Source organism: Oncorhynchus clarkii, chromosome 23, assembly GCF_045791955.1.
Source record: "Oncorhynchus clarkii lewisi isolate Uvic-CL-2024 chromosome 23, UVic_Ocla_1.0, whole genome shotgun sequence".
Taxonomy (NCBI): Eukaryota; Metazoa; Chordata; class Actinopteri; order Salmoniformes; family Salmonidae; genus Oncorhynchus; species Oncorhynchus clarkii.
The window spans coordinates 24435211-24579389 of record NC_092169.1 but is presented as its reverse complement, the minus strand read 5'-3'; the positions used below and the strand labels follow the sequence as shown (position 1 = coordinate 24579389).

Here is a 144179-nt window from a genome sequence, read left to right as displayed (position 1 = left end):
AAAACTGCAATCGGTCACATATCTAATTTATGTTACCACACGTTTCATGTATACAGTATGAATGTGAGCTATGCCCCCCTCTGTTAGATCCTCCTGTATAACCCTAATAGTCATCTGTATAACTGTGTCTGAGTTTGTCTTTGCAGGGCCCCTGTGGCTCTGTGCCGGTTAAAGTTCATGTGCTTGTGATCTTTGACTTGTCTTTATCCACTGTTTATCCACTTTATCCACTGCTGCACTGAGTCAGCGAGGAGGTATTTAATAACCCACCGTCCACGAGTAAGTAACCCCTCAGACCTGAAAAGAACGGGTGCATGTAAACACTGCATGTGTAACGGATTTCCTCCTCTTTGTCTGACGAGGAGTAAGGATGTAAATGTGTTATTACGTGGCGTTATTATAAAGTGCTACAAAGCCATATCTCCTTAGTGTCACAGTCCCACTTTAAACTCACAATCATTATCATCATTTAAACATCCCTAATCCATATAGTATGTGTCTAATTCACCAGAAGATAAATTCTGCTTTGGCAACTGTTCGAATTGATCTATTTTCAATTGCATTGCCATAACCTTCTTTAACATGTTATATGACACGTGGTCACCCCAGTGATCGATAGACGTTATCTTTCTACACAACCAGAAAGATATTGTCGGTGGTGAAAAACTTACCCTGCTGTATCAGTCAGTCATTAACCTTGGTTTTGTGGAGACTGGTTGCTGCTAAACCACATCTGTCAACTAACCACTGTCTGTCTTTAATGGTTTGTCCATGCACACACTTACACACACTCTGGCACGCAGCACACAACGCATATGGTATGCAGACACACACACACACACGCAGGCACGCACGCACGCACGCACACACACACACACACACACACACACACACACACACACACACACACACACACAAACAAAAAACGCAACTCTCCCTGATTTCTGTGGGACAGAGTGCACAATGTACTATACTGTAAATAATTTCATAGGAAATAACACACAGACATGTATTTGTGGCCAAACCAAACTGTGGTGTCCTCCCCCAGGGGTCAGTTGAGGTGTTGGGCAGGCACATTGTGTCACTGTGTGTCATTGAACTGGACCGGTTCTGGTTCTGAAGCTATTTGGTTTGGGCCGAGGATAGGTGTGTGTGTGTGTGAGTGAGTGTTTAAGAGTAGCAAGTTGCCTAGAACCCTGATCCGGGCTAAGAAGTGTTTAATGGTTACGTTAAGGACTGTGGGTGGGATAATCTGGACCTAGATCTGTAGGGTTCTCACTTCAATCACGTGTCAGCCGTTGATCCCTTCTTGTAACCAGAATTATGACAAAAGACAACCAAAAATTGTGCTTGCAACATTTATCCTTTACTATCAAATGAAGGTAAATGTGTTTATTTGCTGCTATAACATGCTATAAATGGTGCCATAGTCGATCCAGAGACAGGTTGGGCACAACAGGTTCGCAGTTACGGTCGAACACCTGTGGTGAAGTATTACAGTAAGGTAAGATTAGGAGGTGTTAGATAATCACAGCACTCATTACCCCCACAGCCTCTACTACACATTTAACCATTATCTCAGTTTCAGATACTCTACCACTATGATGACTGTCTGTCAGTGACAAAGGGAATATGTGAGTATTGCTTTTAAACAATCTGCTTCTGGTATCCTGACAGGAAAGAGACTATTAAGCTGTTCGCTGCTGTCTTGTTAAAATTCTCCTCTCATTTCTGAGTCAACATTAACTGTAACCAGATCCAGATGTGTGTGTGATTGTGTGTCTGCCTCTGCACCATACGATTTGTATAATTATATATATTCTTGGGTGTCTTGCAGTTGCAGCAGCTACTCTTCCTAGGATCCACATAAAATGTACGAATACATGGCGAAGTACAGAACAGTTATAGACAAGAACAACATAAGATATGACATTCAACTCAAAATTAAAATTAAAATAAGAGTTATATATTGGAAAGACACCAAGCGACAACAAAATACTATTTACACAAGTCATATATACGTATTCATATTCTTATATACAGTACAGTTAAAATAGATCTTTAGAAAGAGGAGAGGCGCTGTGATAAAATATTTTTGGGGTCTATTTTTTAAAGCTAAACTTGCTTTTTGCCTGAGTAACCTCTGGTGGCAGAGCATTCCACAATGATATGGCTCTATACATAACTGAGTGATGCATATATATCAATGATATCAATGATATACCAAAGATTTTCTATGGCGTTGAGATCTGGAGACTGGCTAGACCACTCCAGGACCTTGAAATGCTTCTTACGAAGCCACTCCTTCGTTGCCCGGGCGGTGTGTTTGGGATCATTGTCATGCTGAAAGACCCAGCCACGTTTCATCTTCAATGCCCTTGCTGATGGAAGGAGGTTTTCCCTCAAAATCTCACGATACATGGCCCCATTCATTCTTTCCTTTACACGGATCAGTCGTCCTGGTCCCTTTGCAGAAAAACAGCCCCAAAACATGATGTTTCCACCGCCATGCTTCACAGTAGGTATGGTGTTCTTTGGATGCAACTCAGCATTCTTTGTCCTCCAAACACGACGAGTTGAGTTTTTACCAAAAAGTTATATTTTGATTTCATCTGACCATATGACATTCTCCCAATCTTCTTCTGGATCATCCAAATGCTCTCTAGCAGACTTCAGACAGGCCTGGACATGTACTGGCTTAAACAGGGGGACACGTCTGGCACTGCAGGATTTGAGTCCCTGGCGGCGTAGTGTGTTACCGATGGTAGGCTTTGTTACTTTGGTCCCATCTCTCTGCCGGTCATTCACTAGGTTCCCCGTGTGGTTCTGGGATTTATGCTCACTCTTGTGATCATTTTGACCCCACGGGGTGAGATCTTGCGTGGAGCCCCAGATCGAGGGAGATTGTCAGTGGTCTTGTATGTCTTCCATTTCCTAATAATTGCTCCCACAGTTGATTTCTTCAAACCAAGCTGCTTACCTATTGCAGATTCAGTATTCCCAGCCTGGTGCAGGTCTACAATTTTGTTTCTGGTGTCCTTTGACAGCTCTTTGGTCTTGGCCATAGTGGAGTTTGGAGTGTGACTGTTTGAGGTTGTGGACAGATGTCTTTTATACTGATAACAAGTTCAAACAGGTGCCATTAATACAGGTGGAGGACAGAGGAGCCTCTTAAAGAAGAAGTTACAGGTCTGTGAGAGCCAGAAATCTTGCTTGTTTGTAGGTGACCAAATACTTATTTTCCACCATAATTTGCAAATAAATTCATTAAAATTCATTGTCTGTCATAGTTGAAGTGTACCTATGATGAAAATTACAGGTCTCTCTCATCTTTTTAAGTGGGAGAACTTGCACAATTGGTGGCAGACTAAATACTTTTTTGCCCCACTGTACTTCTGGCCCTTCTTTGGACACTAACCTCCAAACGAGCTTTGATGCCATACAACACTCCTTGCGTGGCCTCCAACTGCTCTTAAATGCTAGTAAAACCAAATGCATGCTTTTCAACTGTTCACTGCCCGCACCCGCCCGCCCAACTAGCATCACTACCCTGGACAGTTCTCACCTAGAATATGTGGACAACTACAAATACCTAGGTGTCTGGCTAGACTGTAAACTCTCCTACCAGACTCATGTTTAACGTCTCCAATTAAAAATAAAATCTAGAATCGGCTTTCTATTACACAAAAAAGCCTCCTTCACTCACTTCTATAATTCGATGCTAGGCAAAGCTCCACCTTATCTCAGCTCACTGGTCACGATAACAACACCCACCCGTAGCACGCGCTCCAGCAGGTATATCTCACTGGTCATCCCCAAAGCCAACACCTCCTTTGGCCGCCTTTCCTTTCAGTTCTCTGCTGCCAGTGACTGGAACGAATTGCAAAAATCGCTGAAGCTGGAGACTTATACTTCCCTCACTAACTTTAAACATCAGCTGTCTGAGCAGCTAACCAATCGCTGCAGCTGTCCATAGTCCATCTGTAAATAGCCCACCCAATCTACCTACCTCATCCCCGTATTGTTTTTTATTTACTTTTCTGCTCTTTTGCACACCAGTATCTCTACTTGCACATCATCATCTGCTCATTTATCACTCCAGTGTTAATCTGCTAAATTGTAATTACTTCGCTACTATGGCCTATTTATTTCCTTACCTCCTCACGCCATTTGCACTCACTGTATATAGACTTTCTTTTTTCCATTGTGTTATAGACTTTTTCTACTGTATTAGTGATTGTATGTTTGTTTATTCCATGTGTAACTCTGCGTTGTTGTTTGTGTCTCACTGCTTTGCTTTATCTTGGCCAGGTTGCAGTTGTAAATGAGAACTTGTTCTCAACTAGCTTACCTGGTTAACCAGAAATAGTCACAGCTTTAATCACTGCTCAAAGGCGTGCTGCTTTGTTTTGAGCCAGCTGCAGCTTTGCTAGGTCTTTCTTTGCTGCACCTGGTCATATTACCGGATAGTAATCCAGATGGGACAAGATCAGAGCCTGAACAACTAATACAGTTGATCTTTGTGACAAAAATGCAGAACATATTTTTATTAAAGACATGTCTCTCCCTATCTTCACAACAACGTTGTCAATATGACTTGACCATGATAACTGACCATCCAATGTTCCTCCTAGGAGTTCAACCTTTTAAAGTTATTTAATGGTCACATTTATGCACAACTCCAGTTGAGATTTAGGTGTAAGAGAATGCTTTGAACCAAACACAATGTTTTTTGGTTTTAGATGTATTTAAGACCAGTTTATTGTTAATTACCAATTCTGACTGTACCTCCTTGCTAAGAGTCTCAGTGAGCTCACTGGCTGTAGGTGCTGATCTGTAGAGTGTGTAATCATCAGCATACATAGTCATTTTACCTTCTTGAAAGACAAGTGGCAAATCATTTGTAAAAATAGAGAAGTAACGGCCCAAGTTAACTACCCTGAGGGACACCGCACTGTACTGTACACACAACATCTCCACTCCACTGATCCTCAACACTGGGGCCCCACAAGGGTGCGTTCTCAGCCCCCTCCTGTAGTCCCTGTTCACCCACGACTGCGTGGCCATGCACGCCTCCAACTCAATAATCAAGCTTGCAGACGACACAACAGTGGTAGGCTTGATTACCAACAAAGACGAGACAGCCAACAGCGAGAAGGTGAGAGCCCTCAATGTTAGCAAAACAAAAAAGATGATCATGGACTTCAGTAAACAACAAAGGGAGCACCCCCCTATCCACATCGATGGGACAGCAGTGAAGAAGCAGGAAACTTTTAAGTTCCTTGGTGTACATCTCACCGACAAACTGAAATGGTTTATGCACACAGACAGTGTAGTGAAGAAGGCACAACAGCATCTCTTCAACCTCAGGAGGCTGAAAAAATGAGGCTTGTCACCGAAAACTCTCACTAACTTTTACAGGTGCACAATCGAGAGCATCCTGTCGGGCAATATCACCGCCTGGTACGGCAACTGCACCACCCACAATCACAGGGCTCCCCAGAGGGTGGTGCGGTATGCACAACACATCACAGGGGGCAAACTACCTGCCCCCCAGGACACCTACAACACCCGATGTCACAGGATGGAAAAAAAAGATAATCAAGGACAACAACCACCCGAGCCACTACCTGTTAACCCCGCTTCCATCCAGAAGGCGAGATCAGTACAGGTGCATCAAAGCTGGGACAGAGAGATTGAAAAACAGCTTCTATCTCAAGGCCATCAGGTTGTTAAACAGCCATCACTAGCACAGAGAGGCGGCTGCCTACCTACAGACTTGATATCATTGGCCACTTTAATAAGAATGGAACACTAGTCACTTTAATAATGCCACTCTGCCCATATATATTTTAAGGCGCTCCAAAATATTTTTCCATTGTTGTTTTATGTAATTTATCTTGTTTTAGTAATATCATTTATTAATTTATGTTTAGTCACAAAATTTTACATTTGTTGTTAAATTTATTTTCACCATAAAATGTTTCAATTTATCATTGATGCGGGGGTCTCTAACGTTTCTCACAGTTACTTTCTTAATTAACAGGTGCATATTTGTAAACAATTGGCAAGAATACTTTTACAAATACTCCAAGTGCTGCATCTGGATTCTCCTCCTCATACACATCAGACCAACATGCATTTTTTACAGCTTCAACAAAATAATCCGTTCGTACTTTTGCTTTCCTTGTTATTGCCACAATGTTATGGTCGCTACAGCCAATGGGAACTGATACTGCTTGGAGCAAAGCTTTGCAGCATTAGTAAAGATACAATATGATCAATACAAGTGGATGTCACAGATCCAACACTATTGGTATACACTCTACTGTAGTTGGTTGAGAGACAACCTGGGTTGTGTTACAGGCATTAGTCACACTAAGATGCTTCCTCTTGAGAGGACAACTAGATGATAACTAGTCAATGTTCAGGTCACCAAGAAAACAAATGTCTCTATTAGCATCAGTGATCATCCTTGAGATGTTTCTGCAACTTGATTGGAGTCCACCTGTGGTAAATTCAATTGAGTGGACATGATTTGGAAAGGCACACACTTGACTATATAAGGTCCCACAGTTGACAGTGCATGTCAGAGCAAAAAACAAGCCATCAGGTCGAAGGAATTGTTCATTGAGCTCCGAGACAGGATTGCGTCGAGGCACAGATCTGGGGAAGGGTACCCAACAACTTCTGCAGCATTGAAGGTCCCCAAGAACACAGTGGCCTCCATCATTCTTAAATGGAAGAAGGTTGGAATCATCAAGACTCTTCGTAGAGCTTGAGCGAATTGAGCAATCGGGGGAGAAGGGCCTTGGTCAGGGAGGTGACCAAGAACCCGATGGTAACTCTTACAAAGCGTACCTCTGTGGAGATGGGAGAACCTTCCAGGACAACCATCTCTGCAACACTCCACCAATCAGGCCTTTATGGTAGAGTTGCCAGACGGAAGCCACTCCTCAATAAAAGGCACATGACAGCCCGCTTGGAGTTTTCCAAAAGGCACCTAAGACTCTCAGACCATGACAAACAAGATTCTCTGATGAAACCAAGATTGAACTTTTTGGCCTGAATGCCAAGCGTCACGTCTGGAGGAAACCTGGCACCATCCCTACGGTGAAGCGTGGTGGTGGCTGCATCATGCTGTGGGGATGTTTTTCAGCGGAAGGGACTGGGAGACTAGTCAGGATCGAGACAAACAGCAAAGTACAGAGAGATCCTTGATGAAAACCTGCTCCAGAGTGATCAGGACCTCAGACTGGAGTGTCGTGTCTTTGGCTATGCCGGATTAAGTGATATGACATGCTATTCTATAAAATAATTTCTCCGTAATTAATATTACCTGATTGAGCTAATCATGTAAATGTAATTAACTAGAGTCGGGCACCACAAAATAATATTTATAGAGCTGTTATCTTCCGAATAAACTCTTAAAGACCTAGTAATATTTTACATCAATAGCAGTCAATATTAATCGTCATCTTAATTCAGTCTCATCTGAAAGTTGTAAATTCTTGGGTATCTGCACGAACCCTGGCTCACAAGTTGAATCACCAATACAAAATTGGGTTTAATTATTTATTTACTAAATACCTAACTAATCACACAGAATTATACATACACATAATTAAATCATAACTTGATTACAAATTACGTCATAAAGGAAAATGTATGAACAGGTATGACAGCTTGTTACACAAAGGAAAAGGGCTGGGTTTGAGTGAAAGGGCGGGAAGACTGAGGGACACAGGGAGAAGCTGTGCTATCGTAAATACAGTATCTGATGCATTCTAAATTACCGCCCATTTGGAAAAGGAAAATGCAATAAATATTTACTCTGAGCTGTGCTTCGGTAGGTTGGTGGTAGATGAAAGGTCGTGTTGCCAAACCGAGTCCTTTGAAGAATGTCTCTGGTTGTCAATTGGATACGCTGTAGTAACGTCGTTGGGTGATAGACGGGATACTATATCTGTTCCTTCCTAACCCTCGTTGCATCTGCTGTTGCTAACTCAACGGCTAGGAGGTATCACTTATGTAGTGAATAAGAGTTCAAAGTTCATACCATTCGCAACCAAAGCTCACGCTGATGTTGGCTTCGTTCTGTAGTTATTATCTGAACCATTATGACATAGGACCGTCGTCCTACATCCTCGGAACAGGAAGTTATATTGTCGTCAAAGGCTTATATAAGAAGGGAGAGGAGGGCGTGTTTGAAGAGTTTTATAGCCCATGTCCCTTCACAGGGACGGGCCACTGATTGAGCAGAGCCATATCTTATGAAAACCCAAATCTCACATTTTAGAAACTAAAATCACATTCATCCCATCATGAATAATTTCATATTCAAACATTTAAATTGAACAACAATTCCATGTGAATCCGATAACTCTGATGTGTAGATTTTACATTGTAGAGTTTATGTCATCTTATCATTGATGAGAATGTCTCAGATGACAACCGAACTGTCATCATATTCATTAAGTACCACCGCATATGTTCAATTGTTCAGATTACCAGAATATAGTTCATTTCGCACAACCTACTGATGTTCCCAGAATCTCTATGTTAACCAAGGGTTTTGCAAATGTAACCTCAGTAGGGTAGAGAGAGGGAAAGGGGGGGAAGAGGTATTTATGACTGTCATAAACCTATCCCCCCAGGGAAACGTCATGACAGGAGCGAAGGTTCACCTTCCAACAGGACAATAACCCTAAGCACACATTCAAGACAATGCAGGAGTGGCTCTGGGACAAGTCTCTGAATGTCCTTGAGTGGCCCAACCAGAGCTCAGACTTGAACCCGATCAAACATCTCTGGAGAGTCCTGAAAATAGCTGTGCGGCAGCGCTCCCCATCCAACCTGACAGAGCTTGAGAGGATCTGCAGAGAAGAATGGGAGAAACTCCCCAAATACAGGTGTGCCAAGCTTGAAGCATCATACTCAAGACTCAAGGCTGTAATTGCTGCCAATGGCGCTTCAACAAAGTACTGAGTAAAGGATCTGTGAAATGTAATTTTTATTTATACAGTTGCAAAAATCCTGTGTATGTTTTGTCAGTATGGGGTCTTGTGTGTAGATTGATGAGGGGGAAAATAACAATTTAATAAAATTTAGAACAAGGCTGTGACCTAACAAATGTGTAAAAAGTCAAGGGGTCTGAACACTTTCCAAAGGAACTATGTTCTCCAGATACTGACAGTTTGCACTTGGTGGCCTATAGCAGAACCCTAAAAGAAGAGGCTTCAGATGAGGCAGGTGAACCTGCAACCACAGCACTTCTTCATTTGTCATGAGCTCCTCTCTGAGGTTTAAAGGAATTTGGCTCTGAATATACAGTATACAGCAACACATCCCCCGTAGACATTCCTGTCTTTTCTATAGATGTAGTATTCTTGTATTCCTACTGGGGTATCAAAGGTGCTGTCTAACTGAGTTTCAGAAATGGCTAATATATTAAGATTATCTAAGATTAGCACATGACTAATCTCATTTTATGAGGCTACATACAGTCGAAGTCGGAAGTTTACATACACCTTAGCCAAATACATTTAAACTCAGTTTTCCACAATTCCTGACATTTAATCCTAGTGTCACGCCCTGGTCTTAGTATTTTGTGTTTTATTTTTTATTTTGGTCAGGCCAGGGTGTGACATGGGTTATTTATGTGGTGTGTTTTGTCTTGAGGTTTTTGTAGGTTATGGGATTGTGGTATAGTAGAGTTGTCTAGGTAAGTCTATGGTCGCCTGGAGTGGTTCTCAATCAGAGGCAGGTGTTTATCGTTGTCTCTGATTGGGAACCATATTTAGGCAGCCATATTCTTTGAGTGTGTCGTGGGTGATTGTTCCTGTCTCTGTTTGCACCAGATAGGGCTGTTTTGGTTTTTCATGTTATGTTTTGTGTTTGTTATTATCTTTATTAAAGATGTATCGAGATAACCACGCTGCATTTTGGTCCTCCTCTCCTTCAACGGAAGAAAACCTTAACACCTAGTAAAAACTAGCTTAGGTCAGTTAGGATCACCACTTTATTTTAAGTATGAAATGTCAGAATAATAGTAGAGAGAATAATTTATTTCAGCTTTTATTTATTTTATCACATTCCCAGTGGGTCAGAAGTTTACATACACTCAAATAGTATTTGGTAGAATTGCCTTTAAATTGTTTAACTTGGGTCAAATGTTTTGAGTAGCCTTCCACAAGCTTCCCACAATACATTGGGTGAATTTTGGCCCATTCCTCCTGACAGAGCTGGTGTAACTGAGTCAGGTTTGTAGACCTCCTTGCTCACAAACGCTTTTTCAGTTCAGCCCACTAATTTTCTGTAGGATTGAGGTCAGGGCTTTGTGATGGCCACTCCAATACCTTGAATTTGTTATGCTTAAGCCATTTTGCCACAACTTTGGAAGTATGCTTGGGGTCATTGTCCATTTGGAAGACCCATTTGCGACCAAGCATTAACTTCCTGACTGATGTCTTGAGATGTTGCTTCAATATATCCTCGTTATTTTCCTCCTCATAATGCCATCTATTTTGTGAAGTGCACCAGTCCCTCCTGCAGCAGAGCACCCTCACAACATGATGCTGCCTTCCCCGTGCTTCTCGGTTGGGATGGTGTTCTTCGGCTTGCAAGCCTCCCCCTTTTCCCTCCAAACATAATGATGGTGATTATGGCCAGTTCTATTCATGTTTCATCAGACCAGAGGACATTTCTCCAAAAAGTACAATCTTTGTCCCCAGGTGCAGTTGCAAACCGTAGTCTGGCCTTTTTACGGTAGTTTTGAAGCAGTGGCTTCTTCCTTGCTGAGCGGCCGTTCAGGTTATGTCGATATAGGACTCGTTTTTCTGTGGATATAGATACTTTTGTACCTGTTTCCCCCAGCATCTTCACAATGTCCTTTGCTGTTGTTCTGGGATTGATTTACACTTTTTGCACCAAAGTAAGTTAATCTCTAGGAGACAGAATGCGTCTCCTTCCTGAGTGGTATGACGGCTGTGTGGTCCCATGGTGTTTATACTTGCGTATTATTGTTTGTACAGATGAACGTGGTACCTTCAGGCGTTTGGAAATTGCTCCCAAGGATGAACCAGACTTGTGGAGGTCTACAATTTTGGCTGATTTCTTTTGATTTTCCCATGATGTCCAGGAAAGAGGCACTGAGTTTGAAGGTAGGCCTTGAAATACATCCACAGGTACACCTCCAATTGACTCAAATGATGTCAATTAGCCTATCAGAAGCTTCTAAAGCCATGACATCTTATTCTGGATTTTTCCAAGTTGTTTACAGTCACAGTTAACTTAGTGTATGTAAACTTCTGACCCACTGAAATTGTGATAAATTGTGATATAAGTGAAATAATCGGTCTGTAAACAATTGTTGGAAAAATGACTTGTGTCAAGCACAAAGTAGATGTCCTAACCGACTTGCCAAAACTATTGTTTGTTAACAAGTCATTTGTGGAGTGGTTGAAAAAACTCCAACCTAAGTGTATGTAAACTTCTGACTTCAACTGTATATTTATATGAGTAATAATGACAAATAAGGAATTAATGGATTTTGGAGCAGATTATGTTTAGCAGATGCTAGTAGACTACAGTAGACAAGCTTTATTAATCCCAACGAGCAATTTCGCTTTGCAGCTGTCAAAATACAAGAGAGCAACAATTAGATATAAAGTACATTGAAAGAAGACTAAAATTACTTTAAAAATACTATGAATTTATGAGACTGCTTTTACCATCATCTAAAAGTATAATACATTCCTAACACTGATTGCATCATCTAAAATACAGCATAAGTGTGACTTACACCGAAATGTGTGTGTACAGTATCAGCTGTACTTTTATATTTAATCACTGTCAGATCAGTGGGACAGTGAGTGAATGTACTCATCATGCCACTCTGTGTCCTCCCACATCCCAGCCTCTGCAATGGATGCCATGTGTACATTGTATTTACAGCTTTTTTCAATCACTTTGGTGTTTTCACAACTCTTAGTACAAAACTCAAAACAGATCCTCAAAAAGGCAGTTGTTTCAAAACTTTAAGGACATTTTCAATTGACAACACACACAATCAAACAGTTACAGAAATGTTCAAATCTCCCTTAGAAATAATGAAAGTAATATGCTAAAGTACTGTATATTGTACTGTTTTCACATTGGGCAATATATACTCCAATGTGTAATCAAAGGTGTGATCAACGAAGACATCCTCTATAATCCTTCATGCAATCCTTTCAGATATACAGTAATTGTAACATAGGTGTAATGTCTATAATCGAATGTAAGAAATTAAATGAAACAAATTAAATTAATGAAAACAAAACCATGTTTAGCAGGCATTCATTTGCATCAAGTGTGGCTTTTGCCATAAATTCTAAATCACCTCGCAGTGTATGTCTTCATTGTTCATGCTGTCACTTTCGTTGGAATGAATATCGGACCAAGTTGCAGCGGATGTTGAGTTCCACATTATTTATTAAAGAAGTGAAACTTAGCAAAGACAAAAGGCAAATAAACAATAAACTAACAACGAACCGTGACTACAGACAATGCTACGTGCATTAACTCAAAACAATATCCCATTACAAACAAAAATTATACTTAAGTATGATCCCCAATTAGAGACAACGATAGCCAGCTGCCTCTAATTGGGAATTATACCAAAATACCAACATAGAAAAAACAAACTAGAACCCCACATAGAAAATATAAACTAGACTAAACCCCTAGTCACGCCCTGACCTACTCTACCATAGAAAATAAAGGTTTTCTATGGTCAGGACCACACAAAGCGGGAAAAAGCGGGAAAAACCTTTTGGCATGGCGAATCCAAACTTGACATGGGTCTGCATTGATGTTGTCGCATGCCTCATCCATGGACAGGAGGGTGGCAAGCTCATGGGGACTGTGATTGTACACCTTCCACCATGCTGAAAAGCATTCCTCAATAGGGTTGAGGAAAGGAGTGTACGGGGGCAGGTATAGGATCACTAATTGGGGGTGGGCCCAAAACCATGCCTGAACCACTCTGCATGGTGGAACCTGATATTGTCCCACACAATGACATAGGTGACCCCTTCACTTGACAAGCCTGCTCAATTTCATTGAGAAACACAATGAGGTGTGCAGTTTTGTAGTATGCAAGTAATGGCCTACATCCTACCACACCATCTTCAGAGATCGCTGCGCACATGGAGATCGCTTTCCCCCACGTTGTCCAGTCATTTGTACGGTTGCCCACTGTGTTGAGTTTTGGCCAGGTTGAAGCTTCATCAACGAAGATATACTTGTCATGGTTCACAGCAGTATCAAGCACTATCGCCCTCTAAAAATATATTTTGGTTAGTTATTTTTACCGTATAGCTCCTATATGATATTGTGAAGTTTCATGTGCATCCTATAGTAACAGTAATACTTTAAGGGCTGACGCTAGAGTAGAGAAGCAGGTACGTGGAGTCAACATTTAATAAGGAACAGACATGGAACAAGACAGGAACAGCGTCAGCACACGGGTAGCACAACGACATACGACAATTAATCCTGAAGCCAGGAACAGAGCATGGGAACAGACAGATATAGTGAAGGGTTAATGACACCGGTGATTGAGTCCAGGTGAGTCCAATAATTGCTGATGCGCGTGATGGGTGAAGGCAGGTGTGTGTAATGAGGGTGGCAGGAGTGCGTAATGCTTGGGAGCCTGGCGTCTGGGAGCGGGAGCAGGCGTGACAAATACATTATAATAGTAATGTACCTAAACATACTTGACCCGCAGTTGTTTGACCCGGTCACTGTTTCTCTCAAAAGGCACCAGGTAAATATGTTTCATAGATACCTGGTGTCTCTTCAAAAGGCGGGGCGATTATTTGTAGGCTGATGGATGCCACATTGGCAAAGGTGTCATCGTTCTCCTCAATGGCCTGCTATATTTCAGACAGCTGTATGTCATTCCTGGCCTCCACCACTACCCTCTCCTGCAGGCAGGTCAGCACATGGCAACTACAACCACCATGGGATCTTCTGTCAATTCTGAGGGTAGGCCAGAGAATACTGTCAATAGATCATGCTGTAAGAATTCATTAACATGCATTACTATATGTAATTTACTGTAAATGTAATGATAAAGGGTAGTGCATATCCTGCAGACTTACCGGTTCACTTGGCGAAATCTTCACATGATCGAAATGACTGTTCATTTTTTCAGATTGGTGTGAACTAATCTGTTAACCTCTGCCATGGTAAAGCCTCTGTTTACCACGTGGTCAACGACGATGTCCCAGACTTCATTAGACACAACAGTTCTCTGTCGTTTGCCTCCCTCTCTCTTTGATGTGGCCCACGCCCACCTCTTTGACAGGGCCCATGCCCACATCTTTGACCTCTTTGATGGGGCCGATCCCCACCTCTTTGACCTCCTTGATAGGGCCAATGCCCACCTCTCTGACAGGCCCTTTGTCTACGATCTCATTGATTTCTTCCTCACCCTTGCTTTCTATCCATGTTGAAAGAAATTACAAGTGTTCACACAAACCCTTTTATATGGTGAATTGTGGTGTCATGACGTTGCCCTCTTTGGGGCCTGTCACAGAACTTGAGGTCCAAACAACATTTATGTTCTGGAGAAGGTATAAAAGATCGGTGAAGAATCCAGCTACGAACTGGTTCATTTGGTACAATTTTGTGAATATTGATTGCAATTGTTCCCAAATGAGTGTGCGTTCATGTGCAAAGGATTAGCATTTCAATTGTTTTAATTATCAACTTTGTTGTCTCATCTCAGTTGACCCCCACTTTCCTTTTTGTACACCAAGCCGCGATGCCGGTTTAGCCCACTAGGACACATCTGCTCTCATTTCCTTGTAACTTTCTACTGTTTGTTTATGCATTTCTGGGAATTACTTAGTTAGTAAATAAATGATTTAAGACAATTAATGTATGGATGACTCATAGTGAAGACTGGGTTCGTGCAGATAACCAACAATTTACGATGTTTGGAATGAGACTAACTAGAATTAAAGTAGAAGTAGAATTCATTAATCGGAAGACTATTGATCAGATATGAAAATATCTGAAAAGTTATATTAGGAAAATTATAACTTTGTAATCTGAATATTTTCCTTGGTGCCCCAACTTCCTAGTTAATTACAGTTACATGATTAATCAGTCTATTTGCGTAATAATTACAGAGAGTCATTTGATAAAGATTAATCTTCAGTTTAATGATGTCAAAGACACAACAGTGGTTACCGCTATGTGAAATCAATTAGCAATAACGAGTAGTCATAATGTGTGGTTATCGTGTATCATACATGTCATTTAGATATTTATACTTTACAAACACACATTCTATTTCTGTAGTTCTCTAAATCCATATATAGTAGACAAACCAGTTCAAATCTATAGGTTTACCGAACGGTTAAGTGATTAACCATTAAAGGCAGTTGGATTAAGTGATGATCAAATGTATTCAAACAAATTAGAAGATAATCATATGAAGATTATTGTGAGCATTGCATTGTGAAAGGCAATTACTTTATATGAAAGGTATTTCTTGATCAGGTACTCCCAAACTGGGGTACGCAATGTAGTTGGGGATACCTCAAATAAGAATGTGTTTCACATTTAAAAACATATTTTAAAAAACATATATATATATATTATTATTGTTTTTTTTCTTCACATTTTCAAACAGTCCATTTATATTTTCCAACAGGGCTATACATTTGGGTGAGGTTTTTTTCTCGCCTGAGTAGCCTCGTTTCACTGCCAAAAATAAGATTAAACCATCTAGTGTTCAGTGAAATAACAACATAATGTCAAATACAGGTAGCCTAGTCAAATAATTAACATCCAATCACATGAACCGTTACTCTCTCTCGGAACGGACAGTATGTAGCCAAACGTAGCTGCTGCTCATTCCTTTTGCCCGAAAAATTGATAAATGGTTAAAAAAGTAAGGCCCGTGTCCATAGAGAGCACTGCTACTACCAGCAGTACTACACCTGCACCTGTCGACAACACAAGTTGTTCTGCTTCCATGAGCACATCCAATGCTAGCATCAGTAATTGTACATTTGTTGTTAGCCCAGCTAGCATGGACACTGACAGTTGTGAATCTGATGCAGCCGATGAGCTACTGCCCCCTTACCCTGGAAAGCACCGAAAAACAGACAGGGACGTTGGACCATTGAAGAGGCGCAAATATGATGAGAACTACATTGATTTGGGGTTCACTTATATTGGGAGTAGTGCCTTTCCTCAGCCACAGTGTGTTATATGTGCAAAAGTACCACCTCACAACTGGATGAAACCTTCACTCTTGCTCAGGCATTTAGAAACAAAACATGACAATTTGAAAAATAAGCCATGGGAGTTTTTTGAGTGAGAATTAAGGCGACTTTTGTGTAGTAAGACATGTATAAAAGCAACATATACCATTAATAAGAAGGGGCTAGAAGCGTCTTATATGGTGAGCTACCGAGTGTCTGGGACAGGCAAGCCCCTTACTATTGTGGAGGACTTAATTCTTCCTGTTGCCGCGGATATGGCTGGGACAATGCTGGGGGGAAAGGCCAAAAAATACTATACAATGTCTTCATCAAACAACACTGTTTCATGATGCATCAGTGAGATGTTGTGAAACAATTACTGCTTTGCATACAAGCCAGTGAATTCTATATGCTACTGCTGGGTGAGTCAACAGACGTTGCGCGGCCTGGCACAGCTCCTGGTATATGTCCGTTACGTTTATGGGAGCTTAATTAAGTAAGATATCCGCTTCTGTAAACCACTGGAAACAGGAGAGACGATTTTTAAAGTACTGGACTGTTAGGGGTGTGTATTAGAGGCGAAGTCAGGTGCAGGAGAGCAGAGTGTAGTGAACAGGCACACTTTTTATTCTGGTCAAAATGACAGCACAAAATAACATAAAATGTGCCCAAAACACAGAATAAAGTAATGCGCGTAACAATATTGAAATACACGTAACACAAACAATCGTACACAAAGACATGATGGGGAACAGAGGAATAAAGAGGAATGAAAACCAGGTGTGCAGGGAACAAGTCAAAAGAAATGGATACATGAAAAATGGAGCGGCGATGGCTAAAATGGACCGGCCTCAGGGACGACCCGGAGGGCGAGGCGCGGGGTGATCCGGCCGGCGACGGTGGTACTCACGCAGTAGTTTAGGGTCTAGTACCTCAGCCACCGGAAACAAGCACCTCTCCTCCGGACCGTACGCCTCCCACTTCAGAGGTACTGAAGGCTCCCCGCCCGACGCCTTGAATCCAGGATGGAATGGACGGAGTACGCCGGGGCCCCGAGGGGGGCGGAGGAACCTCCCGTACCTCAGACTCCTGGAGCGGACCAGCCACTACCGGCCTGAGGAGAGACAGATGGAACGAGGGGTTAATATGGTAATTGGGGGGAAGCTGTAACCTGTAACATACCTCGTTCACTCTCCTCAGGACTTTGGATGGCCCCACAAAACAAGGACCCAGCTTCCGACAGGGCAGGCGGAGGGGCAGGTCTCGGGTCGAGAGCCAGTCCCTGTCCCCAGGTGCGAACACCGGGGCCTCACTGCGGTGACGGTCCGCATTGGTCTTTTGGCGCAGCGCAGCCTGCTGGAGGTGACCATGGGCGACCCAGGTCTCCTCCGCATGTCTGAACCACTCGTCCACTGCAGGAGCCTCGGTCTGACTCCGATGTCACGGTGCCAGAACTGGCTGGTACCCCAATACACACTGAAAGGGGGAGAGGTTAGTGGAGGAGTGGCGGAGCAAGTTCTGCGCCATCTCTGCCCAGGGCACAAATGCCGCCCACTCCCCCAGCCGGTCCTGGCAATAGGATTGCAGAAACCTGCCCACATCCTGGTTCACTCTCCCCACCTGCCCATTACTCTCGGGGTGGAAATCCGAGGTAAGGCTGATCGAGACCCCCAAACGTTCCATGAACGCCCTCCAGACTCTCGAAGTGAACTGGGGACCGCGATCAGACACTATATCCTCAGGCACCCCATAGTGCCGGAAGACGTGTGTAAACAGGGCCTCCGCAGTTTGTAGGGCGTAGGGAGACCGGGCATAGGGAGGAGACAACAGGACTTAAAGAAACGATCCACCACGACCATGATTGTGGTGTTCCCATGTGAGGGAGGAAGATCCGTTAGAAAATCATCCGACAGGTGTGACCAAGGCCGTTGTGGAACGGGTAAGGGATGTAGTTTACCTCTGGGCAGGTGTCTAGGCGTCTTACACTGGGCGCACACTGAGCAGGAGGAAACATAAACCCTCACGTCCCGAGCCAAGGTGGGCCACCAGTACTTCCCGGACAGATAGCGCGCCGTCCGACCGATCCCCGGATGACCCTAGGAGGGTGATGTATATGCCCAATAGATCAACTGGTCACGGACAGCAGACGGAACATACTGAAGTCAGATGGGACACTAGAGTGGAGCGGATTCAGTACGCAACGCCCGCTCAATGTCCGCATCCAGCTCCCACACGACCCACACGACCGGCGCTACCAGGCAGGAGGCCGGGAGAATGGGAGTCTGATCCATGGGCCGCTCCTCTGTGTCATACAGCCGGAACAATGCGTCTGCCTTAACATTCTGGGAACCTGGTCTGTAGGACAAGGTAAACACAAAATGGGTAAAGAACATGGCCCATGGAGCATTCATCAACCTGTACGGCATGACAAGGTACTCATAATGCCCTGAGGTCGTACTAAATGCCGTCCTCCACTCGTCTCCCTCTCGGATACGCACAAGATTGTACGCACTCCTGAGATCCAGTTTAGTGAAAAAGCGTGCCCCGTGCATTGACTCAATCGCCGTGGCGATAAGAGGTAGCGGGTAACTGTACCTCAGCGTGATTTGTTTGAGACCTCTATAATCAATGCACGGGCGCAGACCTTCATCCTTCTTCTTCACAAAAAAGAAACTTGAGGGTGAAGTGGAGGACCGAATGTATCCCTAACGGGATTCGGAGACATAGGTCTCCATAGCCACCGTCTCCGCTTGTGTCAGGGGATACACTTTACTCCTGGGAAGTGCAGCGTCTACCAGGAGATTTATCGCACAATCCCCCCATCGATGGGGTGGTGATTGAGTCGCCTTCTTCTTACCGAAAGCGAGAGACAAATCAACATATTCTGGGGGAATGCGCACAGTGGAGACCTGGTCTGGACTTTCCACCATGGTTACACCAACGGAAACCTCTACACACCTCCCCGAGCACTCTCGCGACCACCCCGTGAGAACCCTCTGTTGCCAGGAAATGGTGGGGTTATGACGAGCCAACCAGGGAAGGCCTAGTACCACGGGAAATGCAGGAGAGTCAATGAGAAAGAGACTGATTCTCTCATCGTGACCCCCCTGCGTCTCCATGGCCAGGGAGATGGTGGCCTCCCTGATTAGCCTGGACCCTAATGGTAGACTATCCAGAGTGTGAATCGGAAAAGGTCTATCCACAGGAATAATGGGGATCCCTAAACTAAGTGCTAACAATCTGTCAATAAAATTCCCAGCTGCACCTGAATCGTAGAGCGCCTTATGTTGGGAATGCGGGGAGAACTCAGGGAAACAAACAGGTACAAACAGGTGGACAACAGAGGACTCTGGATGAGAGTGGTGCATACTCACCTGGGGTGACGTCAGAGTGCCCTGCCTGCTGCCTCGACTCTCAGAGGGACCAACCCGGCTCCGACTGGCAGTGTGCCCTCTGCGGCCACAGATGGTGCACGTGAAGGCCCCTCCTCCAGCCTCCCTATGTGCAGCCCCTCCCAACTCCATGTGCACCGGAATGGGAGTGCTGGAAGATGGAACCGACAGAGCCCCCTCAGGACGTCCACGGATGACTAGCAGGTTATCCAACCAGATGGACATATCCACCAGTTGGTCAAAGGTGGTGGTGGCATCCCTGCAGGCCAACTCCCGTCGGATGTCCCCACGTAAACTGCATCGATAGTGGTCGATGAGGGCCCTGTCGTTCCATCCTGCTTCAGCGGTCAAGGTCCGGAACTCCAGCGCGAAATTGTGTGTGCTCCTCGTCCCCTGCCTCAAATGGTAGAGTCGTTCACCCGCCGCTCTACCTTCGGGCGGATGGTCAAAGACGGCCCGGAAACAGCGGGTAAACTCCTCAAAGTGGTCCAACGCCGCATCTTCCTCTCCCCACATGGCGTTTGCCCACTCCAGAGCTCTCCCCGAGAGGCATGAGACGAGGGCGGATACTCTCTCCCTTCCTGAGGGAGCTGGGTGAACAGTGGCCAGGTATAGGTCCCATCATACTCCCTAGGAAGGGTGAGACGCATTAACCTGGAGCTGGATCCGGACATGACGGGTAGAGATAACCCCTGTTGAGCTGGTTGAGGTGCTGGCTTCCTGTCTCTCCCAGCGGTCCATGGTCTGGACAACGCGATCCATCATGGCACCGAGATGATGTAACATAACCAAGTGTTCCTGGACGCGTTCCTCGACTCCTCTGACCGGAGTACCTGCTCCTGCTGACTCCATGGTAGGTGTAGGATTATGTTAGGGTGTGTATTGGAGGTGAAGTCTGGTGCAGGAGAGCAGAGTGTAGTGAACAGGCGCACTTTTTATTCCGGTCAAAATGACAGCACAGAATAACATAAAATGTGCCCAAAACACGGAATATAGACAAAAAGTAATGCGCGTAACAATATCCACAATATCAAAATACACGTAACACAAACAATCCTACACAAAGACATGATGGGGAAAAGAGGAATAAATACATATGAATTGATTGAGGAATGAAAACCAAGACAAAACAAATGGATACATGACAAATGGAGCGGCGATGGCTAGAAAGCCGGTGACGTCGTCGCCGAACGCCGCCCGAACAAGGAGAGGAGCCGACTTCGGCGGAAGTCGTGAGATGGACAGCTTCGTGACATCAAATGGACTTTCGTGGTCAAAATGTGTTGGTATCTGTACTGATGGGGAGACAGGGAGTGGTAATGCGCGTGCAAGCAGTTGCTCCCGACGCCACTTGGTTACACTGCAACATCTACTGAGAGACTCTTGCTACCAAGAGAATGCCCGACAGCTTGAAAGACGTTTTGGACACTACAGTGAAAATTGTTAACTTTGTTAAAGCAAGGCCCCTGAACTCTCATGTATTTTCTACACACTGCAATGATATGGGCAGCGACCATGTAACGCTTTTACAACATACTGGTTATCAAGGGGCAAAATAATTACAGTTTTTTTTTATTGAGACGAGCTTAAAGTTTCCTTTACTGACCATAGTTTTCACTTGTCTGACCACTTGCGTGATGACAAGTTTCTCACATGACTGGCCTATCTGGGTGATGTTTTTCCCCGCCTGAATGATCTGAATCTAGGATTACAGGGACTCTCTGCAACTATATTCAATGTGCAAGACAAAATTGAGGCTATGATTAAGAATTTGGAGCTCTTCTCTGTCTGCATTCACAAGAACAATACACAGGTATTTCCATCATTGTATACATTTTTGTGTGCAAATGAACTCAAGCTTTTACGGACAATGTCAAATGTGATATAACGAAGCACCTGAGTGAATTGAGGGATCAATTACGCAGTTGCTTTCCCAAAACGGATGACCCAAACAACTGGATTCGTTCATGCCCTGCCTCCAGTCCACTTACTGATATCTGAACAAGAGAGCCTTATCGAAATTGCAACAAGCGGTTCTGTGAAAATTAAATTTAATCAGAAGCCTCTGCCAGATTTCTGGATTGGGCTCAGAGTATCGTGCCTTGGCAAATTGCTCTGTTAAGACACTGATGGACTTTGCAACCACGTACCTACTTGAGAGTGGATTCTCGGCCCTCACTAGCATGAAAACTAAATACAGGCACAGACTGTGTGTGGGAAATGATTTAAGACTGAGACTCTCTCCAATACAATCCAACATTGCAGAGTTATGTGCATCCTTTCAAACACACCCTTCTCATTAAACTGTGGTGAGTTATTCACAATTTTCGATGAAAAATAAGGTTTTATATGTTAGATGGTTAAATAAAGAGCAAGATTATTGATTATTATTATATTATTATTTGTGCCCTGGTCCTATAAGAGCTATTTGTCACTTCCCACGAGCCGGGTTGTGACAAAAACTCACACTCATTCGTATGTTTAATAAATGTATTGTGTACAGTGTGTGAGTGACACCCTTACAATGATGGCAAAAAACAACATTTGAAAGTGCGCTGCCCTGGTGCAAGAGGGGGTACGCAGCTGGAGGTTGAATGTTTGAAGGGTTACAGCACTATAAAAAGTGTGGGAACCAAGATAAAACACTGATTAGGTTTGGTGAAAAGGTTACTGTGTGATTTTGTGTGTTGTAGTTATTTGAAAATGCACTAAAATAGCCTTTTGATTATCTGCTTTGAGTTTTGTAATATAAGTTGTGAAATTTTACCACATACTTGTGAAAATATTACCAAAGGAATTTAAAAAACTGTAACTGGTTGTTCAAATAACTAAATTGAGAAGATATCATTATGTTGTGTTTTGGTGATCAAATCAATGCTCTTTCTATATTTCACATTAAACTTATATTTTGGATCAATGGTTGTGTGGTGAAAGATGTCTTCAAACTAAATAAATGCACAATCAAAATGTTTTGAATATGACGATTCCTAGTCATAAGTGTAACTATTTTGGCGTTTTGTACTAAGTTTTTTGAAAATTCACCACATACTTGTGAAAATAGCACCAAAGAGATTGAAAAAACCTGTATGTGTGTGTGTGTGTGTGAGAGTGTGTCACGCCCTGACCATAGAGAGACTTTTATTCTCTAGGTCGGGGTGTGACTAGGGTGGGTTATCTAGGTTATTGTAAGTCTATGTTGGCCTGTTATGGTTCCCAATCAGAGACAGCTGTTTATCATTGTCTCTGATTGGGGATCATATTTAGGCAGCCATTTCCCCCACTGTGTTTTGTGGGTTCTTGATTTTGTGTAGCTGCCTGGGAGCACTGCGTTTGCTGCACGTTTTGTTTGCTGTTTATTGTTTTGTGAGTTTCATTGAATAAACATGTGGAACTCTACGTATGCTGCGCCTTGGTCCGACATTCATTATAACGATTGTGACTGTGTGTTTGTACCTAGCCACTACTAGAAAATGCTCTGGAACAATTCACATGTATTGCACAATGTAGCCCAAACACTTGAAGCCTTGCATGAATGGTGAGATCCCGTGACCGAAATTTACCGGGATTTACCTCCCAAAAGCATTCCCTTTTCCTGGGATAAATAACTGCGAGAAACCGGTTAATTATAATAACTTATTTATATGAACAGCAATCACCATGAAATGGAATCGTTAAGTTATATGTGGTGTCTAAATCTGGTTTCTCTACAGCCTCTGCATGATGAATCAACACTCAGGGTAGGGACAGACAGCCCATCTCAGTATGGACCGCAATTCACAATGCATGTAGACCTATCATCTCATCATGGTAACTTTTTTCTTGTGACAGGTAGACCCATATTTGTTGCAGCATAGCCTATGCTACAGTAATATGAAGACCGAATGAGCCTCTAATTTACCCATCTCCATCTGGCTTTTGGGGGTCACCTTGTTAATTGTAAAGATTGTAATTTTTTAAATAGTTTTAAAACAGCCTGTCACAAGAATATCCTTGCTTTAAACCACTGCACGTGTGAGCGCTCTCTCACAGTCTTTCTCTCTCTCTCCATCAACTCCATTCAAATTGCATCCAAAATATATTACACTGTTCTAGATTGGTATATAGCCCTATGGATGTCCTAACCTACCACTTACAGTACATTCAATACAGTATTAGCCTTATATTTACCTAATTAATGATGGGTTATGCATAAAAAGCTTCTAACTTAAGGCCTCTGTCTCTTGCGCAACACGCAAGCACCTGTGCTCTGTTGGCCTCTCAGAAAAAAAACACTCCTTAGCTCTTGGAGTCCCATGCAGGAAAAGCTAGACTAGAATAGCTTGCTGGACATTATTTTTGGGGGCATTTCTTATACTAACAGACTATTCAAACAGGGACGCAAGCTCTTTTTTTGCTGGATGTTAAATACAGCAGCCAATAGAACTCACAGGTAGTTTGAAAGAAGAGTGAACATGTGATGGCGGTAGGCTATAGCAGTTATTTATTCAGACCCATACCCATTAAATCTTCATGAAGAGAAGTGAAAGTCTTCTGCATCTAATTCTAGTCCCATATTATTCAAGGATGTCATTAGAATGATGAAGATATGGACAACAAAACGTATTTCATGTAACTTTTTAAAATGAGGAAGGTGTGACGACCCTCCCACTCTGTCTGCCATATTCTCTCTTTGTTCTTGTTTCCTTATTAGGATGCCGGTGGGCGGAGTTTGGAGGGTCGTCAGCTACATGGGAAACACCTGGGCCCGGTATGTCCCAGGATAAATACACCACTTCCCCATTCATGGAGGAGACTCTCTCCATGCAGACACCTTTATAGATTTTGTTGTGTATCTTGGTGGTTTTTGGTTGTTTGTTTGGCACCTTTCAACACCCTGCATTATCACATTCATGCATGCAAAACACTCACTTACACTACTGATTACTGATTACACACACCATTGTATATTGTACTTAGTTTACTTTACTTAATAAATATATGTTTTGTTACTCCTTATCTCCACGTTGTCTCCCTTTTGTTACGGGCTTTGAGCCGGTTCGTGACAAAGGAATGAAGCAACAATAGAGAGAAAAAGAAGAGGTAGGCTAATAACATTAGGGGAAATATTATGAATGCGTCAGCTATACTAATTATACAAATAGGCACTATTATGTTTCAAAATTAAAATCAAATTCTGTAGCCTATACTGCACCAGAATCGTATGTTCTCTTCTGCTTTATCATTGAACGAGAATTCCAAGAGTGTGCAAAGCTGTCATCAAGGCAAAGGGCTACTTTGAAGAATCTAAAATCTAATATATTTTTTTATTTGTTTAACACTTTTTTGGTTACTACATGATTCCATATGGGTTATTTCATAGTTTTGATGTCTTGCCTATAATTCTACAATGTAGAAAACAGTAAAATGAAGAAAAACCCTTGAATGCGAAGGTGTGTCCAAGCTTCTGACTCGTACTGTACATTGGATAACAACACAATCATTTGGGCTTGGGCTCATTAAATGTCATTAATGTAGGGCTCATAAAATGTAGGCTATTTAATATATGGCTCAGGTAGCATCAGGTATGCATTTTCATGCTGATCAAATCGCTAATCAAATCCAGACACATTTATATGCTTTATAATGCTTTTGAATGACACATCCGGCATTGGTGGAAAATACTGGGTCATAAGTGATTTATTCCCAGGATGGAACATTTGTAAAATACTGGGAAAATATTCAACCCTAACATCAACTATAGAAATGTTTATATTGTTCAATTCTCTCCATCTATTTTCCTATAAATAAAATGTGTTTTTAAACACCAAGTTATATTGCCAAACCAAAGTAGCTGAGGAAAGGTAGTTAGCAAGGTAGATTGCGTCATATATAAAAGCCTCTCTCTTTCTCTATCTTCATACCTTTACACAGCCCCAGCTCAATCCTAATGGAGAGCTTACCAACCCGGAGAATAGAGGGGAGTGATAGTTTGCTTTCTACAGCCCAAAAAAAGTTATCTGGACTCCAGCAGCACCCCGTGGACGACAGAAGTTGTAGATTCCTTCCACCATTCAGGATTGTGGAAAGAACAAGGGTTTAATTGGGACTTGACTACATTTTAAATCCCCTCCATCAACAACTCCCCCATGGAATGGTCTGTCCCATGGGTTCACCACATGATGTGTGTGTGTTTTCTCTTAGCCATATATAGGACCATGTGTAGATAGTCCAGGAGTTCTGGATAGAGATCTGGATAGACAGACAGTCAATTGACCGCACGGCTGCAACCCTCACTCTTTCTACCTTCTCGAGCAGGAATATAAAGCTCTCACCAGATCTATTTGGCTGCTGTTGAAGGAAACAGAGGAACTTCTCTGTGTTTTTGAGTGGTTCTGAGCACCTGCCTGTGTCAAAATGAGTGACACTCTGCTGGATGATGAGTCCTTCATGTTCACTTCGGAGTCTGTCGGAGAGGGACATCCAGGTGAGTCTTCTCCTGGTTCCATTTTACTTGCTCTTTACATGCTCTTTACCAGTACTCACAATTTGTTCTAGCCATGGTCCCACAGCTATAGCAACATGCTCAATGAGAACCTACATCTGTGCCTGTCAGATGAAGTGTGAATAGTTACTCAATGTTGATAATGCACATGATATATTTGTTGCATGGCTACAGTTTGACACAATCATAGTTCAAGTATATATAGCCCTCAAATTCAAATCTGGATATCAAAGCCAGTTCCAGTACTTTTTTCATACTTCCCCTTTAATCAGGGACTGATTTAGACGGGTGCAATTAAATATCAGGAAGGACAGAAAAACCAGCAGTAGTTTGGACCTTGTGTCAAACTCATTCCATGGAGGGCTGAATGTCTGAGGGTTTTCGCTCCACCCTTGTACTTGATTAATGAATTAAAGTCACTAGTTAGTAAGGGACTCCCCTCACCTGGTTGTCTAGGTCTTAATTTAAACTAAAACCTAAGACACTCTGCGGAATGAGTTTGACACCCCTGTCGTAGCGTAGATCTGAATACCCCTGGTATATAGTATGAGATATAAAAGATGGAAAAACATTTTTTGGGAAAGAATTGAACTAAATGTCTATATTTGCTCAAAAACTGATTACCGTGCTGATGTAGAAACACAGCGTAATGGTGTTCTATGACACAAATCTAGCCACTATAAGACCCTGGAGGTAGTTAATCTGTCTGTGCTCCTGGCAGACACATTTACACATTTATTTTGAGAGCATATGGATGGTATTCCATTGATAGACTACCCCCATGGCTCTCTCTTTTTCTCACTCTGTCTCTCTCTCGCTGTCTCTCTCTCCCTGATGGGGGATATTGAGTAGAGGTCTGGTGTAGAGTTACATTGCTGAGAGAAAGGGAGAGAGAGAGTGACTTATGCTCCCACAGGACACTATTGCCAGCACGCAATACAAGCACAGCGGTGGGCCGATAGTGACAAACAGTACATTGCACACACTGTTCCACAGAAATCAGAAATCAATTAAGTTTGATAAGTTGTGGTGTGTGTGGGGTTTTTTTTTTTTGGGGGGGGGGGGGGGGGTACAATGTTGCAGTTTGATTGACTCTTATTTTAACATGTTCATTCTGCTAAAGCAATCAACGGTCTGGGGTCCCGTACACTCCGCCCCCTCCAACCATGTTAACTCCAACCACGTCCAATCAAAAGTGCTGAAACCTATACTTCCCCCTTTGGGTGAAGTGAAGAGAAAAAAAATGGGATGTGGTATTTACAATACTTTTTTATGCATGATAGTACTTTAAAAAAGTGTCAATATTTTGAGAATAATGTGGCAATAATTCAAGAATAAACAATGAAGCAGGGGTTTTACGCAAAGGTGTTTGTGGGAGGGTTAATATAGGTAACCACACAGACTTCAATGAAATACCTCACCTGAGTCTGTGTCGTTCCTCCTTCTGAAAATAATCTGTGGCACAACTTCTTCCAGGTCCAAATAGGCCTACTTATAATAATATGGTTATTATGTGCTAAAAGAGATAGGATTTCCTTGTTACTAAAGCCAATTCTAAAGTATAGTTTCACCAGGTCATCTAACATCATGCATTTCAATGGTGGCGCACACAGCAACAGGGAGCCAGGGCGGAAAAAAAGTATCCAAGTATCACCACCCATCGCCGTTGTTTTCTCTCTTCACTTGGCCCTTATACTCTTCTGTAGTTAACAGTATGTAACAGTACAGTGTATTGGCATTTCTATATTGCCTTTAAATGGTTTAACTTGGGTCAAACGTTTCGGGTAGCCTTCTTCAAGCTTCCCACAATAAGTTGGGTGAATTTTGGCCTCTTCCTCCTGACAGAGCTGGTGTAACTGAGTCAGGTTTGTAGGCCTCCTTGCTCACACACGCTTTTTCAGTTCTGACCACAAATGTTCTGTGGGATTGAGGTCAGGGCTTTGTGATGGCCACTCCAATACCTTGAATTTGTTGTCCTTAAGCCATTTTGCCACAACTTTGGAAGTATGCTTGGGGTCATTGTCCATTTGGAAGACCCATTTGCGACCAAGCGTTAACTACCTGACTGATGTCTTGAGATGTTGCTCCAATATATCCACACAATTTTCCCCCTCATGATGCCATCTATTTGTAAAGTGCACCAGTCCCTCCAGTCCCTGCAGCAAAGCACCCCCACAACATGATGCTGCCACCCAGGTGCTTCACGGTTGGGATGGTGTTCTTCGGCTTACAAGCCTCCCCATTTTTCTTCCTAACATAACGATGGTAATTATGGCCAAAAAGTTATATTTTTGTTTCATCAGACCAGAGGACATTTCTCCAAAATGTATGATCTTTGTCCCCTCAGAAAAAAAATTGTAGATGGTTTTGGAGCAGTGGCTTCTTCCTTTCTGAGCGGCCTTTCAGGTTATGTCGATATAGGACTCGTTTTACTGTGGATAAAGATAACTTTGTACCTGTTTCCTCCAGCATCTTCACGAGGTCCTTTGCAGTTGTTCTGGGATTGATTTGCACTTTTTGCACCAAAGTACGTTAGTCTCTAGGTGACAGAACGCGTCTCTTTCCTGAGCGGTATGACGGCTGCGTGGTCCCATGGTGTTTATACTTGCGTACTATTGTTTGTACAGATGAACGTGGCACCTTCAGGCATTTGGACATTTCTCCCAAGGATGAACCAGACTTGTGGAGGTCTACAATTTTCTTCTGAGGTCTTGGCTGATTTCTTTTGATTTTCCCATGATGTCAAGCAAAGAGGCACTGAGTTTGAAGGTAGGACTTGAAATACATCCACAGGTACACCTCCAATTCACTCAAATTATGTCAATTAGCCTATCAGAAGCTTCTAAAGCCTTGACATCATTTTCTGGAATTTCCCAATCTGTTTAAAGACACAGTCAACTTAGTGTATGTAAACTTCTGACCCACTGGAATTGTGATACAGTGAATTATAAGTGAAATAATATGTCTGTAAACAATTGTTGGAAAAATTACTTGTGTCATGCAGAAAGTAGATGTCCTAACCAACTTGCCAAAACTGTAGTTTGTTAAACAATACATTTGTGGAGTGGTTTAAAAACAAGTTTTAATGACTCCAACCTAAGTGTTTGTAAACTTCCGACTTCAACTGTAAGTATATTTTAAACCACATACCTTTAGACTTTTACTGAAGTAGTATTTTACTGGGTGACTTTCACTTTTACTTGATGCGATTTCTATTAAGGTATCTTTACTTTTACTCAAGTAAGACAATTGAGTACTTTTCACACCACTGCTCTTTTGTTGCTGAGAAAATGCAAACCTGTAGTGTAAAAAAAATACCCCCAAAAATGTGAGTTTAAAAGGGTTTCTAAAATTCTAATCCACATAATAATTCACATTTCCTGTTGCTGCAGGATTATTTTGCTGCTGTAGCAAACTGGCTCAAATTAAGATCCTACATCTATCTGTATGTACACCGGGGCTTGAAATACAGTGGTAAATTTAAACTCCAGATTAAGATTATTAATGTGAGATAATGATGACTTTGGGCATGTGCATCTGTATTGCATAGTTTTGCATGCCAGGCATAGGATACAGGGCCTTCAGAAAGTATTCCTACCCCTTGACTTATTCCACATTTTGTTGTTTTGCAGTCTGAATTTAAAACAAATTTCACCCATCTACAAACAATACCCCATAATGACAAAGTGACAAAGTTTTTAGAAATGTTTGCAAATGTATTGAAAATTAAATACATAAATATCTCATTTACATAAGTAATCACACCCCTGAGTCAAAACATGTAAGAATCACCTTTGGCAGCGGTTACTGCTGTGAGTCTTTCTGGGTGTCTCTAAGAGCTTTGCACACCTGGATTGTGCAAATATTTGCTAATTATTATTTTCAAAATGTTTTAAACTCTGTCAAATTGGTTGTTGATAAATGCTAGACAACCATTTTTAGGTCTTGCCAAATACTGCTCTTTTGTACTTTGGGATTATCCCCCAAAAAAGGAATGTGACACTTTTTAAAGATTTCCCGAGTTCAATGGGTACAATCCTGTTCATGAGGATATTATTAATTCGCATCACGCTCAAATACACTTTGTTTCGGTGTTTCTTGATTCAAGCCATGTGCCGGGTGGTTGGGCATAACTCCAACGACTCATGAATTTAGTTTTGTCTGCTTTGTATCCTTTGTTCTTTTCATTTATTATTGTCATCTTTCTGTCCTTTTCCAGACAAGATATGTGACCAGATCAGTGATGCTGTCCTGGATGCTCACCTGAAACAGGACCCAGATGCCAAGGTTGCCTGTGGTGAGTTAGAGGGGAACACATTTAAAGGAAACACATAGAATAACAGGGTCATGGTGAGTGAGGGGACACATTTAAGTGAATCACACAGACCAACAAAGGCAAATGTCCCAAAAGCATTTCACCATGCATTCCTTCTGTTCTGTCTAAAGCTAGCACTGCTTTCTGTTTTGTTTGAACTCAAACCCTTTGATTTAGTCTTACATAACTTCTTCATTTCCAAGAAAAAACTCAAGGAAATAAGCTCATTAGAATAGTTGGGACACACAACACATAAGAAACCCACTGACCCCATATTGGGATATTGACCTAATGTACATTCTACACTTATCTATGTCCACTATGAACTCAAAACTATTTGTTGTTGTTGTTGTTGATTTGTTTAACAAGATAGAGGTCTACAAGTTCAAAATACCTTACCAATCAATTACACAACACTTGAGACATACTTACATAGAATACCACTTATCTAAAGATAAGTGTCATTGGTTGTTATTACACAGTTATAAAGTGTTAATGGTTGTCTTCACCCTGTGTAGAGACGGTGTGTAAGACTGGCATGGTGCTGCTGTGTGGAGAGATCACTTCCCGGGCCAATGTAGACTACCAGAAGGTTGTCAGAGACACGATCAAACACATCGGCTACGACAACTCAGACAAAGGTGAGAAACAGGCTTCTGTTGTACTCAAACCAGTATGTTTCTACTGAACAAAAATATAAATACAGCATGTAAGTGTTGGTCCCATGTATCATGAACTGAAATAAAAGATCCCCGAAATGTTCCATACACACAAAAAGCTTATTTCTCTCATATGTTGTGCACAAATTTCTTTACATCCCTGTTAGTGAGAATTTCTTCTTTGCCAAAATAATCCATCCACCTGACAGGTGTGGCATATCAAGAAGCTCATTAAACAGCATGATCATTACTGTTCATTTCTCTACTCTTCACCTGAAACGGGACCCAGATGCCAAGGTTGCCAGTGGGAGTTAGAGGGGAACACATTTAAAGGAAACACACAGGGTCATGGTGAGTGAGGGGACACATTTAAGTGAAACACACAGACCAACAAAGGCAAATGTCCCAAAAGCATTTCACCATGCATTCCTTCTGTTCTGTCTAAAGCTAGCACTGCTTTCTGTTTTGTTTGAACTCAAACCCTTTGATTTAGTCTTACATAACTTCTTCTTTTCCAAGAAAAAACTCAAGGAAATAAGCTCATTAGAATAGTTGGGACACACAACACATAAGAAACCCACTGACCCCATATTGGGATATTGACCTAATGACACAAGTGTTCTCTTCTCTACCAACGTTGTTTTAGACAATTTGGCAGTACGTCCAACCGGACTCACAACCACAGACCATGTGTAACCATGCCAGCCCAGGACCTCCACATCCAGCTTCTTCACCTGAGACGATCGTCTGAGACAAGCCACCCGGACAGCTGAGGAAACTGTGGGTTTGCATACCCGAAGAATTTGGTTATGCAGAAACCGTCTCAGGTGCGTGCTCATCGTCCTCACCAGTTTCTTGACCTGACTGCAGTTCGGCGTCGTAACCGACTTAAGTGGGCAAATGCTCACCTTCGATGACCACTGGCATGCTGGAGAAATGTGCTCTACGTGGATTTCAACTGTACCAGGCAGATGGCGTTGTGTGGACGAGCGGTTTGCTGAAGTCAACGTTGTGAACAGAGTGCCCCATGGTGTTGGTGGGGTTATGGTAAGGGGCAGGCATAAGCTGTGGACAACGAACACAATTGCATTTTATCGATGGCAATTTGAATGCACAGACATACCGTGACGAGATCCTGAGGCCCATTGTCGTGCCATCACCTCAAGTTTCAGCATGATAATGCACGGCCCCATGTCGCAATGATCTGTGCACAATTCCTGGAAGCCGAAAATGTCCTAGTTCTTCCATGGCCTACATACTCACCATACATGTCACCCATTGAGCATGTTTAGGATGCTCTGGATCAATGTGTACGACAGTGTGTTCCAGTTCCCACCATTATCCAGCAACTTTGCACAGCCATTGAAGAGCAGTGGGACAACATTCTACAGGCCATAATCAACAGCCTGATCAACTCTATGGGAAGGAGATGTCGCGCTGCTTGAGGCAAATGGTGGTCACACCAGATACTGACTGGTTTTCTGATCCACAACTTTACCTTTTTTAAGGTATCTGTGACCAACAGATGCATATCTGTATTCCCAGTCATATGAAATCCATAGATTAGGGCCTAATTAATTTCTTTCAACTTACTGATTCCCTTATATGAACATTAACTCAGTAAAATCGTTGAAACTGTTGCATGCTGCGTTTATATTTTTTTGTGAGTGTTCTACTATACTATAGTGTAGCTTGCTTAATGTAGAAAATCAGAAACATACTAGAGGATGAATCATGACCCTCTGTCTCTCTTTTCCTCCCTCTTTCTCTTCCCCTCCCTCTCTCTCTCTTTCTGTCCCTACCTTTCTCCCTCCTCTCTCTCTCTCCCCAGGTTTTGACTATAAGACGTGCAATGTGTTGGTGGCTCTGGAGCAGCAGAGTCCAGACATTGCTCAGGGTGTCCACATCGACAGGAAAGAGGAGGATATGGGAGCTGGAGACCAGGGTCTGATGTTTGGCTATGCTACAGACGAGACAGAGGAGTGCATGCCTCTCACCATCGTCCTGGCTCACAAACTGAATTCCAAGATGGCCGAACTCAGACGCAACGGAACCATCCCCTGGCTCCGCCCCGACTCTAAAACACAGGTGAGACTGAGAGAATTACCAATGAACTCTCTCTCTCTCCCTCTTTCTCTCTCTGGGGGGGGGATATACAGTTGAAGTCGGAAGTTTACATATACCTTAGCCAAATACATTTAAACTCAGTTTTCCACAATTCCTGACATTTAATCCTAGTAAAAATTCCCTGTCTTAGGTCAGTTAGGATCACCACTTCATTTTAAGAATGTGAAATGTCAGAATAATAGTAGAGGGAATGATTTATTTCAGCATTTCTTTCTTTCGTCACATCAGAAGTTTACATACACTCAATTAGTATTTGGTAACATTGCCTTTAAATTGTTTAACTTGGGTCAAACGTTTCAGGTAGCCTTCCACAAGATTCCCACAATAAGTTGGGTGAAATTTGGCCCATTCCTCCTGACAGAGCTGGTGTAACTGAGTCAGGTTTGTAGGCCTCCTTGCTCGTACATGCTTTTTCAGTTCTGCCCACATATTTTGAGGTCAGGGCTTTGTGATGGGCACTCCAATACCTTGAATTTGTTTGCCACAAATTTGGAAGTATGCTTGGAGTCATTGTCCATTTGGAAGACCCATTTACAACCAAGCTTTAACTTCCTGGCTGAATTCTTGAGAAGTTGCTTCAATATATCCACATAATTTTCATCCTCATGATGTCATCTATTTTGTGAAGTGCACCAGTCCCTCCTGCAGCAAAGCACCCCCACAATACGATGCTGCCACCCCAGGGCTTCAAGGTTGGGATGGTGTTCTTCGACTTGCAAGCCTCCTCATTTTTCCTCCAAACATAACCATGGTCATTATGGCCAAACAGTTACATTTTTCTTTCATCAGACCAGAGGACATTTCTCCAAAAGGTACAATCTTTGTCCCCATGTACAGTTGCAAACCATAGTCTGGCTTTTTTATGGCGGTTTTGGAGCAGAGGCTTCTTCCTTGCTGAGCGGCCTTTCAGGTTATGTCGATATAGGACTCATTTTACTGTGGATATAGATACTTTTGTACCCGTTTCCGCCAGCATCTTCACAAGGTCCTTTGTTGTTGTTCTGGGAGTGATTTGCACTTTTCGCACCAAAGTACGTTAATATCTAGGAGACAGAACGCATCTCCTTCCTGAGTGGTATGGCGGCTGAGTGGTCCCATGGTGTTTATACTTGCGTACTATTGTTTGTACAGATGAACGTGGTACCTTCAGGCATTTGGAAATTGCTCCCAAGGATGAACCAGACTAATGGAGGTCTACACATTTTTTTCTGAGGTCTTGGCTGATTTCTTTTGATTTTCCCATGATGTCAAGCAAAGAGGCACTGAGTTTGAAGGTAGGACTTGAAATACATCCACAGGTACATCTCCAATTGACTCAAATGATGTCAATTAGCCTATCAGAAAACACTCTGAAGTTTCTAAAACTGTTTGAATCATGTCTGTGAGTATAACAGAACTTATGTAGCGGACTAACTAACCGTTCAGAATAGTTTTTTTAGGTCTCTGTCTGTTCATTGACTTCTCTTTGTTTTCAGTTCCTACCGCTTCCACTGGATGTCACAAGTCTTTGGAATTTGGTTGAGGTTATTCCTTTGTGCAATGAAGAAGTATGGCCATCTAGGAACTGCGTTGCACTATTGAGAGTTGCGCAAGACTTGAAAAGTAGCTTGGTTTGTTGTCTTCCTGTATTGAACACAGATAGACCCGTCTTCAATTTGATCGATTATTAACGTTTAAAAATACCTAAAGTTGTATTACAAAAATAGTTTGAAATGTTTTGGCAAAGTTTACAGGAAACTTTTGAAATATTTTGTAGTGACGTTGCGCAATTTGGAAGCTGTTATTTTCTGGATCAAATGCGCCAAATAAATGGACATTTTGGATATATATAGACGGAATTAATCGAACAAAAGGACCAATTGTGATGTTTATGGGACATATTGGAGTGCCAAAAAAAGAAGCTCGTCAAAGGTAAGGCATGTTTAATATTTTATTTCTGCGTTTTGTGTAGCGCCTGCAGGGTTGAAATATGCTACCCTCTTTGTTTACTGTTGTACTATCATCAGATAATAGCTTCTTATGCTTTCGCCGAAAAGCCTTTTTAAAATCTGACATGTTGGCTGGATTCACAACGAGTGTAGCTTTAATTTGGTATCTTACATGTGTGATTTAATGAAAGTTTGATTTTTATATCACTTTATTTGAATTTGCCGCGCTGCATTTTCCCTGGTTTTTGGCCAAGTGGGACGGAAGCATCCCCTATACCATCAGAAGTTAACAACAAATGTGTGGAGTGGTTGAAAAACACATTTTAATGACTCCAACCTAAGTGTATGTAAACTTCAATTGTATTAGAAGAGAGGTGGTGTAGGGTTGCATATAGAGAATAAGAGAAAGGGAGAGAAATTAATGAAGAGAGAGAAAGGGAGAGAAAGTAAGGAAAAGAGAGGGAGAACAATTGAGAGAGAGAATTGAATTGAAATATAATTGAGAGAGAGAGAGAAGCATGTGGTCCCCACTTGAAACCATGACTCCCCACTGAGAGTTTACTCAGGTCTTACCATGAGACTATGTGACTAGTCTGTTTTCACCCCTGAGTGGGAATGAGTTGACCCCTAACCCTGACCCGTCTGGAGCAAAGGAGACCAGCTGTGGTCTTGTCAATCATAGCAAACGGTCTGGTTCCATTTCAACTTCTAAACCCTTCTCTTAGCTCCTACCTCTTCTCCTAGCACCTACTCCCTTCAATGTTCACAGATCTAAAAGGATTGGAGAGGTGTCATTAATGTGGTGGAAGCTCCACTGAGGTTGCCCTAAACTACACGTCTAATATCCAAGTTGGGAGAAGGAGCAAGGAGCTGAAATGGAACAGACCAAAATCCAATGGATTCTTTCCTCAGGCAGCTGTAACCTTATGGGTAATTCTCAAGCAATTCTCTAATTCCTGAGTTATGAGCGGGAAGTGAAGAGGGAAGGGTCTTCAGTTTTAGGGGTATTTTTGAATGGGGCTGGAAAAGGAATGGCCCAAAATAGGATCTTGTGAGAGGGATTACATTCAGGCATTAGGGGGGGGGGGGGGGGTTCAGACATTCACATGAAGGGAAGTTCAGTTAGTTAACCAAGGCCCTCAGAAAATGTTATTGATATCTGATAACATTGACAGGCATGTGTCTTGGCTTCAGGACTGAACATAATAAAGACAAGCATGTAGCAGAACATATTAGTTAACAGTGCAAATTGTCCAAACTGATCCTCAAGGTAGATGGATGATTTTAAATATGTTATTGGACCATAAACAGATATAGCTTTTTAACCTATACGGTCCGAATAATGATGATCCACGCTTCTTTTAAAATATATTTTATAATTTATCAAACCTACAAGCAACACTAGACTCTATTATTATGGTGGGAGATTTTAATATGGTTTTAAATACCTCTATGGACCGTAATGGAAATCACACTGTAAACTATCCCCCTCAGGCACTTAAGGAAATCATGAATGTCATGGATATATTGGAATTAGTGGGTATATGGAGGCTTACTGTAAATACCCTGACCTAGTGAGATATACAGTGAGGGAAAAAAGTATTTGATCCCCTGCTGATTTGCCCAGTGACAAAGAAATTAGCATTCTATAATTTTAATGGTAGGTTTATTTGAACAGTGAGAGACAGAATAACAACAAAAAAATCCATTAAATTGATTTGCATTTTAATGAGGGAAATAAGTATTTGACCCCCTCTCAATCAGAAAGATTTCTGGCTCCCAGGTGTCTTTTATAGATTAGGAGCACACTCTTAAAGGGAGTGCTCCTAATCTCAGTTTGTTTCCTGTATAAAAGACACCTGTCCACAGAAGCAATCAATCAATCAGATTCCAAACTCTCCACCATGGCCAAGACCAAAGAGCTCTCCAAGAATGTCAGGGACAACATTGTAGACCTACACAAGGCTGGAATGGGCTACAAGACCATCGCCAAGCAGCTTGGTGAGAAGGTGACAACAGTTGATGCGATTATTCGCAAATGGAAGAAACACAAAATAACTGTCAATCTCCCTCAGCCTGGGGATCCATGCAAGATCTCACCTTGTGGAGTTGCAATGATCATGAGAACGGTGAGGAATCAGCCCAGAACTACACGGGAGGATCTTGTCAATGATCTCAAGGCAGCTGGGACCAACCGAGAAAACGATTGGTTACACACTATGCCATGAAGGACTGAAATCCTGCAGCGCCTGCAAGGTCCCCCTGCTCAAGAAAGCACATATACATGCCCATCTGAAGTTTGTCAATGAACATCTGAATGAAAACCATCCCCACCATCAAACATGGAGGTGGAAACATTATGCTTTGGGGGTGTTTTTCTGCAAAGGGGACAGGACAACTTCACCGCATCAAAGGGACGATGGACGGGGCCATGTACCGTCAAATCTTGGGTGAGAACCAATGCCAGGGCATTGAAAATGGGTTGTGGATGGGTATTCCAGCATGACAATGACCCAGAACACACGGCCAAGGCAACAAAGGAGTGGCTCAAGAAGAAGCACATTAAGGTCCTGGAGTGACCTAGCCAGACTCTAGACCTTAATCCCATAGAAAATCTGTGGAGGGAGCTGAAGGTTTGAGTTGCCAAATGTCAGCCTTAAAATCTTAATGACTTGGAGAAGATATGCAAAGAGGAGTGGGACAAAATCCCTCCTGAGATGTGTGCAAACCTGGTGGCCAACTACAAGAAACGTCTGACCTCTGTGATTGCCAACAAGGGTTTTGCCACCAAGTACTAAGTCATGTTTTGCAGAGGGGTCAAATACTTATTTCCCTCATTAAAATGCAAATCAATTTATAACATTTTTGACATGCCCTTTTCTGGATTTTTTTGTTGTTATTCTGTCTCTCACTGTTCAAATAAACCTACCATTAAAATTATAGATGGATAATTTCTTTGTCAGTGGGCAAACGAACAAAATCAGCAGGGGATCAAATACTTTTTTCCCTCACTGTACATGGCGGAGGCTTAATCAAGCTAGTCGTCTTGATTATTTTCTTATGTCATTCTCTCTGGCACCAAAAGTTTAAAAAGTGTTGATAGGGGACAGAATGCGGTCAGACCATCACATAATTGGCATATAAATTACTCTTACAGAATTACCATGTGGGCAAGGATATTGGAAATGTAATTAAAGCCTACTTGTTTTTAACTAGAACAGAATAATTTTTAACTGGCTTTTTCTGATATAACATATGTATAGCAGATCCCCTTATTGTATGGGACTCTTTTAAATGTGCCTTTAGAGGCCATGAAATTCAGTACTCATCTATAAAACAAAAGCAATTTAGGTCAAAAGACTCCATATTAACAAAAGAAATTGAAGGACTAACAGAACAGTTAGATAGCAATACAAACTGTCCCATAGAGGCACAGAATAAGTCAGAGGAAAAACAAAAAGAAATGGAGGAACTTATTCAAGAAAGATCCAGTGTAATATATTATAAAAATAAAGTGAAATGGATGGAATATGGGGAAAAATGCACCAAATGATTTTTAAATCATAAACATAGAAATGCTACCAAAAAATGTCTTGTTACAAATGACGGAGTCGCTCAGGATTCACCAAACGATATTTTGAAAGAGGAAGTAAAGTACTTTAAGAATATGTTTTCGTTTCAGTCTCCTCCATTTCCACTAACCGAACCTAATTGTATGGATTGTTTTCCTATTAAGAATGTAAAATTAACATCTGTACAGAAAGACTTATGTGAAGGCAAATTACAGAGGAGGAACTTCTTTATGCATTTAAAGCCTTTAAATCCGGGAAAACTCCAGGGCTGGATGGCACACCAGTGGAAGTATACACACCAGTGGAAGTATACACACCAGTGGAAGTATACACACCAGTGGAAGTATACACACCAGTGGAAGTATACACACCAGTGGAAGTATACACACCAGTGGAAGTATACACACCAGTGGAAGTATACACACCAGTGGAAGTATACACACCAGTGGAAGTATACCAAACTTTTTTTTATATACTAAGAGGACCATCATCAGCATGTTTTAACCACTCCTATATAAACGGTAGATTATCGGACACGCAACAAGAAGGTCTGATTTCATTATTACTGAAACAGGATCCAAGTGGTGTATATATATAAAGATCCAGTTCATTAAAAAAATTGGAGGCCTCTTACACTGTGATGCAAAAATTATAGCAAAATGCATAGCGCATAGAATTAAAAAGGTATTGTCGGATATTATTCATCCTAATCAGACAGGTTTTTTACATGGACAATATATTGGAGATAATACATGACAAGTACTGGAAACAATAGAACACTATGAAAAATCTGGGAAACCAGACCTGGTATTCATAGCTGACTTCGAAAAGGCATTTGATAAAGTACGACTGGAGTTTATATGTAAATACCTGGAATATTTCAATTTTGGAGAATCTCTTATAAAATGGGTTAAAGTTATATATATATAGTAACCCTAGGTGTAAAATAGCAAAATAATGGCTACTTCTCAGAAAGTTTTAAACTGTCCAGAGGAGTAAAACGAGGTTGTCCACTATTGGTATAGCTATTTATTATTGCCTTCGAAAGGTTAGCTGTTAAAATCAGATCCAACAATAATATCAAAGGGTTAGAAATTCAGCGCGTCATTCATTATACGCTGATGATTCATGTTTTCTTTTAAATCCACAATTTGGATCCCTTCACCGCCTCATAGAGAATCTAGATACTTATTTGACCTCTCTGGATTACAACCAAATTATGATTACGTGTTGGATCACAAAAAATAATGTAAAAATAACTTTTACATTACCGTGTAGTTTACCAATAAAATGTTCTTATGGTGATGTGGATATACTCGGTATACTTATCCCAAAATAAATAATGTAAAAATAACTTTTACATTACCGTGTAGTTTACCAATAACATTTTCTGATGGTGATGTGGATATACTCGGTATACTTATCCCAAAATAAATAAATGATCTCACTCCAATAAATGTTAATAGAAAGTTTCGAAATAGATAAGATCTCGCTACCATGGAAAGGAAAATATCTGTCACCCTGATTAACTCTTTAGTCATATCCCAGTTTACCTATTTGCCTATGGTCTTGCCTACACCTAGCAAGTAACCTGTTTTTTTATTATATGAGCAAAAAATATTCCATTTTATTTGGAATGGAAAAGGGTCTATTTATATGATGAATATGAATTCGGAGGGCAAAAAGTAAATATTAAAGCATTAGACCTCTCATTAAATGCGTCAGTTATACAAAAGTTATACATAAATCCGAACTGGTTCTCTAGCAAATTAGTAAGAATTTCTCACCCCTTGTTGAATAACTTTTTTCCTTTATTCAGATTACAACCTCTCACTTTTGGTTATTTGAAAATGAAATAATCTCCAAAATATCTCTATTTTTAAAACAAGCCATAGAAAGTTGGTTGCAATTTGAGTTTTATCCACCAGAAAAGACAGAACAAAGAATACAACAAATATTGTGGTTAAATTAAATATACTCATTGATTTAAAAAATAAAAACATTTCAATAAATAAATAAAGTAAAAAAGGTATCATCTTTGTAAATTATATCATAAACAGGACTGGTAGAGTTATGTCACACATGCAGCTAACAAAAATACATGGAAATGTCTGCACTACCCAAAATTAGAATCAACTAATTGTAGCATTACTGCAAAAATGGAAGAGACAAGTGGAAGGGGGTCAAAGTAAGCAATTTGTCAGTCAGCCCTGCATTAAAGACCTGGGGGTTTGGTCTACTAAAATAACATATGGAATTCTTCAGATAGCTAAATGATCCTTGGCGCGGCAGGGTAGCCTAGTGGTTAGAGCGTTGGACTAGTAACCGAAAGGTTGCAAGTTCAAATCCCCGAGCTGACAAGGCACTGTTCCTAGGCCGTCATTGAAAATAAGAATTTGTTCTTAACTGGTCAGATGAAACCAAAATATAACTTTTTGGTAAAAACTCAACTCGTCGTGTTTGGAGGACAAAGAATGCTGAGTTGCATCCAAAGAACACCATACCTATTGTGAAGCATGGGGGTGGAAACATCATGCTTTGGGGCTGTATTTCTGCAAAGGGACCAGGACGACTGATCCGTGTAAAGGAAAGAATGAATGGGGCCATGTATCGTGAGATTTTGAGTGAAAACCTCCTTCCATCAGCAAGGGCATTGAAGATGAAACGTGGCTGGGTCTTTCAGCATGACAATGATCCCAAACACACCGCCCGTGCAACGAAGGAGTGGCTTCGTAAGAAGCATTTCAAGGTCCTGGAGTGGCCTCGCCAGTCTCCAGATCTCAAACGCATAGAAAATCTTTGGAGAGAGTTGAAAGTCCGTGTTGCCCAGCAACAGCCCCAAAACATCATTGCTCTAGAGGAGATCTGCATGGAGGAATGGGCCAAAATACCAGCAACAGTGTGTGAAAACCTTGTGAAGACTTACAGAAAACGTTTGACCTCTGTCATTGCCAACAAAGGGTATATAACAAAGTATTGAGATAAACTTTTGTTATTGACCAAATACTTATTTTCAACCATAAGTTGCAAATAAATTCATTAAAAATCCTACAATGTGATTTTCTGGATTTTTTTTCTCATTTTGTCTGTCATAGTTGAAGTGTACCTATGATGAAATTACAGGCCTCTCATCTTTTTAGAACTTGCACAATTAGTGGCTGACTAAATACTTTTTTGCCCCACTGTATGTGTATTTATATGTATGTATATGTATACTGTATATATTGGAAAAGATGCAGACAATGGCATTGATGGAGGCTACAATCTCTCTGCAATATTAAAGCTGATCTACCCCATAAAAAAATATAAAAAACATGTAGCAGAACAAATATGATAACATATCTCATCTCCTACCCTCTTCTTCCCCCTCCATCCCTCCCTCTCATCACTATCTCCTCTTCTTCATCAGGTGACGGTACACTATGAGCAGGAGAATGGGGCAGTGATCCCTATAAGGGTCCACACCGTGGTCATCTCTGTTCAACATGATGACTTCATCGGCCTGGAGGAACAGAAGAAGGTGCTCAAGGAGACGGTACGTACTCAGGGCCTGCCCTCCCATTAGGCAAGATTAGGCGGTCGCCTATGGCAGCACTTGAATTTGGGGCGGCATTTTGGAAATTGGCTACTGCCTTCCGGCGCCCCTGATCGGCTACTACACTGCTGCCAGTGCCCCAGCCACCAGCTCATAGTCATTGCTGCATCTCATAGCCACCCACCCCATTCCCGCTTCTCCCGAAGTTCACTCCCCCTATCCTTGGTAGCTATGGTTATATGTGTGTGTTTTTAGGGGATTATCCAATTGTGAAACATTAATAAAAAATTATCTGCCAATTAAATTATCGTATTGCTTTTTATGTTTGTGTGTGATGAAGATGATTGGTGATTTAAGGCAGTAGCCTAACCTAGCCTGTTAATGTTAGCTAGCTACTAGTGGAAATAATTTCAGCTAAAGTAAGCTATAGAGATTTGCAACCAAATTTGCTACCATGTCTAAGAGACAAAAACCATCAGGAAGTGAATATATATTTTAAAAAACTGATAAGAAAAGAGGCACAATCTCTAAGCCAAATAGATTTGCTGCTGAAATTGATCAGCATGCAGCAATGTCCATCAGCCGGTGTGGAGAACGATAAGCCGCCAAGGACAGGCCGTTAATTTGCAGAGAAGGACGAGCCCCCGTTCACTGGTTCTAGCAGCCAAGAGGACGAACCGGAGGAGTCTGAGCCATCCACTTCCACCTATGATGACAGCTCTCTGGGTAGACAAGAACAGGTGGTCGCACCAGGCCTAGCCACATCTCCAAACAGGCAGAGACCTTGCTATCTGGGACCCGGACTCAGATTAGTACCTCTAGGTCCCTGATGACAGTGGTGCTGCTGCTGCTGCTGCTAAATCCAACTCCCAGACAAAAAACATAAAAGATCCCGGTGAGGGGCCCAAATATATGAATGGATCTTTACGGGATATGTTAGTGCGGGCTGGGCCACATCAGAATAAGGAGGGGAATTTCCCAAAAGATTGTTGGTGGCCCAATACAATAGGAGAATGGCAAACAGGGAGAGAGTGGAGAGACCATGGCTTGTTTATTCCAAGAAAAACGATGAAGCCTTCTGTTTTTGCTGCAAACTTCTTTCACACGAGTGCCAATCTGCGCTGGTCAGGAATGGAACCAGGGACTGGAAGAATCTGTGCCACCTCCTCATCTCACAGGAGAAGTCGCATGACCGCCTAGATAGTTTCCAGAGGTGGAAGGAGCTGGAGATCAGGCAGGTGTCCAAGCAAACTATCGATGCCCAAGCCCAACGGGCTATTGACAGAGAGACTCTCCATTGGCAGCAGGTGCTGCAGAGGCTCAGAGCCCTGATACGCGTAATGGCCACCCAGAACATTGCGCTTGGTGGGACCACTGACAGGCTGAATGAGCCAAATAATGGGAACTTTCTGAAGTTTGTGGAAATGCTGGGTATCTTAAACACAATTCGTTAAGGCTGGGTCATTGACAGAAAGCTTGTTTTACACTGCTCCAGCGAAACGAGGCCCACCATGCATTTATGAAAGCACTTGTTTCCAAAGCTCAAACGATCTCACTCTTTTTACAGTTCTACAGGAATATTAAATGATAGGTTAAATATGTTAAATAAAAGTGTTATTTTTATTGTAACAATTGTGGGGTCCTACAATGTGGGACAATAGGTGTCATATTATTAGTCAGAAACTATGGTTGATTGCAACATTGTAACTCTCTGATGTAGCAGTTGAAGTAAAATTCCTTTCTGCCCGGTAATGGACCTCCTATTTGTGCACGCACGCACCAACTATTTCTATGGGCCTAATTCTAGAATTACATATAGAATTGGAGCCTATTTCGTCCTATTCAAAAACATGGTAGGCTTACCTGTTTGACAAACACAATTATGCTATCCATAGAAGTCGGTATAGCCAAATCCTCCAATACTGTCGCGTGCACTCCTAAAATACCTCCATGTCTGGTAAGGGCTTGGTGTGTTTGGGTGTTAGGGCTCAAATTGAGTGAGGGTATACCTACTGGTACCGCAGGTATAAATACATAAGAAGAATCCAGATTCTATAAAGCATTCTATAACAATGAACTCCATGATTCCTCATGGTAGAAACAAGCTTTAAAATGGCCAAAAAAGACGTGACTCCAATGTATATGGGGATATATTGATTCCTCTCGGTGACATTCTGAAGTCGAGCTGCAGCCTATAGTATTCAAGGAGACAAACAAATTGACTTTGCTATTCTGTCCCTATTAATTGAGCTTTTCACTCTCTGAAAAGAGAATATGTCTGTTTAAATCCAGGCAGCTTTTAGGGAAACACTTCTGTTTTTTGGTTATTAAATTTTTTAACCTTTATTTAACTAGACAAGTCAGTTAAGAACAAATTCTTATTTTCAATGACAGCCTAGGAACAGTGGGTTAACTGCCTTGTTAAGGGGTAGAATGACAGATTTTTACCTTGTCAGCTCAGGGATTCAATCTTGCAACCTTTTGGTTACTAGTCCAACACTCTAACCACTAGGCTACCTGCCACTAGCTACCTACCTGCCGCAATGGAGGAGTGGAGGCTAAGTTGAACCTTACATTTTTCTGCGTTAGAGCGTCTGTCTGGGTGGAAAGGTAACTTTTGAAAGATTAAAATATTTGCAAACAGCATTGCATACAAGACAATCTGGTTTGACATTAGAGAAATATGGTGAGAATGCCTATTTCTCTCTCCATTCTTACCTGAAACTTCTATTTTCATCATCCTCCTTTCTTTTGAGACTTTTACAGCCCAACATTTTATTTTGATTGCAAGATGTTTTTCCCCAATCAACACACACAGAAATATATAAAACTAATGTAATAGACATTGGTGATTTTATCAATGTAATGACATTGAACTAATTATATAGCCTAATTGTTGTTTAATTTGTAGTGTAGGACTTTGAATTGGGCTGTTAACATGTTCCTCCAACTTTTAGCTGAGAAAAAAATTGGCCCAAGACCAAACCTATTGCCAACCCCTGCTGTACATAGTCTAGCGGGGGATGGGAGGTCGGCAGCAGGTTCTTGTCTCGCCTAGGGCGGCAGAATGTTCAGGGCCAGCCCTGTGCATGCTGGATGATATGGCTAGGAAGTTTATTGAAAATCCAAATCAAGTATTTTTTCTAAACTTGGCCAAAGTATCTGTATGTGTGGGTCTGGTGGTGGATGCAATGTAAAGCACTTTGATGCGTTTTGAAAGGCTTCATAAAAATGTACTATATTATTCCCTCCTGTCAGGTGATCAAGGCAGTGGTTCCAGCTAAGTATCTGGATGATAAGACCATCTACCATCTGCAGCCCAGTGGACGCTTCGTCATCGGAGGACCCCAGGTGAATGTCATAGCCAAAATGGGTGCAATCACTCATGTAAATAGACACAAGTTCACTCACCTCCCCTACACACACACACACACACACACACACACAAACACACAGCTCATTCTTTAAAGACCAAAGGATATAATGCAATATCAAACCTCAAAACAAACACAATATCAACTCCTGCTATCTTCTTCCTCTGCCAGGGTGATGCTGGGGTGACGGGTAGGAAGATCATCGTTGATACGTACGGAGGCTGGGGGGCCCACGGTGGTGGAGCTTTCTCTGGTAAAGACTTCTCCAAGGTGGACCGCTCGGCTGCCTATGCTGCCCGCTGGGTGGCCAAGTCCCTGGTCACGGCCAAACTGTGCAGGAGGGTGCTGGTTCAGGTGAGGTCTTATCATGGTTCTCCTGGTGGTTGTAGTTCTACTCCACAATAAAATAGCAACCAAATACATCAGTTCTCCTGACAGAGCTGACATCAGCTAATGACTTTTGACTTTATATTGTCACTACCGCTGTAGGTTTTATCAGTGGTTGTCTCAAAATGTTGACATGAGCATTGAGGGCATTATGTCTGTGTGACTGTAGGTATCCTACGCCATCGGAGTGGCCCACCCTCTGTCCATCTCCGTGTTCACCTACGGCTCGTCACAGAAGTCTGAGAGAGAGCTGCTACATATCGTCAACAAGAACTTTGACCTACGACCTGGTGTCATCGTCAGGTAAACACCTCACCTCTAAAGTCACACCATCAAAGGAAAACTGTTGTTTGTAATACATAGATAATCTCACACAACAATAAATTAACCATAGAGGTCTATATCAGGCTTAAGGTAAATTTTTTGTCCATATTATTAGCGCAATGAAAGAACCCATCTCGAGAGCTGCAAAGTTGTAAGTCATGCTTATCATGTCATTGAGAGATTTGTGTGGACATTTACGTCACACAAGCAGTGGTATTGTACATTTGTGTATCAAATGCTGTTACAGGTGTGTCTTTCCCACCTCTGATGTGTGTTTTATCGCTCGCTCCACAGGGAACTGAACCTGAAGAGGCCAATCTACCAGAACACAGCGTGCTATGGCCACTTTGGCCGGAGTGAATTCACCTGGGAAGTCCCTAAAGAGCTCACCTACTAAACATCCACTCCTGGTGGTCAAATATATAATGAGCTGATGTGGAGATCAAAAACAGGCCCCCTCTACAGGCTACAACTACAAATGGTTCTGCTTTTTCAATGGCTAGTGTTGAGGTTAAAGGGATACTTCGGGATTTTGGCAACGAGGCCCTTTATCTATGACTTCCAGTCATTGCACTAACACTAGTTAGCATTCGCTTGCAAAACTACCTCTAGCTTCCTTCATACTGGACACAGTTATGTAAAAATGGTAGAGGTAGTTTCACGAGCGAATGCTAACTAGCGTTAGCGCAATGCCTGGAAGTCTATGGGGATCTGCTAGCATAATCAAGTTCATCTGACTCTGGGGAAGTAGATGGATGGCCTCATTGCCAAAATCCCGAAGTATTCCTTTACGTTTTATGGCTTGGAGTTATGATTAGGGTAAAAGGTAAGGTTTGGACTTGTGCTGATCAATCATTAATGTTGTTGCAGCCCATAGAGTGGGATTTGTTTGTTTATTCTTCTTGTCATCTCTCTTCTCTCTCTCTTCTCTCTCAAACAAAACCAACCATATAATAATCAATAAAGTTAAATATTGAAAAAAATATAAACTGTGAATATACTGTATAGCAATACATCCCCTCCACTCTGTCCATATCACTTCAAGATGGTGCTATAAATCCTGTATTCATCCATAATCTAAGGGGAATATGTATCTGCAGGTTCAATCAACAACTTTCAATCAACCAAAGTATATTCATCTTTTATCAGTAGGTTCTTTCAATCCCATCTAATGTTCGGAGGGAGATCACCCTCTAACTTGGGTTTTGGCCGCGGTTACAACTATTCTTTGCCCTGTATCAAACTGGTTTATATTTTAAGTAGCTCTGTAAAGATCAAATCCACATGAAAGTCTTCATTTTATAATTCTCATCGATGCTGCAAGACTTAATTATTATTATTTTTTTTACAGTGCATTACTACTACAACAACGACACAACAGCAGCAACAATGACAGGTGTATAGTCAGATGACACAGGTTTCTTATACCAGGGATGTGTCGGGCGGTATACTGTACCTCTTACCAGTGTGTTACAGTTGACCAGATGTGGCAGTGGAAATAGACTTGCAAAATAAGGCTTCATAACCATTTATAAGGCATCATAATGATGCTTTATAACTGTTTATAAGGCCTTATAATGCTTTATGATGCATCTATTAACCCCTGCTCAGTCCTGTTTGATTATGCTATTTGTATCTTCATCTGTAAAGCTGCTGCTGGGATCTATCTCACTGGAAACAATATTAGCGGCCTTGAATGAATTAACTGTTCTCATCTCAACTCTGATGGCCGATAGTGGATAAGGTTTGATGTATTTCGTTTTTTGACTTGATTGCGAGTTAATTGTTGTCATTATTTGTCTATGAATAGATTATGAATAGATTGCCAAACTGCATGTTGCCAACAGTAGGCATATTATTTTGTGGACCAATGTTTCTACATTTGTACAATTTTACATGCCTGAGATGATGCTCTCTGAGAATAATAACGTTGAGCTTGCCAGACAAACATGACAGAAGTATTTTAAGTTGATGTCAGAATGTACCTCTTTCCTCAGAGTTTCAAACCACTTGTGTATTTTTCTTTTCATCCATTTTCCCAATTCTTTCAAACCATCTCTGGGACATTCACCTATTTGAAATCAGTGATAAGCTGTTTGTCTCTCTCTCTCATTATAAACGTATTTTGCATAGACTCTTGTCTGTTTACATTATATGTTTTACTCTGAGTTGCTGGGCCCTGTATTTTATTTAAGGACATATTAGGGGAATAGTGTATAAAACAAAGTCTTCCAAAACGTTTCAGGATGCTGGTTTTGTCAAACAATAATTAAAGAACCTGAGAAATACCTCCACATAGTTAGAAACCATCCTGAGGTGTTTCATTTTTAGAAACATGAATTAAATGAAACACTTTAGGGGTTCTAGTAACAGTGTGTGGGTGTTTCTGCCCTTGTTTCTCTTCACCTGCTGAGTCATTGATCATGATGACCCAGGGCTTTAGCCCTGTGATGTGTTCAGCAAACACTGTACTGATTTAGGTATTCTCTCTTCCTAACTGTGTCCCAAACCTTGTTGTCCTAAGGAAGTTCGTTCCCCCACCCTTGTACCTAGTAGATACTTTATGCTGTTCTACCCTCTGTACATAGTAGCTGGATAATTCCACAAAATGAGTGCCTTTTGCGTTTAAGTAGGAATTGTGCACAAATATATCATTTTAAAAGCCTGTTATATATCTATATATCACATGGAAAAATCAATAAATCCAATTGTTTTATATGGATAAAAACTTGATAAAATGCCAAAATGCAGCATTGTGACATGTCCCTCTGTGAGTCCTCTATGAGGAAGATTTGACCAACTCCAATGTCTTACCCGTAATTGGTGAAAGGGTTTTCACCTAGTTATTTGGTTGTTATGACGAATTGTTTTCTGAAGATTATTATTATTATTTTATGTGAATAGTGATTCGTTTTTAGGTAACAAAAAAAACAGTTAGGTGAACTGAACTCTCGTTTTAATATGGTGAAACTATTCCTTTTTCAATAACTATTTCAAAAGAAACATTGAATATAATAGTGAAATCATAGTGTAAAAGCAGGTGAGCTAGTTCTACTCTTTTTGGCCATTTTCTGGTGTTTTGTGGTGGAAAACTGAGCATAACACATCAACCATGTTACCCTACCCATTGCATAGCTAGACATTTTATCACAATTATTTTTTTAAATTGTGAAGCTTGCATTTAATTGCCCCTCCCTGTTGCACACAACAAGCTTCCATTCCCCCTATCACAACATGGCTGATTTAAGATTAAATCATCAACCCTGTTACTTTATTTGGCGCTTTATTGGCACCTACTATAGTATATTATTTATTTAACCTCTTGATATGATAAAACATGTTTTGTTAAGTTGAACAAGTGCTCTTCATGGAATAATGTTTCTCACCAAATTACACTACTCAAAATGCACCTAATTGGTGGAATGCTGTTCTACCCTCTGTACCTAGTAGATACTGTATGCTGTTCTTTCCTCCCCCCCCCCCACCACCTTCACCCAACTCTACACAAAGTCATAACAGTTGGCAGAGAAACCTGAAAATGTTAATAATTGTTGACAATAAAAATATTTCAAACAGAAATGTGTTTAAAGCATTTGTTTGGGTTGTTATGCATGGTGTTTTGGTTTTATCATATCCACAGTCCTCAGACACTTGGCATGCAAAGTGTATATGTACAGTATCACTATTAAAGTGTATATGTACAGTATCACTATTAAAGTGAATATATTCATGTTAAACATTGATCCCCAAGGACATTTGTAAGAGTTGGGGGGGGGGGGTCAAGAACACATTTACAGATTTATTGTAGAACAATTTAAGGCAAATATACAAACAATCTTCATTCTCTCATTATAAACACTTTTCACCTTAAAACATATCTTTCTTTGGTTTCATCAAAATAAAGGCACTTACAGGTCATCTTTTTGCATTTCAGTAGAGTATGGCACTCATTTACTTATCTGTCTGTAGGTAGGTAAGACCACAATTAAATACAAATGAGGACAACAGCTAGATAGAGGAATGTTCTCTACTGTGTGTGTGTGTGTGTGTGTGTGTGTGTGTGTGTGTGTGTGTGTGTGTGTGTGTGTGTATACAAATAAAGGTAACTAAACTGTATCGATAATGTCTGGATGAAGCACTTACATTACTGCAACTATTTATATGGTACAATGTGGACCTAGGAAAAAGCATATGTAAAGATATGGTTCTGCATAGAACATAGAACCAATAGAACCATGGCAAGTGACCAATCAGGTCAAATATGGACAGAGCGAATGGCACTTTAACATTGAAATGTAAAATCAACCCACTGGTCAAAACAAGTTCTAAAACACAATTGAATATATAAAAATATCCCAACATAAACACAATTTATTTTAAAACGTGAATATATAAAAATATCCCAACATAAACACAATTTATTTTAAAAAGTGAAGAAAAGACAAAGGTTTCGTTAAGTCACTGATTGTGGACAGCTGGTGATGCAACAGATTCCTGAGAGGTAAATGTTTGAAGGTAGATCAGTCAATAAGAGACAGAACATTGACAAGGGTCATATTCATTAAGGCATGCAACGGGAAACATCTGATGTTTCGTAGTTGACAGCAATTCAACATAGCATAGATGTAAGTTATTACTTCTAAACAAAATTACTTTTTGGGTTTCTCATATGCTTACAATTATGTTTTGATTCTAGCTTGAACAGTCGCTAAGATTATATTTGGTTGTGATCATCGCAAAATAACTATTTTGGATGCAGAAGTTGTTAGCTAGAATGCTAACGCTCATTGACATAGGCGGTAGCAAAAGCAAGCCAAAGAGCCATTTTACTGGTTGAAGTTGAAGTGTTTTTTAAGTATAATCCAGTTGATTTGCGATAATGACACAAGCATTATATTAAGCAGGACATTCATACAAGACTTAAATCCAATTATAATCCAAAGGTAGTGTGAAATGCACTCAAAAGCAACATGTCAATAGAGGCTTTTTTTGCTGGCGTTCTATAAGAACCAACTTGTGTGCATCTCCTTTGTGAGGTAATGTTTGCAAACACAGAAAGGGGTCTATAGAACAGCATAGAGCTCTGTGCAGTAGTCTGTGTCTCCACTAGGGGCTAATGGACCACTTTTCCCCTCTACAAACATCATTGTCTTCTACTGGGTTTCTATTAGATTAACTTCATTGGTCAGTGACTCCATTCAGTCCAATTTGCTCAGATTCACTTTCAAGCCGTTGTGATGACTGAGGTGAATGTGAAACACTTGTGAATGGAACTATATGCTCTACATGTCTTTCTGCAATCCACAGACACTGAAGCTAATAAGGCAGCATTGAAACAGTGGAGACGTATAATTGCATTTTAAGATCTCTTAGCACAGATCTGAAAGGCAGGTGGATGGTTTGACACAGTGCAGTTAGTCAGGAGAATGGATACGGATGGTTTATGTTTACATTCTTTGGAAGAAGACCAGCAGCAAGCAGCAGTTCCATCCTGTTCCCTTTAGGCCACTATGCCATGATAGGCTAAAGGGACAGGAGGCAAAAAACCAAGAAGATAACAGTACGCTACCCGGGTTATGTTTCAGCATTCAACACTACATTGTCGCCTTGCAAAACAAAAACTGTCGTTGACTGAAACAGAAACCGATTGAACCCCAGCCTGACAAAAAGAAAAGTTGTGAAATCGGGAGCAGAGAAGTTGTTTCTGTGATTACAAATAGATTCTCGATTCTGGACCTCTGTTTTTCACACTCTGAAACTTTTCTGATTCCTGGGATTTATCTTAGCTCTGGCTGGTATTAGCTGGTTTACAGTTGGGTTCTTCCAGTCCTCTTCTCCACTCCCAACATCCATACCTTTTGGGTGAACCGTACAGTCAACATGTAGAAAATAAAAGTGTTTGGGATATTATGTATAAAATACGATTGGAGGTTTGGCTTTTCATATACTCAAGTGTCTCGAATAATCATAAGGAAAAATATATATTTTTACAGTCTGAAAAAGTCTGCATTCCAATGTACAGCTTTATAAGGCACAATGTTTATGTAGCATCAGTAGAAAAATAAGGTAACTCTGGTATCCAGATATTCCCCGGTTAAAACCATGGTTCATTGACCAGTATACTGTTCATCAGTGAAGCATCCATGTCATCAACACATTCATGGTAGCGAGTCCTCAGTCTTTCGCTACATGTGAAGGGTGTCATTTTAACCATTCTAAATATTCTAAATATTCCATGTGGCGTATTGGGAGCTGTGCGATGAGGCCCGGCTCTCATGGTATTGTTGTGTTTTAAAGGACGAATGATGGCAGCAGGTTCATTGTCTCATTTGGACTCTAGCACTGAGGGAAACATCAATGTCTGCTCGCTAACAGCCTCTGAAAATAATTGTGTATTTGGCCAATTCAAGTGCTTTTGTTTATTGGATTATGCTCTACATTGCACAGGCCTAGCTCTCCCACGCAGCTCTCTCTTCTCTAATGCGTTCCTCTATTTTTCTCTCAGCCTCACTCCCATGACGTCTCACTCCCTCTCTCTTTCACTCTCTATATAGCCATCTGGTGGCCTGCCCTCCTCTCTTAATCTGCGTCGAGATGACAGTGATGTCATCAGATAGCAACAGGCTGAGACTCAGCGGCACCAGGATCACTTCCTGTAATGAGTGATGAGGCTTCTTTGGCCGGAAAGCAGGGGCTGAAGGAAAATAAGATTATGGTTCATTAGTGATGTGCAAACACAAGCAGGGTCTTTGGAGGCTGGGACAGGGCTGGGGACATGGGAACAGTACGAACCCACATCTCCCCCATGGTGTCCACACCGCCGGGCCTGGTGGAAATGGTAGAATCCATTCCACCAACGCTGAGCTTATATGTGGCATTGGCATAGTCCACTTCACACCCTGGAATGGGGGTGTTTTGGTGTATTAGCGATGGATACTCAAAAGTCCCTCCACCTACCCCAGATTGATAATGGCACAGGCCAGCTTTTTGGCCTCTCTCCCAGGGACTACAGCATTGACATGCTCTCAGGGGGGTGCGGAATGGGACCTCTTAGGGACTCTACTTTGTGATCTCTCCCATTCGGCCCCAGGGCTCCCCCTCTGGCGAGCACCATCACAGTTTCTCCTGTGACACCAGCGAACTCGAAGGCAAAGGTTCCATAGAAGAGCATGATGGTGACGCAGAACACCCACTCAAAGATGGCCGACGCGTGCTGCAGGACGAAGCTCTCCTGGACAAAGAACACGCCACCTAGAGGCAGGAAGGTCAAGGAGCACAACTACAGACTGACCAACTAACAGACTGGCATAAAGACTGACTGCCATGAGAAGAGGATGGCCATGTCCCAAATCAACCCCTAGCCCCTATGCACTACTGGAGATATTCTTCCCATTTCCCTGCTCTTCTCTCCCCCATTCCCCCTCGATTTCAACAACACCTCTCTTTCTCCATCTTCCCTTACTCCTCCCTCCCTCCTCTCTGAAAGAGGAGGTACAGATGTAGGATCTTAATTTGAGCCAGTTGCAACAGGAAATGTGAATTATTATATAATTAATGGACATTTTTGTAGGGGTTGATACATTTTTCATAAGTGAAAATTCAGTCTGAATCAAGTGGAAATGACAAACTTCAGAATAATTTTAAGCCTCAAATACACATTTTCTGCATTGCAGGAAAGGTCTCCTGCAACAGGGTGATCAAATTAAGATCCTACATCTGTAGTAGCCTTTGCTTGTGCGAGCCAGAGCGGCTCATAAGAGTGGGAGTCTATCTCCCCCTGGACAGGATGCTAGTCTATGCAGGGCATTGGTTGTGAAGATAACACAGATCTTATTGAGTACGGTTCAATATATTTTGCAGGATATTAAGCACCAACGTGATGAAGGCCAGTAGTGTCATGCCCAGTCGTAGGTGAGCCAGGCTGTATTCTCCCTGAGTCTTGGCCAGCCTGTAGGTTAGAGCCGACTGCAGACACACAAACAGCATACTGGTGGGGAACGCTACCCCTGCCCCCACATAGTGGAGGATCTTAGCATTATCCACCTGCGAAGAAAGAAAGATGCAGTTATTAGTATAGTATGGATTTTCATTGTCTCAATGAGCATTGAACATTGAAGTCACATACTGAAAACACTGAACTGGTCACATAGAAACACAATCACATATGATGCTAGATATCAGTTGAAAAGCCCTCTCTCTATTCTGGCCTCTAGTTTTGCTGTGTCTCAGTTTGGCCAGAAGGGGGCAGCAGTAGCCAGTCATTGAAATAGTAGTGAGTCAGGTTACACATTACTCCTTCTATCCTTTCTTTAAAGTGAAAGAGATACTGTAGAGAAAGGCTGAGAGAAAGAATGAAGGAAAGCAAGAGGAGAACCAGAGAGAGAGAGAAACAAAATAGGGCAACCAGTGGAGCACAAACATTGTAAACACAACAAACATCATGTATCTGTTTACTTATCTTCCCCTACTATTCATACTACAACTATCTGCACCTTGTTAAAAACACTATATCTGAAATGTCTTTATCCATTTCAAACCTTCATGAATGTTTACTGTTCCTGTTTTATTGTTTGTTGTTTTTTTGTTTCTTCTGACTTGTGGCTATTGTTTATTTTCGCTTGCTTTGGCAATGCAAACATAATGTTTCACATGCCAATAAAGCTCCTTTCAATTGAATTGAGAGCGAGAGTAGAGAGAGTAGAGAGAGAGAGACGGAGGTGAGAAAGTGATAGAGATGTGAAGAAAGAGGCCAGCGGTACAGTATAACACCTCCTTCTCACTCCTGATCACATGCGGCCAGCCGCAAACACACAATACACAAAGTAGCATGTGACCACACACACACACACACACGGTCTCATGGGACCTGATAACAGAAAAGCACATTCTCACAAAGTAGTAATGCAGGGTACTGACCAGACCAAGGGGACCAAAACTCAATGAATGAATGACATGTATTTACAGTGCCTTGCGAAAGTATTCGGCCCCCTTGAACTTTGCGACCTTTTGCCACATTTCAGGCTTCAAACATAAAGATATAAAACTGTATTTTTTTGTGAAGAATCAACAACAAGTGGGGCACAATCATGAAGTGGAACGACATTTATTGGATACTTCAAACTTTTTTAACAAATCAAAAACTGAAAAATTGGGCGTGCAAAATTATTCAGCCCCTTTACTTTCAGTGCAGCAAACTCTCTCCGGAAGTTCAGTGAGGATCTCTGAATGATCCAATGTTGACCTAAATGACTAATGATGATAAATACAATCCACCTGTGTGTAATCAAGTCTCCGTATAAATGCACCTGCACTGTGATAGTCTCAGAGGTCCGTTAAAAGCGCAGAGAGCATGAAAAACAAGGAACACACCAGGCAGGTCCGAGATACTGTTGTGAAGAAGTTTAAAGCCGGATTTGGATACAAAAAGATTTCCCAAGCTTTAAACATCCCAAGGAGCACTGTGCAAGCGATAATATTGAAATGGAAGGAGTATCAGACCACTGAAAATCTACCAAGACCTGGCCGTCCCTCTAAACTTTCAGCTCATACAAGGAGAAGACTGATCAGAGATGCAGCCAAGAGGCCCATGATCACTCTGGATGAACTGCAGAGATCTACAGCTGAGGTGGGAGACTCTGTCCATAGGACAACAATCAGTCGTATATTGCACAAATCTGGCCTTTATGGAAGAGTGGCAAGAAGAAAGCCATTTCTTAAAGATATCCATAAAAAGTGTTGTTTAAAGTTTGCCACAAGCCACCTGGGAGACACACCAAACATGTGGAAGAAGGTGCTCTGGTCAGATGAAACCAAAATTTAACTTTTTGGCAACAATGCAAAACGTTATGTTTGGCGTAAAAGCAACACAGCTGAACACACCATCCCCACTGTCAAACATGGTGGTGGCAGCATCATGGTTTGGGCCTGCTTTTCTTCAGCAGGGACAGGGAAGATGGTTAAAATGGATGGGAAGATGGATGGAGCCAAATACAGGACCATTCTGGAAGAAAACCTGATGGAGTCTGCAAAAGACCTGAGACTGGGACGGAGATTTGTCTTCCAACAAGACAATGATCCAAAACATAAAGCAAAATCTACAATGGAATGGTTCAAAAATAAACATATCCAGGTGTTAGAATGGCCAAGTCAAAGTCCAGACCTAAATCCAATCGAGAATCTGTGGAAAGAACTGAAAACTGCTGTTCACAAATGCTCTCCATCCAACCTCACTGAGCTCGAGCTGTTTTGCAAGGAGGAATGGGAAACAAATTCAGTCTCTCGATGTGCAAAACTGATAGAGACATACCCCAAGCGACTTACAGCTGTAATCGCAGCAAAAGGTGGCGCTACAAAGTATTAACTTAAGGGGGCTGAATAATTTTGCACGCCCAATTTTTCAGTTTTTGATTTGTTAAAAATGTTTGAAATATCCAATAAATGTCGTTCCACTTCATGATTGTGTCCCACTTGTTGTTGATTCTTCACAAAAAAATACAGTTTTATGTCTTTATGTTTGAAGCCTGAAATGTGGCAAAAGGTCGCAAAGTTCAAGGGGGCCGAATACTTTCGCAAGGCACTGTATGTATCAAGTTGCCTTTAGCAACTAATAGTTAGTTCTCCCAGAACTACTATATTCCATTGGGCTCCCGAGTGGTGCAGCGGTCTAATGCACTGCATCTCAGTACAAGAGGCATCACTACAGTCCCTGGTTTGAATCCAGGCTGTATCACATCCATTTGTGATTGGGAGTCCCATAGGGCGGCGCACAATTGGCCCAGTGTCAACAGGGTAGGCCGTCATTGTAAATTAAGAATTTGTTCTTATCTGACTTGCCAAGTTATGAAAATTACTATAATATCTATTTCTAAGTTAGCCTAGCTATTATGAACTAACACAGGGGACCAACCAGTTGATCAGACCAAGGGATTGAGCTACAACAACACCTTTTCTTCACCCTCACTAACTCCGTATAAAATTACTGTAGGTTTTCTAGGCTCTCCCTCAGATTTCATTCATCTCTAAGGCTCTTCCTATAAGCAGGGTTCATACACATTTTCACAGTTGGAATTACATGACTTTTCACCAAATTTCCATGAACAACAAATGGCGGCGTCTCTATGTACGTATAAATTCGACACTCTCATCCCATGTACACATCTCCTGTCGTTCTGCAAGGCACTTTAACCCCCACAAAGTACAAAGATGTTAGACATCTGTATAAAACACGTATGGTCAACCCTCAGCCTGGAGAGCTACAGTACATGGGTATGCCGGCTTTTGATCAAGCCCTGATGAAACTCAGAGTCAGTATATCAAGGTCCGATTGAGCAGCGCATTTCTAAAACGTGGTTTGTTAGAGGGGGACTGGAATAAAAGCCTGCATACACATGAGCTCCCCTTGAAGATGGTTGATCACTATTGATGTAAAACATTGTGACCTAATACATTTTATGCCTTTTGAAATCTTTCGCTCTTCAATATTTCAAAGATCAAATGGCTATGGTAGTCTCCAAATGTTTTTATTCTGTAGAAGCAAACCCACAAACATTATTCAGGAAATGTACCCTTTATAGTTGTCGTTTAAAAAAAAGTACTTAACTACCTTAGAAGTGTATACTTTGCAGGCTGACTAGTATCTATCGAGTTGCAATGTCCATTACGTTGGATGCCCAACTCAACTGAAAGTATCTACAAAACAAGTTTTGAAGCCACATAATGCAAAAGAAAGGCTACATCTAATCTTTTTTCCTAAAATTAGTGTTTGCGATTCATATGATTCGATTAATCACGATTGAACTGAATCCCAACTAATTCAATTGTGAAGTGAATCGTTCGTTTCGTCAAAAATAATTGTTTATATAAATCAGATGAATCGTTGAAAAAAGTAATTAAACTTTGTATGTCCTTATTTGTGAGTTTCGGGAGAAAGTTTTTGGGGACATGATGAAAACATGAATACATGCTAATAATAGCTAAACAGTTAACTAGAGGGTACAATATATGGAATTGGCTACCTAGTTATTAGTTTGTTCTCAATCATATTTTATAGGAGAGGCCTACCTGCTGCTGCAATGTCGACTGTATCTCATCTATCCTTGAGCAACGGCCCACTCGTCTCACACTTACAGGTGATGTGCACCGATACGCTAAAGTGTCATTCCGATCATGTCTGATATCTTGATTGACTCAAAATATTTTTAAACTTTGCCTAAATAAATTACATTAACTGAAATTATTAAATGCATTTCCATGACTTTTCCAAAACTTTGGGGATTTCATAATTTTCAAAAAAAATTCAAGGCCTGGAAAACACCATTTTAAAAGTCTGTGATCATATGAACCCTGTATAACTTAAAGACAAATGGTCAGAGATGACAGCTAAATAATTAGTGTGTTACTGTAACACAGATACCAGTGTTACAGATAAAGACAGCATGCAGTGCACTCTCCTCTCCTCTCCTCTCCAACAGCAGTGTCCATTAGTTAAATCCTATTGCTTCTGGTCCGACACCTTCCCATTTAGCTGTCACACTCCACTAGAGCTGAAGAAAGGAAAGTACATGAGAGCACACACACACACAAACACCAGTTGAGCGGAGGAGAGGAAAGTACATAAGCACACACACACACACACACACAAACACCAGTTGAGCGGAGGAGAGGAAAGTACATAAGCACACACACACACAAACACCAGTTGAGCGGAGGAGAGGAAAGTACAGCCTTTCTGAGAGTCTTTCTAATGTAAACACCATTAGCTAGCCATATGTGCTAATGCTGCCCGCCCCGTAGTCACTGTTCTCTCATGTCTCCCTCTCGTTCCCTGCCTGGGAACGATAATTAGCGAAATGTGTGTAGTATGTCTATCAGTGACAGTTGTGACATTTAAGATGAGGACAATAATTGATTTTATGAGCATAGCCTTATTTCTATTACAGCATATTGGATGACTGTCATTCATATTCCATTCACCCAGCTCAATGAAACATCGATAGGTTTAGGCTACTACATGATACTCAAACTTTCCCTATACCCATCATGAGGTTGCTACAACATAGCCTATGAATGAAAGTTTACAACGCAGGTTTACAGGTCGAGAGATATTTGAGTAATCAAGGTGAAAGATAGTGACACATTCAATACCACCTTGCACATTATTGCCTGCATCTAGCTGATCTAGGGTGTAATCATTAGTCCAAACAGTTGCAAACGTGTTTCTATCGGACAAATTCAAGTATGTTTATCACCATTTTGTTACGTTTGCTTCACTTTCATAGCAGCCACATACAACAGCATGATCCCTTTGTTGTATAATTACTTCTCGCATCTACGCGCTCTCCACCTCACTTTTTCCCTTCGTTTGTGGACTTCAGTGCACAACACATCAGCTGTCTGTGACGAGGCAAAAATAACTTTCCAAACCAAACCTTTATATCATAACTGCTACACACAGCCTACATCGCTGTCACCATATTAGCTAACCTCATAGTCAACATAGCTACTAGAACTAACACGTTAGTAAACCCGCTACAATCATGTAGTATAGTGTACAGTCAGCAGCAAGCAGTTTAGCAGTTACACCAGCGGGCCCCGGTGGCAATAATTATTAAAACCAAAAGCATACCTTGACTTGGAAGAATTCCAGTGTTGGATAGCCATAGTCAGCTAGCTAACATAGCATCCCTCTCTGTTTGAGTGTGCTAAACTAGCTAGCTATATTCGCTAGCTAAGTGAAAGTGAAAAAATGTATACAACTAAATAGCTCTCACTCTCTCTTTCTCCTTCTCTTGCTTCTCCTTAATTTTGAAGGAAATTCATTTGTTCAAAACTGTTAAACTATTGCCTTTCTCTCTCTTTGAGTCAACTACTCACCACATTGTATGTACTACAGTGCTAGCTAGCTGTAGCTTATGCTTTCAGTACTAGATTAATTCTCTGAGCCTTTGATTGGGTGGACAACATGTCAGTTCATGCTGCAAGAGCTCTGATAGGTTGGAGTATGTCCTCTGGAAGTAGTCATAATTACTGTGTAAGTCTATGGAAGGGGGTGAGAACCATGAGCCTCCTAGGTTTTGTATTGAAGTCAATGTACCCAGAGGAGGACGGAAGTTAGCTGTCCTCAGGCTACACCATGGTGCTACCCTACAGTGTGCTGTTGAGGCTGCTGTAGACCTTCATTGCGAAACAGTGTTTTAATAAATTATTTGGTGACATGTGAATATATTTTGTACAGTTTTATCTAAAAAGGATCACTTTAAATGTTTGACTATTTTTATGAAATTCACTGAGGATGGTCCTTCCCTTCCTCCTCTGAGGAGCATCCTATGTATGTGTGTGTGTGTGTGTGTGTGTGTGTGTGTGTGTGTGTGTGTGTGTGCACGTGTGTAACAGAGCCAGGAAGTTTGTTGATATACTGTAGACCACATATGTCAGAGTCAAGGCCCGCGGGCCACATCCGGCCCGCAAGAAGGTTTTTTACGGCCCCTGGGATGATCTTGATTTATTATTAGAACCGGCCCGCAGCAAGCCGGCAGCCCGCAGATCTTTTACACGCACCAATACTACATTTCCCACAATGCAAAGGTGACGCACCGAGCAGTAGGCTGCTTCATTTCAATATTTATTGGCACAGCAGTCGTCAGCATCACAGTAAAATTAACTTTCAGATACCCATCAAAAATGGCAAAACGGAAGGTGGATACTGAGAACCGGGGGTTTCAAACAAGGTGGGAGTCGGAGTATATGTTCACGAAGGTAGCTGGAAAACCTGTGTGTCTTCTGTGTGGAGAAAGTGTGGCGGTACTGAAAGAGTATAATCTGAGACGACATTATGAAACGAAACACGCGGACACACACGCGGACGCAACTGTCAAGGCCAGTTTTATTTTGGCAGAAGAGATCGCTAAATCAGCCCGGCCATTTACGGAGGGGGATTTCATCAAAAACTGCATGATTAAAGTTTGTGACGAAGTTTGCCCAGAAAAAAGGCAACTCTTTTTAAATGTGAGTCTGAGCAGAAACACCATTGCCGAGAGAGTAGACCAGTTGTCCATCAATCTAAAAGAGCAGCTTGTGAAAAAGGGAAAAGATTTTATTGCATATTCCTTGGCTGTGGATGAGAGCACCGACATTTCTGACATTGCCCAGTTGTCAATTTTCATCCGCGGAGTGGACTCCAACCTAAGCGTGACAGAGGAGTTTTTGGCTTTACGTCCTATGCATGGCACAACTACGGGGCATGATTTGTATGAAGAGGTGTCAAGATGTGTAAATGAGATGGAGCTGCCTTGGGAAAAACTCGTGGGTTTGACAACCGACGGAGCACCTGCGATGTGTGGACACAGGAGCGGACTGGTGGCGAAGATACGGGAAAAGATGCAAGAGGAAAACGCGACAGGTGAGCTGACAGCTTATCATTGTATCATACACCAGGAAGCGTTGTGCGGTAAAGCCTTGAAAATGGAGCATGTAATGAGCATCATCACGCGCACAGTTAACTTTATCAGAGCCAAAGGTTTGAATCACCGCCAGTTCAAGGCATTTCTGACGGAGTTAGAAACGGAGCATGGTGATTTGCCTTATCACACAGAGGTGCGATGGCTAAGCCAGGGAAAGGTGCTTCAAAGATGTTTCGAGCTTCGTGAGGAGATTTGTCTGTTCTTGGACAGCAAAGGGAAAGACACAACACAACTCCGAGACGAAATGTTTCTGTGTGAAATGGCTTTTCTGTGTGACATTACGAGTCATCTGAATGCAATAAACTTGCAGCTGCAGGGTCGGGATCGTGTCATCTCTGATATGTACAGTACAGTGAAGGCATTTAAAACCAAACTGACTCTGTGGGAGACGCAGATGCGGAAAGAAAATTTGAGCCACTATCCCAGCTGCCAGACCATGAAAGAGAAGCTCTCTACCAGTGCGTTCCCGAGCACACAGTTGGCTGATAAAATAGGTATGCTTGCCGCTGACTTTCGACGCCGATTTGCTGACTTTGAAGCACAAAAAAGCAGGTTGGAACTGCTCGGTAACCCATTTGCTGTTGACGTGGAAAGCTCACCACCAAACCTCCAAATGGAGTTGATTGACCTCCAATGCAATGATGCACTGAGGGCAAAATATGCGGCAGTGGGTGCTGCGGAGTTCGCCCGTTTCCTCCCCGGCACAATGCCCCAGCTGCGCATCCAGGCTGCTCAAACGTTGTCTATGTTTGGCAGCACATACCTGTGTGAACAACTGTTTTCTTTGATGAACCTGAACAAAACATCACACAGAAGTCGACTTACTGCTGAACACCTCCACTCAATTCTGAGGATTTCTTCAGCTCAGAGCCTTACCCCGAACATTGATGAACTTGTGGAAAAGATGGGACACCACCAAGTATCACCCTCAACCTCAAACAAGTGAACATTACTGTGCAATCACATATTTAGAGTTTTTACTCAGTTCAAGTTTAAAAGTTAAAATTTAATATTTGTTTTCACTGCATGTTACTTCTCCTTAAACAAAGTGTTGTTTTTGATTAATAGATTTTTGCACTTTATTTTTTTGTATTTCAATCCAATTATATTTTAAAAATATTTCAGTTGAGTGGATGATAGAAAATTGCTATTATTGTTTTTTCTTTGAAGTAAATTTAGCCCACTTTTGCTAAAATAGAAAATATAGTCTACTGATGGTGCCTTGAATACCGGTTTCTTTCATTTAATGTTCATGTTATGGGGATATTTATATAAAGGAAATTTGTCTTTTGTGTCTGTTGAAAATTAAAGATTACTGACAGAGCCATAAGAAAATATTGCTTTATTTATCTGATCATATTGTAATATATTTGTTAGGTTTTCAGTAGGTTCAATTAGGTTCACTAGACTATATGCGTCATTTAAAAAATTTTCAATGAACATTCGAACAGTCCGGCCCTCGTCTTGTAGCTGATTTTTTTATTTGGCCCTCCGTCCATTTGACTTTGACACCCCTGCTGTAGACGCTCTAAATCAACAAAGAAGAGAAGGCACATCTACTCTCAGAAATGAGTCGCTGAGTGTTCCCTCAGAAAGTTAAGAGATGGGGGGGAAAGAAGAGGAGGGGGATGTGGAGGAGAAGGTTAAGGGAGTAAGGAGAGAGTAAGGGAGAGAAGCGGGTGTTGACAGAGGGATGGAAGTGGAATGGAGAGAATAGATCGAGATGGGAGGACAGGGGTCTAGTATATGCAGAGGGATAGGTATGGAGAAAATTGAGGAAGAAAGGATTAGGGGAAGAAGGGAGAAGAGGGGTCTGGAGTGTTTACGGAGTGTTTACGGAGTGTTTACGGAGAAGCTAAAGGTGTCTGCATGCTTCCCAGCCGAAACAGTTCGGAAGAGTTTGTGCATATATTATGATGACATTTTGAGACGTTTTTGTTTCGGGCACACCCCAAAAGAGCCAAAGTTGATAGCCAAAGTCTACGCCACTTCGTCAGTGATTGGTCAACAGTAGGGCTTCTTCAAAAAAGTATTTGTCATTCAACGAGAGACAAGTCGTTTACGTGTATATTTCTTCATTGAGAAATACTGCACACAATCTTAGTTAGATATAAAATTGCGCGGCTAAGATCTCCTCTGCAAAAATGTAAACATTTATGACAGATTTCTTGAGTTACCTTAGATTAATTATGACTAATTGGAGGAAGTGTATACTGGCTAAGGCGTCTCATAATTAACAAAAATACTATTTTTCTATTTTTCAAAAAAGGTCTCTTAAGGCAGTACGCTAGCACACTCGTTCGCCTAGGACCCGCCCCAGAGAGAGAGCAAGTCTGGGGGGACAGGAGACAAAGGCCCTCTCTCCTCCACCTCTCCTCTCGTCCCCACATCTCTTCTCGTCCTACTCCTCCCCCTCTCGCCCCCCACTCCTCCCCCTGTCCTCTCCTCACCCTTCTCCTTTCCTCTCACCCCACCTCTCCTCTACTCCCTCTCTCCTCCCCTCTCCTCCCCCTCTCGCCCCCCACATCTCCTCTCGTCCCCCCCTCTCGACCCCACTCCTCCCCCTCCTCCTTTCCTCTCACCCCCCTCTCCTCAACTCCCACTCTCCTCCCCTTTAGCCCCCACTCTACTCCCCTCTCCTCCCCCTCTCGCCCCCCTCCTCTCCTCTCACCCGCCCCCCTCCCTCCCTCTCCTCTCCCTCCCACCCTCTCCTTCTCTCTCACCCCCCTTTTCCTCCCCTCTCACCCCATTTTCCTCCCCTCTCACCCCCTCTCCCCTCTACTCCCACTCTCCTCCCCTCTAGCCCCCCCTCTCCTCTCCTCCCTCTCTCCTCCCCTCTAGCTCCCCTCTCCTCCCCCTCTCGCCCCCCACATCTCCTCTCGTCCCCCCCTCTCGACCCCACTCCTCCCCCTTCTCCTTTCCTCTCACCCCCCTCACCTCAACTCCCACTCTCCTCCCCTTTAGCCCCCACTCTACTCCCCTCTCCTCCCCCTCTCGCCCCCCTCCTCTCCTCTCACCCGCCCCCCTCCCTCCCTCTCCTCTCCCTCTCACCCTCTCCTTCTCTCTCACCCCCCTTTTCCTCCCCTCTCACCCCATTTTCCTCCCCTCTCACCCCCTCTCCCCTCTCCCAATCATCTCCTTCCCTCATTCCCTTCTCTCCTCTCTTGCTCTCTCCCACTAGAGGACTCTGGAGTTGACCTTGGCAGGCAGCTAAAGCCAGGATGTCATCAATCTACCTGTCGGAGGCAGGGTGAAGAGTTTGTTTAGGGCACTGATACACACAAACATACACAAGCAAAACAACAACTCTTGGAAGTGTTTACTGGTGATATCCTGTATTTATTATGTTGCTAATGTGGCCTTACTGAATGAAACAGCTGCAGACTGTAGATAGATGGAGGAGAGATTGGGTGAGAGGGACAGGCATTTCAGAGGGAATGGCAATGTAGAAGATGGAATAGTGGATAAAGTGGAGGATGCAGAGCGTATAGAAAAGAGAGGGTTAATTGTGAAAGAGTGAATAATAAGTTACGAAAGAGGTAGGAAAGTCAGTGGAGGGAGGTGTAAAGGAAGTAGGGATGGGGTTAGAAAACCTATACTAGAGTCCTGTGTGTCTATGTGGCTGTGAGCGACGAGTGTGTGTGTCTGGTGTGGCTGTGTGAGAGCGACGAGTGTGTGTGTCTGGTGTGGCTGTGTGTGAGCGACGAGTGTGTGTGTCTGGTGTGGCTGTGTGTGAGCAACGAGTGTATGTGTCTGGTGTGGCTGTGTGTGAGCGACGAGTGTGTGTGTCTGGTGTGGCTGTGTGTGAGCGACGAGTGTGTGTGTCTGGTGTGGCTGTGTGTGAGCAACAAGTGTATGTGCTTGGTGTGGCTGTGTGGGAACATGTGTAGACAGGTCCAGAGAACCTTCAGTTGTCTCTAGGGGAGAGAAGGAGAGAGACAATCAAACTGACTGCCAGTCATGCCTTTCACACCTCTGCCTGCCTGTCTGTGCACATCCCCTCATCTTTCCTCTCTTTCCCTTTCCTTTCCTCTGCTCTCAGAGAAGAAATGTGTAGGTATCTTCTCTCTTTCCCTCTCCTGCTTTCCTGTGGCCAGAGTCCACAGAGGGAACACTCACAGTTGTGTACTATTTACATCCTCACCTTGTGTGTGTGTGTGTGTGTTTTGGTTTAACTATCCTTCCCAGAAGTGAAACAAGGAAAATTCCGATCAAGTGGGGACATTACACTAGTCCCCACAAGGAAAAAGTCTATTTTAGGCTTAGGGGTTAGGTATAGGGTCAGAATGAGGGCTAGGGGTTCGTTTTAGGGTTAGGAGTTAGGGTTGGGTTTATGGTTAGGGGTTTGGAGTTAAGGTTAGGTTGAGGGTTAGGGGTTAAAGGGAATTAGGATATGAATGGGAATGCAGTGTTTGGTCCCCACAAGGATAGTAAAACAAACATTGTGTGTGTGTGTGTCTGAGGCCATCTATTCAGGTCCTCTCCTGTCGGTCTAAAAAGGTCTGAGTGATTGACCCCTACCATACCCTACCCTGTCTTGTCTTACATAACACAACATAATATCCTAATGGTGTCATTATAGCCTAGTACTGATAGTTAATGTGTTGTTTTCGTGGTAACTGTGTTATTTCTGATGCTACCTCTCTCTGTGAGCAGTGGTGTAAAGTACTTAAGTAAAAATACTTTAAAGTACTAGTTAAGTTGCTTTTTGGGGTGTCTGTACTTTCCTTAACTATGTATATTTTTGACAACATTTATTCCACTACATTCCTAAATAAAATAATGTACTTTTTATTCCATACATTTTTCCTGACACCCATAAGTACTCGTTACATTTTGAATGCTTAGCAGGACAGAAAAATTGTCAAATTCACACACTTAACAAGAGAACATCCTTAGTCATCCCTACTGCCTCTGACCTGGTGGACTCAATAAACACAAATGCTTCGTTTGTAAAATTGTGCCGTCTGGTTTGCTTAAAAATTCATTTGAAATTATTTATACTTTTACTTTTGATACTTAAGTATATTTTAGCAATCACATGTACTTTTAAAATGTAAGTATATATAAAACGGAATAGATTTAGACTTTTACTCAAGTAGTATTTTACTAGGTGACTTTCACTTGTACCGGAGTCATTTTCTATTAAGGTATCTTAACTTCTTTTGTTGTTGACAATTGGGTACTTTTTCAACCACTGCCTGTGAGGCTTTCATCTTAGTACCGTTTGTGCTACTGTGCCATCTTACAGAACTGCCCATTATATTTTCACTGCTTCAAAATTGTCTACTAGTGTGTAGCCTATATGAATATTAAATATTGTATGTCTATATGTGCATCTAAACGTGTATTTATGTCCAGCACATTTGTTTGATGAAGAAAGTTTTATAGAATTGAACTGAGTACAGAAGGTTACAGACGGTCTCTGATTGGGTACAGATGGTGTCTGTGACACATGTGCACACAGTCTGCTCCTGGATGTTAGACACACACACACACATACAGGGTACGAGCCGTGATGACTCACTTCCCGCAAAAAATTCCCCCCTCGGTTTTCCACCGAATGCGCTGAGGGCAGAGAGGCCCCAGAGGGAAGGAGAAATAGAAAGATAGAGGGAGAAAGAAAAGGAGGGAGTCACAGATGCAACTCCATGTTCTTACTTTTGTTTTGGCACACAAACACACACACCACAAAGAGGCTAACGAGAATCAGGGGAGCAGGGAAGGTGGCAGCTTTGCTCCTCTCTTCCCCACACCAGTTTTTTTTATAAAGAGTCCCTGTCTGGCATTCAGGGTCCCTGTCTGGCATCCTGTACACACACACACCACTTCCTTCTACAAAAACACACCACAGCACATGGAGCCCAGAACACCAGGAGCCCAGAACACCAGGAGCCCAGAACACCAGGATCTCAGAACACCAGGATCTCAGAACACCAGGAGCTCAGAACACCAGGAGCTCAGAACACCAGGAGCTCAGAACACCAGGAGCTCAGAACACCAGGAGCTCAGAACACCAGGAGCTCAGAACACCAGGAGCTCAGAACACCAGGAGCCCAGAACACCAGGAGCTCAGAACACCAGGAGCTCAGAACACCAGGAGTCCAGAACAGCAGGAGCTCAGAACACCAGGAGCTCAGAACACCAGGAGCTCAGAACAGCAGGAGCTCAGAACAGCAGGAGCTCAGAACAGCAGGAGCTCAGAACACCAGGAGCTCAGAACACCAGGAGCTCAGAACACCAGGAGCTCAGAACACCAGGAGCTCAGAACACCAGGAGCTAGAGAACGACCAATATGTATTTTTTAAGGCCGATGCCGATATTGATTTTTAGGGGTCTAAGAGACCGATGGCCAATATTTTTGCAGATATTCAATATCATTAAATGAGAACATTTTTATGAATACATTTCCCAAAAACAGCCATGTATGCATTATAATGCAAACATTATAAAATCAAATATAACTGTTTTTAACAATGTAACTACATAACATAATGGTAATAATTGTATTTGAATGGTAAATGTCTTGATAATTTACCCAGTTTAAGATGGCATAGGCCTACTCACAATACAGGCAATAACAGGCGAACGCATAAATCAACAGGAGTGTGTGCGTGCATTGATTATTGAGCTTGTTTTGACTGATCAGTGAAGTCTGGTGCCACAGGCAGCAGGTAGCCTAGTGGTTAGAGCGTTGGAATAGTAACCGAAAGGTAAAAATCTGTCGTTCTGCCCCTGAACAAGGCAGTTAACCCACTGTTCATTCCTAGGCCATCATTGAAAATAAGAATTTGTTCTTAACTGACTTGCCTAGTTAAATAAAGGTAAAATAAATTAGCCTACTGATCAACAACATTTGCATATATAGTAAGCATCACTCCATCTACTCAATGCAAATGTGTCTAATGTAATGTCATGATTAGTGAGCATGGATGATTACGAGAGTAGTATTATTAGTCATTTCCTACGATCAGGAAAACATTATTTTTTTGATTTTGTGTCACCGGCCTACACACAATACCCCATAACGTCAAAGTGGAATTGTGTTTTTAGAAATGTTTACAAATTAATAAAAAATGTAAAGCTGAATTTTCTTGAGTCAATAAGTATTCAACCTATTTGTTATGGCACGCCTAAATAAGTTCAGGAGTTCAAATGTGTTTAACAAGTCACAAAAATAAGTTGCATGGACTCACTCTGTGTGCAATAATAGTGTTTAACATAATTTTTTTATGACTACTTGATCTCTGTACCCCACAAAGACCAGGGAGGTTTTCCAATGCCTCCCAAAGAAGAGCACCTATTGTAGATGGGTAAAAATATCATAAAAAATTGCAGACATTAAATAACTCTTTGAGCATGGTGAAATTATGAATTACACTTTGGATGCACCCAGTTACGACAAAGATACAGGTGTCCTTCCTAACTCAGTTGCAGGAGAGGAAGAAAACTGAAAAGTTCAATGGTGACTTTAAAACAGAGTTTATTGGGCCTTAACCTATGGACGTCACGACTGGGAATACAGATATAGAGTATCGGGCCGATATTGGCCTTTGCCGATAATCCCTCAACATAGCAAAACTGTTGCTATGACAGCCGCCAAGGCCTAATGTACTGAACAACAATGTTTTTAAGACCCCCATCCTAATCTCTATGGCAACCCTCCTATAGTACCAAAAATGGATGCCCCAGTACCATGCATTGTAAATAAGAATTTGTTCTTTACTGACTTGCCTAGTTAAATAAAGGTTAAATGAAATGTTAAAAAATACACAGAGATATGCACACAGCTTAAAGTCCAGGCACTGAGCCAAGGTTCTAAATATTTAAACTTGCAGAAACTCAGTCCTGAACAACCAAATACCACTGTGTGTGTGTGTGTGTGTGTGTGTGTGTGTGTGTGTGTGTGTGTGTGTGTGTGTGTGTTCCGGTATGTGAGAGGTCCATAACTACAACATGAAGCAGATCTGGAATGTACCAGTCAGAGGGAGGTGAGGTAGAGAAGGGGAGGAGAGGAGAGTGAAAGATTGGGAGCAGCGGACGAGGGCGGGGGGGGCACTGAACTACTGAAAAATACAAGATGGTGCCAAGCAATGTTCCCTCTAATTTTTGGGGGCACTGAGCAAATGTTAGGTCTTGTGAGTGGAAATTTGAACGTTGTGAGAATTTTGTGCAACTTCTGGCGCACGTTTACAGTGAACAATGAGGCTGTACCCTTACAGTTTTAGACAGTAGCCAATAGGCTATTGTGGCTATTTCAGCATAATGTAGCCCTACCAACAAAACCAGTAATACCTGTGGAAATACCTTTTGATTTCTATACCTTTTGATTTGCAATTAATTGAAAAGCCGACTGTGAGCCAGGCATCAGGCCTGCCCAACCTAACTAATGCTGAATGGAACCAAATCTCTGCAGCAATGTTCCAACATCTAGTGGAAAGCTTTCCCAGAAGAGTGGAGGATGTTATAGCAGCAAAGGGGGGGACTAACTCCATATTAATTAATGCCCATGATTTTGTAATGAGATGGTCGACGAGCAGATATCTACATACTTTTACATACTCATGTAGTGTATATAGTGCAAACAAATGGGGCGAACTCAGTGAAGTTCAATCTCTTGCGTCTCTGCGCGGCCTGGCATCAGCGAGGCAGTCCTGGAGGAGGTGTGTGGATGCGCAAGCACGCAGCTTAGAGGGAACATTGGTGCCAAGCCAGGTTGTTTCCACCACATATTTCTCCTGATGCATATTGAGACCTACACAACAGATGTGAAAAACTGGACTAAACTCAACTTGAGACCACCTTTGGAGGCGTGAATCGACTGTCAAACTATTTCTATTATGGATGACCTAGCCTAGATCCTCTCATGTGGTGCAATGAAACCATTGTGTTATGTGAAACCGTTGTAAAATGTTTGTGAAATACATTGCATTCGGAAAGTATTCAAACCCCTTGACTTTTCCACATTGTGTTACGTTACAGCCTTATTTTTAAATTGATGAAGTAAAAATCATTTCTCATCAATCTACACACAATACCCCATAATGATAAAGTGAAAACAGGTTTTTAGAAATGTTTGCAAAAACACAAAAACAAAACAGAAATACATTACTTATTAGACCCTTTGCTATGAGACCCGAAATAGAGCTCAGGCGCATCCTGTTTCCATTGATCGTCCTTGAGATGTTTCTACAACTTGATTGGAGTCTACCTGTGGTAAATTCAATTGCCTTGTAAAGGCAAACACCTGTCTATATAAGGTCGCACAGTTGACAGTACATGTCAAAGCAAAAACCAAGACATGAGGTCAAAGGCATTGTCCGTAGAGCTCCGAGACATGATTGTGTCAAGTTACAGATACGGGGAAGGGTACCATTGAAGGTCCCCAAGAACACAGTTGCCTCCATCATTCTTAAATGGAAGAAGTTTGGAACCACCAAGACTCTTCCTAGAGCTGGCCACCCGGCCAAACTGAGCAATCGGGGGAGAAGGGCCTTAGTCAGGGAGGTGACCAAGAACCTGATGGTCACTCTGACAGAGCTCCAGAGTTCCTCTGTGAAGATGGGAGACATTTCCAGAAGGACAACCTTCTCTGCAGCACTCCTCCAGTCAGGCCTTTATGGTAGAGTGGCCAGATGGAAGCCACTCCCCGCTTGGTGTTTGCCAAAAGGCACCTAAATACTCTCAGACCATGAGGAACAAGATTATCTGGTCAGATGAAACCAAGATTGAACTATTTGGCCTGAATGCCAAGTGTTACGTCTGGAGGAAACCTGGCATCATCCCTCCTGTGAAGTTTGGTGGTGGCAACATAATGCTGTCGAGATGTTTTTCAGCAGAAGGGACTGGGAGACTAGTCAGGTTTGAGGGAAAGATGAACGGAGCAAAGTACAGAGAGATCCTTCCTAAAAACCTACTCCATAGCACTCAGGACCTCAGATCAGCGAAGGTTCACCTTCCAACAGGACAACGACCACAAGCACACAGCCAAGACAATGCAGGAGTGGCATCGGGACAAGTCTCTGAATGTCCTTGAGTGGCCCAGCCAGAGCCCGGACTTGAACCCGATCTAACGTCTCTAGAGAGACCTGTAAATAGCTGTGCAGCGACGCTCCCCCTCCATCCTGACAGAGCTTGAGAGGATCTGCAGAGAAGAATGGGAGAAACTCCCCAAATACAGGTGTACCAAGCTTGTAGCGTCAAACCCAAGAAGACTTGAGCCTGTAATCGCTGCCAAAGGTGCTTCAAAAAAGTACTGAGTAAATCATCTGAATATGTAAGTAACTCTGACATTTTAAAAAATTGGTTTTGCTTTGTCATTATGGGGTATTGTTTGTAGATTGATGAGGGGTAAAAACAACTTAATACATTTTAGAATAAGGCTGTAACATAACTTAATACTTTCCAAATGTACTGTAGTTGTGGAACAGTGTTGCATTGCTGAACTACCTTGTGCTATGTCAAACAACCATGTACAGTTGTGAAACAATGTTGCGTTGCTGAACGTATGTACCTGGTGTAAAACTGTTGGAAAAAACGTTTGTGAATCACGGTTGTCGAACCGTGTTCTCTTGCCTTCAGAAAGTATTCATACCCCTTAACTTATTCCACATGCTGTTGTGTTACAGCCTGAATTCAAAATTGAATAAAATCGATTTTGCGTTACCCATCTACACACAGTACCCCATAATGACAAAGTGAAAACATGTTTTTAGACATTTTTGCACATTTATTGTAAATGAGATACAGAAATAACTGATTTACATAAGTATTGACACCGCTAAGTCAATAAGTTAGAATCCCCTTTGTCAGCGATTATAGCGGTGAGTCTTTCTGGGTAAGTCTCTAAGAGCATTGCACACCTGGATTCTTCAAGCTCTTTCAAATCTTGCCATACATTTTCAATCTGATGTAAGTCAAAGCTGTAACTAGGCCACTCAGGAACATTCCATGTCATCTTGGTAAGCAACTCAAGTGTATATTTGGCCTTGTGTTTTAGGTTATTGTCCTGCTGAAAGCTGAATTCATCTCCCAGTGTCTTTTGGAAAGCAGACTGAACCAGGTTTTCCTCTAGGAATTTGCCTGTGCTTAACTCTATTCCATTTCTTTTTATATATATAAAAAAAAACTCCCTAGTCCTTGCCGATGACAAGCATACTGATAACATGATACATCCAGGACATAAAGGTAATTCCTTTGCCACATTTTTTGCAGTTTTACTTTAGAGCATTATTGAAAACAGGATGCATGTTTTTGAATATTTGTATTCTGTACAAGGCTTCCTTCTATTCACTCTGTCATTTAGGTTAGTATTGTGGACTAAATACAATGTTGTCGATCCATCCTCAGTTTTCTCCTATCACATCCATTAAACTCTAACTGTTTTAAAGTCACCATTGGCCTCATGTTGAAATCCCTGAGCGGTTTCCTTCCTCTCCGGCAACTGAGTTGAAGGACGCCTGTATTGACTGGGTGTATTGATACACCATCCAAAGTGTAATTAATAACTTCGACATGCTCAAAGGGATATTCAATGTCTGCTTTTTTTTTTTACCTACTTACCAATAGGTGCCCTTCTTTGTGAGGCATTGGAAAACCTCCCTGGTCTTTGTGGTTGAATCTGTGTTTGAAATTCACTGCTCAACTGAGGGACCTTACAGGTATGTGTGGGGTACAGAGATGAGGTAGTCATTCATGTTAAACGCTATTATTGCACACAGAGTGAGTCAACACAACTTTTTATGTGACTTGTTAAGCACATTTTCACTCCTGAAATTATTTAGGCTTTGCCATAGCAAAGGGTTGACTACTTATTGACTCAAGACATTTCAGCTTTCAATTTTAAATATATATATTTTTTAATAAAAAATATAATTCCACTTTGACATTATGTGGTAAATGTGGAAAAAGGCAAGGAGTGTGAATTATTTCTGAAGGAACTGAACGTACCTGGAAGTTGCCGACCATGATGAGTCCTGCAGCACAGATCCAGCCAGTGGAAAGGCCCGCTGTGTTCAATACACAGTTCTGATGCTTCTCTATCACATGGGCATAACGCAGGAGGACTATCACAATCACTATGGAGAGAGAGAGAGAGATACATATAATTCTATTCATTGTGCAGACAAAATAAACACACACTATGGGACAGAAGGAGGGGGAGAAAAAGTTTAATTCTGATAGTAAACATGAGCCTAGGGGAAGAGTGACGTTATGAATGAACAGCAAAAGCAACAACAAAAGCAGCTAGCTAGAGTTCCCCTGCAGCGGGGCATTCAGCTGAAGAGACACAGACAGTGGTAAGAAGAAAATAAATGGTTTCATTGTGTGTGTGTGTGTGTGTGTGTGTTTAGCACACCCAAGTCATTTCGGAGAAGTGAGTTACAAGCATGGAAAACTCACTCCCTTGTCTCCAGGGTTAGTAGGAATAGGAAATGATCCCTCTTGTCTTGGTGTTCTGGTTTTGCTTTAACATAGTGAATCACTTTGAGAGGAGGAGGAAGAGAGCTAATTGGCGTTTACTGCATTGGATTATTGTGTCTCTTTATGTTGCATGTCAGAATGGCTGGCTGTCTAGCCAACTGTCCTGGTCAATAGGGTTCGGCTGATTCTGAATAAAAACAAGTTTCAGTATTGAAGCCTTCAATAGTAACAATATATTTAATTTGTATAGCGCTTTTCATTACAAAAAGAATCTCAAAGACACTCTTAAAACAACAAAACATTTTAGTTAGCCTATTGACAACTCTGGGTGGAAGATCTTCCACGGTCATCCAGAAGCAGGTGTAAGTCTAACAGGTCACATCCTGTGTCCAATCCTGTCTCATGCGCACCTTCCTAGGGCTGTTGCGGTGACAGTATTACCGCCATGAACGCAGTGTAAAATTCCATGTAACCGCTGAGTAACGTTATTCTCCTCTTACGCACTCTGGACAAGCTTTGGTAGTAGCCAAATTGTTAACTATCATCAGGTCCTAATGGCCTGGTACTCAGGGCTCTATTGTCCCTCTAACTACTCTGACATCAATGCAAATGCATAAAAAAAATCACATCAAACACTTATTATCAAAACAGTATGTGCTTTTAAAATGCACGTCACTGTGATGATCAATTTGAAGAAAGTTCAACAGCCGGTTGAAACTAAGTGTAAAACATGGTCGTTGTGGATGTTGTTTCAAAGACTAACACAATGAAATGGACAGCTTTCTAAGGTGATGATTAACTCAAAACAGCCATATGCATATTCGTTTATGCAATAAACGTAATTAAAATTATGATTGTGTCGTTACACAATATGATTCTCTGGTCTGATGAAACCAAGATTGAACTCTTTGGCCTGAACGCCAAGCGTCATGTGTGGAGGAAACCTGGCACCATCCTTACGGAGAAGCATGGTGGTGGCAGCATCATGCTGTGGGGGTGTTTTTCAGCGGCAGGGACTGAGAGACTAGTCAGGATCGAGGGAAAGATGAACAGAGCAACTTGAACCTGATCGAAAATCTCTGGAGACCTGAAAATATCTGTGCAGTGACGCTCCACATCCATCCTGAGAAATCTTGAGGATCTGCAGAGAAGAAACTTCACAAATACAGGTGTGCCAAGCTTGTAGCATCATACCCAAAAAGACTCAAGGTTTTAATCGCTGCCAAAGGTGCTTCAACAAAGTACTGAGTAAAGGGTCTGAATACGTATGTAAATGTAATATTACATTTATTTCGTAAATATATATATATATATATATATATATATATTTTTTTTTAAATCTAAAAACCTGTTTTTGCTTTGCCATTATGGGGAAGATTATGGTGTGTAGATTGATGAGGAAAATCCATTCATCCATTTAAGAATAAGGCCGTAACGTAACAAAATGTGGAAAAAGTCAAGGGGTCTGAATACTTTCCGAAGGCACTGTACAGTAGGCCAACTCCTATTCTGTTCCTCTGAAATAGATTTTCTTCATATCATGTTTCTTTAGACCAGACTAAAATAAATGGATTTATTGTGATGGTGTATTGATTTAAACTTTTATTTTTTATGTAGCGGCTTGTATTCAGCTTGTATGAGTGGAGGAGATGCTAAACATGTTTATGTTAATTAACAGTCAATTAACAGTTTATGTTAATTAACAGTCAACCGCTAAGCTTAGGCCACATGAAGTTGCAGTCAACAGGGATAGTCCACCTTGAAATAAAACATTGGGGAAAGAATTTACTGAGCATCTGCCATCTTCTACAGTCTGCAAGCCACTGCCATCTCGTTGTTTCAAATAAAAACTGTTAGCTAGCTAGCTAGCATTTTAGTGCTTGACCCTAATGTAGGCTTTTAATGAAGAAACATGTTGATGTTTGATAACAAAATACATTTCCCTCTAAAATGGCTGAACCTCTCTAATACTACATTTAGTGTTGTTTCCAATAGCAACAGTGTCCTTCTGAGAATACCTGTCATCCCATAATAGATTACAATGGAGATTCAGGATGTGTACGAACTAAAGCAATTGATGAGTTAGCACCTGCAATGACCTCCATGTTACCATGGAAGGACATAGAATCTCTGAACAAGGTTCACTAGCTGGAAGAAAAATTGGTCTGAAACGGGAAGGGTGTTATGTTTGCAATGGTGTGTCCTAATGAATATGACACTGGCCTTGCAATGGGACATGGCTATGGACATTTCCAACCGCTAATGCCAAATTAAAGTAAAATGTGCCCCCACCACAGAACAGCATGTGCCTGTTCCTCACACTGGTTCTCTCTGAACTCAGGAAAGAGAGGGGGAAACTGAGCCATGGCTTTGACCCAGACCCAGATATTTTGGCTCTGACAAAGCCTTATTTTCCACCGTAAGTCACACCACGCCTCACACTTCAAATAAACACATATAGATTTGACACAAACACACACACACACCAGGGCTGCACAATTAATCAAATCCCAATCTAAATTGTGATATTGACATGTGCAATACCCATATCACAAGAGAATGTGATTTTCTCCTTTCTTTGGCGGGAGAGGCTATACAAACAAATGTCACACCTTGATCTGTTTCACCTGTCCTTGTGATTGTCTCCACCGCCTCCAGGTGTCGCTTATGATCCCCGGTGCCAGTTAGTCTTGTTTGCCAAGTCAACCAGCGGTTTTCCTTGCTTCTATTTTTTCCCAGTCTCTTTTGGTTCTAGTCCTCCTGGTTTCGACCCTTGCCTGTCCTGACGCCAAACCCGCCTGCCTGACCACTCTGCCTGTCCTGTCTTCAAGCCTGCCTGTTGACTTGTACTGTTTGGACTCTGACCCGGTTTATGAACTCTCGCCTGTCCCCAACCTACCTTTTGCCTACCTCTTGGATTAATAAATATCGGAACTCAACCATCTGCTTCTTGTGTCTGCATTTGGGTCTCGCCTTGTGTCTTGCCTTGTGTCCTTATAAACAAGCCTGGTGCCAAAATTGATGAAGTATGCCGCGCAGCTGCGAGTTGAGTGGAGACGAACGGATTCAGTTCAGGCTAGCTAGTTTATGCTTGTGGTTGGAAACTTTAGCGAGAATTTGAATCTTGTCTGTCGAGGTTGGGACTTGGGAGATGGTTCAAAATATTCCGTTTTTGTCAGAGTAATTGTTTTTGTTAACAAAAATGTAGACATTAATGCCGTAGGCCTAGTTGTATATTTACAGTGAAAATCACTAGTTACAATAAATTTGCTTTAGCCGTCACCCTTGCCTGATATTGGCTACACTAGCTTTGCCTGGCTACCCAAACTCCTTGCTCTGGCGAAATGCTACACCACGCCCACAGACGTTAGTTTGATCTCCGCAATGTCTGGATCTGAGTACATCACAGACAATTTCTTGACAAAACCGCAACTCGTCAGTCCTGTCTGGTCCAGTGACGGTGGGTTTGTGCCCATAGGCAACGTTGTTGCCGGTGATGTCTGGTGAGGACCTTACAACAGGCCTACAAGTCCTCAGTCCATCCTCTCTTAGCCTATTGCGGACAGTCTGACCACTGATGGAGGGATTGTGCTTTCCTGGTGTAACTCAGGCAGTTGTTGTTGCCATCCTGTACCTGTCCCGCAGGTGTGATGTTCAGATGTACCGATCCTGTGCAGGTGTTGTTACACGTGGTCTGCGACTGCGAGGACAATCAGCTGTCCGTCCTGTCTCCATGTAGCGTTTCCTTAGGCGTCTCACAGTACGGACATTGCAATTTATTGCCCTGGCCACATCTGCAGTCCTCATGCCTCCTTGCAGCATGCCTAAATTCACGCAGATGAGCAGGGACCCTGGGCATCTTTCTTTGGGTGAGTCAGTAGAAAGGCCTCTTTTAGTGTCCTAAGTTTTCATAACTGTGACCTTAATTGCCTACCATCTGTAAGCTGTTAGTGTCTTCATGACCGTTCCACAGGTGCATGTTCATCAATTGTTTATGGTTCATTGAAGAAAAAATGGAAACAGTGTTAAAACCCTTTACAATGAAAATCTGTGAAGTTATTTGGATTTTATGAATTATCTTTGAAAGACAGGGTCCTGAAAAAAAAAAGTATATTTTTTTGCTGAGTTTAGTAATGCTGCACACTCAAAGAAAGGTTAAAATCTCACCTTTCTGGTAAATTGCAAAGGTATAGTCACTTTCGAAGTGCACAGTACAAATATGATACAAATATTTAAAGAATTATATGATGCATTACCTATTCAACAAAACTGTATGAATAAGGCTTGAAATGACATATACTTTCTAAATATAGCATAGTCAACTTATAAAACGACTAACTATAAGATTTCACCCTCCTTATAACTGTAAAATACATATTTGTATGTTTAGTGTTAGAAAAAATGTGCACAGGGCTTCCTGAACTCGTTAGGAACTTGCCTTTCATCTCATATTAATTTTGTCTGTCTATGACACTATGACAAACAAAGTTTTTTGTTTAAAATCTATGAATAATATTAGATTAATGGCTAGAAATCGATCTTTGACTGTGCTACCGTGATGAAACCACTCTTCTGCAGCACTACGATGTCAGCGGCTGTGATTTGTAATTTTAATGTTATTTATTTTACAGAATTTGCACAACCTTTCACAACTTTGTTACTGTTGTATTTCCAGCCCCAGTTTAAACATATCAAATCAAACTTTATTTGTCACATGCGCCGAATACAACAAGTTTAGACTTGACCATGAAGTGCTTACTTAACCAACAGTGCAGTTCAAGAATAGTTAACCCTAAATGAAGCAAATGTAAGTTTGGTTATTACTTAGTGACATCATTTCAGTTAAATTATTTGACTTTAGGGGCAGTCAATAAAATAATTAAACATGGTTGAATACCCAGAAGTTGGTAGACATTATTTTTATGTTAAAAAGTTAAATAAAACATGTTGGAAAATATTTGTTTCATTTGGTTTTGTATTCAGTTAGCACAGTATGAATTCATTCCTATGATCTCATTGTAGAATTTAAAAAAAAAAAATGCTATTAGATCTTTTCTATAAATCGTGCAGCCCTAACACACACGCACACACACAATATATTTAAATCAGTCCCAACACACCTCAGTTAAATGGGTCAGGAAATTCTCTGGGTTGTCAAATGCACATACAAACACGTGTTATTTGGCTTGACCGCATGCTGTGTATTTATGAGTAGTAACTGGCAGGAAACAATGCATTTACACCCAAACACTGCCAGTGTGTTTACTGCCTTGTTAAAACTACTGATATTACTGGAGTGTAGTAGCCTGCAGACAGGCGGTTGACATTTTGGGATAGGGTAGAGAATGTCATACCAGGGGTATCTAAGTTGTTGTAGCTCAATAGAATTAAGGCGGCAAGAAGAAACCTGCTCTGCAGTACCATATCCTAACTTGAGACTGCCTTCAAGATGGAATCCGCGCCACTGTCTTTCCAGCACCTTTGTTTTGTGGTCGAAATTGAGCTGAGGTGCATTGAACAGTGTAGTAAAAAATCTAAACAGATCATATTCTGCTGTTCTATCATATGTACAATTATTTCAAAGAGGGAATGTCAGACATTTCTCTTGGTTTGTACCGTTCCATGTTCATTATTATAGAACTCACTAACTGCACCTGCTTCCTGACTCCCTGCGTCTACGTTACAGTTTCATTTCATAACAATTGAACATTCTGTCATAAAGAGCACATTTTCGAATTCAGAAAAAACAAGTTCTCATCATAAAAAATACTAGCCTATAGTAGTGGCAATTAAGGTAACATGGTTGACAGCTTCATCTTAAAAGCGCCATACATGAAAGCGTGTTGTTTGCAACAGTGAATGGCAGTTGAAAGCAAGCGGCACAAAATAATTGTCATTGTTAAAACATTTCTAGCCTGTCCTATGGGTAACAGTGTTGACGTGTTAACCTCGACCCACTCAGTTTTCCACCACAAAATTTGCCAAAAGAGTAGGACCAGCACACATGCTTTTACACTGCTTTTACTATTAAATGTCCAATGTTTCTTTGGAAAAAAAATATTTAAAAAAGGAATAGTTTCACCACATTAAAACAAGAGTTCAGTTCACGTAACAGGCTTGACTTTAAAATGAGGGACAGACGTAAGTGAATCGCTAATCTCATGAAATAAATCATCTTCAGAAATGACTGTCAAAGCAACAACATAACTAGGACTTTACAATTATGGTGAAACTAGGAGAAATGTTGGGGTTAAGTAGGTTAAAATCTTCATAGATGTCACAGAGGTTGCACAGAGGGACATGTCAAAATTAAGAAGTCTTTATTCATAAAAAAAAAATCTGATTTATTGAATTCTCCATGTGGCCTATATTAATATAGCAGGCTTTTGAAATGCAATATTGGTGAACAATTTCAACTTAAAATATCAAAGGGACATAAAAGGCACTCTTTTCGTTGTTGTTGTAATATCCCAAATGGTTTACTAGTTGTCTAGTATGTGCTTCATAAATGTGCAAAGAGTATAACAATTGGAATTTATATCAGGAATGGGCAACTTGTTCTCATTCTGAGAAATATGTATGTTCTTAACCAGGTAGGCTACTTAATTTCAATATCTTAAAGTGAACAGGCTATGTTGTTCAAACAGTTGGAGACGGACATGAGGGTGTATTCATAAAAGTTTAACTTTTCTGCCTTGTTCGCAAGCAAATAGATCCAAGTTGGCTAGACTTTAAATATAAGGATTAGCTGGCTACTCACTAGCATGTGGGCTTGTGCTTGAGAGATTGTTTATGAGACTAGTGTTAATTTTCTACAACGCCTGCTATAAGAAGATGTTAATTATTAGTGAATGTGCATTGTGCATGGTTCTGGTACAATTTGTAACAAAAACTATTTTCATAAGCAGACTTGAAAGCCAGATCAGTGATTTTTGCAAAATAGCAGGTTAAACTATTTTGACAAAATAAAGAAATTATTATTGGGTCTTATGGTTGTGGAAGGCTTATATTTAGCCTAGGTATAATTTCACATGCAGTGTATTGACCTTAAATTGTGCAACAAAGCTTATTTAGAAAAATCTAGATAGATATCGTGAATAGCCTAAACGTTTGAAAAACATTGAGATATGATTTTTAGGACATATCGACCAGCCCTAGTTTGAGTTAGTTTGGGCAAAACACTAATTTGACCCTCTATGGAATGGTGAGTCTCCCACGAACACGTAAATGTTGATTGTCTTGCTCTAGGATGCCCACTAGCCTCACAAGGCTCGTCTGAAGAAAAATATGGAAGTATACAGTGCATTCGGAAAGTATTCAGACCCCTTGACTTTTTCCAAATTTTGTTCCGCAACTGCGTTATTCTAAAAATGATTACATTTATTTTTTCCCTCATCAACCTATACACAAATCAAATTGTATTTGTCACATGCGCCGAATACAACAGTGAAATGCTTACTTACACGCCCTTAACCAAAAATGCAGTTTTAAGAAAATACTTTTTTTTTTAAGTAAGAGAGTAACAAGAGCGGTGCTATATGCAAGGGTACCGGTTCAGGGTCAATGTGTCAATGTGCGGGGGTACCGATGTCAAGGTAGTTTAAGTAATTATGCAGGTAGGGTTATTAAAGTGGCTATGCATAGATGCATAGATGATAAGTGGCTATGCATAGATAAGAGAGTAGCAGCAGCGTTGGGGGGGGGGTTAAATAGTCTGGATAGCCATTTGATTAGATGTTCAGGAGTATTATGGCTTGGGGTAGAAGCTGTTTAGAAGCCTCTTGGACCTAGACTTGGCGCTCCAGTACCGCTTGCCGTACGGTAGCAGAGAGAACCGTCCATGGCTGGGGTGGCTGGAGTCTTTGACAATCTTTGGGGCCTTCCTCTGACAACGCCTGGTATAGAGGTCCTGCATGTCAGGAAGCTTGGCCCCGGTGATGTACTGGGCCATACGCACTACCCTCTGTCGTGCCTTGCGGTAGGAGGCCGAGCAGTTGCCATATCTGGCAGTGACGCAACCGCCAGGATGCTCTTGATGGTGCAGCTGTAAAACCTTTTGAGGATTTGAGGACGCATGCCAAATATTTTCAGTCTCCTGAGGGGGAAAATGTTTTGTTGTGCCCTCTTCACAACTGTCTTGGTGTGCTTGGACCATGTTAGTTTGTTGGTGATGTGGACGCCAAGGAACTCGAAGCTCTCAACCTGCTCCACTACAGCCCCGTCAATGAGAATGGGGGCGTGCTCGGTCCGCCTTTTTCTGTAATCCACAATCATCTCCTTTGTCTTGATCACGTTGAGGGAGAGGTTGTACCACACAGTCAGGTCTCTGACCTCCTCCATATAGGCTGTCTCATCGTCGGTGATCAGGCCTATCACTGTTGTGTCATCAGCAGACTTAATGATGGTGTTGGAGTTGTGCCGGGCCGGGCCGTGCAGTCATGAGTGAACAGGGAGTACAGAAGGGGACTGAGCACGCACCCCTGAGGGGCCCACGTGTTGAGGATCAGTTTGGCGGATGTGTTGTTACCTACCCTTACCACCAGGGGACGGCCTGTCAGGAAGTCTAGGATCCAGGATCCATCAGTTTCAACGTCAACAGTGAAGAGGCGACTCCGGGATGCTGGCCTTCTAGGCAGAGAAGCAAAGAAAAAGCCATATCTCAGACTGGCCAATCAAAATAAAAGATTAAGATGGGCAAAACAACAGACACTGGACAGAGGAACTCTGCCTAGAAGGCCAGCTTCCCAGAGTCGCCTCTTCACTGTTGACGTTGAAACTGATGTTTTGCGGGTACTATTAAATGAAGCTGCCAGTTGAGGACTTGTGAAGTGTCTGTTTCTCAAACTAGACACTAATGTACTTGTCCTCTTGCTCAGTTGTGCATCGGGGCCTCCCACTCCTCTTTCTATTCTGGTGAGATACAGTTTGCATTGTTCTGTGAAGGGAGTAGTTCACAGTGTTGTACCAGATCTTCAGCTTCTTGGAAATTTCTCGCATGGAACAGCCTAAATTTCAAGAACAAGAATAAAGATTCAGAAGAAAGTTCTTAGTTTCTGGCCAATTTGAGCCTGTAATCGAACCCACAAATGCTGATGCTCCAGATACTCAAATAGTCTAAAGAAGACCAGTTGTATTACTTCTTTAATCAGAACAACAGTTTTCAGCTGTGCTAACATAATTGCAAAATGGTTTTCTAATGATCAATTAGCCTTTTAAAAATGATAAACTTGGATTAGCTAACACAACGTGCCATTGGAACACAAGAGTGATGGTTGCTGATGTAGACATTGTAGACGCCTATGTAGACATTCCATTTTTTTTAAAGCAGCCGTTTCCAGCTACAATAGTCATTTGAATGTTTTTTCTTACTTTAATCAACATGTGAATTGTTTCAGGAAACTAGGCGTACTGGGTCACTACTTCACAGGAGAGCTTAACCTTTTTTTTAAATCAAAATACGTTTTTTGGCAGAAATGGAAACTGGAACATGTGAACTTTCATGTGCCTTAATAACAAACTTGTATGCCATCTGTAAATATTAATAAAATTGTTAAATTACGAGTCTAGTTGGTTTAGCCACAGAAAAAGACGCTAGTCATTCCCGCTAGCCATAATTGGCTGAGATAATGAGTGGGCTGGACATGCCGGGAGATTCATTCGGATTGGTCTGTCATATAGCACTCTTCTGTCTATTTGAGCTGGTCATTAATCCTGTCTAACGAGGCTTTTTTATTTTTTATTATATATTGCGTTGTAGATCTGCATAAGTGTTGCTCTCCACTTTCTGGAGGACCGAGTTATGAAATCAGTGGAATTCAAGTATGATAGCCAAGGAGATGGAGAAAACACCTATCTCTTGATTACATCTTCAAACTAAAGATAACCATGGCATCCAAGACAGAGGGAGAAGCGTTCATCCATGATCAGATATTATACATTTCAAATTTTGTCTGAAAGTCATTTTCATTGCAAGTTAAAGCTTACTGTTAGCTGGCTGGCTCACTAGATATTGTTACATGTATGATCTGTGTAGTAATATTATTCATATCTAAAAAAACATTTGCATGGATAATTATAGCCTAATGTTAGCCTGCTAGCTAACATTGAACCTAGTTGGTTAGCTTCAGCTACCTGCAGATTCATGCATGGTGTATGTTTACCAAATACGGTAATGTGAAGAACAACATGACCTGCACTAAAGTCAGATTAAGGATATGGGTCAAGGACTAGACACAGTGTATTTTTACTACTACATTTTGCTACTACTTTCACCACTTTTAGTCTTGAAATCTTTGGTTGTTTACTACATTAATGTATTCACTCTGTTTAGCACAAAGCCTCACATGTGAATCCTTAAAGAGATGAGTGGGGCTAACATGCTGACCAGACCGGACCTCGCGCTTGCCAACGAGCGTCTGTGTTGCCAAGGGCTAAATTAGAAGTCATTCCTATTTCTGATGCAGATCGCGCTGCAAGTCCTGCCTCTCCCATCTCCTCATTGGTTTATAGAAGCAGGTAACCACGTGCCATCTCCTCAATGGTTATACCCACGTGGTTGTTGAAAGACTAACTGTTTTGCCCGGTTGTCGTGGTAATACTATGAAAGTGTAGATGCCAATCACCATATTAGTTCAAAGATGAAAAAGCCTCGAAGGAGGAGAGATGACTAGAAACGATTTGGTTGACCGTTTTATGTGTGGATTAATTGTTGGAGTGGAGGACCTTGTGCAGTTCAGGTAAAATAACAATTCAATGTTTATATCCCAGGACAAGTTAGCTAGCAACAGCAAGCTAGCTAGCAACAGCAAGCTAGCTAAATGGGACAAATTAGCTAGCAAGTGCAAGCTAACTAGCTAAATTGACATACATGTTTAATACTTTTCGACCTGTCCCCAAATTAATGTCATTGGTTCAGTTTGTTTTGATATTTGAACCTGCGTGTCGTGATTGCGTTTGGTGTAGGGGGACAAAATATACTTATGCACGATGGCACACGCGCGCAGCCGGTTTAGGTTCCGTGTAAGGCTTAAGAGGGTGTGAACGATGTTGAATGGGTGTAGACAAAGAAGAGCTCTCCAGTAGGTGCACCAAAACATTCAGTGTACGATATACAATTTTCTATTATGCTGCATAGGTGGTGGGTCACAAATACCTTTTCAATAACCAAAAATCTTATATTTTCAGCTGTTTGAAGCTGGTGTACAAAACCCAAAAACGAAACTTAAGAACGGGAAGCATAGAAATAGTGCACATTGAACAGATCCACCGCTTCTTAGACTTGCTTTCAATGAGAATTACACATTTCTATGTGAATTTGGTTTGGTAGCCACAAAAGTTACATATTACACATTTAAGCTCCATTTCTCAATGTCAACCTCTTGCCCTTTATCCCTAGTTCCTACACCAGATATATCCAATCCTCAAGGGCCACAGTGCATGCTGGTTTTCATCCTGAACTTTTAACCAGCGAATGTTTTCGTCCAAAAAAATCCCCAATCAGTAACATTGGTGTATAAATAAGATCTAAGGTCCTGGGAGAACAGAAAAATGGCAGGACTGTGTGTAGCCTAACTCAAGGCCCTGAGGGGTGAGACAGACTCCTATGGACCAGAGTATGGTATGACTCTGATAGTGACTGCTGCGGAGTCAGTTTACTGACTGAACCAGAGGGTGTGATCCATCCCTGAGCCCTTGTTCTATGCACAGTCCTACACGTCTTCAGCTCACCACCAGCCAACTATAATAACATCCTATTGTTTCAGCCAGACCTCAGGGACCCAGTGGTGTGTGTGTGTGTGTGTGTGTGTGTGTGTGTGTGTGTGTGTGTGTGTGTTGGCTGGATTATGTAACTGATGACTTTAAGAATGTTAAGAATATGTTAACTGTTAACTGTTAAAAGGCTTAAAAGGCTACACTAAGCTAAGTCATCTATACTCAACGTTGTTTCAAAATGTCCAGGTGAATGTCCACATACACACAGAGTGTAGAGCTCAGACAGAATATGACCCTAGCTCAGGGGTCATGGTTGAGTAAGAGCTCCAGACCAACACAGAGACTTTCACTGCTGGGTGTCAGGTGGTTCACACTGGACTGCTATTGACAGAGAGCTGGCAGCTGTCCCACCTCCCCCCCACCACCACATATACACACACACCCACACAGTCAAATGTGTGTCTCCCTAGCAGAAACCAAGGCCATACAGAGACTCAGAGTGGTCATAACCACAACATGATGACCATCACAGTGCTGGTCAGATTGTAGTAACCCTGAAGATGACATGCCAAAAGTGTTTCTCAAATTTCATCAGAACCATAAACTAATTAGCTAAGGCATCTGCTTCTATATACTCTAAAGAAGCATTTCCCAGATGCTTTTATCTGAACAAAACCAACCATCTAAAGCTCCCTCTCCCTGTTTTCTATCCAATATGGCGTGATTGGCTATCTGTGTTCTCTGTGAGATCAAGTCAGAGCAAAGTCAAGGAGAGCTCTTATCGAGGCTCCGGGAATGAGAAATGTCCTGGGCTACATCCCAAATGGCTATTCCCAATATAGTATTAGTGTACTACTTTTGACCAGAGCCCTATGGGCCCTGGTCAAATGTAGAGCAATATGTAGGGAATAGGTTGTCATTTGGGTCACAGTCCTGCACTCAAAGATATAATGTTAAAGCTGCCACAGCCAGCCAGCAGACCTTAAATAGCAGCGCTCATCAGTTCTCCTCTCCCGTGATAGTAGGGTAGGGACACAGAAACACACACACACACACACACACACAATTAAGTGATAATGCCCAAGAAGCCAGTGTTTGGAGGAGATTGGCACAGGTGTTGTTATGCTCGAGATGAAGTCGATGCCCACCAAACCGTGCCAATATATCCTCCAAACACCGGCTTCGAGGATATTATCACTTTTATACAACGGGTTACCAACATACTTAAATAATGATTGACAGATTTTCGTAAAAACGCTATTGATATGAATTTATTCATACTATAGTCCCGAAACAAATCCAGGGTTGCTATTGGTTCGGTTGCCAGAGACGCAACCCAGTCATTCAGTCTATTTGTTCTGTATCTATGGACACGACCCAGTGTTCATTCTAAATGTCCCATTGCCATACTGGCTGTCAGCGTTCCTATCCCATGCTTGCCAGCTAGCCAACTACGGCGAATTTACAGTCACGTGGAACAGTGCAGACAGAATAACAACAGTAGCTGCATTTATTTAAGTTGTTTTGTAGTGACATTTATTTGGATACTTAATAACAATGAGCTAATGAAGCACAATTTCGCCTGGCATAGAAAATGTGCTCTCTCATTAGGGCACTGTTGTTCAGAGGAGCTAGCCAACAACATAGCTAACACAATCACTTCAAACTGAAGCTGGAAACTAGCTACACTTCATTTTGTTTTACCTTTTTTTTTCAATTGGCATTTCTTTGTATATACCAATAAAATGATGCCAGCTAATTCATGATTTCGATCTACACGTTCATTACTATGGAATAGTTGAAGATGGAATTTGAATATTGAAACAAAGTTGCAAATGTCAGAGAAACAGACAGTGAGGTTTATACAAATCTCCGCTGTTGAAAACTAAATGTTAGTCTAAAAGAAATGTGAGATAATGTCTAAATGCTTTTATAGTGGAGATCAAGTTCATAACTTCCCTGCCAGGGCTGATGAGACAGTGGACTGCGCAGTCAGATGGAACAGAGTAAATAGGCATTTTAACGTCATAGATTTAGCTGGTGGTAACTTGTGGAAAAGGCACCGGCTGGAATGCACTTTTAACCAATCAGCATTCAGGATTAGACCCGCCCGTTGTATAACTATGAACACACACACAAACAGCCATAGACATTCACAGGCACACACACACACACACACACACACACACACACACACACAATGCAGAGCTGGGATGGCTCTCTTATGCTTGGCATGTGTCCTGCTGCCCGCCCGGCCCACCCAGACATAGTGTATAACATACACACCCGCACACACACACACAGGCATGCCCAGCGCTGTGTATCTATGGGGTGGGCTCAGCCACAGCTGGGAATCATTGACTGGAGCTGTTACTCAAACTCCAACACACACAGGGCACGACACGTGCATATGATGTATGAGTGTATGTGAGTGAAGAGTATAGACTCACCCATGAAGGATCCAGTGCTGCAGATGAGGCTGAAGAAGCAGCTTTCTGGAGGAAGAGTGCCACATTTACTGTTGAAGACAGCAGAACAACCAAAAGACAAATCAGATCACCGCCAAACATCAACAGACAAAGAATGTCTCTCGCTCCGTGTGTGTGTCTAATCTGCCCTTTCTCAGTTGGATTAAAGTCTGTCCTCTCCTCGACTCCTCCGTTCTCCTTTCCTCCGATAAGTGGTCGCCATATGTAGGAGGGTGTAAATTTGTTAATAGGTGAACTCCTCTCCTCGATTGCCTCCTCAGGATTCTAAGGTGTATCCTACCACAGAAGAGTTTTGAAATCCTTTGAAACAACTGTGGTTTCCTCGGAGGAGAAAAGCAATTTTTATCAATTTGTCTAGAAAATGTCTAGCATAACTAGTTACATTTCTTTTGACCACTTTACACAAGATGGCGTAGCAGTCAGACGTCTTTTTCTTGTCTCGTCCCGCATTCTTTTTATTTATTTTTCTTTGAATTTTACCCCTTTTTCTCCAATTGTTGTAGTAGCTACTATCTTGTCTCATTGCTACAACTCCCGTACGGGCTCGGGAGAGACGAAGGTTGAAAGTCATGCGTCCTCCGATACACAACCCAACCAAGCCGCACTGCTTCTTAACACAGCGCACATCCAACCCGGAAGCCAGCCGCACCAATGCGCCGGAGGAAACACCGTGCACCTGGCCACCTTGGTTAGCGTACACTGCGCCCGGCCCGCCACAGGAGTCACTGGTGCGCGATGAGACAAGGACACCCCTACCGACCAAGCCCTCCCTAACCCGGGCGACGCTAGGCCAATTGTGCGTTGCCCCACGGACCTCCCGGTCGCGGCCGGTTACGACAGAGCCTGGGCGCGAACCCAGGGACTCTGATGGCACAGCTGGCGCTGCAGTACAGCGCCCTTAACCACTGCGCCACCCGGGAGGCCACTTTGCATTAATATTTTTCCCAAACCTCAACTTCAAAATACTCTCCTGCAACCCACCTCACCCAATGTGGTGTGGATCGGTTAGACTGTAAACACTCCTTCTAGACTCACATTAAGCATCTCCAATCCAAAATTAAATCTAGAATCGGCTTCCTTTATCGCAACAAAGCATCCTTCCCTCATGCTGCCAAACATACCCTCGTAAAACTGACCATCCAACCGATCCTCGTCATCTATAAAATAGCCTCCAACACTCTACTCAACAAACTGGATGCAGTCTATCACAGTGCCATCTGTTCTGTCACCAAAGCCCCATACACTACCCACCATTGCGACCTGTACGCTCTCGTTGGTTGGCCCTCGCTTCATACTCGTCGCCAAATCCACTGGCTACAGGTTATCTACAAGTCTCTGCTAAGTAAAGCCCCGCCTTATCTCAGCTCACTGGTCACCATAGCAGCACCCACCCGTAGCATGCGCTCCAGCAGGTATATTTCACTGGTCACCCCAAAGCCAATTCTTCCCTTGGCCGCCTCTCCTTCCAGTTCTCTGCTGCCAATTACTAGAACGAACTGCAAAAATCCCTGAAGCTGGAGACTCTTACCTCCCTTACTAGCTTTAAGCACCAGCTGTCAGAGCAGCTCACAGATCACTGCACATAGCTCACCTGTAAATAGTCCATCCAATCTAACTCATCCCCATACTGTATTTATTTATTTATTTATCTTGCTCCTTTGCACCCCAGTATCTCAACTTGCACATTTATCCTCTGCACATTCTACCATTCCAGTTTTTAATTGCTATATTGTAATTACTTTGCCACCATGGCCTATTTACTGCCTTACCTACCTTATCCTACCTCATTTGCACATACTGTATATAGATTTTCCTATTGTATTATTGATTGTATGTTTGCTTATTCCATGTGTAACTCTGTGTTGTTGTATGTGTCGAACTGCTTTGCTTTATCGTGGCCAGGTCGCAAATGAGAACTTGTTCTCAACTAGCCTACCTGGTTAAATAAAGATTCAATTAAAAAAATAAACATGTATTTTGGAATTCCATTTATGTAAACATAATTCGCCTGATGACACGCTAGCAGAGAAGGAGAGTCTTTTATACAAGTGCATTTGTTTCCACGTTTCCTCTCCTCCTCTCCTTGATTACGTTGAAACTTTTTCAAAAAGAGGTGAGGACGAAGAAAAGGACACAAGTATCGAGGAAATCCAATTCAGAAAAGGCCTGAGTGATCTCCTCTGCTATGCAACAGCATTTGACTTTTCACCTACTCTTCTAGCCTGTGTTCTAGGAAAATTAAGTGAAGGAACCAGCCATTATAGGGGGGAGGCAATCAGTCATAATACCGCCCTCCTGCCTGCCTGCTTTCGAGTGTTTTTGTGTGCTTATGTGTTCCTTTGTACGTGCGTGAGTGTGGCCTGTCTGCCTGGTCCTGTCTCCTGTTAACACTAATCCCTCTCAGCTGACTAGACCTCGCCACTCAGTCACACACACACACTAAAAAGCACGCACACAAACACTCGAAGACAGACACTAAAAAGCACACACACAAACAAACACATACAGACAGACACTAAAAAGCAAGCACTCAACCCTTTCTCTCATTTATAGCCAGATTGGAGAACCATTCAAGAGTAATTGCAACTTCTAGAGGCAGGATATCCTGTAAGCTTTTTCAATACCATATATTTACATTCCCCCTAGTCTTTCATAGAAACCATATATTTACATTCCCTAATGGTACTTTGATGTTCAAAGCTCTGGGAATGGGAGAGGCTAAAGAAAGCACAAGTCTCTTTATTCTCTCACTCCCCCATCTGAAAACAAACTCCTCTTTTCTGGGGAATTGACTGTGTGTGTTTCAAGTTTTAATGCCACGTGCACAATACAGTGAAATGCATTTCTTGCACGCTCCAAACCCAACAATGCAGTAATCAATATCAATGTAGCACAACAACAAAAAAAACATACGTTTAAACAAAAACACACAATAAATAAAAAGAAGAGAAACAACGTAGTAAGACAGTGTCAGTATTACCCAATACCATATTTAAAATATGCAGGGATACTGGAGTGAAAGAGGTAGATTTGTATATGGGTAAGGTGACTAGGCATCAGGATGTATGATAAACAGAGTAGCAGCAACATACATGATGATTGTATGCAAGTGTGTGTAGAGTCAGTATAAGTGTGTGTGTGTGTGTGTGTGTGTGTGTGTGTGTATATCAGGCATGTGCAGACCCGTGCCTTCCCACCCTTTCCTGCATCCATGGAGGAAGGCAGGAAATCTCAGCCGTCAGTTATTTTCAGAAACAGGAATCACACACAGATAGACACACACACACACATATGCAGTAGGGCTAGGAATTGCCAGGGACCTCACAATACGATATTAGCCCAAGACTTTGGTGCTGACACGATATGTATTGCGACTCTCACGATTCTATATGTATTGCGACTCTCACGATTCTATATGTATTGCCATTCGATACTGTGATTTTATTGCGATTCGATGTTCCAAACATATCGCTCACCATATGTCTGCTACAGAGGGACAAGAGAGAAATAAATAAAAGTGTTGCAAAGAAATTGGCTCCCTATTTAAAAATAAGATGGAGAACAAGTCATGAAGGGAAAATACTTTTGTAGTTTTGGTGCAGGTACAGCCAACTAGAGCAAAAAATACTATTGTCAAAACGATACGATATATCGTCAAAAATAATATCCCAATATGTAACTGTATACATTTTTCTCCATCACTAGTATGCAGACATGTACACGCGTGTACTTCAGACACGTAATTGTGCACACGCAAACAGTTGTGTGTGACTACACACACACACACAATCACAAGTGTGCACAGTCCCTTTGAGCTTCAGTCAATGAGTGCCAACTGGCTGGCGACTCAGGTCATGAGAAACAACAGCACCTTGTTCCTATTATATAGATAGATAGATAGATAGATAGATAGATAGATAGATAGATAGATAGATAGATAGATAGATAGAGAGATAGATAGAGAGAGAGAGAGGGAAAGAGAAAGGGGTGGTGAAGTGCAAGCGAGAGGGAGGGAGAAAAAATAAAAACAGAGAAAGGCAGCAGCTACTCTTCCTGGGGTCCAAACAGGAAACAAAACACAACAAATATAATACATAATACAATGCAAAATACATAAAAATGTCTCTTGACAGTGCACATCGTGTCGTAAGGTATTCTTTTATCAGTTTTTTTTAAATCTGGTTTTATTGCTAGCTTGAGTTACCTGAGGTGGCAGAGAGTTCCATGTAGTCATGGCTCTATTTAATACTGTGCATTTCCCAGCCTCTGTTCTGGACCTGGGGACTGTGACGAGACCTCTGGCTGCATGTCTTGTGTGGTACTGATGAGTGTTCGAACTGTGTGCCAACTGCTTGAACAGACAGTTCGGTACCTTTACCAAACAACATCAGGGCTGCCAACTTCTGAAGAATGCTTGGAGTGAGATTTGGTATGTGAATTTCATTGCCCCCTGAAAATTATACTGTTTTAAAGTGAATTTCCTGCCATTCTAAATATTTTGACATGGCTTATCCGTGGAGAAAAACAAGAAAAAAAAACAGAGGTCAGGTCTGTTCAGGATGCTTTGAACCTTAAATTAACATTTAAAAAAGTTGACTTTGTTACTCTGCGATTTTTGGTGGATGAAATTCAAAGTAAAACATTTATATTAATGGTTGATGGCAATGGGTAACCAAATCATAGATTGCAGTCTCCTTGTCCATAGACAACTTTCAAGGTAAGGACACAAACATTTTGTAATTTGGGTGAACTATCTCTTCAAAATAAAGATAGAAGAAAATCCTGCTTGCTCTCCAGGAGGGTTGCCCTCCCTGAAGTTCTGGGTGTTTGAAAATGTTCTTGTTAAAACAATTTCTCAAAATCACCCAAACTTTATGAAACATCTAATGAATATGAATATTCAGGTGGCTTATGCCTACTAGTTGAAGATCCTTGCCATCACCTTACTCTACAAAGACAAAATATGATGAGTTTATGAGTTGTGAGTACCCCTACCTTCTCTGCCTAGCATGTGCACTATACTAAAATGTAAAAAATTACATTTGATTCATGGAGCATTTAATATCCAATGCTTATTTGTATGACTTATTCAAAACGGTTAATAAATGGCTGCAAAAATACCTAGCCTCATATAACTCATTTTACTACACAAGTAGCCATATCGGATTTCAAATATGTGATTACACTGGCAAAATTGGGAAGAAGTGTAATAATAAAATACGTGTGGGGAATAACAGTGTTCAGTAATGAGCCTTTATTAAGCCCATTGTTAAGGAGAATTGTTCCACTGATCAGATTAAATTAAGTAAATAAATAAAATCTTCCGAAGACAAGATTACATAAATGTGCCCCGAAACACTAACCAAATAATTGTTATATTTATTGTCCCCTCTAGAATAAAACATATTTTTGGGTTCACAATCTGTTTGAAAAAATATTTTCACAGTTAGAAATCAGGTCACCCTACCAAATACTGTAGGTCTGTCTGCTGCCTTTTCGTTGTCACAGCCTAAACGCTAAACGAGGGGACAAATGCAAGTGTGGATTAAATCGACTTTAGCACATGCTGTTAAAAGGCTGCATTCTGCAATAAGGACTGAAGTAACAGCAACCTAATTTTGTTGACAACATAGTACATAAAACAGCGCTACAATGCTACTCTTTTCAGAGTTGTATAAACTCAGCAGAGAAGCTCCACTCGAATCTTGAGGGGCGTTTCTTTAAAACATTAATCCAATCCCCTTGATCCCTTACATAACTAGACCAATCACATGCTTCAATGTGCCGCTGTTCACAGTGCTGTGGCAAGACAGGACAATGATCGAGGTTCAGTTCCTGATGTTAAATTGCAGGTGCAGATGATCCAATTTCAAAACGATTTGGAGTTGAAAAGTTAATAAGCTGAATATGCAATGGACCAATTAAAAATAAAAGTAGTACTTTTCAATGAGTGAGATATAAGAGGTGTACCGTGAGAAGAGGGTCAAATGCCTGTGTCTCAAGGCCAATGCGTGAGAGTTGGCATCTCTGCAAAACCTTGCACAAAGACCAATAGTGATGCAGTCAATCTCTCCTCAACTTTGAGCCAGGAGAGATTGACATACATACTGACATTCGCCCTCTGTGTACATCTAAGTGCAATACGTGCTGCTCAGAGAGACATCAGAGATTGTAACGTTCTTTGTTTCACGGAAACGTGGCTCACTCGAGACACGCTATCAGAGTCGGTACAGCCACCTGGTTTCTTCACACATCGCGCCGACAGAAACAAACATCTCTCTGGTAAGAAGAAGGGCGGGGGGGGGGGTATGCCTTATGATTAACGAGACGTGGTGTGATCATAACAACATACAGGAACTCAATCCTTTTGCTCACCTGACCTAGAATTCCTTACAATCAAATGTCGACCGCATTTTCTACCAAGATAATTATCTTCGATTATAATCACAGCCGTATATATCCCCGCCAAGCAGACACATCGATGGCCCTGAATGAACTTCATTGGATTCTATGTAAACTGGAAACCACATATCCTGAGGCTGCATTCATTGTAGCTGGGAATTTTAACAAGGCTAATCTGAAAACAAGACTCCCTAAATTTTAACAGCATATCGAATGCCCTACCCGGGTGAAAAAAATCCTGGACCATTGTTACTCTAACTTCCGCGATGCATACAAAGCCCTGCCCCGCCCTCCTTTGGGAAAATTAGACCACGACTCCATTTTGTTGCTCCCAGCCTATAGACAGAAACTAAAACAGGAAACGCCAATGCTCAGGTCTGTTCAACGCTGGTCCGACCAATCTGATTCCACGCTTCAAGATTGCTTTGATCACGTGGAATGGGATATGTTCCGCATACCGTCGGACAACAACATTGATGAATACGCTGATCCGGTGAGCGAGTTTATTAGCAAGTGCATTGGTGGTGATGTACCCACAGCAACTATTAAAACTTTCCCCAATCAGAAAACGTGGATTGCAAAACTGAAAGCGCAAACCACTGCTTTTAATCAGGGCAAGGCGACCAGTAACATGACCAAATACAAACAGAGTAGCTATTCCCTCCGCGGGGCAATCAAACAAGCTAATGTCAGTTGTCAGCTACGATGTCAGCTACAATGTCAGTATAGAGACAAAGTAGAGTCACAATTCAACGGCTCAGACACAAGAAGTATGTGGCAGGGTCTACAGTCAATCACGGACTACAAAAAGAAAACCAGCCCTGTCGCGGACCACGATGTCCTGCTTCCAGAGGTCAATACAGTGCCAACGACACGGACCGCTACCAAAACCTACGGGCTCTCCTTCACCGCAGCCAACATGAGTAAAGCATTTAAACGTGTTAACCCTCGCAAGGCTGCCGGCCCAGATGGCATCCCTAGCCGCGTCCTCAGAGCATGCGCAGACCAGCTGGCTGGTGTGTTTACGGATATACTCAATCAATCCCTATCCCAGTCTGCTGTTCCCACATGCTTCAAGAGGGCCAACATTGTTCCAGTTCCTAAGAAAGCTAAGGTATCTGAGCTAAACGACTATCGCCCCATAGCACTCACCTCAGTCATCATGAAGTGCTTTGAGAGACTAGTCAAGAACCATATCACCTCCACCCTACCTGACACCCTAGACCCACTCCAATGTTCTTACCGCCCCAATAGGTCCACAGACGAAACAATCGCAATCACACTGCCCTATCCCACCTGGACAAGAGGAATACCTATGTAAGAATGCTGTCGACTACAGCTCAGCATTTAACACCATAGTACCCTCCAAACTCGTCATTAAGCTCAAGACCCTGGGTCTCGACCCCGCCCTGTGTAACTGGGTCCTGGACTTTCTGACGGGCCGCCCCCAGGTGGTGAGGGTAGGAAACAACATCTCCACCCCGCTGATCCTCAACACTGGGGCCCCACAAGGGTGCGTTCTCAGCCCTCTCCTGTACTCCCTGTTCACCCATGGCTGCGTGGCCATGCACGTCTCCAACTCAATCATCAAGTTTGCAGACGACACTACAGTGGTAGGCTTGATTACCAACAACGACGAGACAGCCTACAGGGAGGAGATGAGGGCCCTCGGAGTGTGGTGTCAGGAAAATAACCTCACACTCAACGTCAACAAAACAAAGGAGATGATCGTGGACTTCAGGAAACAGCAGAGGGTGCACCCCCCTATCCACATCGACGGGACAGTAGTGGAGAAGGTGGAAAGTTTTAAGTTCCTCGGCGTACACATCACGGACAAAGTGAAATGGTCCACCCACACAGACAGCGTGACAGCGCCTCTTCAAACTCAAGAGGCTGAAGAAATTTGGCTTGTCACCAAAAACACAAACTTCTACAGATGCACAATCGAGAGCATCCTGTCGGGCTGTATACGGCAACTGCTGTCGGGCCTGGTACGGCAACTGCTCCGCCCACAACCGTAAGGCTCTCCAGAGGGTAGTGAGGTCTGCACAACGCATCACCGGGGGCAAACTACCTGCTCTCCAGGACACCTACACCACCTGATGTCACAGGAAGGCCAAAAAGATAATCAAGGACAACAACCACCCGAGCCACTGCCTGTTCACCCTGCTATCATCCAGAAGGCGAGGTCAGTACAGGTGCATAAAAGCTGGGACCGAGAGACTGAAAAACAGCTTTTAACTCAAGCCATCAGACTGTTAAACAGCCATCACTAACATTGAGTGGCTGCTGCCAACATAGTGACTCCATCTCTAGCTACTTTAATAATAAAAAATTGGAGGTAATAAATGTATCACTAGTCACTTTAACCTCTTTGATCTCTAGGGGCGCTATTTCATTTTTGGATAAAAAACGTTCCCGTTTTAAGCGCGATATTTTGTCACGAAAAGATGCTCGACTATGCATATTCTTGACAGTTTTTGAAAGAAAACACTCTGAAGTTTCAGAATCTGCAAAGATATTGTCTGTAAGTGCCCCAGAACTCATTCTACAGGCGAAACCAAGATGATGCGTCAACCAGGAAATTAGCAGATTTCTGAAGCTCTGTTTTCCATTGTCTCCTTATATGGCTGTGATTGCGCAAGGAATGAGCCTACACTTTCTGTCGTTCTCCCAAGGCGTTAGCAGCATTGTGACGTATTTGTAGGCATATCATTGGAAGATTGACCATAAGAGACTACATTTTCCAAGTGTCCGCCTGGTGTCCCTGCGTCGAAATTGGAGCGTAAAGCCAGGTGCAAATATTTTTCCATTTGAGAGCAAGGAGAAACCAGGCTTCCAGGAAGGATATATCATTGAAGAGATATGTGGAAAAACACCTTGAGGATTGATTCTAAACCACGTTTGCCATGTTTCAGTCGATATTATGGAGTTAATTTGGAAAAAAGTTTGCGTTTTGAGGGCTGAATTTTCGTTTTTTTTTTTTTTTTTGGTAGCCAAATGTGATGTACAAAACGGAGCTATTTCTAATACACAAAGAATCTTTTTGGAAAAACTGAGCATCTGCTATCTAACTGAGAGTCTCCTCATTGAAAACATCAGAAGTTCTTCAAAGGTAAGTTATTTTATTTGAAGGCTTTACTTGTTTTTGTGATAGTTGCCTGCTAAATGCTAACGCTAATGCTAACGCTAAATGCTACGCTAGCTAGCTACTGTTACACAAATTATTGTTTTCCTATGGTTGAAAAGCATATTTTGAAAATCTGAGATGACAGTGTTGTTAACAAAAGGCTAAGCTTGAGAGATAGCATATTTATTTCATTTCATTTGCGATTTTCATGAATAGTTAACGTTGCGTTATGGTAATGAGCTTAGGTCTGTAAATAGAATCCCGGATCCGGGTTTGGTCGTCGCAACAGGTTAAACTATGCCACTTTATATAATGTTTACATACCCTACACATCTCAAATGTATATACTGTACTCTATACCATCTACTGCATCTTGCCTATGCCATTCGGCCATCGCTCATCCATATATATTTTTTATGTACATATTCTTATTCATTCCTTTACACTTGTAAAAGGTAAAGGTAGTTGTTGTGAAATTGTTAGATTACTTGTTAGATATTACTGCATGGTTGGAACTAGAAGCACAAGCATTTCGCTACACTTACATTAACATCTGCTAACCATGTGTATGTGACAAATAGAGTTTGATTTGATTTGTTCTGGACCAAATGCAATTTTCCAACTGGGCAGTAGTCTAGGTGTAACAAAACTAGGTCCCGTAGAACCTGACTGGTTGATTTAGAAAGAAAGCAGAGCAAAGCCTTATCATGGACAGACCTCTTTCTATTTTAGCAATTATTGTCTTGACCATGACAGCTTTCTATCTAGGGTGACACCCAGCAGTTTAGTCTCCTCAACTTGCACAATCGCCACATTATTCAGTAATAGATCTAGATGAGGTTTAGGGTTGAGTGAGTCTTTTGTAAAAAAAACAATAGTTTTTTTAGTTTCAGAGATATTTAACACCAGCCTATTACTAGTCAGCTATTCAAAACCTGACTGGAGCTCTATGTGAAGGGTGTCAGTTATTTATTTTACTGTCTTATCTGACATGTATAAGGTTGAGTCGTCAGCGTACATAGACACACAGGCTTTATTTAAGATCAGTGGAAGGTCATTAGTAAAAACAGAACACAATAATGGCCCAAGCCGGCTGCCACACTCAACCAAATTTGCATTAGAGAGGCTTCCATTAAAGGAAACCCTCTGTGTTCTATTAGATAGGTAACTCTCAATCCATGATAAGGCAGAGGATGTAAAACCATAACATATCGTTTTTCCAGCATTAGGTAATGATCAATGATATCAAAAGCTGCACTGAAATATAACAAAACAGCTCCCACAATCTTCTTACTATACATTTCTGTCAGCCAATCATCAGTCATTTGTGTCAGTGCCAAGCATGTTGAGTGCCCTTCCCTAAAAGCATGCTGGGAAAGTCTGTTAATTTGTTTTCTGTAAAATAACATTTTATTTAGTCAAACACGTTTCTTTCCAAACGTTTGCTAAGCACCGGTAACATGCTGATTGGTCGGCTGTTTGAACCATGAAAGGGTGCTTTGCTGTTCTTGGACAGTGGAACAACTTTTGCCTCCCTCCAGACCTGAGGGCACACGCCGTCTTCTAGGCTTAAATTGAAGATGTGGCAAGCAGGAGTCTCAGTGTTTTCCTCTAACAACTTCAGCAATTTACCATCCAGGTCATTGGTACAAGATGGCTGATATTTTGTTTTACTATCACCTCTTCCACACCAACTTTGCTGAACTCATAAGAGTGCTCGTCTTTCATTATTTGGTCCGTTATGCATGAATATGAAGGCTCAGCGGTTGTTGTTTGCATGTCATGCCTAAATTTGCTAATCTTGTTGACAAAAAGTTATTCAAGTGGTTGGCAATATCAAAGGGTTTTGTTGTGAACAAGCCATCTGCCTCAATGAAGGATGGAGCCGAGTTCACTTTATTGCCTAGAATTTAATTTAAGATACTTTTTAATCATTATTTATATCATTTTCTTTGTTCCATAGTATAGTTTCTTCTTTTTGTTTAGTTAAGTTACGTGATTCCTCAATTTACTGTATTTATGCCAATCTGCTGTGTTCCCTTTCCCTTTCCCTCATCCCTCTCAGCCATACAGTTTTTCAATTCATCATCTATCCATGAGGATTTGGAAGTTATTGGCAGGCCTATCTGTAACCGGAATAAGTCATTTAATAAGTGATTCAAGTGCGGTGTCAGGTTGTTCCTCATTACACCCATCAGACCAACAAGTATTTTTCACATCTTTGACATAGGAATCATTGCAAAACCTATTGTATGATTGTTTATACACAATTTTAGGTAAAGTCTATGGAACTTTGCTTTTTCTAGATATGGCTATTATATTATGATCACTACATCTGATGAGTGTGGATACTGCTTTAGAGCAGAGTTCTGCCGCATTAGTAAAGAGGTGGTCAATACACGTGGATGATTTAGTTCCTGTTCTGTTTTTAAATACCCAGTAAGATTGACTGATGACCTAAACCAGATTGCAGGCATCGGTTACAGTTTAAAGGTTGTTTTTTTGTGGACATCTTGATGTCAACCAGTCAATATTTAAATCACCCAGAAAACATGCTCCTCTGTTTTTTTCTCACATGCATTATCGAGCATTTCACACAGTCCAAATACTGACTTTTAGCACTGGGTGGTCTATAGAAACTTCCTACGATAATAGGCTTTAAGTGAAGCAAACTAATCTGTAGCCACATTACTTCCACGTCATCGGACATGAGATCCTCTCTCAGCCTAAATGGAACATGACTCTGGACATATATAGCAACACCTCTATTTGAATTTATATCTTTCCTGTAAATTCCATAACCATGTAGAGCTACTACTGCATCATCAAAGGAATCATCTCCGTGTGATTCAGAGCTGGCCAGAATATGATTTTTTTCTGATGTAAGTAAGATGTACATTTCATGAACCTTGTTTCTCAGGCTATTCTGAGAGGCTGATCTGAGGTAGACATTTCAGTGACATTTGAACCAATGGTAATGAGTGAGCTGACCACAGTGGGCTTCTTCCTAAGGCAGACAGTTTCAGCGCAAACAGCAGAATTCAACGTACATATTATCATTCACTGTTAGCTCTGATCAATACCATCAGAGCTAACAGTTAAAAGAACATAGATTAGGTTACTTACATTGACAGCACTTTCTCTGGGACATAATATATCCTAGCTGTGTCTGAGTCCTGGCTTAGAAAGACCATCAAAAACCCTAAAATTTCCATCCTTAACTATAACATTTTCATATAAGATAGAGCTGCCAAGGTGTTGCAATCTACTGCAGAGATAGCCTGCAGAGTTCTGTCTTACTATCCAGGTCTGTGTCCAAACAATTTGAGCTCCTACTTCTAAAAATCCACCTTTCCAGAAACAAGTCACTCACAGTTGCCGCTTGCTATAGACCACCTTCTGCCCCCAGCTGTGCCCTGGACACCATATGTGAATTTATTGCCCCCCATCTTTCCTCAGAGCTCACGCTGTTAGGTGATCTAAACTGGGACATGCTTAACACCCCGGCCATCCTACAATCTAAACTTGATGCCCTCAATCTCACACAAATTATCAATGAACCTACCAGGTACAACCCCAAATCTGTAAACACAGGCACCCTCATAGATATCATCCTAACCAACCTGCCCTCCAAATACACCTCTGCTGTCTTCAACCAGGATCTCAGCGATCACTGCCTCATTGCCTGCATCCGTAACGGGTCTGCGGTCAAACGACCACCCCTCATCACTGTCAAACGCTCCCTAAAACACTTCAGCGAGTAGGCCTTTCTAATCGACCTGGTCCGGGTATCCTGGAAGGAAATTGACCTCATTCCATCAGTAGAGGATGCCTGGTTATTCTTGAAAAGTGCCTTCCTCACCATCTTAAATAAGCATGCCCCATTCAAAAAAATGTAGAACCAGGAACAGATATAACCCCTGGTTCACTCCAGACCTGACTGCCCTTGACCAGCACAAAAACATCCTGTGGCATACTGCATTAGCATCGAAAAGCCCACGTGATATGCAACTTTTCAGGGAAGTTAGGAACCAATATATACAGGTAGTTAGGAAAGCAAAGGCTAGCTTTTTCAAATAGAAATTTGCATCCTGTAGCACAAACTCCAAAAATTTCTGGGACACTGTAAAGTCCATGGAGAATAAGAGCACCTCCTCCCAGCTGCCCTATGCTCTGAGGCTAGGAAACACTGTCACCACCGATAAATCTGCAATAATTGAGAATTTCAACAAGCATTTTTCTACGGCTGGCCATGCTTTCCACCTGGTTACCCCTACCCCGGTCAACAGCCCTGCACCCCCCACAGCAACTTGGGCATCCCCCACTTCTAATTCAGATAGCTTATATTCTGAAAGAGCTGCAAAATCTGGACCCCTACAAATCAGCTGGGCTAGACAATCTGGACCCTCTCTTTCTAAAATCAAGTCAACAAACAGATTACCGACCATTTCGAATCTCACCATACCTTCTCTGCTATGCAATCTGGTTTCAGAGCTGGTCATGGGTGCACCTCAGCCACGCTCAAGGTCCTAAACGATATCTTAACCGCCATCGATAAGAAACATTACTGTGCAGCCGTATTCATTGATCTGGCCAAGGCTTTTGACTCTGTCAATCACTACATCCTCATCGGCAGACTCGACAGCCTTGGTTTCTCAAATGATTGCCTCGCCTGGTTCACCAACTACTTCTCTGATATTCAGTGTGTCAAATCGGAGGGTCTGCTGTCCGCACCTCTGGCAGTCTCTATGGGGGTGCCACAGGGTTCAATTCTTGGACCGACTCTCTTCTCTGTATACATCAATGAGGTCGCTCTTGCTGCTGGTGAGTCTCTGATCCACCTCTACGCAGACGACACCATTCTGTATACTTCTGGCCCTTCTTTGGACACTGTTAACAACCCTCCAGGCAAGCTTCAATGCCATACAACTCTCCTTCCGTGGCCTCCAATTGCTCTTAAATACAAGTAAAACTAAATGCATGCTCTTCAACCGATCGCTACCTGCACCTACCCGCCTGTCCAACATCACTACTCTGGACGGCTCTGACTTAGAATACGTGGACAACTACAAATACTTAGGTGTCTGGTTAGACTGTAAACTCTCCTTCCAGACCCATATCAAACATCTCCAATCCAAAGTTAAATTTAGAATTGGCTTCCTATTTCGCAACAAAGCATCCTTCACTCATGCTGCCAATCATACCCTTGTAAAACTGACCATCCTACCAATCCTCGACTTTGGCGATGTCATTTACAAAATAGCCTCCAATACCCTACTCAACAAATTGGATGCAGTCTATCACAGTGCAATCCGTTTTGTCACCAAAGCCCTATATACTACCCACCATTGCGACCTGTACGCTCTCGTTGGCTGGCCCTCGCTTCATACTCATCGCCAAACCCACTGGCTCCATGTCATCTACAAGACCCTGCTAGGTAAAGTCCCCCCTTATCTCAGCTCGCTGGTCACCATAGCATCTCCCACCTGTAGCACACGCTCCAGCAGGTATATCTCTCTAGTCAACCCCAAAACCAATTCCTTCTTTGGCCGCCTCTCCTTCCAGTTCTCTGCTGCCAATGACTGGAACGAACTACAAAAATATCTGAAACTGGAAACACATCTCCCTCACTAGCTTTAAGCACCAACTGTCAGAGCAGCTCACAGATTACTGCACCTGTACATAGCCCACCTATAATTTAGCCCAAACAACTACCTCTTTCCCTACTGCATTTTTTTTATTTAGCTCCTTTGCACCCCATTATTTTTATTTCTACTTTGCACATTCTTCCATTGCAAAACTACCATTCCAGTGTTTTACTTGCTATATTGTATTTACTTCTCACCTCATTTGCTCACATCGTATATAGACTTGTTTATACTGTATTATTGACTGTATGTTTGTTTTACTCCATGTGTAACTCTGTGTCGTTGTATCTGTCAAACTGCTTTGCTTTATCTTGGCCAGGTCGCAATTGTAAATGAGAACTTGTTCTCAACTTGCCTACCCGGTTAAATAAAGGTGAAATAAATAAATAAATAAAATGATCCACCAAAATTGTTGCAACCCCTATTACTAGCCTGTTCAACCTCTTTCGTATCGTCTGAGATCCCCAAAGATTGGATAGCTGCCGCGGTCATCCCTCTCTTCAAGATTGAAGACCCAAACTGCTACATACCTATATCTATCCTACCCTGCCTTTCTAAGGTCTTCGAAAGCCAAATTAACAAACAGATTACCAACCATTTCGAATCCCACCGTACCTTCGCCGCTATGCAATCTGGTTTCCGAGCTGGTCATGAGTGCACCTCAGCCACGCTCAAGGTCCTAAACGATGTCATAACCACCATCGAAGAGACAATACTGTGCAGCTGCACATCTATCACTCCAGTGTTTAATTGCTATATTGTAACTATTTTGCCACTATGGCCTATTTATTGCCTTACCTCCGTTATCCTACCTCATTTGCACACACTGTATAGACTTTTTCTATTGTATTATTGACTGTATGTTTGTTTATTCCATGTGTAACTGTTGTTGGTGTTGCACTGCTTTGCTTTACCTTGGCCAGGTCGCAGTTGTAAATGAGAACTTGTCAACTAGCCTACTTGGTTAAAAAATATATATATTATTTCACCTTTAAATACAATTTCCATGTCCTCTGTTGCTTATTATGACAGGACTGGAGATGGAGGACTGGAGACTAGTCAGTCTCTTAAGCAGTTTGCTATGTTGATGGAGATAATCCGGGATCCTCCGCGGTTAGAGTGAATGCCTTCTCTTTTAAAGAGTGTTGGTTGCTCCCACAGCGAGTTAAAATTGTCACAAAAAGAGAAATTCCTGTCTTTGCAAAGTTTCTTCAGAAACTTGTTTAGGGCAGTGAGGCAGCTGTAACTTCTATAGCATGGCAGGAGGCCAGAGATGATTATTCTCTTTCCTGTGGCAACAAGGGTGTTCAAGAGAATGATGTAGTAGAGATAGAAGGGGAGTATTTTCCTGTGTGCATAGTCAGTCTGTCTGAATGGAGACAAATAGAGCTTAGAGTTTGTGTGCTGTGACCATCCCAAACGGCAACCTATTTACCATTTAGTGCACTACATTTGACCAAAGGTGGTGCATTATTTGGGGGCCCCCGAGTGGCGCAGAGGTCTGAGGCAATGCATCTCAGTTCTAGAGGCTTCACTACAGACCCTGGTTCGATCCCGGGCTCACAACCAGCCGTGATCGGGAGTCGGCGCACAATTGTCCAGGTTAGGGACTTGCCTAGTTAAATAAAGATTAAAATAAAATAAATATATAGGGAACAGGGTGCCATTTGATATGAGCACTTGTTTTACTTTTTCTAAATTCACTGAGCGATTTATTTTGTATTTTTTTTATTTAACTAGGCAAGTCAGTTAAGAACAAATTCTTATTTACAATGACCTGCCACAAAACCCACATCATGACAAGAGAGACAACACTACATAAAGAGAGACCTAAGACAACAACATAGAATGGCAGCAACACAACATGACAACAACATCGTATCAACACAACATGGTAGCAGCACAGCATGGCGGCAGCACAGCATGGAGGCAGCACAGCATGGAGGCAGCACAGCATGGAGGCAGCACAGCATGGAGGCAGCACAACATGGAGAAAGCACAACATGGAGAAAGCACAACATGGAGAAAGCACAACATGGAGAAAGCACAGCATGGAGGCAGCACAACATGGCAGCACAACATGGCGAGTGAGTAAGTGAGTGATTAGACTAACCTGATGAGAGGAACATTGTCCAGAGTACAGCACAAAGTTGGTCCACTCTGTAGATAAAGCTCCTCCTCACATGACTGGTTATACAGCCTAGACAAATAAAATGCACACACACACACACAGGAGGGGGAATGTTTTGATGAGTACATTGTTTTAAAAATCATGTCAGGCCTTGTAATTGTAACACTGTGGAACAGTCTAGTGTGTAATAGCAGACTGTTTCTCTACTGCAATAGTCCTGTTATGGAAATACTAGTCTGGAAGTGACGTTACATGGAAGACAGTTTTGACAACCCCACACACACCCAGTATGGTGGAAGACTTTGGGAGTGAGTCAAAGACAGTTAAACATCATCACTAAGGACAGTCTGTCACGGTGCACACACATTGTCACACACACACACACACATTACACACGTGTGGTTTTCACATCACCCAGAAATACTCTGGTGAACCACAGCTACTCCCACGCCATATAAACCCACACACACAGAGGAATGCACCTCCCTCTGTGTGGTACAGTTTGAATTCTCACAAGACCAGCAACATTATACTGGTGTGTTTGACCTGAGGTAAATATTAGCATCAATGTTGTATATTATTGGTTCTACCACCACAGAGTGAGACAATACAATGGTACTTGGAGTGTTATTCCACCTGCTCTCAATAAAGTTGTCATTCATGTTTTTCTAGCATTCCCTTTAGACATACTGTATGCTGTAGGTCAGTGTCTGCACCTACTAGCCCCAGAAACAGGTGTGGTGTCACATTATAGGGACAATGGCCGTGAGTGCTATAGAGTTTCTATTTGTAGCCTAAACAGGGTTTGCCCTGGATCAAAAAGGGGCTTAGGTGGTGTAGGGGCAGGGGGCGTATTATAAAAAACATATCCTGTAGCTCCATGATCTTTTCTGCATACTTTATATCTGGTTTTAATCGTTTGAGTTTACACTGAAAGTGTTTTTTCATCCCAAAAATGTGTTTCTAAAATTAAATAAAATTATCTATATCTGTTTTTTTTACATAGGCAGCCCGGGGGAAAAAATGCTTAGGCGGCCCATTCAAGGATTTCAATTTTAAGGGGAAAGGGGGATACCTAGTCAGTTGTACGACTGAATGCGTTCAACTGAAATGTGTGTTCTGCATTTAACCCCACCCCTCTGTGTCAGAGAGGTGCGTGCGGAGGGCTGCATTAATCCGCAGCCACGTCTCTGGCGCCCAGGGAACAGTGGGTTAACTGTTGCTAAAATGCTGTCAGTTCCAGTTTAATAACTGGTTATAACTTTAGCTGGTTAACATAGCCAATCAGAGCTACAGTAGGCCTTTATGCAAACAAGCCATTTGCCACAAGGGCTTGTCATCATTCACTTTGAACTTGACTGTGTGTTTACAGGCATTTGCAACAGCGCATATTTAGAACATTAGAAATGGATTACTGCAAATATGTAAATACCACAGGAGTCCTCTTACATTTGGGAACTTTTACTATGACTTTTTTTTTTTTGCCTATGTTTACTGACACCGGTCACATTCAGCGGGTGTTATGAGTTCTTAAATTGACCAGTTATTCTGAGCTCTGGCACACCAAATGACATCTTTAGCTGTGTAGCTAAGTCAGCCACTCACCCGATGACATGACATCCTCCTAGCTAGCTATATAGCTAACGTTAGGCTCTGTGTTTTTAGCTTGCTATATAAATAGATATGCTAGCCGATTAGCCACGTTATGACTGACTTGTGATCATTGCCCCTGGTAGTTTGATTGTATTTACATTCCCAGCCTTAGTTACATTCATCAGTTTTTGTCCAAAATATTGAGTCATTGAAACTGATTTACAACCTGATAGCAATCTTTTTTGGACTACCAAGAAATGTATTGGTGAATTATATTAATCATGCATTGAACTGCATCCGTCAATTCTTCCAACAATTCCTTACTGTAGGTCATGGAATGTTGAGTCAAATATAACCCATTTTTAAAACCTCTTATAATGTTGGTTTTATAACATCATTATATTTTTGACTGATATGATTGTCTGTTTGTTTCATATCTGCAAAGTAGTTCAAAGGCTGTCAGTTACACTTTAACACGAATAGGGTATGATTTAGCTTACGTACCAGTTATCCACAGGGCAGACATGCTGGTTGTACAAGGCCATTGCGTACCTGGGACGAAGAAAAGCGTTAGCCTATACATCAGATAGACAACATGGATCAGGTGAAGAGCACATGGTTAGGGTTAAACACATCAGGCAGGATGCAACACACCTGACTCAACTCATCAACTAACCATGGTCTTAAATCTGGACCACACAACTGGAACATTTGATTACTTGAAGCATTGCACTTATTAATACCCACTCATTCATATTCAAATATGCAATGTGATTTTGTAGGGGTGTAATCACACATGTAGGTATGGGTACCTCGGTTCGGTCCACACTGTGAACCTAAATGAATACATAAAAAATACAAAATAAAAACACTAGGCCTTTAGGCTATGCCTATGCTGCATTGTAGGCCTATACCTCTTGAGTAAATCTGAGCTGAAAACAACTTTTCAGGCTATTCCGTTAAAACAATTAGAGTCTATGTGCACGTTGCAATCAAAATTAAAATCGTAATTGGCGCAATTCAAACTGTCCTTTTGTGAGGCGCAGCCGGGAACTAGTTATGCAAGCAGTGGGGTCGATCAACCAGAATTTGAGGATCTTTCATCATTGTTTAAAATATCCAGTTTGGGAATGTTTTGGCTTCCCAGTCGAATACAACAGCGACGGACAGAGAGTTGTGGATAAAACGTTAACAGTATGTCGCCACACTCAAGGAGAAAAGCCTATGCAATTGCCAACGCCTCAAATATGTTGACAAATGTACGTGGACATCACCCCAGTATACGGGAGCAAGCGGAAACGCAAAGAAACAACAAAACAGCATCAGTAAGAGTCCCACACGAGTGATGACTGCTTACCTCAAACAGTTGGAAAATCACTTTGGGACCTAATTCCCAATCCATTTGACTGTATTCCTGGATTGACATGCCGGTAAATGAAATTAAACAGCTGTTAGAGCTGTCATGTGACCGAATGTATTCACGGTTCACTACGGTGGAGTTTTGATTCCTGACTCAAAGGGAATATCCTGCTGTCTCCCTCTGAGCATTAATGCCGCGTTCAAAACAACTACCAACACAGAACTGGGAAATCTACGACTTCCGACTTTGTGCGTTCAAGACAACTGGGAAATCAGAAAAAAAATTAGCTCCGACTGGGATTAAAAACAAATCTATAGCAGGACGGCGGGCAGGCCTCTCCACTCTAGTTATGAATGTGTCTCCCTCTGCCATACAGATGCATTGTATGATACAATGAGAGCAACTAGCAGCAAAAGAGCTGAGCGCAGAACTGCAGCAGGTAACAAACACCATTGTACACATCGACAGTGATTTCGCGCAAAATGGTATGCAACAAAAGTTCCACATTTACAATTTCTGTCAAGCCGTCTACGCATACAGTTCGATAAATCCAACGTATGCACCACACCAAGCGCACTGCAACTGGCTCTGAAACGCAATGCTGCAAGGCAACACAGTGTTTCATTGGAAATGAATGTAATTATGGTATACCAAAATGCAATCACGCTATCGGTGTGTTCGAAGCGTAAACTACATCAACTGCGCAAAACTAAGTGGAGATATTGGATCAGCGCAAGACAGTGTTCTATTTCATACCGAGGCTTGGTGGTTTCGAGGGGGGAGTGTTGGAAAGCTTTTTCCGCATTGAAAGCAAAACTGTTGTCATTTACAACGGATGTAAAAATACTTGGTTGACTTTTTTTGTAATGAAAAGAAAATGTGTCTCCTTGCCTATGTAACAGACATATTTGGGAAACTAAACACAAGCATGCAGGGGAAATACAAAAACATTCTATAGATGAGTGACCAAAACAGTGGATTCAGAGAAGTCATTCTTATTGGAGTCTTTCAAAAGGAAACCATGCCCCCTTCCCTCAGCTGTGAATGTTGCTAACAGAAAACAGCATCAGTAAGAGTCCCACACGAGTGATGACTGCTTACCTCAAACAGTTGGAAAATCACTTTGGGACCTACTTCCCAATCCATTTGACTGTGTTCCTGGATTGACATGCCGGTAAGTGAAATTAAACAGCTGTTCGAGCTGTCATGTGACCGAATGTATTCACGGTTCACTACGGTGAAGTTTTGATTCCTGACTCAAAGGGAATATCCTGCTGTCTCCCTCTGAGCATTAATGCCGCGTTCAAAACAACTTCCAACACAGAACTGGGAAATCTACGACTTCCGACTTTGTGCGTTCAAGACAACTGGGAAATCAGAAAAAAATTAGCTCCGACTGGGATTAAAAACAAATATCGATTCAGGTTGGATGTGACAGCAGAGATGAGGTGCGCACTGTCGACCACGCCCCTGACTTTGAGAAGTTCCAATCAGATTTAATTAACTACATTTTTTTAGAGAGAGAACTTGTAAATCGGTCCAATTCGACCAGAACACAGCAGGAGGGTTAACACAGGGAACAAAATTGTATTTGCCTACATGAGATGAATTTTCCTACATCTTTATGTGCACAAATATCATATCAATGCCAAGCATCGGTTGGAGTGATGTAAAGCTCACCGCCATTGAAGCAGTGGAAACGCATTCTCTGGAGTGATGAATCACGCTTCACCACCTGGCAGGTCGACGGATGAATCTGTGTTTCACAGGTGACAGGAAAACGCTACCTGCCCCAATGCATAGTGCCAACTGTAAAGTTAGGTGGAGGAGGAATAATGGTCTGGGGCTGTTTTTCATGGTTCGGCCTAGGCCCCATAGTTCCAGTGAAGGGAAATCTTAACGCTACAGAATACATTCTAGACAATTCTGTGCTTCCAACTTTGTGGCAACAGTTTGGGGAAGGCCCTTTCCTGTTTCAGTATGACAATGCCCCTACGCACAAAGCGAAGTTCATAAAATAAATGTTTTGTCGAGATCGGTGTGGAAGAACTTGACTGGCCTGCACAGAGCTCTGACAACCTCATCGAAAACCTTGGGGATGAATTGGAACGCCGACTGCGAGCCAGACCTAATCGGCCAACATCAGTGCCTGACCTCACTAATGCTCGTGGCTGAATGGATGCCAGTCCCGATAGCAATGTTCCATCATCTACTGCAGGTATTCCCAAACTTGGGTACTTGCAATTCGGTCGGTGGTACGCCAAATAAAAATGTAATTCACATTTTAAAATATATATATTATTATTATTATTATTATTATTCTTCACATTTTCAAACAGTCCATTTCTATTTTCCAACAGGGCTATACATTTTCGTGATGTTTTCTTCTCGCCTGAGTAGTCTCGTTTCACTGCCAAAAATAAAATTAAACCATCTAGTGTTCAGCGAAATAACAACACAATGTCAAATACAGGTAGCCCAGTCAAATAATTAACATCCAATCAAATTAACCGTTAATCTCTCGCGGGAATTCCACAAACTGTCAGTATGTAGCCAAATGTAGCTGCTGCTCATTCCAATTGCCCGAAAATAGATAAATGGTTTAAAAAATTAAGACCCGCATCCATAGAGACACCAGCTCTACTGTAGTACTGCTACTACCAGCAGTACTACACCTGCACCTGTCGACGACACAAGTTGTTCTGCTTCCACGAGCACATCCAATGCTAGCATCAGTAATTCGACATTTGTTGTTAGCCCAGCTAGCATCAGTAATTCTACATTTGTTGTTAGCCCAGCTAGCATGGACACTGACAGTTGTGAATCTGATGCAGCCGAAGAGCTACTGCCCCCTTACCTGGGAAAGCACTGAACAACAGACAAGGACGTTGGACCATCAAAGAGGCGCAAATATGATAACTACATTGATTTGGGGTTCACTTACAGTGCCTTGCGAAAGTATTCGGCCCCCTTGAACTTTGCGACCTTTTGCCACATTTCAGGCTTCAAACATAAAGATATAAAACTGTATTTTTTTGTGAAGAATCAACAGCAAGTGGGACACAATCATGAAGTGGAACGACATTTATTGGATATTTCAAACTTTTTTAACAAATCAAAAACTGAAAAATTAGGCGTGCAAAATTATTCAGCCCCTTTACTTTCAGTGCAGCAAGTTGTTGCCAATGTCCAGTCTCTTGACAACAAGGTTGATGAAATCCGAGCAAGGGTAGCATTCCAGAGGGACATCAGAGACTGTAACGTTCTTTGCTTCACGGAAACGTGGCTCACTGGAGAGACGCTATCCGAGGCGGTGCAGCCAACGGGTTTCTCCACGCATCGCGCAGACAGAAACAAACATCTTTCTGGTAAGAAGAGGGGCGGGGGCGTATGCCTTTTGGCTAACGTGACATGGTGTGATGAAAGAAACATACAGGAACTCAAATCCTTCTGTTCACCTGATTTAGAATTCCTCACAATCAAATGTAGACCGCATTATCTACCAAGAGAATTCTCTTCGATTATAATCACAGCCGTATATATCCCCCCCCAAGCAGACACATCGATGGCTCTGAATGAACTTTATTTGACTCTTTGCAAACTGGAAACCATTTATCTGGAGGCTGCATTCATTGTAGCTGGGGATTTTAACAAAGCTAATCTGAAAACAAGACTCCCTAAATTTTATCAGCATATCGATTGCGCAACCAGGGGTGGAAAGACCTTGGATCATTGTTACTCTAACTTCCGCAACGCATATAAGGCCCTGCCCCGCCCCCCTTTCGGAAAAGCTGACCACGACTCCATTTTGTTGATCCCTGCCTACAGACAGAAACTAAAACAAGAGGCTCCCACGCTGAGGTCTGTCCAACGCTGGTCCGACCAAGCTGACTCCACACTCCAAGACTGCTTCCATCACGTGGACTGGGACATGTTTCGTATTGCGTCAGACAACAACATTGACGAATACGCTGATTCGGTGTGCGAGTTCATTAGAACGTGCGTTGAAGATGTCGTTCCCATAGCAACGATTAAAACATTCCCTAACCAGAAACCGTGGATTGATGGCAGCATTCGCGTGAAACTGAAAGCGCGAACCACTGCTTTTAATCAGGGCAAGGTGTCTGGTAACATGACCGAATACAAACAGTGCAGCTATTCCCTCCGCAAGACTATCAAACAAGCTAAGCGTCAGTACAGAGACAAAGTAGAATCTCAATTCAACGGCTCAGACACAAGAGGCATGTGGCAGGGTCTACAGTCAATCACGGACTACAGGAAGAAATCCAGCCCAGTCATGGACCAGGATGTCCTGCTCCCAGGCAGACTAAATAACTTTTTTGCCCGCTTTGAGGACAATACAGTGCCACTGACACGGCCTGCAACGAAAACATGCGGTCTCTCCTTCACTGCAGCCGAGGTGAGTAAGACATTTAAACGTGTTAACCCTCGCAAGGCTGCAGGCCCAGACGGCATCCCCAGCCGCGCCCTCAGAGCATGCGCAGATCAGCTGGCCGGTGTGTTTACGGACATATTCAATCAATCCCTATACCAGTCTGCTGTTCCCACATGCTTCAAGAGGGACACCATTGTTCCTGTTCCCAAGAAAGCTAAGGCAACTGAGCTAAACGACTACCGCCCCGTAGCACTCACTTCCGTCATCATGAAGTGCTTTGAGAGACTAGTCAAGGACCATATCACCTCCACCCTACCTGACACCCTAGACCCACTCCAATTTGCTTACCGCCCAAATAGGTCCACAGACGATGCAATCTCAACCACACTGCACACTGCCCTAACCCATCTGGACAAGAGGAATACCTATGTGAGAATGCTGTTAATCGACTACAGCTCGGCATTCAACACCATAGTACCCTCCAAGCTCGTCATCAAGCTCGAGACCCTGGGTCTCGACCCCGCCCTGTGCAACTGGGTACTGGACTTCCTGACGGGCCGCCCCCAGGTGGTGAGGGTAGGCAACAACATCTCCCCCCCGCTGATCCTCAACACTGGGGCACCACAAGGGTGCGTTCTGAGCCCTCTCCTGTACTCCCTGTTCACCCACGACTGCGTGGTCACGCACGTCTCCAACTCAATCATCAAGTTTGCGGACGACACAACAGTGGTAGGCTTGATTACCAACGACGACGAGACGGCCTACAGGGAGGAGGTGAGGGCCCTCGGAGTGTGGTGTCAGGAAAATAACCTCAAACTCAACATCAACAAAACAAAGGAGATGATCGTGGACTTCAGGAAACAGCAGAGGGAGCACCCTCCTATCCACATCGACGGGACAGTAGTGGAGAGGGTAGAAAGTTTTAAGTTCCTCGGCGTACACATCACAGACAAACTGAATTGGTCCACTCACACAGACAGCATTGTGAAGAAGGCGCAGCAGCGCCTCTTCAACCTCAGGAGGCTGAAGAAATTTGGCTTGTCACCAAAAGCACTCACAAACTTCTACAGATGCACAATTGAGAGCATCCTGTCGGGCTGTATCACCGCCTGGTACGGCAACTGCTCCGCCCTCAACCGTAAGGCTCTCCAGAGGGTAGTGAGGTCTGCACAACGCATCACCGGGGGCAAACTACCTGCCCTCCAGGACACCTACACCACCCGATGTCACAGGAAGGCCATAAAGATTATCAAGGACATCAACCACCCGAGCCACTGCCTGTTCACCCCGCTATCATCCAGAAGGCGAGGTCAGTACAGGTGCATCAAAGCTGGGACCGAGAGACTGAAAAACAGCTTCTATCTCAAGGCCATCAGACTGTTAAACAGCCACCACTAACATTGAGTGGCTGCTGCCAACACACTGACACTGACTCAACTCCAGCCACTTTAATAATGGGAATTGATGGGAAATGATGTAAATATATCACTAGCCACTTTAAACAATGCTACCTTATATAATGTTACTTACCCTACATTATTCATCTCATATGCATACGTATATACTGTACTCTATATCATCGACTGTATTCTTATGTAATACATGTATCACTAGCCACTAACTATGCCACTTTGTTTACATACTCATCTCATATGTATATACTGTACTCGATACCATCTACTGTATCTTGCCTATGCTGCTCTGTACCATCACTCATTCATATATCCTTATGTACATATTATTTATCCCCTTACACTGTGTACAAGACAGTAGTTTTGGAATTGTTAGTTAGATTACTTGTTATTACTGCATTGTCGGAACTAGAAGCACAAGCATTTCGCTACACTCACATTAACATCTGCTAACCATGTGTATGTGACAAATAAAATTTGATTTGATTTGAGCAAACTCTCTCCAGAAGTTCAGTGAGGATCTCTGAATGATCCAATGTTGACCTAAATGACTAATGATGATAAATAAAATCCACCTGTGTGTAATCAAGTCTCCGTATAAATGCACCTGCACTGTGATAGTCTCAGAGGTCCATTAAAAGCGCAGAGAGCATCATGAAGAACAAGGAACACACCAGGCAGGTCCGAGATACTGTTGTGAAGAAGTTTAAAGCCGGATTTGGATACAAAAAGATTTCCCAAGCTTTAAACATCCCAAGGAGCACTGTGCAAGCGATAATATTGAAATGGAAGGAGTATCAGACCACTGCAAATCTACCAAGACCTGGCCGTCCCTCTAAACTTTCAGCTCATACAAGGAGAAGACTGATCAGAGATGCAGCCAAGAGGCCCATGATCACTCTGGACGAACTGCAGAGATCTACAGCTGAGGTGGGAGACTCTGTCCATAGGACAACAATCAGTCGTATATTGCACAAATCTGGCCTTTATGGAAAAGTGGCAAGAAGAAAGCCATTTCTTAAAGATATCCATAAAAAGTGTCGTTTAAAGTTTGCCACAAGCCACCTGGGAGACACACCAAACATGTGGAAGAAGGTGCTCTGGTCAGATGAAACCAAAATTGAACTTTTTGGCAACAATGCAAAACGTTATGTTTGGCGTAAAAACAACACAGCTGAACACACCATCCCCACTGTCAAACATGGTGGTGGCAGCATCATGGTTTGGGCCTGCTTTTCTTCAGCAGGGACAGGGAAGATGGTTAAAATTGATGGGAAGATGGATGGAGCCAAATACAGGACCATTCTGGAAGAAAGCCTGATGGAGTCTGCAAAAGACCTGAGAATGGGACGGAGATTTGTCTTCCAACAAGACAATGATCCAAAACATAAAGCAAAATCTACAATGGAATGGTTCAAAAATAAACATATCCGGTTGTTAGAATGGCCAAGTCAAAGTCCAGACCTGAATCCAATCGAGAATCTGTGAAAAGAACTGAAAACTGCTGTTCACAAATGCTCTCCATCCAACCTCACTGAGCTCGAGCTGTTTTGCAAGGAGGAATGGGAAAAAAATGTCAGTCTCTCGATGTGCAAAACTGATAGAGACATACCCCAAGCGACTTACAGCTGTAATCGCAGCAAAAGGTGGCGCTACAAAGTATTAACTTAAGGGGGCTGAATAATTTTGCACGCCCAATTTTTCAGTTTTTGATTTGTTAAAAAAGTTTGAAATATCCAATAAATGTCGTTCCACTTCATGATTGTGTCCCACTTGTTGTTGATTCTTCACAAAAAAATACAGTTTTATATATTTATGTTTGAAGCCTGAAATGTGGCAAAAGGTCGCAAAGTTCAAGGGGGCCGAATACTTTCGCAAGGCACTGTATATTAGGAGTAATGCCTTTCCTCAGCTAGTGTGTTATATGTGCAAAAGTACTACCTCATAACTCGATGAAACCTTCACTCTTGCGCAGACATTTGGAAACAAAACATGCCAATGTGAAAAATAAGCCACAAGGTTTTTTTTAGCAAGAATTAAGATGACTTTCGAATAGTAAGTAATGTATTAAAGCAACAGATACCATCAATAAGAAGGGGCTAGAAGAGTCTTATATGGTGAGCTACAGAGTGGTTAGGACAGGCAAGCCCCATACTGTTGTGGAGGACTTAATTCTTCCTGCTGCTGTGGATATGGCTGGGACAATGCTGGGGGAAAAGGCCCCAAAAAAACTGTACAGACAATGACTTCATCAAACAACTGTTTCATGATGCATCAGTGACATTGCAGATGTTTTGAAAAAATTACTGCTTCGCATACAAGCCAGTGAATTATATGCGTTACAGCTGGATGAGTCAACAGATGTGGCGGCCAGGCCCAGCTCCTGGTATATGTCCGTTACGTTTATAGGGGGAGTCAATTAAAGAAGACATCCTCTTCTGCAAACCACTGGAAACCAGGACAACAGGAGAGGATATTTTTAAAGTACTGGACAGCTTTGTGACATCAAATGGACTTGTGGTCAAGATGTGTTGGTATCTGTGCTGATGGCGCAAAAGCCATGACAGGGAGACATAGTGGAGTGGCAACGCACATGTAAGCAGTTGCTCCCGATGCCATGGTCTTTACTGACCGTAATTTGCACTTGTCTGACCGCTTGCATGATTACGAGTTTCTCCCACGACTGGCCTATCTGGGTGATGTTTTTTCTCGCCTGAATGATCTGAATCTAGGATTACAGGGACTCTCCAACTATATTCAATGTGTGGGACAAAATTGAGGCTATGATCAAGAAGTTGGAGCTCTTCTCTGTCTGCATTAACAAGGACAACACACAGGTATTTTCATCATTGTATGTTTTTTTGTGTGCAAATGAACTCAAGCTTACAGACCGTGTCAAATGTGATATAACGAAGCACCTGAGTGAATTGGGGGATCAATTACGCAGTTACTTTCCCAAAACAGATGACACAAACAACTGGATTCGTTATCCCTTTCATGCCCTGCCTCCAGTCCACTTAGATATATCTGAACAAGAGAGCCTCATCGAAATTGCAACAAGCGGTTCTGTGAAAATATAATTTCATCAGAAGCCACTGCCAGATTTCTGGATTGGGCTGCACTCAGAGTATCCTGCCTTGGCAAATCACGCTGTTAAGACACTGATTCCCTTTGCAACCCCGTTCCTATGCGAGAGTGGATTCTTGGCCCTCACTTGCATGATAACTAAATACAGGCACAGACTGACTGTGTGTGGAAAAAGACACTCTCCAATACAACATTGCAGAGTTATGTGCATCCTTTCAAGCACACCCTTCTCATTAATCAAAAATGGTGAATAACTCACCACAGGTTAACAAATAAGGCTTTATATGTAAGATGGCTAAATAAAAGAGCAACATTATTGATTATTATTATTATTTGTGCCCTGGTCCTATAAGAGCAATTTGTCACTTCCCCCGATCCGGGTTGTGACAAAAACTCACATTAATTAAACATAAGAATGAGTGTATCGTATAATGTGTGTGTGTGGCAGGCTTACAATGATGGCAAAAAAAAATACATTTGAGAGTGTGCTGACCCTGGTGCTAGAGGGGGACGCAGCTGGAGGTTGAATGTTTGAAGGGGTACGGGACTATAAAAAGTTTGGGAGCTACTGATCTAGTGGAAAGCCATCCCAAAAGAGTGGAGGCTGTTATAGCAGCAAAGGGGGGACCAACATCATATTAATACCCATGATTTTGGAATGAGATGTTCGACGAGCAGGTGTCCACATGTAGTAAGTAGTCTTGTAGTTTAAAAGGGGCATATAAGCAGAAAATGAAAGCTCTTACAATATTCGATAATGACATTTCTCTAAAAACAGGCTATAGGCTACATGTGCACCACCAAGTCAGAACAGTAGGCTAAGCTCTGAGGGGGATGAGGGACCAAATTCTCAGTGAGGCCCATGGGCTACTAACAGCTTACTACACAACATACTGTACACTTAGTAATAATTTCTTAGCTACATGTACAATATATCCTAGAACTTGAAAAAAGGTCAAATAATGACATCATTGACCTTCAGGTCAGAATGTCATAGCTCTAAAAATTGGCCCGAGTTCCCGACTTGGAATTCCGAGTTGGATGACCGTTCAAAATATACTTTCACAGTCTGAGCTTGTTTTTTCCCCCGAGTTCCCAGTTGTCTTGAACGCAGAAGAAGTCATGCTGGATTGACACCATGGCCAATGTATTCAACCTCTTCTGTCCCTTGGTGTTGCGTGTTAATGTTCATCTTTTTAAGTTTGGAGTTTTTTTCATTCTTAAACCCAGACTTGGACCACACACCCTCTCCACCGAATAGCAGGCAGGGGAAGCAAAATAATGATTGCTTTGCAACGCTTGCAGTTAGCCACTCATTCCTTCCAAACCACTCATTTTTGAATTTGCGATTTGTTATGTAATGTTTATGTCCAATGGCCGATGAGCACCGATACATTTTAGCTATAATTTCTCTTCATAAATACAATTTTATTGATCACATACTAGAGGTCGACCGATTAATCGGAATGGCCGATTAATTAGGGCCGATTTCAAGTTTTCATAACAATCGGAAATCTGTATTTTTGGACACCGATTTGGCCCCAAAAATGTTTTCTTTATTTAATCTTTATTTAACTAGGCAAGTCCATTAAGGACACATTCTTATTTTCAATGACGGCCTAGGAACGGTGGGTTAACTGCCTCGTTCAGGGGCAGAACAACAGATTTTCACCTTGTCAGCTCGGGGGAATCAATCTTGCAACCTTACAGTTAACTAGTCCAACGCTCTAACCACCTGCCTCTCATTGCACTCCACGAGGAGTGCAGTAAGCCAAGGTAAGTTGCTAGCTAGCATTAAACTTATCTTATAAAAAACAAATCAATCAATCATAATCACTAGTTAACTACACATGGTTGATGATATTACTAGTTTATCTAGCGTGTCCTGCGTTGCATATAATCGATGCGGTGCGTATCGTTGCTCCAATGTGTACCTAACCATAAATATCAATGCCTTTTTTAAAATCAATACACAGAAGTATATATTTTTAAACCTGCATATTTAGCTAAAATAAATCCAGGTTAGCAGGCAATATTAACCAGGTGAAATTGTGTCACTTCTCTTGCGTTCATTGCACGCAGAGTCATGCAACAGTTTGGGCCGCCTAATTTGCCAGAATTTTACGTAATTATGACATAACATTGAAGGTTGTGCAATGTAACAGGAATATTTAGACATATGGATGCCACCCGTTAGATAAAATACGTAACGGTTCCGTATTTCACTGAAAGAATAAACGTTTTGTTTTTGAGATGATAGTTTCCGGATTCGGCCATATTAAATTACCTAAGGCTCGTATTTCTGTGTGGTATTATGTTATAACTAAGTCTATGATTTGATAGAGCAGTCTGAATGAGCGATGGTAGGCACCAGCAGGCTCATAAGCATTCATTCAAACAGCACTTTTGTGCGTTTGCCAGCAGCTGTTTATGACTTCAAGCCTATCAACTCCCGAGATTAGGCTCGTGTAAACGATGTGAAATGGCTGGCTAGTTAGCGGGGTGCGCGCTAATAGCGTTTCAAACGTCACTCGCTCTGAGACTTGGAGTGGTAGTTCCCCTTGCTCTGCAAGGGCCACAGCGTTTGTGGAGCGATGGGTAACGCTGCTTCGAGGGTGGCTGTTGTCGTTGGCTGTCGGTGGCTGTTGTCGTATACTGTTACACTGGCAATACTTTTTTATTTTTATTTTACCTTTATTTAACCAGGCAAGTCAGTTAAGAACAAATTCTTATTTTCAATGACGGCCTGGGAACAGTGGGTTAACTGCCTGTTCAGGGGCAGAACGACAGATTTGTACCTTGTCAGCTCGGGGGTTTGAACTCGCAACCTTCCGGTTACTAGTCTAACGCTCTAACCACTAGGCTACCCTGAAAGTGCCTATAAGAACATCCAATAGTCAAAGGTTAATGAAATACAAATCGTATAGAGAGAAATAGTCCTATAATAACTACAACTGTTATATAAATATTCATACACATATAAACAAAGACATTCCGTCGCAAGAACACATACACCCAGCCACAAGACTGACCCCCTCTATTGGTCGGATGCTCAGGATAAGGCTCTGCTGTGCACCAATGGGGCTTCTGCTCTGACTAGAGCAAGGCCCGCCTCCAACCCTCCGACCAGTCAAGAAGACCGAAACGACAAGACTCCACCTACTTTATTCTATGTATAAAAATGAATGTAACCGTTGTATAAGGCCTCTTTTTCACCTGACTCCTCCTAGTTATGTGAACTAGGTCCGTGCACGTAAAACTGCGGGACAAGATATCTTTGACTCATTAAAACTGTCTTTTGTTACAACTGAAATCCACTCTGTCCAGCGTCCGTGATTTGGTCTCAACTCTCCAGTATTTAAACACTAACAGAACTTGGTAGCGTAGGATGGTTATTCTTGAATTCGATATATGATAAGTTAGTGTGAGAGGACGAGACTGATCACGGCTAAAAAAATCAGACGGAAGAGTGACTTCCCCAGCCATTCATCTTGCCTCAGGAAATCTGATCGGAGCGCTCTATATAAGGTGAGCAGAGCCTGTTAAATCGAAATCTGCATATTTTATTATAGCCTAAACCAAATTTTGATCAGAAAGTACTGGGCGTGAGTATGAATCGGTGCCCAAATTTTTTTTACATAAGAACCATATTAAAGATATCTTGTTTTGTAGAAAAAAAAAGGAAAAAAAATACTCTTATTAATTGGCCTATACTCAGTTATTTTAATAGGAATGTGTGAATTGTGATTGACCAATGTGTTAAATTCCTCCAGGGACCCTATTTGTTCTGAAATCTGCATAGAAAACTGTCCTAATTATATATGTATTGGGTTGTGTATAGAGGTGACGTTAAATAGTGGCTGTGTTTTAACACGTAAAGGACACAATTATGGATGTTGGAAATTCAATGAGAATTTCATACGAATGAATGAATGATAGATGAACCGAATCTGCAAGTAAAAATGTCCTATTTTGATACGTTCTGTACTATCGAATAAGGTCTTGTGGAGGTGTGGTTATAGTTGAATGATAGATGAACCGAATCTGCAAGTAAAAATGTCCTATTTTCATACGTTCTGTACTATCGAATAAGGTCTTGTGGAGGTGTGGTTATAGTTGAATGATAGATGAACCGAATCTGCAAGTAAAATCTCCTGTTGATACATATAATATCGAATAGGTCTTGTGGAGGTGTGGTTGGATTGAATGAATCTGCATGAAAAATGCCCTATTAAAAAAGCTGTGTATTATTTAATAGGTTATGTAAGAGGTGTGGTCGAGTAGATACAGGATATGTAAGTTTGGCGTTCCACAAGACAGAGATCGGGAATGAGGTGGCTATTGCACACGTGCTGATAGACAAAGCTACCTTAGTATCAAATGGCCGTGCAACTTTGATTGACAGCAGCAGGGCTGGAATACTGATTTTCGCATTTTTCATTCCTGTTGATATTGTCTAAAGTTTAAAATTATTCTGACAATTGCTATAGGATCGCTGGAATTTACTGATATAAGTTCATAAAGGAACTTACTGAATTGTTTCTAGAAAGTATTTAAATAAGCCGCCGATCTTAGTACAGACTTTGTTTGACAGATGCTAAAAGCTACACACTGATTTTGGGGTTTTTCTATTCTATCCATATTTCCTAAAGATATATAATTATTCTGACAATTGCTATAGAATCGCTCAAATTTACTGATATAAGTTCATAAAGGAAGTTACTGAATTGTTTACAGAAAGTATTTAAATAATTCACTGAACAACTCTTAGTTGTCTAGAAATTCTATCTATATTTCCTACAGAGCTAGAATTACTCTGAAAATTGTTATAGAACCGCATATATTCACTGATATATTGTTCCAAAAGGAAATCGCCGAATCATTTCTAGAAAATACCTAAACGAATCGCTGAACAAATTCAAATAAAATACCGGAGAAACACACACGTGGCGGGCGTCACATACTGATAACCCCCTTTGTATGCGAGGGTGGGGGTGGAAGAGATAAGCCATAGCCAGTACAGCAGTACATCCCTGGTCTCGACCAGGGACGGGCTAAGCATACAACGATAGAAATAAACACCACATAGTAAGGATTGAATATACCTAAATAACGCATTATACACATTATCAGACGAACTAGATAAAATGTCTGCAGCCACCACGCCCAAACTAAAATTCAATTAATATTTAGATCAGAGTATGATTGATAGAGCGGGAGGTAAAGAACAGTATGGGAAAGTGGAGAAAGTGTGGAAAGGATTACGGATAAAATGGACACAAGCAGGTTATTTTAGCGGAGGACCCCTTACAGGGGGGAAACTCCAAGATATGCAGACAGAATTAGAGGACGCAGTAGAGCATGCAAAAGCGAGTGAGGCGGAGAGAAACAAGATACACAGGTTCAAAAAAGTAGGTACGAGAGAGAGAGAGAGAGCGGAGGTGGAGCTCAAGATAGGGACATGGGCCATACAGGAGAGTAGGAGGGTGCTACCCAAAAACACACCAGACATGATGTGCGTGGCTATTGTGGCGTCGGGGGATGTTAAAGCTCCGCCTGAGAACTTGCCCACGGCTCCCCCTGTGGCCGTTTCTCCCTCACTATATCCACAATTGACAATGGAGGCAGTTCAGCCCCCGCCATACTCAAAGGGACAAAATCACCGGAGCCCGTCACACAACCCATTCCTGCCCAGGGCACCTCCCACAATACAGGCTCCAGTTCTGAGAATAGACCAAGGGGAGTTAAAAGGGGAAATGACACTGGGGATAACGGCTGGCCATATGGTATGTGAACAGTTCGAAACTGGGATTCCAGGAGCAGGAGACCTCCCCCAGGAACGGAGGCCGCAATGCTCCTCTGTGAACTCTCTCACCTCTGAAACCAGAGGACACCTACAAACAAGATTAGATTCAAACCACTTCTATCAGACGGATAGGGAGGACTGTCATCAGAACATGGATATCGAAAACAAAGAAGAAATTGACATGGTGCTCACCCCAGCTCCGATGGGAGCTCCAAACGTGACTAAGATGCAGGAGCTGCTGAAATCATCAATAGCTTGAGCTAAGGAACTCAGGGAGCTAATAGCTAACCAAGATAACAACAGAGAGGGAGCCTACCGTGTGGAAGGCATAATGAGAGGAACAGTAACCGAAGTTACCGAATCAATGGGGTCCGAAACACTCCATCGGTCCTCCAGAATTGCTGATAGAAGAGAGCGAGAGCAGGAGATGGCAGGACAGTACCCCCTGCGACCGACACCAGGTGATGCACACACTGTGGAGTACCAGCCCTGGAAAATGACTGATTTAACAACACTGATGGGACAGATGCCTAGCCTACATGGAGGAGCTTCAGCGTGGCTACTTCAACTGCAGACACTTACGTCAGGCCTGCAACTCTGCCTAGGAGACATGAAAGCACTTCTAGCAAGAGCCACCGACCACGGAACCATGGAGGCCCTCATGACAGCAGCTGACCTTGGATGGCGGGCCCCAACACTGCCCATAGACCACTTCCGTACCAGATTATGGGAAGTTCTACGGAGAGCATACCCTACAGAAAGAAACCATGCCACCTTATCTTCCTTTACAATCAACCCAGGTGAGCAACCTGCAGCATACCTGGACAGGGCTAAGACCACATGGAGATCGGTCCACGAAGAACAATTCGATCACACTGATACCACACTCAGCATGTGGAAGGAAATGGTGGTCAACGGGTGTCCTGGAGATCTTAAAACCAAACTCAGAGGAACGGTAGGGTTGATTGCACTTCCTCTGACCCAATTCAATACGCATGTGCACCACCATGTGACCCAGCACAACAAGGAAAGAGGGGGTGCTGAGAGCCAGGTGCAGTCCCTCCAGGTACAACTCCTGAAACTCCAATTGAAGGAAGCACAACAAGGAGAAAAACCTAAGAAACAGATGGTGGCGGAAGAAATGAAGGAGCCAGGAACCAAAACAGACATCTCCCAAATAGTGGCCCAGACTGTCTCTCAGATGATCCAACAGCAGGCAGCCTCACTCACAGCCACTAGGGGGGCCCAACCACCCCAATACCCTCCCCCACAGCAGTATATCATGCAACAACAACAGCCACAATGGGCTCGACGGGGTCCCTACACTGGACAACACAGAGGGGGAAACTACCAGTGTTTTAACTGCGAAATTCCCGGTCATTTTGCCAGAGACTGCATGAAACCACTCTCCCCGCAGCAACAGCAATGGAGAGCAAGAGGAAGTGGGGGAAACCCACCTCTACAACACCATCAACCAGGACCCAGTTCCCAGCAGCAGTCAGCACCTGCATACAACCACCCCGGACCTACTCACATGCAACAGCAGCAGGGAGGATACAAGCAACTGCAGTTCCTGGGAATGGCAGGGAACACCATGCCCTGGCCATGAAAATGCCCACCACCCACGGCAGAAGAAGGAAACAGCAACTCCCAGACGGTTCACATGTCACCCTTGAATCAGCCATCATCCCTTAACCAGCATCGGCCCAATTAGCTGAAATCATCGGATTGACGCAGGTCCTCATCAGAGGAAAAGGAAAGACTGAATATCTATACAGACTCAGCCCATGCCCATGAAGCAGTCCACACTGATGGGCCCAGAACTTTTATGAGAAACACATGGCCCCACACACGAAGGCAAACTAAGGACCCTCCAAAAAGGCCTCGCACATCTGGTGGCACCCTCACATAAAAAATATGACTGACTTATTTTATGACAATGATTTATTTTGTGACAAATGCAATGTTTGTGACAGACACAACCCAAAGAAACCACATCGAACACCAATGGGCTCATACTTAGTACCTAATGCATGTTTTCAGGACATTAGTATAGACTACACCGACATGGGCCCCGACAATTTATCTAAAGGCAAACGCTATCTCCTAGTTATAGTAGATAGGTTCTCCAAATGGGTAGAGGCAATACTAACAAAAGGGGAGGATGCTAGGTCAGTCTTTGAGTGGCTACAAACCAAACTAATACCCAGGTATGGCATCCCAAGACAAATCAAATTTGACAAATGGCTCACATTTAACAAACACCTGAGACAGGTGGAAGAAAGATTTGGCATAACCCACAGATTTGGATCTGTGTACAGGCCCCAATCCCAAAATCTGGTGGAACGTCAAACCAAAAACAAAAGCTAAGATAGCTAAAGTATGTGCCTCATGGGATAATGACTGGTAGAGTCATGCATGGTCCACCAAGGGAGGGAGGTCATATGCCCGCCCTTGATGTACAACAAATTGTAATGTCTAATTATGTGAAAAAACTGACGGTTCTCTCTGCAGCACTCTCTACCCAGGTTCACAAGGTCCAGGAGGGGGAGCTGCCGGGGGACACGCCACTACTGAAGGTAAAGGTTGGTGACTGGGTGAGGGTTAAAGTCCACAAGAGAAAGTGGCTGGAACCCAGGTGGACTGGACCGTACGAAGTGAAGGAGGTTACTTCACACTCAGTCCAGGTCAAAGGTAAATCAGGCGCACCTTGGCACCACCTTACACATTGCACCCCAGCCCCAATTCCTTCTAGAACACTGACTGAAGTCAGAGCTGATTTGAGCGGCCTAAATTCGATTCCAAATGAAGACACTCCTTCCTCAGGTGATGCGGCATCAAACTCCGCCTCCCCTGAGAAGGGAACCTCGCCCAGTTAGAGGGAAATTTCTCCCTCTCTGGGTGAGGCTGGGGATATCTGGTCCCTTATTTGTGATATTCCTACTGATATTTGGAGTAACCCTAGGACTTTCACATGGTTAATTGAACAACTATTTCACCCTGCCACATCACGTACACCAACCCCTACACATGTCCCTAACTCCTTTCCTGATATCACTCCCTCCAATCACTCCCGTCCCAAACGTAGCACTACACCTACAGACCCACCATGCAAACCAGACAAGGTTAGAAGCACCACCTTATGTATACCCACGATTGCAACCGCCACCTTTCTGCTATAGTTTTCACGTCTAATAGACGTGAAGAGGGGGATTTGTTATATAAATATTCATACACATAGCTCATATAAACAAAGACATTCCGTCGCAAGAACACATACACCCAGCCACAAGACTGACCCCCTCTATTGGTCGGATGCTCAGGATAAGGCTCTGCTGTGCACCAATGGGGCTTCTGCTCTGACTAGAGCAAGGCCCGCCTCCAACCCTCCGACCAGTCAAGAAGACCGAAACGACAAGACTCCACCTACTTTATTCTATGTATAAAAATGAATGTAACCGTTGTATAAGGCCTCTTTTTCACCTGACTCCTTGCCGAGTTATGTGAACTAGGTCCGTGCACGTAAAACTGCGGGACAAGATATCTTTGACTCATTAAAACTGTCTTTTGTTACAACTGAAATCCACTCTGTCCAGCGTCCGTGATTTGGTCTCAACTCTCCAGTATTTAAACACTAACACAACCTAAAACTTCTTACCTGGGAATATTTAAGACTCATGTTAAAAGGAACCACCAGCTTTCATATGTTCTCAAGTTCTGAGCAAGGAACTGAAACGTTAGCTTTCTTACATGGCACATATTGCACTTTTACGTTCTTCTCCAACACTTTGTTTTTGCATTATTTAAACCAAATTGAACATGTTTATTTATTTGATTTTATTGATGTATTATATTAAGTGTTTATTCAGTATTGTTGTAATTGTCATTATTACAAATAAATAAAAAAAAGTTGGCCGATTAATCGCTATCAGCTTTTTTTTGGTCCTCCAATAAATCGGTATCGGCGTTGAAAAATCATAAATCGGTCGACCTCTATCACATACACATGGTTAGCAGATGTTATTGCGAGTGTAGCAAAATGCTTGTGCTTCTAGTTCTGACAGTGCAGCAATATCTAACCATAATCAAACAATTCTACAACATCTACCTGTCACCGATACCTCCGGAACTTTCATTACGCACACCTGTCCCCTATTCCCACTGATTAGTACTTGTATAAGTGTGTCCTTTGGTTTCCATTGGGTTGTCGACTAATGTCAGTTGGTGCATGTGAGTACCTGTGCTGTGTGTTTTGGGCTTTCGTGTCCTTATGGAGTGCGCAGATGATTACGGGTCTCCGTGTGAAAATCATTGTGCGCTAGTGTTATTTATTTGAGGTACTCCTCACTCATCTGGGTTTCAACCCTGTGTTTTTGTTACGTGTTTGTTTGGTCTTCATCCCGTGCCTTTATGCGGCACGCCTTAATTTGGGGCTTAATAAAAAAAACTATTACGCATTCCTGCGCCTGCCTCCCGAATCTCTTCATTCCAACGTAACACTACCTAATAAACACAAATCTAAGTAAAGGGATGGAATAAGAATATATACATAAATATATGGATGAGGCCTCCCGGGTGGAGCAGTGCTCTAAGGCACTGCTGTGCCACCAGAGATTCTGGGTTCGAGCCCAGGCTCTGTCGCAGCCGGCCGCGACCGGGAGGCTCATGGGGCGACACACAATTGGCCCAGCGTTGTCCGGGTTAGGGAGGGTTTGGCCTGGCAGGGATATCCTTGTCTCATCGCGCACTAGCGACTCCTGTGGCGGGCCGGGCGCAGTGCACGCTGACCAGGTCACTAGGTGTTCCCTCCGACACATTGGCGTGGCTGGCTTCCGGGATGGATGTGCATTGTGTCAAGAAGCAGTGCGGCTTGGTTGGGTTGTGTTTCGGGGGGACGCATGGCTCTCAACCTTCGCCTCTCCCGAGTCCGTACGGGAGTTGAAGCGATGAGACAAGACACTAACTACTACTAATTGCATCCCATTATGAAATTGGGGAGAAAAAGGGGGTAAAATATATATACAGTGGGGCAAAAAAGTATTTAGTCAGCCACCAATTGTGCAAGTTCTCCCACTTAAAGATGAGAGGCCTGTAATTTATCATCATAGGTACACTTCAACTATGAGACAGAATGAGAAACAAAATCCAGAAAATCACATTGTAGGATTTTTAATGAATTTATTATCGCATCACGAGCCTGAGACACTCTGCCAGACACCTGACTCATTCAGCTCCCATTCCTCCCTCCTTTATAGCAGAAGCCTGAAACAAGTGTCTAAAGACAGTTGACATCTAGTGGAAGCATTAGGAAGTGCAACTTGACCCCATAGACACTGTGTATTCGGTAGGCCAAGCATCTGGGACTGAGTAGGACGCAGTTTACTCTGGGCACGCATTTCATCCAAAAGTGAAAATGCTGCCCCCTATCCCAAACAGGTTCCCAGATGCTAATATATGCAATGTGCGGCTGGCTTCCGGGTTGGATGCGCGCTGTGTTAAGAAGCAGTGCGGCTAGGTTGGGTTGTGTATCGGAGGACGCATGACTTTCAACCTTCGTCTCTCCCGAGCCCGTACGGGAGTTGTAGCGATGAGACAAGATAGTAGCTACTACAACAATTGGATACCACGAAAAAAAAAGTTTAAAAAAAAGATCAAAGTGAATATTTATAATGCTATTTATGACTAATGTTGACTGCGCAACATGGCGGATATTTATTTTGGCTGTTTTGGGCTCTGAGTGCCGTACTCAGATTACGCTTTTTCCGTAAAGTTTTTTTTTATTTTTTTATCTGGCACAGCGGTTGCAGTAAGGAGAAGTGTATCTATAATTCCATGTATAACATGTATTTTCATCAACATTTATAATGAGTATTTCTGTAAATTCATGTGGCTCTCTGCAATATCACTGCATGTTTTGAAACTACTGAACATAACACGCCAATGTAAAATAATATTTTGGGATATAAATATGAACTTTACCGAACAAAACATACATGTATTGTGTAACATGAAGTCCTATGAGTGTCATCTGATGAAGATCAAAGGTTAGTGATTCATTTTATGAATCTATTTGTGATTTTTGTGACTCCTCTCTTTGGTTGGAAAAATGGCTGGGTTTTTCTGTGAGTTGGTGGTGACCTAACATTATCGTTTGTGGAGCTTTCGCTGTAAAGCATTTTTTAAATCAGACACTGTGGCTGAATTAACGAGAATTTTATCTTTAAAATTGTGCCTAATACTTGTGTTTGAGAAATTTGATTTGAGATTTCTGTTGATTTGTATTTGGCGCCCTGCAATTTCATTGGGTGTTGGCGAGGGGTTCCGCCAGTCCTAGATAGGTTAAGTAAAAAAATAGAAAATAAAATAAAAAAAATATTAAACAGCAGCAGTAAAATAACAATAGCGAGGCTATATGCAGGGGGTACCGATATATAGTCAATCTTTTCAGTCTCCTGTGGGGGAATAGGTTTTGTCTTGCCCTCCACGACTGTCTTAGTGTGTTTAGACCACGATAGTTTGTTGGTGATAAGGACACCAAGGAACTTGAAGCTCTCAACCTGCTTCACTACAGCCCCGTCGATGAGAATGGGGGTGTGCTCTGTCCTCCTTTTCTTGTAGTCCATAATAATTTCCTTTGTCTTGATCACGATGAGGGAGAGGTTGTTGTCCTGGCACCACAAAGCCAGGTTTCGGACCTCCTCCCTATAGGCTGTCTCATCGTTGTCGGTGATCAGGCCTGGCCATGCAGTCATGAGTGAACAGGGAGTACAGGAGGGGACTGAGCACGCACACCGACACCAACATAACATTAAAAACGAGAAAAATATTGTGATTTTATATTTTTGGCCAGCTCTACTAGGATCATCATGACACACAGTCTCAGACACACAGATCACCTGAGACCAAAAACTAAATTACATTTGGTAAACAAACACTCCACCATTTGCCCCTGAAACCACAGCAACCATGAATAATCATCAGAGAGAGAGAGAGATATAAAAGGGAGATAGCGAGAGAGAGCGAGATGGGAGCGAGAGAAAGAGTGGGAGATAAGAGAAGGGGATAGATGAGAGAGGGGGAGATTAAAGTGAGAGAGAGGGTTAAAAGTGAAAGAGGGGGATAAAAGGAGAGGGAGAGAGAGAAAAAGAGAGACACTAGCTAGTCTACGAGCCTCAAAACACCAAGTAACTGCTCCCAAAATACAAATCAGCTTGTGTATGCTGCCACACACACAAAGTGAAAATAGGACAGGTAGGTGTGAATGACAGACAGGACACAGGTAGTAATAGATTATTGAAAGTGTCCTCACCCTGCATGGGCCTCTCAGGGTTTCAAAAACATTGAGAGGACAGAGTTCAAAAAAAAAAGAGCAAGAGAGTTCTCCTGCAGAAACACAATCACCACATTCACTCAACCTGAACAGTTACGCCTCACTGTTTTCAACCAGTTTTTCCCTTTTCCTCAAACCCGTTTTTGTGAACTCATGGAGTTCTTGAAGTTAAAATAACACCAAGTGTGGTTTGGTTATAGACAATTTCTCGAAATAAAGTGCTCTTTCTTTGCCTTGATACTAGCTATATGGGCTGTATATGGTGGCATGATAATAATAGATGTGCTTACATCCGTGGGCTGAGTTGTGGTGGTGTGTATGTGTGTGGTTTGGATATAATTGCATGACTGGGAGGCAGCAGAAGGGAAAGCCATGTTTTCCTATGGAAACTTTTAGAATCTGTACATTCTGGAACACTATAAAATAACACAATGTCATCCGAGACTGCAGCTTAGGTTTTGGGCACATGCATAAGCTAGTACTCTAGTCCAAGTCACATGTGGATTTTGGTAACCGTTTTTGGACAATAATATCAAAGTATGGACAACTATAAACTGAACAGAAATGTAGAGAGACTGTTGAATCTAAAAAGGTCTTACTGCAGAAATGTCTCCTGACAATTGAAACAGAGATGAAATGTCAGAGAGAGTGCTGCTATCATTTGTTGTTCTGTAATCAAATCAACATCTAAGATTTCATTCACTGAAACAAAACAGAGAAGAGTTGAATGTCTGACTATCAGTACACATTAACTTACCTCAGGGTATCTCTAGGCTACATGTGAATTGTCAATATAATATTAGCATTTTTGGACACCTGTTTTCAGCATTTTGAAGAGCATGAAAAAAGGACACTGTACTGAATAGACACAGCTCTTCAATAAAACCATTTTTATTTAAACATTAGTGAACTGAAAGGTCAATGGAAGAATCAATGTAAGAAGCTGGCTAGCTATGGGTGGACCATAAAGTCAAGTCATCGTCTAGCTCTGAGTAGCTCTTTCATGGTGCAGGGTTGAGAAGGGCTTACCGTGTGTGTGTGTGTGTGTGTGTGTGTGTGTTCCCATGTGAAAGCCCTGAATAAGCACTCTGACTACCCCGGCAGCCCAGTATTTACCCTACTTCCACCCAGCCACGGCAGTGGGAGGAGGGCCTTTACGTAACAAAGCGTGCCTTTTCAATTCTGCTGCCCAGGGAGAGGGACCATTGACTGCTCTGGAAGACAGGGCAGCCTTGTGAGGCCCACTGGACAAGAAGGAAATAGGTAGGGTTGGGCGGTATCCAGATGTTCATATGGTCCTTCTCTCATCCCGGGATTTACGGTATTACCGGCTTAGTATACAAGGGGGCGCCATGCACTGTCAGCTGTGGGACCTTATACTGTATAGACAGACAGGTGTGTGCCTTTCCAAATCATGTTCAATCAATTGAATTTACCACAGGTGGACTCCAATCAAGTTGTAGAAACATCTCAAGGATGATCAATGGAAACAGGATGCATCTGAGGTCAATTTCAAGTCAAGGTATTTCTGTTTTGTTTTTTTTATATAAATTTGCTAACATTTCTAAAAACCTGTTTTTTCTTTGTCATTATGGGGTATTGTGTGTAGATAGATGAGGGACAAAATAATTTAAGGTATTTTTTTTGTTAAATTTTACACATTTGCAATAAAAAAAGTAAAACGTTTTTGTTTTGTTATTATGGGGTATTGTGTGTAGATTGATGAAGGAAAAAAATAACTTCATCAATTTTAAAATAAGCCTGTAACGTAACAAAATGTTGAAAAAGTCAAGGGGTCTGAATACTTCCCGAAGGTACTGTAGGTAGGAACTACCGAATGTCATTTCTGGTGAGTTTGGACATTTACAAGCAAATGTGAAGGAGAGACATTGTGCAAATGAACAAAGTTTTGGATGCATGTTTGTCTACAGGAACAACATTACTGGCTCTGGAGCAGCATGTGTACACGCTGTAGCTGTGTGGAGTCAGGAGTCGCTAGGGCAACAGGCCAGCTCGGAGAAGACAGGGAAGGAGATGATGGAAAGGAAATGAACCGAGAACAGAGGAAAAGAAAGAAACGCAAGGAAATCAAGATAGCAGTGGCAGCTGTACATATAACTAATCCAAAGGGCTTGACTTCTCAAACATGGCAGAAAGCTAACACAATATGATGCCCCGTCAACGTATTAATTCAGCCACTTACTTAGATAACTAGCAAGTTACATTTACAGGTCGTGTTCATGCAGAATTCTGCATTTTCCCACACATGAAAACAGATAAAACAGAAAGAAATAACTTATTGCGTTTCATAAACGCAGATCTAAAACACTTCTTATTGTATTGCTGCTCAGCATCAGACTAATTTTGTGCTTCAGTTGGACTTCTCCACTATGATGAGAATTCCCAAACGGGCATTCTATCAGCAGACAGCGCTCTGACTGATGGGTAGATACTTTTCTCCGGTACTTTTATTTTCTCTTTGTAGCCAGCCTACTTTTCTTGCTAAAATGCTTTAAGCAAAACATTAGGAAATGTAGCTGGCTATATTTTTTCTATGATAAACAGTATAAATATGATGGTCGTGCAAAAAATACCTTGCTTCTTCATTGTAAGCTTATTTACTCTGCCAGCCAAATAGCGTTGCACTTCTGTTGTCATCTGATGAAAATTAAGCTATTTTCTGCCGAATGTGTTGCACCAATTTATTTTCTGTGAAGGATAACTATAGTTGCACGTCCCTGATCACTCTACTGAAATAAATAAAAAGCACTTGACTTTCAATATAAAACATGACCCCTCTCAATACACAGCTGGACTCACCTGCTCCCCCTTTCTCCCGTTGTGCTATTTACAAACAAATAGGTGGCTGGCTCAACTGTTCTGGTGAACTATGGTAACATGCTGATCAGACCGCAGGCTCGCGTGGACGCACGTTCGCGCAAGTTGATTTTGTCCCCCCACATCAGACGCGATCAGGACACGCAGGTTGAAATATCAAAACAAACTCTGAACCAATTATATTAATTTGGGGACAGGTCGAAAAGCATTAAAAATGTATGGCAATTTATCTCGCTAACTTGCTGTTGCTAGCTAATTTGTCCTGGGATATAAACATTGGGTTATTATTTTACCTGAAACGCACAAGATCCTCTGACAATTAATCTACAGATCAAACAGTCAACCGAGTTCAATTCTAGGAATCTCTCCTCCTTCAGGCTTCTTCTTCTTTGGACTTTATATGGAGGTTTGCAACCAACTTTAAGGTGCATTACCACAACCGACTGGACTAGTGTGGACCTCAGATCATCTTTCAATCACTCATGTGATGAGATGGGGAGGCAGGACTTGCAGGGAGTCGAGCGTCACAAATAGAACCAAGTTCTATTTTAGCGCCTAGCTACACAGCCGTTCATTGACACGCGCGAGCAGTGTGGGTGAAATGATTGAATAACATGTATGTTAAAATTTATTTTGCAACACTCGCTCACGAGACACGAGCGGTGTGGTCAGCATGTAAGCTTCATAATGCTAAATAATGTGTGTGACAGGTGAAATGAAGAACATAATCTGCTTTATCTACTAAGGTATTGCACAAGTTGACTGCAGATATTTACTTAAAAAGTAGCTACACATACTAAAATGAATTGAAAAACATTTGTTTCAAAAATAGTTTCAACGGTATTGAGAGTATTGAAAAACCATCCAGTGGCTATGTCCAAATATCCCAGCATACGGTATACCGCCCAAGCCTAGAAATAGGTGAGATGAAACTGGCAGCAACACAGCAGCCAACACCCCTTCCTCCCTATCCATCTTTCCTTCTCTCACTCTCCTTATTTGGGGAGGACAGGCTCACAGTAATGGCTGGAACAGAATAAATGGAATGTTAATCTAACTCATCAAACACATGTGTTTCATGTGTTTGATACCAATCCATTGACTCCATTCAGCCATTATTATGAGCCATCGTCCTCTCAGCAGCCTCCTGTGATACACTCGTATCCTGTGGACCGGTTCGTACATAAAACATTCTTCATTCAGGCTGCAAAGGCGTTGATTTTCTGGGGAAAAAAGGCTGGACATTTTTGGGGAAAATATGCCTACTTTCTTTATGAAACACCATTTTACGCCACCATGCTAGGGTGACTAATGCTGATTCCTGACCTTGTGTACAGCGTTCAGACCAAGGGTAAACAGACTGCTGCAACCTGATTGTCTGAACGCAATACGCAACATCCGGGACTAGCATTTAGCCACTCTTAAATGGTGATGGAAAAATGGTGTTTCATAAAGAAAGTATGCATATATTTTTATATCCACCATCTATCTCCTCAGGCTAAAATGTGAATGTTTTATGTAGTACCTGTCCACGGGGGATAGGAGTGTATAATGATGAAACTGCTCAATATCACCACCTGCCTGCCTTTGGGTTCAAGCCTAGATTAAAACAAAAACAGAGGCACTCACACAACCCAAATTCCAGTGATGGTCAAGGCAGGCAGACTGACAGGTAGTATCGCCCAAAAAGACATGTCCACTCCCCGTCCTGTCCCTCCGCTTCGGGAATCGGTCTTCTTCTTTCTCCTCGTCCTTGGCCAAACTTGCACTCTCCTCTCATGAACTACCATTTAACTCAAGGTGACTGGCAGCTGCATCTCAGCCGATTTGTTCGTGATTTGGGCCCCAAGTTGGGTGCGAGGAAAGGGAGAGAGTAAAGCGGCGACGTGTCCCGTCTAGAAAGAGGAAAAATTGATAAATACTCAACATCATCGTGTTGTTACTATTGGCTATCATGATCAGGTCAGATCAGTTAGCTATTTTAGCCGCCTGGTTTATAGTGTAAACACACCAGATGATCAGCTTTTTGACACTTTCGCAGCAAAATGGCAGAATTTGATGTGCAACATTTGCATAACTTCAGTTAGAGGTTTGATGCTGAATTCCCTAGATATCAACTCTAGCAAATTCTTACAGGAAATAAAGATAAGATACATTGTCAGTATATCACCATTTCCCTTTTGGATAAGAATCAAGTTTTTCGCTCTCACCTTTTGTTTCTTCTTGCTCGTCTGAGCGCCTTCAGCTAGCTGCAACACCTCTGTCAAAAGACAATCCAATGATGGTCACCATTTAACGAGGCAAATCTCCGGTGTTTCTCACGAAAAACTAAGTTCAGTTAATTCAACGATGCAGTTGCAATAGTCCATCAAATCTTTCGGTAGTTTTAAGTCCTCCTTGTCCGTTTTTCTTCTTTGAATGGGACAATGTGTGTTTTTTTCAAAGGGCACAGACAGTGTCTCGCGGTGTGGCAGGGTCAAAAAGCATCAAAGCGAGCCAGCCAGCTGTTGAGCTGGACTCCTCCCACAGACGCGAGATTGAGTGGATTCAATTTAACTCACCAATGTGCGCCGGTTGGAGTAGATGTGCAGAAAATGACTGGAAATCCAACGGCCATAAAGGACGAACTCCGGTCACGTGAACTAAATCAAGTGCAACTTTGGGTTTTCTCGCGCCTCCAATGCGTTTTCTCTCTTGGGGAAAGTAATTAGGCATATTTGCTTTGTTTGTTTGTTGTTCCCGATTTTTTGTTTGTTTGTTGTTCCTAATATTTTACTCAATCATATTATTGTCATTACCCTTGGAATGACATTGTTGTTACTCAGTGTATTAACTAGGCCTAAATCCCAATTACCCTGTTGGGCATGCATGCCTTGGGACAAATATTCTTGATACCATGGTGTGTCTCAATAGTCTGACCTCCTCTCATCATCTCCTTTCAGTCCAATATTTTGAAAGAAAGGAGACCTTCAGGTCAAACCAAATAGGTAGCAGGAAATAAGCATAGCATACTAGAAGTTGCACAGCTGTATCATGTACATTACATCTACATCTGTAGGGAATCCATTTTAACACATTCATCCATCATCAATATGACTGGGTTGAAAACTAGCTCTCAGGAATCCAAGAGGCCATACCCATTCGAACCATTGACCACAGCATGGCCAATGTTTGCCTGGGGACCATATGGGTGAAGATTTTCTGGAACCCAACTTGCTGTTGCTAAAAATATGGAGATTTCTGTGCATGCGAGATCCACTAGCCTACCTCCTTTCAGCTGCTCCACTTGTACACAATACAATTTGAACAAACATAGTTATTTGTCTGTTGAAACAGTAGGCTATTGCAAACATAAGCATGACACAAACAAGTTGTCCAGCAATTTCATGTTATTTTTTCAGGAGGGGAGTTACATGCAGTTATTTAGGCAAGCTACTGTATATCAAACAAGCAAGACACACATAGAAAAAATGCTTATTGTTTTTTCTGCAATGCAATTTGTAGACTGTGTCTTGCTTGTGCTACGGCAATATCCATTACGACAGACTTAGAAGGTTGTAGCCTTCATGTACACTGAGTGTACAAAACATTATGAACACCTGCTCTTTCCATGACATAGACTGACCAGGTGAAAGCTATGATCCCTTAATGATCAGTGTCAATGAAGGAGAGGAGACAGGTTAAGGAATGTTTTTTAAGCCTTGAGACAATTGAGACATGGATTGTGTATGTGTGCCATTCAGAGGGTCAATGGGAAAGACAAAATATTTAAGTGCCTGGGTTTTTCATGCTCAACGCTGCTGGGTTTTTCATGCTCAACAGTTTCCTATGTGTATTAAGAATGGTCCACCACCCTCCAAACAACATCCAGCCAACTTCACACAGCTTTGGGAAGCATTGGAGTCAACATTGGCCAGCATCCCTTTGGAATGCTTTCGACACCTTGTAGAGTCCATGCCCCAATGAATTGAGGTTGTTCTTGGGGGGATACTTAGATTTGAGAAATATGTTTCCAGAGGGCGGGGTTGAAAATGCTGTATTCATAACTGGTTGTCTGCGTGGATGGTCCTATTAGAGTTCGCCAACTTAGGGAAAGAAAGAATAGGTTAACACAGGCCTAGGAGATCTTATATGTTTTGTTCTGAGATAATATCAATTAGTTAACATGACTTTTATGAGTTATGAAGCATTTACTGTATGTGCTATATGTGATTTGTTTGTTACATAAATGCTTCAAAATTCACAAAAAGTAACATTAGCTGATGAAGATTATATCATAGAACGAAACGTATAAGATCTCGTAAACCTGTGTTTACCATAGACCTTATTTTCGGCGTTTATCCAAAAACCCTAGTTTGTTAGTGCCTACAAAAAGAGCGGAGTTAGTGGCTACTATTGCTCTCTATGTAGGCAGGAATTTCAGACAATATATCCACAGGAAACATAGCTGCAGGAAGTAGGAGTGCTGAGGGTGCTGCAGCACCCCCTGAAAAATTTGAATAAAAAAATATATTATACACATTTTTAACACATTTTTGCTTCATGTGATAGTTGGTTTAATTAATAATACTTTCCTGTGGATATATTGTCTCAAATTCCTGTCTATATAAGGACCAACCATGCAGACAACTGGTAGAGTAAGTTCAAATGTCATTTTATTCAACATTCTGGCTTGTAGAGGACCTGAGAGGACCATTTCAAGAATCAAATTTAGAAATGTACCTGTCTGGTCCCCACTCCCCAAGCAAGGCCAATGTGTACAACAGTCCTGACCAATGTTCCTTCTGCGCTGCACACGTGCGTCACGCACCTCATCTAGGTCTGCTGCACAGAATAAATGCATGGTATGCAGAAACACAAGGGATTGAATGTCACTAAGTTCGCCCCATTAGTTTGCACTATATAATCAACTTTTTTCTGTGATCGAATCAACATTATATCAGTCCCTTTTCAATGCTACAAAACAAAACAAATCTAACTTTGCAAGACTGAGTCTATTATTTTGTTATAGGCAAAGCCAGAGCACAATGGAGTAGAATTCTATTGGCGGGGGTAGCCCACCAGCAGTCTTTCAATCATCTGTGAGTGAATGAGCTTTTAAGATCAGAGCACAGAAGTGTGCACATTTGTTGATATTCTTTGTTAGTTAGCCAGTTATTATCCCCCTTACAAATAAGTATAGGCCAGTAATGGAGAGTTACTTCTTCCTACAATAGCACAAAACATGCAGGCTACATTTCAACCTGTCTTTGAAAAGCCAGTCAGGTAAAACGTTTGTCTTAATTAAAGGGGCAGTATTGTATTTTTAGACAGGCTTGAATATGCAAATAAGCCAATAGGCAGAGTACGGTATGGTACAGTAATAATAATTAATTGTATTTTGTAAAGTGTTTTCTTGCATCATACAATACAATGTAATTTACAGTTACCTATTTGGCCCATGGTGTTGTAGACCAATTAAAATTGTATGTCAAACCCTTCATAATGTTAAGTCTCATGCAATATAGGCCTACATTGAGCAACACATATAGGCTACTGAAACCTATATCATAGAAATCAAAAGCTATTTCCATGTGAAAATGTTTGGGATTTGCTCCATTGGTTTTGTTGGTCTACACTACTTACTGCTCAAATAGCCACTAATGTCAGTGCTTAATTTGACAGGATCCGGCACCTCTCAGATTTGACTTTATGTCACGTTCTGGCCTTAGTTTATTTTTATGTCTTTGTGTTAGGTTGGTCAGAGCGTGAGTTGGGGTGGGTTGTCTATGTTCTTTTTTCTAGGTTATATTTTCTATGTGTTTGGCCTAGTATGGTTCTCAATCAGAGGCAGGTGTAGTTCTTTGTCTCTGATTGAGAATCATACTTAGGTAGCCTTTTCCCACCTGTGTTTTGTGGGTGATTATTTTCTGTTTAGTGTTTCTTCATCACCTTACAGGACTGTTTTGGTTTTTCGTTTATTCACGTTGTTGTTTTGTTCGGTGTTCAGTTGTTTCATTAAAATAATGGACACTTACCACTCTGCGCTTTGGTCCACCTACAAGACCTACCTTCTTCCACCTACAACAGCCATTACACTTTATTTGTTCCGGCACCTATTTGCCTACATCCGGTACCTCTTGCGGCATGATTTATTCATTGTTTCCCTGTTCGAACTGTAGACATTCTAATAAAAGCTATGAGCGTTAAATCAAGTTGCCTTCTCGTTATTTCTCCCGCCCCCCAGAAAGACCATCATGTAAAAGCACAGTGATCCTTCTATGTAATCATCCTATCCTGCCACACTGATTCCAGACCTGCTTTCTTCTTTGTACATAGAGGTTATGGGGAGGGTCAGTGGGGTAAGTAACTGATCTTAACAAAGGTCTTGGTAGTCGTGGTCAGCTAGTGAAGAGGTTCCTACGTAATCATGTTAGTCATCATAGTCTAGGCTAGTCATCTCCCTACTGAATTTGAATTGTGGAAAAGCCGAATAAAAAATGGATAAGAAAAGGCAATAGAGTTGGATTACAATTTCAAGTCCAAAAATCCAGAGAGAGATGGTGAATCAAACCCAGAATGATTCAGATAGCTGTCAGTGCCGGAGGAGTTGTTCCTGATGGCGATGCCTTACCTAGCAGCACTGCTAGAAACGACTGGAGGGATTAAACTAGCAAAAGAGAGGGTATAGTAAATTACCATCCTATGCCTCAGATGTTAAAAAATAAATAAATAAATCAATAAATAAAGAGCCCTCAAAAAAATGTTTTCTGAACATGCCCGCCCAAACCAAGGCACATTTGGTGGGAGCAAGTCTTATAGACAAGGTTAAAGAGGACACCTAGGTTATAGTTAACACTCAAAATGAGAAAAAAAAATAGACACTACAGCCAGTCTTCAGAACAGCCTTAGAAGGAGACGAAACGACACAGACACAGGTCCGCTCATGGCTTTTAGCAAGAAATTGGCTCTCAGGAGTTAAATGGACTTGACATGGGGAGAGTCATTGTGGGAGGTTTTGAAAACTAAGGTAGGACATTTTTTTTATTTTACAAACTTGTTCAGTACTGTGAAGATAATCTAAATATGTGCTTTATATTATCACATAGGTAGGCCTATATATTCTCATATGTGTGTTCTGCTGTAGCCTTCATTGATTTATTTTATTTGGAGTTATATTCCAATATTGTGATATTTGTTCTACTGCTACATTGATGTCTTGAAAATTATATGAAATTCAGGTCTTGTAAGCCCCACAGCTGAGTATGTGTGCATTAGTGGAGGCTCCTCCTCAGAGGAAGGGGAGGACCATCCTCCTCAGTGAATTTCATCAAGAAATTAAATTGTAAAACATTTGAAAAGTTATCCTTTTTAGATAAAACTATACTAAATATAATCACGTCACCAAATAACTGATTAAAACACACAGTTTTGCAAAGAAGGTCTACAGTAGCCTAAACAGCACCAAGGTGTAGCACCATGGTGAAGACCGCTAACTTCCGTTCTCCTTTGGGTACATTGACTTCAATACAAAATCTAGGAGGCTCATGGTTCTCACCCCCTTCCATACCCTTCCGACTTACACAGCAATTATGACAACTTCCCGGAGGACGTCCTCCAGCCTATCAGAACTCCTGCAGCATGAAATGACATGTTGTCCACCCAATCAAAGGATCAGATAATTAATCTAGTACTGAAAGCTACAGCTAGCTAGCACTGCATTGTGAGTGTGGTGAGTAAATGGGGTGAGTATGACTCAAAGAGAGAGAAAGGCAATAGTTGAACAGTTTTGAGTAAATTAATTTATACCAAAATGAAGGAGAAGCAGAGAGAGATAGAGAGATCTATTTTTTCACTTTCAGTTTCACTTACTTAGCTAGCAAATGCAGCTAGCCAGTTTAGTCTACTGAAACACCCTGCTCAAACAGAGGGATGCTATGTTAGCTAGCTGGCTCTGACTTTCCAACACAACACTGGAACTCTTCCAAGTCGAGATAAGCTTTTGGTATGACAGGTAACAGGTTTACTAATGTAGCAGGTTTACTTCTATTAGCTATGCTGACTATGACGTTACTTTAGCTAATATGGTGACAACAATGTAGGCTGTTTGTAGAGGTTTGGCTTGGAAAGGTTTTTTCGCCTGGTCACAAAATGTGTTGTGCATTGAAGTCCAAAGCGAAGGGAAGAGAAGGAATACAACATGGACGTCACAAGAGTGAACTCCGTTTACGCGTGATCGGGGGTGTATTCATTCCGCCGATATTGTTGAATAACTTTTCTTAAACGGAAGCAAACGGAACAAAACAGGGATAAACATACCTGAATTTGTCCATAGAAACTCTTGTTTGCAACTGGACTAATGACTACACCCTATGTCAGGTAGATGCAGGCAAGAGTGTGCAAGGCGGTATTGAATGTCACTGTCTGTCTGTAGCAATCTCATGATGGGTATTGGGAAATGTGAGTATCGTGTAGTAGCCTAAATTTATGCTGTTACATTGAACTGGGTGAATGGAATATGAATGAGAGTCATCCAATATGCTATAATAGAAATAAGGCCATGCTGATGAAAAAAATGTATCTTCCCTCATCTTAAACGACACTGGCGGGTGTTCTGTCATCCCAAAAAAATGTTGCTGTACATTGATGTCTAGAAAATTAGGCTATAAGAAATTCGGACTTGTGTAAGTCCCACAGCTATAATCAAGTATGTCGGCATACTTGCTCAGTGCCCCAAACAATTCGAGGGAACATTATTAACTATTAATAATGTAACGATCGTCGTTGGAATGAGGTGAGGACCAAAGCGCAGCGTGGTACTTGTTCATGTTATTTAATTAAACTGAACAACATCTAACAAATAAACAAAACTCCACAACCGAAACAGCTCCGTCAGGTACAACACAATAAACAGAACGTATAATCAATCACCCACAACTCAAGGGGGAAAACAGGCTGCCTAAGTATGGTTCTCAATCAGGGACAACGATTGACAGCTGCCTCTGATTGAGAACCATACCAGACCAAACACAGAAATACCAAATCATAGAAAAATTAACATAGACAACCCACCCAACTCACGCCCTGACCATACTAAAACAAAAACATAACAAAATAAATAAGGTCAGAACGTGACAAATAATCCTTGCGTGTTAAACGGTTTGGAAACCTAAGAAACTCTACTGTGTTATCACCCTGAAATAATTTTACAATTACAAAAGATAATTACAAAAGAAGAGTGAACATAAAACAACGTTGGCTCGAACCTGTGTTACACACAAAAAAAGGAAATCAGTGGTAAAACAACTAACAGTAAAGCCGTCTGCATTTGGCTGGCACATAGCATAACTGAGCTTGACCAACCGAACGAGTGTGATTGCATACTCGTTCGCCTGAAAAACGAGAAGAAAACGGCAATATTACTGTCCCTATTGAGACGGCATAGCAATAAGTACACTTCCCCAAAAACGCCTTAAGTGTGTATTTTGTATTAGTAAAGGTTTCCAAAACCGTATCACAATCAAGGATTAAAAAAAACATGTTAGATACAAGATTGGATTAATACCCCTCAGCTAATCAAAATAATCAAAATCAAGAGACAATGATTCCAAATGCAATATCATAATGCATTTGGGAGTCAAAGGAAAAGATTGAAAACGTCTTCATACTGCCACCTAGTGCTTTGAAATCTCATTGTTTCCCAAATTATGAAGGAAAAACTGGTGTTTGGCTTGATACTAAACCTTATAGCAAGTGTCATGTGTGTAACATATCATACTGTAATGACCTGGCTAGATCATGAAGGAACAGAGGGTTGAGTTTACGAATTTACGGTTTATTAACCCAACTTCACACAGGCTATTGTTTGGCCGTAGCCCACGCCAAATAAATGAAGGATACCCAATAAAACAACCGTGACCTTCTCTTGTAAAGGCAAGACGTAAGAGAGAGAACAATGGCTAAACCTGGTCTTAACTTCCAATGCTCCACCCCCCTGGTGCATCCCACCAAGTCAGAACTGTATGATAAATAAAAGGGGCATATAAGCAGACAATGAAAGCTCTTACAATATTTGATGATGACATTTCTCTAAAATAGACTATAGACTACACAAAGTGCCTTGCGAAAGTATTCGGCCCCCTTGAACTTTGCGAACTTTTGCCACATTTCAGGCTTCAAACATAAAGATATAAAACTGTATTTTTTTGTGAAGAATCAACAACAAGTGGGGCACAATCATGAAGTGGAACGACATTTATTGGATATTTCAAACTTTTTTAACAAATCAAAAACTGAAAAATTGGGCGTGCAAAATTATTCAGCCCCCTTAAGTTAATACTTTGTAGCGACACCTTTTGCTGCGATTACAGCTGTAAGCCGGTAAGGCGGATTGGGAAGCTTTTCATGCTCAGTTTGAACTTTTAGCTCATTTTGGGGGATGGTCGAATGAAGATAGGGCACTGCAGTTGGCTTTGTTCCTCACGGATGATGCTTTGGCCTGTTTGACATTGATTAGCCCCTGAGGACAGACGTGATTATGGGGCTTTAGTGGGAGCACTGAGGAGCTTTGGACAGTGTGTACATTCCAGGCTGCTGCGCTCCGAACTGAGAAATAGATGCAGGCAT

The 144179-nt window shown here is 42.0% G+C and overlaps 2 protein-coding genes across 5 annotated transcripts; one reads left to right on the top strand and one right to left on the bottom strand.

The window, feature by feature from the left end:
* The first annotated feature begins 25656 nt into the window (after positions 1–25656).
* Positions 25657–49340, top strand: LOC139381977 (S-adenosylmethionine synthase-like). Of its 3 annotated transcripts, none has more exons than XM_071125871.1 (10): positions 25657–26120; positions 30358–30435; positions 30972–31094; positions 32944–33200; positions 42149–42274; positions 45533–45625; positions 45820–46002; positions 46205–46338; positions 46654–46794; positions 47111–49340. In XM_071125871.1, the coding sequence occupies exons 1-9, from the start codon at positions 26051–26053 to the stop codon at positions 46754–46756; spliced, it is 1167 nt and encodes a 388-aa protein (XP_070981972.1). In that variant the 5' UTR covers positions 25657–26050; the 3' UTR covers positions 46757–46794; positions 47111–49340. The 3 variants fall into 3 exon arrangements, 2 of the variants coding, with proteins under 2 accessions (XP_070981972.1, XP_070981971.1); XR_011628604.1 differs by having other exon boundaries at positions 25690–26120; positions 46654–46869; positions 47141–49340; XM_071125870.1 differs by having other exon boundaries at positions 25685–26120; positions 46654–49340.
* LOC139381979 (transmembrane protein 150A-like) lies at positions 49299–136072 on the bottom strand. 2 transcript variants are annotated; one of them, XM_071125878.1, is made up of 8 exons: positions 135785–136072; positions 135204–135469; positions 107850–107897; positions 105735–105821; positions 88403–88470; positions 73767–73894; positions 54225–54402; positions 49299–53610 (listed from the first exon to the last, which is right to left on the bottom strand). In XM_071125878.1, exons 2-8 carry the CDS (start codon positions 135362–135364, stop codon positions 53366–53368), a joined length of 915 nt encoding a protein of 304 aa, XP_070981979.1. In that variant the 5' UTR covers positions 135365–135469; positions 135785–136072; the 3' UTR covers positions 49299–53365. The 2 variants fall into 2 exon arrangements, with proteins under 2 accessions (XP_070981979.1, XP_070981978.1); XM_071125877.1 differs by lacking the exon at positions 49299–53610 and adding an exon at positions 73380–73470 and having other exon boundaries at positions 54293–54402.
* Positions 136073–144179: the final 8107 nt, after the last annotated feature.

Coding starts and splice junctions, on each gene's coding strand:
- LOC139381979 (XM_071125878.1), bottom strand. CDS start 135,364: ATGGTAGTTCATGAGAGGAGAGTGCAAGTTTGGCCAAGGACGAGGAGA. Junction 73,895..88,402: donor CAGCACTGGATCCTTCATGG/GTGAGTCTATAC, acceptor CTCTCTCCATAG/TGATTGTGATAGTCCTCCTG. Junction 53,611..54,224: donor CTTCATCACGTTGGTGCTTA/ATATCCTGCAAA, acceptor TCCTGCCTCTAG/GTGGCGTGTTCTTTGTCCAG.
- LOC139381977 (XM_071125871.1), top strand. CDS start 26,051: ATGAGTGACACTCTGCTGGATGATGAGTCCTTCATGTTCACTTCGGAG. Junction 46,003..46,204: donor GCAGGAGGGTGCTGGTTCAG/GTGAGGTCTTAT, acceptor GTGTGACTGTAG/GTATCCTACGCCATCGGAGT. Junction 46,339..46,653: donor CGACCTGGTGTCATCGTCAG/GTAAACACCTCA, acceptor CTCGCTCCACAG/GGAACTGAACCTGAAGAGGC.